General features: G+C 40.4%; 2 protein-coding genes and 1 long non-coding RNA gene across 13 annotated transcripts; 1 reads left to right on the forward strand and 2 right to left on the reverse strand.

The window, feature by feature from the left end:
* Window positions 1-766: 766 nt before the first annotated feature.
* Window positions 767-99039, forward strand: KIDINS220 (kinase D interacting substrate 220). Of its 11 annotated transcripts, XM_060027144.1 has the most exons (32): window positions 1482-1623; window positions 7932-8060; window positions 14090-14188; window positions 15222-15320; window positions 19737-19835; window positions 20878-20979; window positions 23448-23546; window positions 25262-25459; window positions 27158-27256; window positions 29181-29279; window positions 30569-30667; window positions 33355-33532; window positions 36246-36410; window positions 38115-38294; window positions 39084-39249; window positions 41114-41265; window positions 41428-41717; window positions 42529-42669; window positions 43391-43634; window positions 43800-43888; window positions 45370-45514; window positions 49665-49827; window positions 71835-72013; window positions 73103-73329; window positions 75422-75535; window positions 76285-76341; window positions 80852-80887; window positions 82331-82363; window positions 86538-86666; window positions 88610-88708; window positions 90259-90489; window positions 92938-96048. In XM_060027144.1, exons 2-32 carry the CDS (start codon window positions 7953-7955, stop codon window positions 94198-94200), a joined length of 5382 nt encoding a protein of 1793 aa, XP_059883127.1. In that variant the 5' UTR covers window positions 1482-1623; window positions 7932-7952; the 3' UTR covers window positions 94201-96048. The 11 variants fall into 11 exon arrangements, with proteins under 11 accessions (XP_059883117.1, XP_059883127.1, XP_059883124.1 ...); XM_060027134.1 differs by lacking the exons at window positions 1482-1623; window positions 76285-76341; window positions 80852-80887 and adding an exon at window positions 767-971; XM_060027141.1 differs by lacking the exons at window positions 76285-76341; window positions 80852-80887; window positions 82331-82363; window positions 92938-96048 and adding exons at window positions 97688-97745; window positions 98653-99039 and having other exon boundaries at window positions 20881-20979.
* Window positions 99040-119943: 20904 nt separating this feature from the next.
* Window positions 119944-122339, reverse strand: ID2 (inhibitor of DNA binding 2). The gene is made up of 3 exons (XM_060027145.1): window positions 121861-122339; window positions 121481-121544; window positions 119944-120709 (listed from the first exon to the last, which is right to left on the reverse strand). The coding sequence occupies exons 1-2, from the start codon at window positions 122206-122208 to the stop codon at window positions 121488-121490; spliced, it is 405 nt and encodes a 134-aa protein (XP_059883128.1). The 5' UTR covers window positions 122209-122339; the 3' UTR covers window positions 119944-120709; window positions 121481-121487.
* A 12518-nt stretch (window positions 122340-134857) lies between these two features.
* Window positions 134858-143727, reverse strand: LOC132435529 (uncharacterized). Its single transcript, XR_009521566.1, has 3 exons — window positions 143686-143727; window positions 136146-136239; window positions 134858-134872 (listed from the first exon to the last, which is right to left on the reverse strand). It is a non-coding gene; the product is annotated as an uncharacterized lncRNA (long non-coding RNA).
* Between the last annotated feature and the right edge of the window lie 452 nt (window positions 143728-144179).

Genomic DNA, 144179 nt, shown 5'->3' on the forward strand with positions numbered 1-144179 from the left:
AAACCGGTTAAATATGCTTTAACACATACTTTTGGAATACCTGCTGTGCCCCAGGACTGTGGAGTAAGAAGGTGAATACAGACGATGAACCCTGGTTGAGGTCATGCAGAAAGCTACACAAGAGGGGACTGCTTAGGCTGCCTCTTAAAAGACAAATAGAATTCATCTTTTGGACTCATCTGGACAAGAGGCAGGACAGAATATCCAGGGGAGAGGGAACAACACTTTGGAAACAAAATGGAGATGACAAAGAGCATATGGCCCAATGTTCCGGGAACTGAACTTGCCAGCCTAGGGTGGGGGCAGGATGGGAGGAGAGCGGTGGACAGTACAATGGCAAGAAGTCTGGCAGGGGCCAGCTCCAGAGGAGACTTGCCTGTTAAGTACTATTTGGGAATCTGTTCTATGGAAATGAAAGGCTGCTGAGGAGTTTAATCAAAGAAGTGACATGATCCCCAGTCTCCTGGGGAGACGGTTAGTGGGGCACCAGCAGAGGCAGGGAGGGTAGTTGGGGGCTTTTGATATGTAGTCCTGGTGGGGAGCTTCTGAAGCCTTTAAGCAGCTCAGGGGTGATGAAAGCGGCTGCAATCAGGCGGTGTGGGCTGATTGGATGACATTAGGCAGGGGCGGAGGAGGAGGTGCATGACTTCCCAATTCCTGCCTCGGTGGATGGGGGCAGGAGTCAGGTCCCCCGACAGTGTCAGAACAGGAGGATCACACCAGGTCGGGGGTGGGGTGGGGTGACGAGTCCAGCTTTGAGCTGAATTCTGGAAACATTAACCAATTTGAAGGGAGGTGAAATCTGAGAGGAGCAGCTAGAGAAATGGGAGGAAAACGAGGAGAATCAGAGTCACAGAAGCCGAGGGAGGGGAACATTTCCAGGAGGGAGTCGCGAGGGAAACTGTGAGTGGAAAAGTGGTCAATCACATTTGGCCGCCAGCAGGTCAGAGGTTCCTTCTGCAGAGATCCGGGTAAGGACGGTCTGCCGGGCTGCAGAGGGGGGAATGAGGAAGCGGGGGAGGCGGTGGGCTCTCTGGGCCGGGAGATTAGATCCCACAGGTGTTCTGGGTTCAGGAGGACGGGATTTCAGCTAGCCTCCCTTCGCAATATGTTTGCAGAGTCGTTTGAAGTTATAATTGCGGTTTATTTCTCTGCATAAGCTTTGATGATAATGGTGAACTGGGATAAGAAACTCGCCATAATATGAAGAGTGACACTGAAGATGAAGAAAATATTGCCTGGGGCGCTTGCCAAAATACGCCAAAATTTGGAGGCCAGAGAGAATGTGCCGAGGGAGGCAGGGCTGGGTGACTCGCTTCCCTCGCCCCAGCCCGCCTACCCCGCTTCGCTCCAGCCGGCGCCGGCAGCCCCACCCAGCCCCGCCTCCTTCGGGCTCCGCAGACAGACACGGGGCGTGGCCACCCTCAGCCCCGCCCCTCAGCCAGGGTCACGTGATCTGTCAGTTTGCGGAGACTGGGGGGAAAAAATGGCTGCCGGCTACGGTGAGGGCGACGCGCTGAAAGCCGCGGTCTCTCCCTTTCTAGTCTTCTGACAGCGCCTGCGGCAAAGCGGGCCCTTTCCGCCGGAGCTGTGGAAGCCGTCCTGGGGCCAGGTTCTGAGACGGTCAGTGTGGTGGTCGGCAGGGAGGGGCCGTGGTGGGGTGTGTAGGGGGCCGAGGCAGAGCGAGGACGGAGCGGAGGAAGGGTGAGGCCGGGTGTGGGGAAGGGGCCGTGGCCGGGTGAGGGGGCCGCGAGGCCGAGTGCGTGTGCGGGGTCGAGGGAGGGGAGGGAGGGGGCGGTGCGGGGCCACGGTGCGGGGGGGCCGGTGTCCGGCTTTCGGGGCGGGTCCGCGCTTGCTGGGGCGCCGGGAAGGTCTTGGACTTGCTGTCGCAGGTGGTCAGCCTTTTGGGGGGGGTGAGATGGGGGATGCTAGTGAAACAAGTGTCTTTTGGTTATTTTTTCGGAGCAGCCGCAGGCACACCCACCACCTCGAGAACCCCCTTAGCTGGTACCGCTAGGGCAGGCGTTCGAGGTTTCTTTCCTTGGGCTTACACGGAGGAGGTGGTTGGTTTTTCTCCCTTTGCTTTCATATTGGGCTCCATTACTCCATTGTCCTGTGCAGGCCGTTATATCAGCAAAATGTCAGCAAGCCATCGATTACGACGCTTCCTTGATTTATTTATAGGGAAGCGATTTGTCAGCCAGTAACGTTGGATTATTTTTCTTTAAAATTGTTTTGACACATAGTAAGGTTTAAACCAATGAAGAATATTTTATTAATAACTATTTATGGAGCTATCTTTGCTAGCCGCTAGGGGGCAGTGGTTAAAAATGTAGCTTTCTTAGCCTTACCCTCAGAATTCCCATTCAGCCGGCCTGGGGTGTGGCTCAGGAATCACCCCTTCAGATAGGTGACTGTGATACGTTCTGTCACCGTCTCCACTTTGACAGCACTGAAGATCAGCCATCTAAAGTTTTTTAAAGCCCCCTAGGAGACCTGATGCAGAGCCAAGGGTGAGAAATGCAGCGGCAAGGTTGTGTTCTTTGTTCTCTAGCTTTGCTAGCCTGGAAACTTTCATCAGAATCATTTCGGGGTGCTTGTTAAAATGTCAGTTTCTGCGCCCCAGGTCTACTGAATAGGATTCTCTGGGGGAGAAGCCCAAGGAATTTGTGTATTGACAAGCTTCCTGAGTAACTTTGATGCACACAAGTATGAGGGTCTTTGTTTTACACTCTGTGTGAGTGATTTGCAGATCTGTTCTTCCCCAAACTGGGTGGATTCTCCAACCCAGGTTTTTTCGAGTACCTCACATTCAGCATGCAGGAGTGGTGGGGAAGGAGGGGATACTAACCAAACAGAGGAAAGTCCTGACCTTCTCCAGACTCCACTTTTTTTTTGTTAGTGGCACCATCATCCTCTCATCACCTATGCTTGGTATCTAGTCATCTTTGCCAGTTCTTTCATGTCTGGTCACATATTTTTTAAAATTTCTACATTCAGAATCTCTCTTCTGGATATTTTGGTAGGTCAAAGGGTCCAATATGGGGGATTTTATACTGTTCAAGTTCATCTCTCTCATTTCTTCTGCATCCCTACCGCCTGTCCCCTCTCCTGTGGGTTGTCTGACTGGTATCCAGGGGTCCGATTCTGGGCCGCATTCACTGCTGGGGGAAGTTTTCCTAGGATCATGTGAGTGTGCCATCCCCCTCTTCCTGCTTTTGCTCAGTTTCTCTGCCACTGTGTTAGTCAGGGCTGTTTAGAAGGCGAGGGACAGAGATTTACTCTTTTACCTCAGGGAAAAGGAGATTTGCAGGACTGACTGAGAATCGGAAAGAAATCGGGATCTAAGGCAGCTCCACCTTCTGTAGATCTCTCAGGGGCCACATTTGTTTTCTCAGTTATGAGGAGTGTTCTCTGTTCACATCGTTGGATCCTCTCTCTGCTGACTGGCTGCCTCAAAACTGTATCATTTTGTTCATGGTCTGCAATGACTGGGTCTCTGGTTTCTAATTTCCAGTTCTAGAGAGAGGAATCTGACTGGCCCAGCTTATCTTTTTGAGCAGTCACGTGTCCTCATGTGCTCATCACTGGTTGTGCCTGATGGTAGAGAACATGGCTGTTGAGGGTAGTGGGAGCTATGGGCAGGCCTACAGAAGAGGCATGTTTAGTGTACCTATACAGTTACTCAGTTTGGCAGTTATCTTTGATGTTTCTACTTGCTCTGGACCTGTAATAGGTTCTGGGGACATAAGAACAAAAGAGAGACGGCCCTTATCTCGCAGAGATTACAGATCTAACCACCCTCACTTTCCAGTCGTAGCTCTAACTTTTTACTTACGTTCCCTATCCACGCTGTTCATTGTTTCCTGGACGTAACACTGCATAGTCACTCAGCACTCTCTGTGTTCATTCTGTCCCTTCTGCCTGGTATGCCCTTCTTTCATTTCCTACCAGTGGACCCATTCTTCAGGGATCAACACAAAGTGATACTTCCATGATATTCCAGTAAGAGTAGGAACCTCTCTTGGGAGCTCTCGTAGGACCTTGGGTTTCTGCAGCACTGTTCTACCTTAAATCATGACTTGGATTTATCTGGATAGTACACATTTGCTTTTTGAATTATGTTGGGCAAATTACTTGTGTATGAAACCTGTTTTCTCATCTGTAAAATGAGAGATGATACTTAAGATTATTGGAAAATCAAATAGATCATAGATATAAAAGCATCTCATAAACTGTAAGGTGACGTGTAAACGCTCTTTTCGTGATGAAGTTCTTTTATGTCTCCTAGTGAACGGTAAGCTTGTTGAAGGCTTGATAGGAATCCACTAAAGGCTGTCATGGGCCTTGCACATGATGGTGCCCCGGAAATATTTGCAGAACAGATGAGGCCTTGCCCCCTGGGCTGCCTTCGTTCACCTGATGCCTGTTGAGCCTGTCCTTTGTTCCTGGAAACGTGTCAGGCATGGGGGAAACAGTGGTGACCAAACCAGGCATGCTTCCTGCCTGGGAGCACAGTCACTGCAACGAAGTGCAGTGTATCTTTAAGGAAGACTGAGAAAGAAGGAGGGAGAGAGGAGGCCCTAAGCTGGTCTGGGAGGGGAGTGGGCGGTCAGGGAAACCTCACTGGGGGAAGTGACTTTTAAATTGAGACCTCTAGGCTGTCTGTTGGTGGGTTGGGCACACGTGTCTGTCGGGATGTCGGGATGATGGAGAGGAGAGCCTGGTCCTGTGAGGGGGAGGGGGAGGGGAGGATGGCTTGAAGCTGACAGGGAATTTCTGAGAATGACGAGAGCCGAGGATGGGTTGTGGGGGGTGAGGGTATTTGTTTTTAGGTGAGAATGGAACCTGTTGAAAGGATTTGTTTAAGAGGGGGAGCACGGCTAATCAAAAGTGAAGCCTCTGAGGGAGAGATTGGGAGACCTGGCCATCGAAGAACATAATCTGATTTACTGGGCACACTTGAGATCAAATTCTTGATTTGTTAGAAGCCTGGCTCATGGGAATCATTTTATAACTGTCAGTGTGGTAGACTGTTTTCTCCTGTTAAATTAATAAATGTGATGTGACGATCAAATTCAATTCAGGAAACATTTAACAATTCTTTAATATGCACAAGAAACTGTTTTAGGCGCTTCTGAATTTGTGAAGGTAAGACTTGTGAAGTTCCTCCCATTAAGAAAGCAGCCCTGTAGCACAGGGAGATCTGCTAGGTGGTTTGTGACCACCTAGAGGGGTGGGATAAGGAGGGTGGGAGGGAGGGAGATGGAAGAGGGAAGAGATATGGGAACATATGTATATGTATAACTGATTCACTTTGTTATGAAGCAGAAACTAACACACCACTGTAAAGCAATTATACTCCAATAAAGATGTTAAAAAAAAAAAAAAAGAAACTTAACAGTAAAGAAGGGATGGGTGGATGAATGCAGAGATTACCAGAATTCCAGGCGTGTAATGCTGAACGATCAGCAAAGCCTGCTGTAATATTTCCCCCTAAGTACACAAAGTAGAGGATCATGATGAACCCTCATGTGCCCATCGCCCAGCTTCAGCCAACCAATTTTATTTCAGCCATTTCTCTCTTCCCCCAGTCACCTCTTTTATCCTCCAGTACTTTAAAGAGCCCTAAGTCTCCATAGGGCAGAAACAGTGTATTATTCAACTTGTCAGTGGTAACCTGAAGCATTGTAAATTACAGACTTCCAACAGACTACTGTTAGATCGAACTGTTATTCAGTTATGGCTGTGTAGAATTGCATTTTCTCAAAACTCTATGACAAAGGTAGATCACCTTTCCTTAATAGATTCGTTTAAAGAATATCTGTCAGGTGGCTTAAGGCAAGGCAGCTTCAATTTTTTTTTTTTTTTTACTATTACCATTTTCTGCTTAATCTTAGTCTGAAAGGATCTAAGTCTGAAGTCTTTTAATATTAGTCACAATCTATGAGTGATAACTTTTAAAGTTTTATGTATCTCAAGGTGATACACATACCATCCACATAACAGATTGGGGGAGAGAGGTAACAAGATTTGAAGATCTTAAGATTTTCAATTTTTTTTTCTTTTTAACAACTGAGGTCAATGTCTATAACTACTTTTCTTTACTGTGCTCATTCCAGTCTTGTGTGATATTATAGTGAGGAAAAATATTTGATCTAAATAAGGGCTTTGTCAGACATTTGCATGTGTGTTTAAAATTTTTAAAGTAATTGCAAACTTACAGAAGACTTGTAAGAGTAGTACAAAGAACTCTGTTTTACACCTTAACCAGATTCACCAGGTGTAACATTAAAATTTAGGGTGCACATAGCCTCTGTAATTATAAAATATTCCTGTTAATTCCATAATCATTTAATGGCGATGTACCAAGCCTTTCCTTAGTTGCTGAGGATGAAAAGGTAAGACATGATCTTGTTTTCAAGGATTTCAAAGTAAATTAATAATTGTGATATGTTGTTATAAGTGTAATACTGCAGATATGCATGACATATAGGTGTACTGGGTGAAACTGACCAGGGCGGGGAAGGACAGAGTGAGGGGAAGGAAGGGGGAGGAGGTCCCAGAGGAGGATCCCCCTGAGGTGGAATTTGAAGGAATGTTTCCATTTGTTAGAAAGTTAAAGATGGGTGAAGAATTCCAGGTGGGTGCATCGGTGTAGGCATGCTCATTCATTCTTAGATATTGGTGTCTGCTGTGTGCCAGGCACTGTTCTACATGCTGGGGATTCAGCATCAAACAAAACAGGAATAGTCTCTACTCCCGTTGGGCTGCATTTTGGAGGTGGGGTGGACGATGAGGAGGCAGACGAAAAACCCAGAAAGCAAAACACAAAGGTTTCTTGAGTGATGCTAAGTGCTGCATGGAAAAGCAAGGCGGGGCGATGTAATGAGGAACGATAGTGGGGGTGATGGCTGTCTCGTACACAGTGGTCAGGGATGCTCTGATCAGGTGACTTTGGAACAGAAACCCTGGGTAGCCTGAGCAAAATGAAGGCGAAAGAGAGTGGTAGATAAGCTCAGGGACATGGAGAGGGGCTGGAATAGGTCAGGCAGGGCCTTTTGGGCTATGATAAGGAATTAGGGTTTTTATTTCGAGTGAGGGAACAACTGTTGGGGGGTTTTGAGCACAGGATGGCCAAGATGCAGCTCAGTGATTTAGGAGTGATGTTCCAAATGCAGGGAGCAAATTGAGCAAAGGCAGGTGTGTGGAGCGTGTTAAAGATACAGATACAGGGGCTGCACCAGGACCTACTTGTCAGAATCTCTGAGGGAAGGGCCCAGGCATCTGTGTTTTACAAGCTCTAGGTGGTTCTGATGTATATTATGATTTAAGAAGCTCTGGTCCAACTTACATTTTCAAAAGATCACCTGGTTGCCTTGTGGAGGATAGACGGTGGGAAAGGCAACATGGAGGAGGGGAGAGCAGTTGGGATCTAGGTGAGAGGTCATGGTGGCTGGACCAGGGTGGTTGTGATGGAGGTGGTGAGTAGTGACCAGATGTGAAATACATTTTATAGGTAGAACCAAAGGATTTGCTAATAGATTGAATGTAGAGTGTAAAGGGACGAGATAAGTCATGGATAATTCCAAGGTTTTGACCTTGGAAGAATGGAGCTGGAGTGGCCATTTACTGAGATGGAGAACATAGCAGGAGAGGCCGTGGAGCGCTTGCTTTTATTTGTGGGTGGTGGGTGGTGGTGAGGAGGAGGGTTTGGGGGATGGGTCTGGAGTTTGGGGTTTGGATGAGTTAAGAGAGAGATGAGTGTGAGTCTTGGGAGGAGAGGGGTGGACATTTTGAGAGCTGAGCTATGGGGCCTTGTTTTTACTCCTGCCAATGGAGGTGTAATTGTACAAGTTTAAGGTTAAGAAAGTAATATAGTTAGTAGTAACTTTGTTTTCCTAATCCCAAATTATGATCTGATTTAACAGGTATTGTAGCTTTCTGTGAAAATGTCAGTTCTCATATCACAGAGCGTAATAAATTATGTAGAAGAAGAAAACATTCCTGCTTTGAAAGCTCTTCTTGAAAAATGCAAGGATGTAGATGAGAGAAATGAGGTAAGACCAAGTTTCTAAAATTAAATTCTTCTTACCAATATTTGTTGACTACCCACTATGTATGAGGCACTGTGCTAAGGATAAAGGTAAGTAAGAAATTTGTAGTTCTCACCCTCAGTAATGATATAATTTCTTATAGTTAAAAGTTCTTTGAATTCTGTATTGTTGGAATACATTTGAACTTATATAAATGATTGAATATTGAATTTATGCTTTATGACTGAGACTTATGTTTGGCTTTTTTCCAGATAGAACAGTCACCCTTCAAGAAGTTTAATTACTGAAATCAAAAGTGTTTCTAGGAAACTTTAGAAGAGCTTCTAGACCCAATCTTCTTATAAGTAGATTAACCAAAAAAAAAAAAAAGATTAACCAGACAAAATTAGGACTTTCTGAAATATTTTCTTTTCTGGAGCCTCCACCCTCTTCCCGAGTTGTTCATTCCACACGCCTTGGGATTTTAAAGACTTAAATCTTTAACAGATAGTTAAATAGGTCGTGTGTTCTGTTTAATAAGACAGGGAAGTATATATTCATCATTTTCATTAACTCGTATTAGATATTTCTTTTCAACAATACAAGCAGATAAAATGTTGATTATTTTATTGTGAACAGCCAAGCTGCAACATTTTAGGGACTAATAAACTTATTGTATGAATTTTTTAAGTGGCAAATATGTATGTTTTATAAAACTTATGAAAAATAATCCTTTTTCTTAGGACTGTATTTCAATACAGTGTAATTTTTTTTTTTCTGACCAGTGAATAAGATGAACATGGACTGATTTTAGTTTTACACAAATGTATATGTATGTATATGTGTATATGTGTGCACATACATGTATCTGTGTGTGTAGACATGCAGAGTTTTATGATTTTTTTTTACAGTGGGGAAAAAACATAAAATTTACCATCTTAACCATTCTTAAGTGTACAGTTCAGTGGTGTTCAGTAGTGTTAAGTAATTCACATGTGAAATACTTCCAGAACTTTTTCAAATCTGAAACTCCATATCTATTATACAACTCCCTATTCCCCCGACCCCAGGCCCTGGTAACCACCATTATACTTTCTGTCTTTATGAATTTGACTACTCTAGGTACTTCATAGAAGTGGAACTGTACAGTGTTTGTCTTTTTGTGACTGGCTTATTTTGTTTAGTGTAATATCCTCGAGGTTCATCCATGTCGTAGCATGTGACAAGATTTCCTTCCTTATTCAAGCTGAATAATATTCCATTATATGTATGTACCACGGTGTGTTTATCCACTTATCCATTGATAGACAGTTGGGTTGTTTCCTCCTCTTTGCTGTTGTGGATCCTGCTGCTATGAACATGGGTATGCAAATATTATAAATGTTTTGAAAGCTGCTGAATCAACAGTTATTTCTTTATTATTATTATTGTTTTTGACATGGGGTACCTAATTTTATTAAATGTTAGCTCTCGTTAAAGAAATCGTGATATAAAATTTTTGTTATTGCAATACATTGATGATAGCTGTTGTTTTTATTGACTATTTATGCAGATATGGTAATAGTTCTATATATTTAGCTCATTTAATTTGCATAGAAACTCCATAAAAAATTATACTCTTATTTATCTTGACTTACAGATAAATGACTTAATCCTTCAGTTTCCTATCCAAGATATTACCTGGTGAAATCCAGATTGAACCCATTCTGTTTGACTTCAAACAACCTATGATCTGTTCATGCTCTTTTGTCTTTGAGTCTTAAGCATAAGTTCATCTAATGATAGTGTCTATATCTTCAATGTTTCTATATTGAACAAACTATATTTTGGTTAGTTGACATCATTATTCCCTTCTATGGTTTTGAATAGTCAATAATTGTTATGCATAAATGAGATAAAATTAATAATTGGAGATTGTTCATTGTTATAAAAGAACTGCTTATGGAAGTAGTCATTTTATTAGCATATATTAGCATATTTGGAATAATAAAATGATAGTTTAAAAAGATTAAGTTTTATTTCATAGACAGTTTCTTTGGGAATATTGAGAAAATAGCTTCACTTGGAAGGAGAAAAATAGCACATAATAAGCATAAACTTAAATTAATCTTACAAAGAATGAAGTGTATTTGGTTTAGAGCTTAACTTGTCATCATGCATGCAGTAGCATTTAATGGTTATTAGTGATATTTACATCTAGTTTAGTATTCAATAAATTAAAATTGGATTTTTAAAATAATACTTTGAAGCAACCTGGGATTTTTACATTATGGCTTAATGTGAAGGTTGTGGAGAAAGTAGCTTTCTCAAGGCCTTTTTTAGCATTTTGCTTCTACAGCTTCTGATTAAATTTAATTTTTATAGAATTCTAAAAAGTTGCTTAGACCTTCTTCCCTCTTTCTTGCCTTTAAAAAGTGAAGTACTTAATTACCTCATGTTAATATGTTTGGTTATCAGTTTTCAAAAAGTTTCTTAAATGTTACATCAATAAAATAAGATAATGTGGGGAAAATTGCCTGATGCTGTGCTTAGCATATGATGGGCTGCAATTAATAAATGCTAATTTCCTTCCTTTTTTTCTTTCTACTTTATTTGTAAACTAGATAAATCTCTTGGCCTCTGAATGTTCTCAATGATGGCAAGTCTTTGACCTTTGTAGATCAGTGAAGGGCTTTAATTTAATTTAACTTTATTTTTGAAAAGAGCACTCTCAGCTCTCCTTGATACAAGGATATAGTGTTGAGGTTGAACATTATTCCCTGTCTGAGAAAATGAAACAGGGCTCTAAATTCAGGAGGTGAATTTTGTTACGTGCTTACAAATGTAGACCCTGAAGGAAGCTTCAAAGGAGAATTAAAAAATGTTCTAGTTTCACTACAATTATTGGAAGACGTATTGATCCTCCAAAGGTGACTGCTTTAAAGGGCAATGGTTATCTAGGCCCAGTACACCTGAATAAATAGAAGTGGGACTACCTAGGAATTGGGAAGAGCAAAAAGATGCTGAATAGGAGATGTTTTTGCATTATAGCTTCTGGGAAGCTGGGATAAAATATGATAGCTGTTGTGCTGTATGTTAGTTGGCGCGCAGTGTTCTGTTTTGGTGTTTTGGTTTGAGGTCATTATCAATAGAGTATTATATGAGTTATGTGATCCTGTACTTTTTGGAAAGAAATGGGTTTGGGATTTGCTGGGATGTGTATGTGGGGTTAGGTAGGGGAGGGCCCTTTAGTGATTCATATTGAAGTGAAAGAGTAAAGTCGTCATGACTGTTTCTAAGTCACTCTGTCTCCACAACTGTAGTTACTAGATTGGCTAAGCAAGAACTAGTAGAATAAATATGTTTGTGATAAGGCACAACTTATAAGGTAAATATCCTTCTACCTTAAGGGATTTAATAAAACTTAATGGCAGCCTTTCCTGAAAATCACTTATCTATTTGGATAATGTAGCTACAAAAGGTTAAAGATTGCTTTGGACTGCATGTAACAGCTCCCAAAATAGTGGCTTAATCAAATTAAGATCTTATTTTTCTCATGTAATGACAAGCTGGAGGAGACATTCCAAGGCTGATATGATGGCGTCAGGATACCTTCCCAGGCTCCTCCTGCCCTTCTGGCCACTCCTCTCTGTGTGCTTGTTACTTCACATCAGCTGTCTTGATACAACTGCAGCATTGTGTCCACATATCAGACAAGAAGGAAAAGGGAACGGGCCAGCCGAGTTAGTCTAATTACTGAGCCTTCCTGGGAGACCTAGCCAGAGTGGTGGCATGGATTATTTCCAACTGCAAGTAAGGCTGAACAATGTAGGTGTTTTTAGCTGAGCATGCTGCCACCCCAACAAAATCCTGTAGCTCTAGATACTGGGTAGACAACTAATAGTTTCTGCAAGAGAAAGTTATGACTCTTCAAGTCTTTCATTTGGCTTGTTTCAGTTAAGCACGTTTACACCATCTGTCTTATTTGTGTTATGGATTTTAATACACATCTAACTTATTTTTTCCCTCATACTCTAAGAGCACCTGTCTTTGTGAACTATCTGAAATGTGACTGTGACCCCAGAGAGTAAACAGAAAGCTCCTGAGTCTTGGGAATTACAATTTTGGAAACTGATGTACAAGTCATATATTCTTAGGACCATAGAGCCAATTAGTTGGCTTTAATTTATATATTATACCATTGCTTTTGATATTTCACTTTTTATCCCAGTTAATCTAATCAGAAGGGAGAAACATGCTGTAGAAAGTAACTCAAAGACATTAGAGCTCACAGAGGCAAGCCTGGTGTAATAATTGATGTCTGTAGGTATGACTCAGAATCATAAACATAGTGTTTAAGTTAATCTGTTTAACAAGTAGCAATGTGTGTATTACTTTTTAGAAAATGGTAATCATAAAAGTTATAATCAAATTTAATATTTAAAGGCTAAACTTTTTCACCTGGAAAATCTATTTATACATAATATCTCATTCCCTAATGACTCTGGTTGAATGACAGGTGACTACCACATATAATTTAGTATCCATCATTATATAAGTGTCTGTATTTAATTCAATTTACTTTTGTCCTTTAACTCAGTATTTGTGTTTCTCTTTACTTGTATTCTTATAGTAGCATCTGTTGCATATTGCCTGTTACTATAATTATTTCTATGTTTGTATGTTGCCGTTAGTGGATTTTTAAATTCTTTCAGACTTCGCTCACTCATTTACTCAATAAATATTTGAGTACCTGTGTGGCAGTCACTTTACCTCACGCTGGGGGTGTACAGTACTAAACAAACAAAACAGACATGCTTCCCACCCTCTGGGAGTTTAGGGCCTTTAGAGGAAACACAATAATCAGTTGTTAATCACACAAATAAATGTGTAATTACAAACAAGGATTAGTTTAGTAAATGAAACTAGAGGGGGTTAGCAAGGCTTCCCTAAGGGGTTGATGTTTGACCCAAGAGCTGCCGGGTGGGTGGTGGGTTAACTGGGTGGGGTAAAGGGAAGACTCTGTCTGAGGGTCCCGAGGTGGGAAAGAGCTTGAGGGCACATTGGTGAGGAGGGAACGGCCTGGCACAGGTTTCAAGGTAGGCCTGCTGTCGTCTCTCCATCGTTAGACCACAGGCCACGTAAGGATTTTGGTTCTCATCCAAAAGAGCAGTAGGAAACCATGGAGGGTTTTAAGCAGTGGAATATTGTCAGATTAGCATTTAAAAAAATCACTGATGTTTCCCCCCCCACTGATACACATTCAGTAAGTAGGTGCTTAGATAAATATTTCTCTAATTGAACTTAGTTTTTGGTGTAATTTTCATATACCTTAGTATGTTTCAGCACCTTTAACCCAGTGCTTCTAACCTGTTTGATATCGCGGCATGTACAGAAAATGATAATGTGTGTGCTGCACTTGCAGTAGCCAAGGCTTGCTGCTGGAGGGAACCTGTCCCAGGATCCCGCTGCCCAGGCCCTGCCCTGCTGTCTCAGGGCTGGGGAGCACTGTATCTTATGCTGTGACTCATTCTAGGCACAGGCTGGGCAGCTCTGATGTAGCTAGTAGGGACTTTAATGAATTAAGGTTATAAGGGAAGGCTTAAAAAAACTACATAATATATACAGCACCTGTATTGTTTTTATTTATTGCTTTACTTTCCTCTCTCTAGTCCTGATAAAACATCTTATACATACAATAAAACCACGTTCTATATCATATTCTAACTGTATTGGTAGAGAATTTGGTTACCACAGATATCCTAAGATTTTTATATACATCGTGGTAATTACTTTTCAGTGCCTAGTATTATTCATGCTTACTTATTTTGAATAAAATTGCAGTGCCAAAAACAGATTGCTAATGCTGTCATAAAGAAAGTCTCATTTTCTCTTTGACTTTTACATTATTAGTAATCTGAGAAATTAAGAATTCAGAGGTGTTTCTAAATTAATGAAATACTATAAATAGCGCTTAACATAACATCAGGAAAAAGTAAGTGTGCTGTAATTAACTGGTATTTCAGCTAAAGTACAGCATCTTGACAAGTTCTCTGTGTCTTTTATATCCCCAGTGTGGCCAGACTCCATTGATGATAGCTGCTGAACAAGGCAATCTGGAAATAGTGAAAGAATTAATTAAGAATGGAGCTAATTGCAATCTGGAAGATTTGGTATATATTGAAATAATTTACTCATTTGTCTTTTTCTTTTCCTTAACTTTGCTTTTAAGAAATGATTCAGAAGTAATAGATTATAGATTGTACTTCTTCTGTATCTCAACTTTGCCTAGTAATAGTCTAACTCAATTTTTTAAAAGGGGTAATAACAGGAGAGAAATTTTTACTTTCAGTGAAAGTTCTCAGCTCTTCAGGGTTTTTAATGTATAGATGGCACTGGTTGAATAGGGAGCACATATACTTAAAATTAAATGCCTGCCTAGAAGATATGTATGAGTCATATTGTTAAGTAACTCCCCATAATGGTATCTTATTATTATAAATATCACATATGGTAAGCCAGAAAGATGTGGTCCCTTCTGATATCGTTTATGAGGGATAAATCACTATTCCAAGAGGCTTACTTTCTCTGTTTCCCAGGAATTATTTTTCAGGGTCACACAGCTACATCTGTTTTTCTGTTTGTATTTATGATTCAAATCGATGATATTAAATTGGTGATTTTAATTGAGTGATCATTTGAATTAAATTATAGTACACTCATGGATAAAAGTTAGGATAGGATACTTGTAGGCTTTATTTAAAAAAATAAAGAATAGTTCTTTATCATACAGTTTCTAAACTCATCAAATGGGATCTCTTTAATAGTTTGTAAATGTGCTCTTAAATCTGATTGCAGGCTCTTTAATTTCAACTTATAGTAATGGTTGCTAACCACAAAGGTTAGCTTTGAGGTTTTGATAGTCATCTTTTCTCCTTTTTGAAAAACACAGTATGTGATTAGAAGTCCAGTGAAAAGACTGAACAAGCAGTTGTGAAACCGTTTTTACACCATTGTAGTCATACAGGTAGACAGATAAATTCTTAACAGAGCTTTTGCTTCAGTGTAATTTCAGAGTAGTTTAGAGTGGGTCGGATCATGTCAATTTGGTATGATCATCTGGTATATAAATTCACATTTATTTTTCCTCACTTTGGAATGTTATTTTTGGTTTGAAATGGTAACATTTGTGTCTGTGTGTTCAAGGATAACTGGACAGCACTTATATCAGCGTCAAAAGAAGGGCACCTGCACATTGTGGAAGAACTGCTTAAATGTGGGGCTAACCTGGAGCACCGTGATATGGTATGGACATTCTTTATCCACTGTTAATCAGCTGGAATCTTATTAGCAGTAATGGATATGTGTTAAGTCCTGTATTTTTATGTGTGAGGTGATACTATAATAATGTTTTTAGGATTTGGGATTGGGCATTGAAATGACCCTCAAGAATGTTTTAAAACCCGGTGATATAATGCACCTCCTTTAGAATATTCTTAGTCATTATTTTCTGTTTATTTTAGAATTTTAATTCTGAAATGTTGTTAAAACAACCTATTACCCTTTATAATGTATCAGTTTTAGAACTCATGAGAAAGTTGTTCCCTTTAAGGAGAACTTTAAGAGGGACATAGTATAGTTTTAAAAATATTTTCAGTTGTTTAAAGTCATGATTTTCAGAATAATATTTATAAACTTATTTTCAAAATGTGATTATGTTCCTAATGCCATCTGTACCCATTACAAGTTTAACAAGATATGATTCTTAATTATCTTAGCTCTTATTTGATCTTGGCATCTGCTTAAAGCATAAAGGTGAAGAAAGGGATCATTTCTGGCTTAATTATTCTGCAAAATGTACAGCCTTTTCAAAGATTAATTTTAACAGGGGAAAAAAAGAAGGAATTGAACTGCCTTGATATAGACAACATGTATTACTTTGCTGCTGATGCTTTATGAAGTACAGGTGGTCTGAATTTTTAAGAAACTGCAGCACTCCACCATCTTGCACTTAATATTGTACGATGTAATATATACACGGTGTTCTTCTACAGTGTTATATTTATTCTTAAAACTTAGTGAAGTGGGGCTTCCCTGGTGGCACAGTGGTTGAGAGTCCACCTGCCGACGCAGGGGACACGGGTTTGTGCCCCGGTCCGGGAAGATCCCACATGCCGCGCAGCGGCTGGGCCCGTGAGCCATGGCCGCTGAGCCTGCGCATCCGGAGCCTGTGCTCCGCAATGGGAGAGGCCACAACAGTGAGAGGCCTGTGTACCGCAAAAAAACCAAAAAAAACAAAAAAACAAAACTTAGTGAAGTGGTTGGTATACTTATTTTTATAGAAGGATACAGAACCATTTGTATCCTCCCTATTTCTGAAAAGAAATTGAAGTACATTGCTATAAAAATTTAGGGAGAGAAGGTAATGATGTCAGTAACCTAGCCAAAGGATGGGTATGGCAGGTAAAGTAAAATGCAGTGTTCTTATCTTAACTGGTGTATAATAAAGCAGAAGAGAAATTCATGGAATTACCTAGTTCTCAATATTTTATTAAAAACACCATACCATTTTATCAGGTGAATTAATATTAAGTAGCTTTTGTATGCCTGATCCCTTCAGGTTCTTTTTAGCCTATCATTAATTGACTTCTGAGAAGAATCCTATGGGCTAAGGGTTAATTTTGTTCTCAGCATATATAGTTCAGGAAACTGAGACTGGAAGAAATACTCTTTGCCCAAAGTCACTTAGCTCTTAAGCAGTCAGACTGAGTTTTGAACCCAGGACTGCTTACTCCAAAGGCTTTCTCCTTTATCATTCTTCCATATATATCAGCAAGGGAGTTAGGAACTATAAAGTATACATTGTGAATGTGTAAAAACTTGTCAAGATTTGTAAAAAATGGTTTCTTAAACTTTCTTAGTTCTCCATATTTCTCATTTCCCTGAAGTACTTATCAAATCACAGCATATTTTAACATTTAAAGGGCCTCTGTGTTTGGCTTTTAAACACCCCAAATTAGGGAAACTGAGGACTGTGTCTCCCTTAGTAGTTAGTATTGAGAGACCCTAACCTCAGAGAATTGGGTGGGTGGTGGCAGCTGCTGAACTGTGAGGGAGGGCAGAGTCCCTGGGACTTGTGTGAGGAGAGGAGGTTGTACCAGGGGTTGTCTGGGATTCAGGAATAATTCCAGGATATAATGTCAGGAAGTCTAGTGAGGATTCTTCCTTGAGAAGACCTTTAATGGACACCAAACTACAGCATTGCTATAGGCAGTCAGTTCCAGTCTTTTCATTTTGCAAATTTGGGCATAGGTTTCTCAAGATTAAATTTTTATCTCAGGGATTCTTGCATAGGGTGATACTATACAAATTAAAATGAGGGAATGATATTAACACAATTCTGGGCAGGAATTTTACAGATTACAATATTGGTGTGTGTAAGACTTGACTAAATGCCCAGCTCTATAATTTGACCTAAATAAATTATGTCAGCCTTTCTTTGTCTTTCATGACCTTGACACCTTTGAAGACTTCTTGTCTGGCATTCTTAGAATGTCTCTCAATTTGGATTTGTCTGATGTTTCTAATGATTAGACTGAGATTGTGCTTTATTGGGAAGGAGGTGATATGCCTTTCTTAGTGTACCACATCTAGATACATACATCACCAGAATGTATCACTGGTGATGTATCCTGGCTAAGGTAGTGTCTGTCAGATTTCCCTTTGTAATTACTAAATATTTGAGGGAAGATACTTTGAGACTGTACAAATATCTTGTTTTTGATTAAACTTTCATTCATTTATTTTAGCATCCATCAATGCATCTTGCATGCAGCAGTTATGACTGTGGTGTTATAATGGTGATTTTTCTATTTTCATCATTCCATCTACATTTATTAATTAGAATTCTTCTGTAAAGAAGAGTTCTCTCTCTCTGACTCTGTCTCTGTCTTTCTCTGTCTCTCTAAATATATATCTATATATAGATACATGTAGATATACATTTTAGCACTTCCTTACTTTCTGGCATTACAAAATGCTTCAGGCTCAGGTTCATCTTATATTTTCCCTGCCTTGTTTCCCTGATTATCAGCCCTGGAATCAATCAGTTTTCCAAGGAACCCTAGTTACTGTTTTTTGAAAATGTTATTTAGAAACCAGTAATCTAGGTGTTAGGTATGCTTATTGTTATTGGGATGTCACTGCTGTAGTGCTTCTCATTGGATAGATGTAGGAAATACATGTCTGTATATTAACTCTTGCATACACATACATCTATTCTGTATCTGTGTGTGTGTGTATATATATATACATATATATATATTTTTTTAAGATAGACTAGGTCGATAACCATGAACCCAATCCACTGTAGCCTTCTCCCTTTTCTTAATTTGTAACTCTCCTCTGACTGTGAGAAATCTGGCTCTCACTCTCCACACTATATATTTACTTATTTGTTCACCTCTAGTATACAAATAGTTTCAGAATTTCTAATCCATACCGTGAGAGAAACAGATTTGCTACTAAATACATTGTTTGTATACAGTTCTTTTCGTCTTTAGCATTATTACAGAATTCAGTCAAAATATTGCTTTCCAGAGTTACCTAGATCAGCTTCTAAGTAATTATGTGATTCATTTGTAATATAATTAATTCATCCCAGTCTATATTCTGTCTTCCCCATATTCTAGTTGATTTTTAAAACATTTACTTACAATAAAATTCGTCTCTCTGGTGTTCAGTTCTGTGGGTTTTGACAAGCACATGATGTCATATGTCCACCGCCACAGCTCTGTACAGAGCAGTTGCATCGTTTCAACAGTACCTCATGCTGCTTCTTCATAACCAGCCCCTCCACCCACTCCCCAACCCATGGCTACCACTGATCTGCTTTCCCTTTCTATAGTTTTGCCTTTTTCGGATTAGGGCAAGTATTTTTCTTAAATCTCTTTTTTAGTGACAATGAAACAGAATCAGAAGGATTAAGTGATTTATATTCTTGAACCCAAAGTTGGATTGGTGCAAATACTGATTTAAAAAAAAAAGCAAACAAAACATTCACTTCTTAGTATAATTTGATTGCATTTGTCTCTTTCATTGAACTGCATTATAGTTAAAGAGAACATTGCCAAAACAAGAACACTACTCCTGTAGCTTAAAAAATAGAAAGTTACTATGCTGTTAATTCATACTTAATGACTTTGCCCACCCCTGGAAATCATGGTCTACAGATCAGTGCCTTCTCATCCTCTCTTTTTTAGCAAGAGGTATGATAATGATCTGGAATTTATAGGATGGGTTTAGATGCAGGAGTTGAATAGGGTTGCTGGAATCCCTCTCTGGAAAAAGTCTAGACTCATACCAGGAGGAGAATATCTGGAGACATAGAATGTTTACTGAAGGAAAATATTTATAAAACCAAAATAAATCTTGGAAATTTGGAAAGAGTCCAACATGAATGTTCTCTATGTCAATTTCCAAAATATAATAAAACTTCGGAGTAATCATTACTGGACTTAAGAGATTTGACTTTTTTCAGATACTATTGTGTATTTCTCTGGGGAGCTTAGGTGTTTAAAACTACATAGTAGTGATTTCTTAAAACAATGGTTCTATAAAGAATAAAGCTTACAAAAGGAACTTCATTAATGCCATTTTTGTGCTTAGAGACAATCCAGTGTTTTGTTTCCCTCCCCTGCCCCACCTTTTTGTTTTCTTTAGGGAGGATGGACAGCTCTCATGTGGGCATGTTATAAAGGCCGTACTGAAGTGGTTGAATTGCTTCTTTCTCATGGTGCCAATCCAAGTGTTACTGGTCTGGTAAGCGTTAACAAAAAATCCATCTGTAATGTAAGCGGTAAGTTCTTTTAGGGAATACTTAAGGCTGGTTATGCTTTGGACTTCGTAGTGGATAAAAATAATCTAGATCTTACTAAAGATAATAATGCAGAATGTGATTTCAAAACACAATGAGAATTTCTTTCTGAGGCTAAGCTTATTTCTCAGTTTTTATCAACAAAAAGGCAACTCTTAGAGTTTAAATGTTAATTATAACTATACAATTTTTCAAAAGGAGATTTTGAAATCCTTAAGTCATCTTACCTGTTTTCTGTGCGTATGTATTCTTAATCTAAACTCTTTTAAAGAAAAGAGACATTTACCAAATATCCATGCCACTTTTCTATATTCTTTTTTTTTTTTTTCTGGCCCTCTCCACTGCTAAAACCTTACTCCAAGTCACCTGTATTAGTTTTCTGTGGTTGCTGTAACATCACCACAAACTTGGTGGCTAAAAACAGCAGACTATACATTCTTATAGGTGGTAATACATGCATTACTATTGTACTTTGCTTGAGACTTGATCTCAGACTGCAGATTAAGAAATTGTTTTATTGATGGGGGGATTCCTTTCACGATGTATATGTATGTCAAATCATTACATGCACTTTAAATGTCTTACAATTTTATTTGTCAGTTATACCTCAGTACAGCCGAAAAACAGGAAATGGTTTTATTCAAGTTAATGGACGGATTATAAAGAAAGGTTTTATATTCTTATTAGTCTTACCTGTTGGTTAGATAATTACATTGTGTATTGAATCTATAAAAATAGATGTGTTCATAATATATATTTAAGGTTGAGTGCATCTCAGTTCCCAGTTATGTATTATGAGTATTACATGTGTTTTTAAAGTGGAGAATGGTCTGTAACTTGATTTTGTAAAATACTACTTTATATTGCTCCCTTTGTTGTTTCCTCTTCTTAGCAAATGTGTGCTGTAAATATCCACCTAAAAGACTTTTTCTTTCCCTCCCTCCCTCCCTCCCTGTGTACCTACTCACCCACCTGCCTACCTCCCAGCAGTACAGTGTTTACCCAATCATCTGGGCAGCAGGGAGAGGCCATGCAAATATAGTGCAACTTTTACTGCAAAATGGTGCTAAAGTCAACTGCTCCGATAAGGTAGGTCAGCAAGATCTTTCCAGGTTCTAGTTCATATTATGTCCACTCAGTGTGTCTAACTTACAAGGATTTTCATATGATCTCATGCGGCGGCTCTGATGTATCTTATGTTTATATTTATTAATACATTTTATAAAGACACACATCTCATAGGTGGGTTCCTCCTAGGTATTAAATACGTGCTAAGTGTCCTTCCATTGTCTTTTATATCACATTCATCATTCTCAGGAAAATAGGTAGGGTTGATTCCCTATCTTCATTATTTACTGTTGTAGCTCTTCTTTCTACTGTGGGTCCTGTCTGCCTTCTCTGTATTGTTGCCAGATGATCTTTTTTTTTTTTTTTGCGGTACGTGGGCCTCTCACTGTTGTGGCCTCTCGCGTTGCGGAGCACAGGATACGCAGGCTCAGCGGCCATGGCTTACGGGCCCAGCCGCTGTGATCCTCCTGGACCGGGGCTCGAACCCGTGTCCCCTGCATTGGCAGGCGGATTCATAACCACTGCGCCACCAGGGAAGCCCCCAGATGATCTTTTAAAATTTAAGTCTTGTTCTTTCTCTCTCATATTTAAAATCCTAAAGACATCAATCCCTGTTATGATGTATAAAGATAATCCTTGCCTCCGTCTCTACCCTCTCTCCTGCTCTCTCTACCCCAAACTACTTTTACTCAACTATCAAATGATGCAGGTTCCTGAGTCCATCTGTTTTTAACCCTCCACATCTTGCAGGTGCTCTTTCACAGTGTGGAGTGCCCTCTCATCCTCGTCTGCTTTAGCTTCTGTTCATCCTTCACACTCAGCTCATGTGCCATCAGCTCCAGAAAGCTCCCCAGGATTTTGTTCTATTCATTTTTTAAAATCCTTAATACCCCAAATATTTGATAAATATTTATTTAATTATTTCATTCTTTCTTGCTTTTGGAGAGCTTTGATAGCTTCTGTGGTTTCAGGTCAAAGCCCAGACTTTTCAGGTGGACCCCAGTCTTTCTTCCCAGGTTCACTTCTTGCCATTCGTCTCCATATACACTAAGCTTTTGGATACAGAAGATTGTCTATCATTCTGTGAACTTTTTTCTTTCTTTCTTTCTTTACTTATTTATTTTTGGCTGCATTGGGACTTTGTTGCTGCGCACGGGCTTTCTCTAGTGGCGGCGAGCGGGGGCTACTCTTCGTTGTGGTGCGTGGGCTTCTTATTGTGGTGGCTTCTCTTGTTGCGGAGCACGGGCTCTAGGTGCGCGGGCTTCAGTAGTGTGGTACGCAGGCTCAGTAGTTGAGGCGCTACTACTCAGTAGTTGTGGCTTGCGGACTCTAGAGCACAGGCTCACTAGTTGTGGCGCATGGGCTTAGTTACTCCGCGGCATGTGGGATCTTCCTGGACCAGGGCTTGAACCCGTGTCCCCTGCATTGGCAGGCGGGTTCACAGAAGCCCCATTCTGTGAACTTTTATGAATTTCTATGAAGTGCGTGTCATGGTTTATCCTATTCCCTCTGCTAGGAATGTTATGACCTCCTCTGCCTGATGAACTCCTATTTATTTTCTCAAGTCTCAGTTGAGGTGTTAGCTTCTCTGTTAAGTCTCCTTAACTTACCCAGTCAACTTAGATGCCCCTTCTTCTGTAGTCAGTATTCACTGTCCATACCTCCATCAGTGCACAAAAGTTCTATTGGTCAAGGCTGTTATAAAAAGTAGGTATTCATTAAATGTTCATTTCAACCTGCAGTCTCCCATGTAGTTAAATGTCACTGTGAGTATTCTTGTGTCTCTTCATTGTCTTATGAATCTCCCCAAAGATAAAGCATTGCTTTTATGCATGATTTACATTCTCTGATGTCTTTTGAATCACGTTCCAGCAGAAGGCGCTTTTGAGTGCAGTTTCTAGGCGGACATTTATTTTGTCAGGTACAGAGGCCGATCTGGGGTGGTGGTTAAGAGCACAGACTGAAGCCAGGCTTGTTGGGTTCATGGGTCTTGCTCCACCTCTTAGTAGCTTTGTGACTTCGAGCCTGTAATTAACTTCTCAGGGCCTTGTTTGCTCATCTGTTAAAATGTGATATTGTGGTTTGTACTTATTCTTCTGATAAGGATTACACACGTTATCTCGTGTAAACTATTTAGAACTGTGTTTGGCACTTGGTTGTTACTATTTCAGACTGTTGGACTTTATATTTCACAAGATATGGGAAGCAGAGAAAGCTTGTTGGAAATTAGAGGCTATATGACATTATGATGGAAAAATTGTCACTGATTGTAAAAGTTAAATTTAAAATACATTTCATGCAGTGGTTAATCATCTATTAAGGAGAAATAGTATGGGGAAAATATGATTTATCTAGGATTAAAATTATGATTGGTATAAACCATAATCTAAAAATGCTCAAAGTATGATTTTTATCAAAATTCATGGTGAGAGCTAGTTTCTTTTAATACACCTTAGGTAATAATTTTAAATTTATTATTTCTTTAATAGTATGGAACCACCCCGTTGGTTTGGGCTGCACGAAAGGGTCATTTGGAATGTGTAAAACATTTATTGGCTATGGGAGCTGATGTTGATCAAGAAGGAGCTGTAAGTATCTTTTCTATTTTAACTGCTGGTAGTAGAGAGATGTTTTTAGTTTTAAGAGAGAGAATACTTTTTCCTTAGTATATACCTAGAAAAATTTCCCTATAGTTTCTAAACGATACTTAGAAAAACAAACATCTTCTGTTATCCTGGTAAATATATTATATTATAGATATTATGTATTACAGATATGTGCTTTTAAGGATTTATTGCTAATGCACATAAATTTTGGGAGGCTAAAACTATATGGAATATCTTTTAGTAATCTTAGTATAAATTAAAATACTCCCCAAATCAAATTGTTTGAATTACTGTTGTGGAAAGAGTTTCTATTTTGTTAAAATACCTTTTCTTTAAAATTCTAAAATAATATAATTTTTTGATATTTTAATCTGTGACTTGTTTTCTCTAATAGATTTAAAAATATCAAAAATCTGTGGTCAAAACCTATATAGCTTAAAAATTGGTTCAGTATATCTTACAGTCTAGCAGTTATAAATTCCTTATTGAGTACCCGCTGTCCACCCAGCCCTGTGCCAGATGTGCTGGGGATACTGGAGAAGCCTATCATATCGCTCTTCTCTTGAGCTTGTAAGAATATAGGTAAAGGAGACGACATTTATGCACAAGAAACAATACAGACTTCTGTTAACATAATTATTGTTATTATGTGAGATGGATCATAAAGGATTCTGAGAAGAGTTGCTACCAAATCTCTGGCTGCAATGTAACAGAAGTGAATTCTAAATCATTAAAAGTGACTTCCTGGCATAATACCAACCAGCTCCTCCTATTGTCCATGTTGACAGAAGCTACTAATTGATGACCTTCGAGGGGTACATAGTATTTTAGTGGTGTGCGGAGATAGAGCATGATTCTTACCCAGGCATGGAAGTCATACCTTTCACTTGCCTCCTTTCTGGACAGTTTATCAAGTGGATGAGTGGCTTGTCTCTATGGTTATTGACTGCTGAGGAATCTGAAAAGGCGGTGTTATTTTAATATTGAGAGAATTATGGCTTAGTTCTGGGGGCTGATATAATAACTGAAATATTTCTATAAGGAAATTGCATGGTATCTCAAACTAGATCAAAATCTCAACAATAAGTTTTAATATTTCTTTTATAATGAGTCAGATTCTTCTATTATGTGATTTTGTTATAAATTAAATGTGCAGTTTTTAAAAGAACCACTAAAAATAAGACACTTTTGAAAATGTGGTTTGTAGATCACTGTGGAAAACAGGGAAATATGTTATACTTTTATTGAAATATTCTATAGCTTATTAATTCATTGTTTTACTTCAGTTTTTCATACAGATTTTATTATAGACAATTCTTTGAAGTCTGATTGATTCTTACTTTGGATTATTTAACTTAGAATGTGTTTAATTTTGAATCATCCTGTCAGCTATTTTATATGTCAATACTTTAGTGAGAGGGTTTGTTCATTGTAAATGACTCCAATTTTGGATTATCATTTAAAGAATTGAATGTCGTAACAGTCCTATTGACCGAAGAGAATTAATGTATCTTCAAAAATGGAAAATATGCTTCTGGCCACTTTTGGTCTGTTTCTGGTTATTTATATTGGCATTTTATTATCAGAAATAACTGTTAATAATAGGCCACCTATTTGAAAACATCAGTTTTTTGACTATAGAATAAATTATATGTTTTCTGAAAGTACTAATTTCTTGGGTGTTGTTTGATTTGTAGAATTCAATGACTGCACTTATTGTGGCAGTAAAAGGAGGCTACACACAGTCAGTAAAAGAAATTTTGAAGAGGAATCCAAATGTAAATTTAACCGATAAGGATGGAAATACAGCTTTGATGATTGCATCAAAGGAGGGACATACAGAAATTGTACAGGATCTACTTGATGCTGGAACATATGTGAACATACCTGATAGGGTAGGTTATCTATTTAGAATTTGTCTTTCAGTGGTGACATTGATGGAAGGTTACCTTAACTTCTCACCACCTTTCAAGATTCTTCCTGCATGACATACATTTAAGATGTTTTATTTCTGCCTTTAGAACTAATAAGTTAAAACTTTCCAATCTTTGTGGAAGTGTTCTTCTAAATTTTTCAGAAATAATGCTGTTATTGAAAATGTGATCTTGAAACCATCCTAACTATAGGTGTTGTTTATGGCTGTTGTTATTCATTGTTCCAAGGCTTCAAGTCTCCCACCCTTACACCTAGAATTTTCAAATTGGTATCTCTTGTTCTCACCTCTTCTCGGAAGTCTACACTTGTCTGTCCAGCTCAACTTGAACTGTCCACTTGAATGTCTAATGGGCTTCTTAACTTACAGCAAAACAGGTGTCTTGTTTGTTTCATCCCACACCTGCTTTTCCCTCAGTCTTCTCCCTCTCAGTAAGTGGTACCAGCATCTATATATCCTGTTGTTAAAGCACCAAATCCTACACATTAGTCCTGATTTCTCAAGACTACCCAAGCCAAAGTAGCTACCCAGTCACTTTCTATCAAATCACTATATTTTATTTGCATTACATTTATCTGATTTCTTATTTGTGTTTATTGTATGTTGTCTGTTAGTCTCCTCTAGGCTATAAATTCTCTCAGAGCTGGGACCTTGTCTATCTTATTTCCTAGTGCCTAGAACAGTGCATGACACATCGTAAGCAATGAAATATTTATAACCTTTTATTAATTTACTAGTCTGAACCCACATTAATGCTAATATTCTCAACTAAAATGTGTCTGCCATGGGTTTATTTACACTTTTAATGTAGTAGTTAAGGTACTACATCATGGTGCTAGACTTAATAATCCTCGAGGACCTGCCTCTTGCTGTAGAGCCCCCTGGGGCCCACTTAGGATTGAGATGAGCTGTAGCTTATGGAATCACCCAGCCCAAACTCATACAACTGATTTATAATTTAGCAGTTAAAAAAAAAGGCCATTTACAGTATTTGAACTAGGGGAAGATATAATTAATAATGATTATTGCTTGGTGGATATAATTTCAGGGCAGAGATGTCCTTATGAGGTAGTGAACTTCATCTAAGCCTTGTACTGGGGAGTGAGTCTTGTGCACTGTTGGCCTGTAATGCCAAATTGATAGAATATAGATGCTGTTCTGGGAACCAACCTTCTCCCTTAACTAAATGTGGTTATAAACCCACAGATGGCTCTAGCTTTATAACTCCCTTCTTTTTAGAATCCATGGCTTTTGTCGTATAGCATTATTCCAAGGGATTTGTATTATGTAATTTCCAAATGTTCCTCTGGTTCATTGACAGCCACTGTGTCACTTTATTTAATTTACATCTGTAATGGGAGGTTGGTTACCTTCAAATAGAATGGCTTATTGTTCTGGGTGACTTATCTTTCTAAACTTTCGTCGTGGAATTTCAGGTATAAATGTTCTCATTTTGAGGTATAAAGTCTTCTGTCCCTTATTCTGAAGGTTATTAATATCAGGTATTAATATTAGTTAACTTTCTGTTATTTAGAGATAATTTTTTCCAAGAAATTTTCAGAAAAAATCTGTTAAATTAATACATGACTAATTTTAACTTGAAAACAGTGTTTTTTGTTCCATCATCAATTCACCTTGGTTTTTTTTTTTGTCTTTTTAGAGTGGAGATACTGTTTTAATTGGTGCTGTCAGAGGTGGTCATGTGGAAATTGTTCGAGCACTTCTTCAAAAATATGCTGATATAGACATTAGAGGACAGGTGTGTGTGATTACAGGGCTGTTGTTATCTTAGTATAATTGTTTGTATATGTTGGCTGATCATAATGTCATTCTTCCAGTTTTCCTATGGAGACAAACATATAAATCCTAGTACGTTTAATGGATGCCTGTATTATTAAGTTTCACTGCCATTATTATGAAATTTCTGTATTGATGTCAAGTTAGATTTAGATAGAAGTAAAGCATAAAGAAGTTCATGTTTTTCAAATACACCTCCCTTACTAATGTCTAAATATATTCAGTTCTGACATGAGTAGTTTATGATACCGAGGCAGTTGGTGGCACTTTGAGTGTATGGGACTTATTTTCTTTAGTATGTGTTTCCTCTGTTTTGTCTTCTTCATCCATGTATTGTTCTTCTGTTCCTGTTGTTTCATCTTTCTTCTCCTTTTCCCCCATTTGCTAGCCTTTCCCAGGACCACTTGGTAGTGCCTATGGATTTTGCTTAAGGCAGTCATAGCTCACAGAGCTGTAAAGGTTATTTATTTTAGGGAAAAGCTTCCCTAAAGTTGAGAATATATCCAATATGTCAAGAGCTTTAGATTAAAAAAAACTGTACTGAACAGCCTGTTTTGTGGTTGGAGAGTCTACATTTCTGCTCAGTTTTTTCCCTTGTATGTAGCTTGTATCCAAATCCACTTTTGAATCAAACTGATAAATATTATGCCAAATGCCATGAGGGTCTTAACATGGGTCCCTTGCCTGAAGAAACATGTGTTTTAGTTAGGAAGGTTTTAGTTTGTTTTGTTTATATTTATTCTTATGTTTTTATGTAAACATAAAAAGTGTTGCCACTTTTGGTATAAGATAGTATATGATTGCCTAGTGAAAGGTTCAAATGTAAGAGTCTTGAGGTGGGGAAAGTGGGCAGTAAGGAGAGCTTTTAAGGGAAGGTAGAATTTGAGCTAAGTTTAAAAGGTGGGTTAGATAGGGAGAGAGAAGGAAGGCTCGGTAGTTCAGGCAAGGATAGTGGAATAATGGGATGAGAAAATTTAGTAAGAAGGGAAAGTGAAAGACTGTATTCCTTAGTTGGTGAATAAATCAGCTTGTCAGCAGGATGGCGGGGAGGGTGGGATGGGAGATAGAGAAAAGAAAGGGACGTAGTGCCAGAGAGGCTGGAAACTAGTGTACAGTGTTGAGAAGGGAACTGCATTGGGGAAATCTTGGTGTCGGAAAATTAATGTGGCAGCGGCAGAGAGTCATTCACTGTCTTTCGGGATAAAATCATATTTTCACTAAAAGTTGGTGACTGGATCATCTATTTAGACTTTTACCGATCTCCTTTGTGTCTGTCAATTTTGTTTTCCTGTGTTTTAGTCAGTGTTTTTGTTCTCTACCTCTGCATTCAAAGTCCACATGGATCTGTTTTTGGTTTTTGAACTAGATAGGATTTTAAAGGATCTGATGAAGATCAGTATATAGGTGCAGTATAGAGATTAAGAAAGCTAAACATGGTAAAAAAACAATTCACCATATGTTTGTGTAGTACACTCTTATGCATTATCTTTTGAAAAGATTGGGCAGATGAAAAGCCAAAAGCCGAAAGTCAGAATATTTATGTGACTTATCACAGGATACAGAGCTCAGGTACTGATGACTTCCAACATAGTGCAGGGTCCTGAAACCTGTTTGCTTTCCAAAAGCATAGTTTCCCTTATCAACTATGTGGGGTTGCTGCTTTCTCAGTCAAGAAGTATTAAGTTTTCTTAGGCTTCTTTCATAAAGAATTTCTCACAAGTAAATGCAAGATAGAATAAGGATTAATGTTATTTTCTACCATGCTGCTTCTTGGTAAGATATATTAATGCTTTAATAGGAATGTTAATAATGTTTTATATTTACAAATAGAAGTTTTTAATATTATATCTTATATGAAGTGGTTGTTGATTTTTTTTATTATGCAGGACAATAAAACTGCTTTGTATTGGGCTGTTGAGAAAGGAAATGCAACGATGGTGAGAGATATCTTACAGTGCAATCCTGACACTGAAATATGCACAAAGGTATAAACGACATTTCTGTTCTCTTAGCAATACCTAGTGCTGAATGTTAGTACTGCTTATTTTTTTCAATTTTTTACAGTTGTTTGATATTAGAATTATACTGATTTAACTGGAAATGTTCTGTATTAAATTGAGGAGTAAGTTTATATCCTTTCAGGAGTTGTGTATTCACAGCAAAATGCAATGTGTAATTTATTTTAATTGTTATTTAATTTATTTTAATCAGAAAGTACAGTATCAGCTCTTCATAAATTGTGGACAGATCATTTCCCCAGAATTATTTTATGCTCCTGTTGTTTGGAATGCAGAACACATTTCCTTTTAAAATATCATTGTGTGTGGTTATTGGTTCCCCAAACCAACCACTTTTAGTCTATTTTACTCAAATCATGTGGAAAGTATAAAACTGTATAAGACTTTAGTGATTATATTTGGCTTTACATGTGATAGTTGTCCATGAGGAAAATATATTTGGAGTTCTGGATTGAAATGGCAGGAATGAATAAAGCAAACTTACGGAATCACCCGTAAGACAATCCTATTTCATCCGTTAGAGATTTGGAGCAGCATCTTCTGAACCAGTGATGGTAACCTCAGTGCCCTGGGGCAGAGCTTCTCCTGGGATACCTTCTGCTTTGCAGGTGGTGGCTCCTTGGAATCTTGTTTCTTTTTCTTTTAGACCTTTGTGTCAGCTACTGTGACCACACGTGGCTTCTGACCAGATTTTGCTTTTTCCTAATTCAGTGCTGAACTGTGGTCTCTTCTTATTTCTATTAATTTGATTTTGAAAGCAATTGTAAACTCTTTTAAGGTTTCCCAAAGGCATACTGCTCGTATCAGGTTGTTTCCCTGTTGTACACAGGTCCTTCCTTAGAAGCACAGAGGCGCTGGTGACAACATCTGACAGATCTAGACGCTGGCTTGTCTGGACATTGACAGGCTAGGTAGTGGGCTACTTGGGTGAGGTGGTCAGAACGGGAAGCAGCCTCTGGAGGAGGTGGCGCAGGTGTCAGCGGTGGGCCTGGGGAAAGACAGTGGTGAGGGGCAGAAGCGGCTGATAAGTAGTGGGGCACATCTCTTGCTCTGTTGAGTGATATAAAAGTATTTTGATACAAGTGATTGGTTATGAAAGGAAAAGCACTTGTTAGTTTTTCCAACTATGTTTCCTTGAGAACATTTTCAATATAGACTGGTCAGATATTTGAATTCTTGACACGTGTGTTGATGTGACTTTAAAGATTTAGGAGTAAAGGTATTAATCTGGCAAACTTTCTTATCTGTGCCCACAGGATGGTGAAACACCTCTTATAAAGGCTACCAAGATGAGAAATATAGAAGTAGTAGAGCTGCTGCTGGATAAAGGAGCTAAAGTATCTGCCGTAGATAAGGTAAAAACATCTGTGTAGAGAGCAGTTTTTTTTGAGGGCTATAGGTAGACTGACTGTATATCCGGTGGGTTTAATGGGGGTCTGAGAGATTACTTGCTGGGGCTATTTGTGTGGGATTTGGATGCTGTGAGATCTTCTTGGCTGTTCTGAGAGCATGCTGAGGAGTGGGCGGGCTCAGTATGCAGCAAAGCAGCTGCTTCAGAGGTTCCCTCTATGGCTCAGATCAGTTATGGCAAGGCGCATTGACCACCATGCAAGGAGGATGTCATCAGGTGTGGAGCTTGTTCAGAGAAACAGGAAGAAAGAATCCAAAAGGGGCTGGAGAAGATAGACTCTCAAAGGAGACTGGCATTCACGTTCACCAGCAGGAGAGATGTTCTACCATGTGTCCTTGCCTTAATCCTTTTAGAGGAATGTTCATATTTTCCATAATAAATTTAACTCTCAATTGCTTAATATTTCATATAGAATTGATTCCTGGTTTTAGTTGGTCTACATTTTAAGCAGGTTTCTTTCTCTACTTCAAATTGATTTCCTCACAGAAAAGAAGTTATTTCTGTATGAACTAAGAAATATAAATTTTTCCCTCTGAATATATAATATGATTTGGGCTCTCCTAATCCATAATAGATTGAAGCTTATCTTTTTATTATTCGTGAGGCAATTAAACAAAAAACAGAATTTATATCTATTTGCCTTTTATTTTATCAAAACATTATTAAAAAAAACACAGAAAAGCCTCCTACCTATTATTACCATATTAATGTATTTATATATGGTATATATATTAATGTATATTAATATCATATTAATATAAAAGAAAGAAAATATAAAGAAAAATTTTAATCTTAAAAGTGAGGGCATAAAGTCAAAGAGAAGTTGTTGAAATTGAATATACTTAACTTTCTAGAAAACTTCTGTATTGCCTGTTTTTCTCATTCTGCTGTTGACTACTTTCTGGCACTGGTCCCCTAATTTGCAAAAGGGAACCCCACTGGACTACGTGCCCTTTAAGGTGCCCTGTCTCGGACCCTGTTGTGTGTGCTTTGTCTTAAGTCAGCACATACTTGCTGAGAAGCACACGTGATATCTGGAATGTTCTTGGAGTGAATGTGCATTCGTTCACACATACTTACAAAGGATGAATAAGGTGCTGTCCTGCTCGAATTTGGAATACAAACTTGTAAAAGTCTTGAACCTGGCTCTTCATAAAGGATTACATAAAAAAAATTTAAGAATAAAGATTAATGTTATTTTTACCTGGCCCATCACCAATCTCTGTTTATCTTCAGCATAAACAGGCAGGGTGTGTTGATGTCTTCTCTGCATTTTCAGAAATTTTGTGTCTGGCTGAAATGCCACTGATGATATTCTTCCTTCTCACATGTTTGGGGATAAGAAATGGAGTTCAGGTGGAGAAATAAGATGGTGAAATTCAGTTTAGATGTGGTTAGTTTGAAGGCTAAGACGTTCAGGAGGCCGTGACCGATAGGGCTTGAATTTGGGCCAGAAATCAAGGCTGGTGATAGGAATTTCACAGTTAGTTACCAAGAGATGAGAGCTGCATGGAAGTGACTAAGATCATCAGTTTGGAAGAAAGATGGAAGCTGAGGTCAAACTTTCCTTACAGCGTGTGTCACATTCTAGTTTGTTTTACGAATGTGCATGTTTATCCAGTCTCCTCCTGTTACATTGTAACTTAGTTAAGGCCATGGACTGTTTTGTCTATCATCTCCATATCCCCCAAATTATCCAGCTCAGTGCCTTACTATATAGTGAGCTCGATACGTAGCTTTTCTGCCATATTTAGGATGTAGGAAGGGAATCTAGAAAAAGAAGAAGTAGACCTGAGGCAGAAGAGGAGATTCAAAATCACGATAAGGTTGTGCTGTAGAAGCCACAGGAAGTGAGTGGGTGAGAACTGAGAATTTCATTTGTTAACTTGTGGGTCATTGTCTTTAAGAGAGATGTTTGTGAAGTAAAAAGTGGAGAACACCTTGCGGACTGAATTTGTTTTTTTTTTTACGTATTAGTTTTCTTTCCTTAGTGTTGGATGCGAATACTAATATGATGGAGATTCTAATAAGGGAAGAAGGCAGGTTGATGTTAGGGAGCCGTGAAAGCTGAGGAGAACGGAAGAAGTTGTAGTAGCCAGAGAAGGATGGATTCAACATAGAGGACTCTGAGGAAGAGAATGTAGGGAACTAACATAATGGTGACAAAGGGCGTGAGGAAGGATGAGGTCGCTTGTGCTAGTGGAATATCAGCATGGATTGGGAAGCTGTCTAGACAAATGGAGACCACGTTGTGAAATAGAATATAAATCAGTTGAGGAAGGTGGTTGACATCTGTGGACAGTAAGTATCTGGATGATAGATGGTTACTAACCTGTGATGGAGGTGGATCCAGGGCCTGGGAGGAGCCGCAAGGAAAAAGCCTGTTGCTTGTCCTCTTTCGTTCTAGAAGGCTGTGGGAGAAATAATACCTGAGAAAAGCTAGGGAAGGAACTAGAGAAAGAAATTGTGGGGAGGTTACAGAGATAAAAATTCATATTATTTATACATTCTATATGAAAAATATGAAAAGTTCGGATTTTCTGTTATTTTATAGAAGCATGAAAATTGTTACTCTCTATGTACTATATGTAAGAAATGTGAAAGTTCAAGTTTCCTGCCACTATTTTACAGAAAGGAGACACTCCTTTGCATATTGCTATTCGTGGGAGGAGTCGGAAACTGGCAGAACTTCTTTTAAGAAATCCCAAAGATGGACGGTTACTTTATAGGCCCAACAAAGCAGGCGAGACTCCCTACAACATTGACTGTAGCCATCAGAAAAGTATTTTAACTCAAATATTTGGAGCCAGTAAGTATTGGGTTTTGTACCTAACTGGGCTTTTAAGAAATGAATGTCTATGAAAAAATTAAGAGACTTCCAGCAGTTTTGCATTTCTCACTTAACTGAAGATTATAAAAGTTAAGAAAGTTATTACTTTACTGTAGAAAAATAACTTTTCCCTGTCTAAAGCTGTTTTGCATTATATTGTCGCATTCACATTAAGTACATTCAGAGTCAACAATCAGCTTTTAAGACTTCTAGAAATCTAGCCTACTTTTCTAAAACTCTGTTCCCCCTGTTATTCTCTCAGGTATTCTTTGTGCTTTTATCAAAATGCACTCTGTTTTCAGAGTGTGGCTCTCTACCTTTGCTTGTGCTGTGTCCTCTCCATCCCCATGAACGTTCTTGTTAAAATCATCTCTCTCCAAGGCTGGAGTCAGTTGTCTTGTTCTCAGTGACGTTTTAACTGATCTGCCTAACCAGATACAATTTTTGCCTCATTTGAATACTTAAGCATTTGTGTTTATATTTCCTTTTTTAATACTTATTACGTATGGCCTTTTATTTTGTTTCTTTTAAAATTTTCTCCCTTATTTCTTTTAGAATTTTCTCCCTTCCAGATTCCAAGTTATTCAGGGCAGGGATTCTTTCTTCTTGTATCCTCCATAACATCTAGCACATAATGCCTTGAATGTTGTACTAAAATAGTTTTTGCTTGTAAAGGATGCACATGAGAATGTAATCATTCACATGTGGTCTTTTGAAATACGGAACAGTTTTCTACTAGAGTTAAAAAACAGACATGTTAGTCCCAGAAACCAACAGGAGATAGTAGAATCCTGCCACCTTCCAGTTTAGCTGTTTACTTACATAAGCAAGTATGATTCTGTTCAACATTATGAGTTATATTTTAAAATATTTTTTTCTGTTGATAATAATGCACACATTAAATTTTAAGAATTAAAACACGAATACAGTAGAAAGTTCAAATTTCCGATTGTCCTTTATCTCCTAATTTGTAATTGTTTGAATGACTTGCCAAGATTTTCTTTACATTTCTAAAAATGTTTTATACTATGTATATAGCCTTAAAAAACTTGAGATACCATAATATAAAAGTTTTAAATAATGAACTATACCATATTTTAATTGTTGCACAATCTTTCATTCTAAGTTCTAATAGTACATTCAGTTCTTTATTGATGAATATTTGGTTTGTTTTGCTGTTAAAAGCTAGTGCTGAAGTGAACATCTTTTTTGTACGTATATCTGTTAACTCTTATTTTTAGGATTATTTTCTTGGAATAAACTCCCAGAAGTAGAATTGGCAAGTCAGTGGATGTTCAATTTTGATAGACTTTCCAAAATGGTTGTAACAATTTCTCCTTCCTTAGACCATGTATGATAGTGCAGTTTCCTGCAACCTTGCTAAAACTGGATATTTCCAGCTTCCTTAAGCTTTCTAATCAGATCAATAAGAAAAAATTTCATTGTAATTGGCATTGTAAAATTATTAGTGAGATTGAGATCTTTTAATATGTTCATAGGCTATTTGCATTTTTGCTATTTTCCTCTTTGTATCCTTTGCTGTCTTTTTTCTTGAGTTTTTAAAATTATTTAAAAATTGATTTTTGTGTCTTTAAGGATATTGATCCTGGATCCAGCCTATATATTGTATCTCTCTCCCGTGCTTATTCTTTGTTTATGGTGTTGGGGTTTTTTAATTCCCCATCCAATAGTTATATAAATTTGTAGTTTACTTGTTGGTCCTTTCCTGCAGTTCTGGCTTTAGTATTATATTGAGAAAGAAAGGCCTTTTCCACACAAAGATTTTTATAGTTTTTTCTCTTATATTTTCTTCTAGTGCTTTTATAGTTTTACTCTTTACATTTAATTTTTTAATGTTTCAGAAACTTATTTTTGTTAAAGTATGAGATGCAGAGTTTTAATTTTATTTAAAAAAATGGATGGCTTACTTCTCCCAATACCACTTACTAATTCATCCTTTCCCCACTGATTTGAAATGCCACATGTTAATATCCTGTGTGAGTTCTGTGATGTTGTAATTATTGTAGCTTTAGAATGTATTTTGATTCTTCTTCAAAGACAGCTACTTTTTGGTAGTCTTTAAATTATTTTTCATAGCTATTTTTACATGTTCTTCTTGCTTTTCAGCTTTTCAAAATACCCTCATGGAATATTATTATTGGAATTGCCTTAAAGTGGTAGATTAATGTGGGGGAGAATTGCTCTTTTTAAGTTATTGAACCTTTCTGTCTGGAACCATAGAATGTCTCGTTTTCTCTGGTTATCTATTACGATTTTCACTAACATAGCATTCTTTATATAGGTATTATACATATTAAAATGATTCTGAAGGACTAGTTATTGTTTTAATCATTTTATCGATTGTAAAATCTACTTTACTCCACATTTTAGCATCCCTGAAGTTGGAATATGTCTTATAATTGATGGGTAAGAAAGCATCGTGTCATAAATTGGCAGCACTTTTTCTTTCTTAGTCGTACATAATAATGATGCATCTTATAATTAGTAGGTATCTTAAGTTTTATGAAATATGGTATTAACTTAAGCACCTCTGAACCTATTTTTACACAGGTCTAACCATTTAAAATAAGTGTTTTTCCTCAATTAAGTAAACAATTAATAAATGAAAATTGATGCTACTTTTTAATAGTAATGTCTTTAATGCAAGGATATGATGTGTTTATAATTACAGGACACTTGTCTCCTACGGAAACAGATGGTGACATGCTTGGTTATGATTTGTATAGCAGTGCCCTGGCAGATATTCTCAGTGAACCTACCATGCAGCCGCCCATTTGTGTGGGGCTGTATGCACAGTGGGGAAGTGGGAAATCCTTCTTGCTCAAGAAACTAGAAGGTATGTTTGTAAAAAGTCTGCATATATAACAAAGTTTTCTCTTGTGTATTTTTGTGTTTTTAAGTAAAGAAGAATGGAGTTTTTTTTTTTTAAACATCTTTATTGGAGTATAATTGCTTTACAATGGTGTGTTAGTTTCTGCTTTATAACAAAGTGAATCAGTTATACATATGTTATACATATACATATCAGTTATAAATATACATATCTCTTCCCTCTTGCGTCTCCCTCCCTCCCACCGTCCCTATCCCACCCGTCTAGGTGGTCACAAAGCACTGAGCTGATCTCCCTGTGCTATGCGGCTGCTTCCTGCTAGCTATCTGTTTTACGTTTGGTAGTGTATATACGTCCATGCCACTCTCTCACTTTGTCACAGCTTACCCTTACCCCTCCCCATATCCTCAAGTCCATTCTCTAGTAGGTCTGTGTCTTGCCCCTAGGTTCTTCATGACCTTTTTTTTTTTTCTTTCTTAGATTCCATATATATGTGTTAGCATATGGTATTTGTTTTTCTCTTTCTGACTTAACTTCACTCTGTATGACAGAGTCTAGGTCCATCCACCTCACTAAAAATAACTCAATTTCATTTCTATGGCTGAGTAATATTCCATTGTATATATGTGCTACATCTTCTTTATCCATTCATCTGTTGATGGACACTTAGGTTGCTTCCATGTCCTGGCTATTGTAAATAGAGCTGCAATGAACATTTTGGTACATGACTCTTTTTGAATTATGGTTTTCTCAGGGTATATGCCCAGTAGTGGGATTGCTGGGTCGTATGGTAGAATAGAGTTTTATGTATGGGTATGTGGTTGATCCCTACACCGTTATTTGAGTTCTCTTTCTAAAACAGAGATCCAGCTGTGTTATAGCATACTTAAAACCCCTTCGTAGCACATTCCCTGCGAGTGCTGTTTATAACTGTCCTACCCAGGTCCTTCACAGACTGTCAGTTTGCGTGAGCACCCCTGCCGGGACTGCCCCCCCGTGTGTGCTCAGGGCTGTAGGCATAGGGGCTCTCTGCGCCCACGCGAGCCCACTAGACCCTTCCTGAGTGGCCTCCTCTACTAGGAGCTTCCTGGACAGGTCCCCCACCTCCCCGCTAAGCCCCACTCCTTTAGTTTGGCAAAATCTCACTCGTTCTTCAAGGACAGGTGTCAGTATTGCCTATAAAATTCTTGCTAAGTTTAGTAGTAAGAATGCCTTGTTCAGGGCTCATCTGGACTGAGCACACACCTTTAAGAGCAGTGATCCTCAAATGTAATTGGAGGGAGAAGGGGTGAGGAGGAGCGGGGAGGAATGGTGGTGCTATAGCTAGGTATAATAGTTTGAAGACACATAACAGAAAAATAGTTTTTAGTTTTATATCTGGAAACAGTACCTTGTTGATTGTGTGATACAAACCACAAGAATAAATATCAAAATCTTAACAGATGGGAATATATGAAAGAGGATTTTGTGCATTTTCAGTAGGAAGCAAGAGAGTGGGTAGGACAAGGATCAAGGGTACAGGTACCCCTAGGGAATGAGATTCTTATCAGAAGAGAACGTTGGTTAAAATGGTTAAGTACCAGCATTCTATCTAGGGACTTGGTAAGTGCTCAGTAAATGTTTATATTGAAAATGTGAAATTTTCAAAATGTTTGAAGTTGTATTTCTTAAATAAAACAAATAATGTTTTCATATTAAATTCTCTTTCAGATGAAATGAAAACCTTTGCAGGACAACAGATTGAACCTCTTTTTCAGTTTTCATGGCTTATAGTATTTCTGACCCTGCTCCTTTGTGGAGGCCTTGGTTTATTGTTTGCTTTTACGATTGACCCAAATCTTGGAATAGCCGTGTCATTGAGCTTCTTGGCTCTCTTATATATATTTTTTAGTAAGTCTTTGCCTTTTGTCTTTTTCAAAAATGTAGAGAATGTCAAAACTCATTGTTTTACTTAAAATTGTATCTATATCTTTCTCCTAAAGTCTGTAAGAGATTTTCATAATTAGGTGAGAAAATTGATTTTTTGCTATTTTGTAAGTTGGCCTAGAGGAACATTGTTCCCAGCCTGGCTGGTACAGCTTTAAAAACTAGTGCACTACTTGTTAATATTGAAGCAGAACTTTTATTTATTATACTTTCCCTTTTATATGTTAATTAATGATTTATATTTAAGTCCTTTTTTAAAAATAAGTTTTTATAGCTGTCATGACGTGCTCTTGATCATTTTGACCATGCCTGTAATTTTTATTTTATCTAAAAGCAAAGTAATAAATATATATATAATCCCTGTTCTCGCGAGTGTCTTCAGTTGCAAGAAAGGAAATAGATTTACCTTTGGAGGAACTACTGGTAACTTCAGCATTTGCAAGTAGTGATAAAACCAGTCTTTATGTTTGAATCTGAGCTAAGGGTTATGTTTCTGTTTAAGGCGTTATCTTTCTGATTGTGTTTCTTATGTCATATTTTAGTCAGCTTACTTTCCATTTTTCACATACCTGATGTATGTTGGGGGAGGTTAATTAATTGAGTAATTCTTTGAGGAGTAGTTAGGAAATGGAATGGGACCATGAAAATTATGTAAGTCTGCCTGTTACTACTTGATACTTGACTGTTTGGAGAAAAGAGGCTGCTTGACTAATGATTGTTCTGGATAATTTTGTTTTAAACCGTGAATTTCAGTTGTCGTTTACTTTGGTGGACGAAGGGAAGGAGAGAATTGGAATTGGGCCTGGGTCCTCAGTACTAGATTGGCAAGACATATTGGGTATTTGGAGCTCCTCCTCAAATTGATGTTTGTGAATCCGCCTGAATTGCCAGAGCAAACCACTAAAGCTTTACCTGTGAGGTGAGTTGGTCCCTTTGACAGAAGTAACTTTTAATAAGATGAAGCAAGTAAAAGTTTATAATGCATCATTTCTCAATGTATATTCCAAAAAAACATTGGTCCCTTAAACTTTTTAATGTGAGAAGTAAAGCAAACAAATACTCCCTGGTCAAATCTGTGTGGGAAACACTTCATATTATAGCTCCCTCTTGTACATTAAAGGATCAGAGACACCTTTTCATAAAGAAATCAAGTTAACTTTGATTTACCAAATTTTATTTGAGCATAAACCCATGTTCCCCCCGTATGACACCTGTTGTCATCCTTTGGACAAATTTGAAAAGAGTGCTGGTCTATTTGAAAAGAGTGAAAGGAGTCTTGGCATCTGTTTACATCAGGGTGTAACTTTGGCAATTCAGCTTGCGCTCTGAGCTGCTCTTTCCTCACCTGTGGAAATATATTTACCCACTCCTCTAAAATTATTTTTAATATCAAATAGGAAATGTATGAGAAAACAGTTCAGAAAAGATGAGAAACATGTAAGTCAAAGAGTAAAGGAAGGCTAGAGGGCTCCAGAGGCAAGTAAAATGAAAAAAAAAAAAGTTTAGAGAACTGAAAGCAAAAGGAATTCAATAGAAATTAGTAAAATAATTAAATATGCACTAAAAGATTAAGAATTTAAAAATTATTATAAGATAAAATATGTTTAAGTTAAGCTGAAAGTAAATAGGCCAAACCAGATAAGACATCAAAACTATAAGAGAGGAAGATGAAAGCTTACAAATAATTGACATATAGGAGTATTAAGAAAAGGATTTAAAATGAGAAGTTAAAATGAAAAGCGTAAAAAGAAAATATGCAGAGTGTAATAAAAGAATTGGAGAAGATATTTTTATATAAAATAGAAGCACTTTAAATTAATGAGATGGTATTTTTTTAAAAAATTAGAACAATTAAAATAGCATGCAGATACATATTACAGTGTGATCCTAGATTGTATTTTGAAAGCAATGCCTATCTACAGGATTGAGATGAGAGTTTAGTTTAGGGGTAGAAGGGAAGAAAGGAACTAATGCAGAAATAATATCCATTCAGAGACTCAAAATATGAATAATTCAGTTACTTTGCAGAACAACTGTGAAATGAATATTTTATAGCTTCTTTCTAAATCCCTGGTAGATGTTTAAGCTATAAATAAAACGTTCTAAAGCTTGAGTTTTTAAATGGCATTCAATTCTTAATTATTATAATATTTTCTCAAGGTTTTAATCTCTTCAGTTGATGCTTAGAAAACTTTCTTTGTGCAGCTTTTTTTGGCTGATACGGGGTGTCACCTTTTTTTTTTTTTGCGGTACGCGGGCCTCTCACTGTTGTGGCCTCTCCCGTTGCGGAGCACAGGCTCTGGACGCGCAGGCTCAGCGGCCATGGCTCACAGGCCCAGCCGCTCCGCGGCATGTGGGATCTTCCCGGACCACGGCACGAACCCGTGTCCCCTGCATCGGCAGGTGGACTCTCAACCACTGCACCACCAGGGAAGCCCTGGGGTGTCACCTTTTAATCATTTTAATCGTTGTATCATGAGATCTGTTGAGATGTCTGATTCCTTGGCTAAGCTGTCGTAATCTTTTTCCCTTTCTGCCTTTAGTCAGAATTACTTCATATAAGTCTACTACATTTAACTTTTGTTATTGCCTTTTCCTGAGAAAAGTATATAAGATGTTAGAAATGGAAGATACCTAATTACAAGTTGTTTTCCCTCCTTAGAATTTTAAAAGCAACCTTTTGAAAGAGACATGAAGAAATACAGGCTAAATGATAGAGATAACATATGTTGAAATCGTTTCTTTAGATAGCTGAGTAACATTTTCTTTCCCCTTTCCCCAAGGTTTTTGTTTACAGATTACAATAGGTTGTCCAGTGTAGGTGGAGAAACATCAATGGCTGAAATGATTGCCACCCTCTCGGATGCTTGTGAAAGAGAGTTTGGCTTTTTGGCAACCAGGCTTTTCCGAGTATTCAAGACTGAAGATACGCAGGGTAGGACCTCCTTCTCTTCTTTGTGTGTATGTAGGGCTTGAGGATGGGATGGATGCAGTGCATGAAAACGTGAGTTGAACATCAGATTTGTTATATGCTGTCACCGTAATGACTGAGATTTTCTGGATGCTTGACATGTTAAAACCATTTGTTGTATTACAGGTAAAAATAAATGGAAAAAAACGTGTTGTCTCCCATCTTTTGTCATCTTCCTTTTTATCTTTGGCTGCATTATTGCTGGAATTACTCTTCTGGCTATATTCAGAGTTGACCCAAAGCATCTGACAGTGAATGCTGTCCTCATATCAGTTGCGTCGATAGTGGGATTGGCCTTTGTGCTGAATTGTCGTACATGGTGGCAGGTGCTGGACTCTCTCCTGAATTCTCAAAGGAAACGCCTCCACAATGCTGCCTCCAAACTGCACAAATTGAAAAGTGAAGGATTCATGAAAGTAAGCACTCCCTGCTTCTTAGAAAATAATCCTGGGAGGTTCCTGGTGGTCCAGTGGTTAGGACTCCATGCTGTCACTGCCGAGGGCCGGAGTTCAATCCCTGTTCGGGGGGAACTAAGATCCCACAAGCCGTGCAGAAAATAATCCTAATGTGAATATGCTCCCCATGACCATGGGGCTTTAGGGAGTGTTAAAGCGTTGCATTTGTTTTTAGTTTTACTCTAGATTTTTCCTATGAAAATACATATGTGAAGTGGGAAAAGTTACAAAAATAACGTATTTTTATAAAACAGACTTTTATAAGATACTCAAAAGGTTGCAGATTATTCCACAGCTGGTAATTACTACCTAATAATATAGGTTGCCCTAGAGCCTGGTAGAGTAAGCAGATTGAACCACCAAAACATATAAGATAGGAACATACTTTTAGAACAGAAAAGGGCTTTATACAGTTACCTGCAGCCCCTTACTTTGATCAAGGTCACATGCCATTGGGGGTCAAATGTAGTGTGGTATTTAGATTATTTGGATTTGCATTCAAATATGTCTTCTGACATTCAGAGCATGTGATCTCAGCAAGTAAGTCACTCAGCCAAGTCTGTCCTTTTAAAATGGATATGACAGTGTCTACCTTATTGTAATAAATGCTCTAATTTAGGTGAAGCACTTGCTACAGTTTTAAGCGGAACCACAACTGGCAGTGAGGACATTGGATTTCTTTTCTTCCTTTAGCTGACTTTCTGTCAGGCTTTTTAAGAAATGTGCTTAACCTTCTCAGATTTCAGTGCTTTGTATCCTTTCTTTTGCACAGGTTCTTAAGTGTGAAGTGGAATTGATGGCCAGGATGGCAAAAACCATTGACAGCTTCACTCAGAATCAGACAAGGCTGGTGGTTATCATCGACGGGCTGGATGCCTGTGAGCAGGACAGAGTACTCCAGATGCTGGACACCGTATGTCTGAACCACTTGAAACTTGTCATTGTCACATATGTGGCAGCTGAGAGGAGTCGCTTCATGAGTATCTCACGTGGAGTTTGAATAATACTTCTTTTGTAAAAACAACCATGTTTTGTGCAGAAACATAGCAAGAGTAAAAGTTTCATCACAAGCAGATTGAAACAATTCTAGCTTAACGGCAGTGTGAGGAAAAAAGTGAATAGAGGGTCTCTAAAGTCCATAGTGTGACTCCAGCTTTTCTTTGCAGATAGTTATGGTTGGAATGGAGTTAAGGGTAGGGAAACCATAGAATTTGTAGAGTTCTATTAAAGTAGGGCACGTCAGTGGCTCTCTGTAAGGTACGTTATAAACAGCAGTGTGTAACTGTGGTCGGAGACCAATGTGGTTAGTACGTCATATGTATTCATGAATATTTCTCATGTGTGTTGATCTTACCTCTTATGTAGACCATAAGTGTCTCGAAATACGACAGGATTAATTGTTTTCTTTGGAGATTTTATCACTCTCAAATGTTGAAAAATTGTCAGATGGTGACAAACCAGATTGAGACTTTGGTAAAATTTGTTTTCATGTAGAATAATACTTGAATGAAAAGGAAATGGTATTTTAAAAATATAGTCACCAAAGGACAACACAGATTTTGAAGAGGTGTTTTATTACTTTGGATAATTTAAAGTTTTTATCTTATCATAACTATACATTTCTTCTACCGCAGGTCCGAGTTCTGTTTTCAAAAGGCCCATTCATTGCTATTTTTGCAAGTGATCCACATATTATTATAAAGGCAATTAACCAGAACCTCAACAGCGTGCTTCGTGACTCAAACATCAATGGACATGACTATATGCGCAACATAGTTCATCTGCCTGTTTTCCTCAATAGTCGTGGACTAAGCAGTGCAAGAAAATTTCTTGTAACTTCAACAGCTAATGGAGATATTCCATGCTCAGATAATACAGGTAGAGATCGAGTTCCTCAGGTGCTTTGGGTTTGAAGTAGTTCTGTAGTTTTTTATGGTGCATCTCCTTTTACCTTGAAAAATACTGTTCATATTTCACTACTCTTTAAATATCACATACAACAGAGTTTTAATACAATGGTGCTTTCTTGATAAATTCTTTAAGGGTTGCAGGAAGATGCTGACAGGAGAGTTTCACAAAACAGCCTTGGAGAGATGACAAAACTTGGTAGTAAGACGGCCCTTAATAGACGGGTAAGTTACCTTATGTTTTGAGCCATTTGTTTATATTGCTATTATTTAAATAAAACCAAGGTGATGCCACGTAATATTTTATAAATACTGCGTTGAGCTCATCAGTAAATTTTATCATTGGATTTCCTTTCAGCTTCAGGTGGTTTTTCAAGGAATGTCTGAACCTAGAGCCATAATAACTGTAAATTATATAGGAGTGCCTGTCCTCTCCCAGCCTGCTCTCAGCCCAGGTGCCACTCCAGATTCCAGACCGATTGAATCAGAACCTCTGAGGGTGAGATTTTAAAGCTCCCCAGATGATTTCATCGAGGGTTAGAGAACCACTGGGTTCATTCCAGGTCAAGTTGTGTTTATTCCAGGGACCCATGTCACCATAGCTGTAAGGGAGAGAGAGGCGTGTAGTGTGAGAACAATTCCTTGCTTTGTTTTCCTGTTGGCCTTCCTCCTTCCCCGATGTTTGTGAGATGTGTACTCTTTTTTTCTCCCCACATAGTGATTTTTGTGCCCTTCCCAGTCCCTTGGTTTTCTCCTGGAACACTGTAGTTTCCCTGTCCTACCCTATCTTTAGGAGCCTTCTTTTGTAAAGAATAAGGGAGTATTACAAGGCAGGAAGATGTCCACTTGCAGGTAAGTTATGGTGATAGTGCTGCTTAAGGATGGCTAGGCTGGGCTAGCATTAGCGCCATTTATTTTCCCCCCTAGTTTGCTAACATTAAATTGGGACATTTTACATTTTAAAAAATGTGTCTTCAGTGATATTTTGACTTTATGCCTCTACCATGTACAAGTATGGATGTGAAAATAATATTATGAATGACAGTTGACAGCTCTAAATTAAGAGCAGGGTGTGATTTACAGTTTTGAATTTCTGTCCTGTGAGTCTGGACTCCTGGGTTCCCTATAATTGTATCCACATTCCCCTGTCTCATGACCTTAGATGAGAACGCACCTTTGTTGTGCCTGTTCCTCCTCTGATTAGATGGGGTTCCCTACCCCATCCCACCCAGGAGAGAGCCTTTAATTCTTATGCAGATGTGAGGATAGTTAGAGCAGCTGTGTCATACGTTTAAAAATAACCTAAAAATCAAAATGCTGAATCCTTAAATCTAGATGAGGGGTTATTTGCTTTATTATTTCAGGGTTCCTATAAATACTGAGCTCCCATAAGAGTTTGAGTTGAATTTTCTTTACACAATTCTGCTTATTTATGATCTTCAAGGCATCGAGCTTTCTCTGTGCAACTATAAGTCAAAATACATCTGAAGCTAAACCATAGCATTTGATGCAGTTGCTGCTAATATTACTTTATAACTGTTCTGTAAATATTCTGCCTCAGGAAGTAATAATAATACCTGTTATTACTATATAGTCTTTCTCTTTGACTAAAATTTTGGATTGTTTTTGTTGTTGACATAAACATATATTAACTTCTCAAAAAGCCTTAAGTTCTCAGGCTCGAAGTATGGGTTCACTTGTTTCAGGATACTTACCGAAGAAGACAGATGCAGCGCACGATTACTCGGCAGATGTCCTTTGATCTCACAAAACTGCTGGTTACAGAGGACTGGTTCAGTGACATAAGTCCTCAGACCATGAGAAGATTACTTAATATTGTTTCTGTGACAGGTGAATTTTGTTTTCTTACTGTTGTATGGTAGATAATAAGGCTTAACATTAATAAAGCAATCCAATGTCAGAAACAAAAGGATGTACTGGGTTTATATGATTACACTGCTGAATACCAGTTTTATTCGCATTAAGTGTGTCTAATAAAACCAATATTAGCTTTGACAATGAAAATCAACTACCAGTTGTCTACTGTTATTTTAAAACTCGATGACTTAAAAATTTTAAAATTTCTTCTCAGCTTTAATTTTTCTCTTCGTATAAACAAAATTTTATGCTAATTTGTATAACTGAGTATAGTTAATTTATAATTTAAAATGTTGAAATTCAGATTTTACATGCTGCTCTTTCTGTTTTCAAAGATATATATTTTTTCTTTTTTTATTGTGTTAAATGAAATACACAAATATTTATCAACTTAACCATTTTTAAGGGTACAGTTCCCATAGTTGTGCAGCCGTCACTACCATCCATCTACGTCACTCTTCATCTTGTAAACCTGGAACTCTCTTCTCATCCTCCTGCTCCTCTCCCCCCGGCCCCTGGCAGCCACCACTATACTTTGTCTCTATCATTTTGGCTACTCTGAATACCTCATATAGTTGGAATCATACAATATTTGTCTTTCTGTGACTAGCTTATTTCATTTAGCACAATTTTATCAAGGTTCACCCATGTTGTAGCATATTTCAGAATTTTCTTCCTTTTTAAGGCTAATATTCTACTGTATGTGTATACCAAGTTTTGCTTATCCATTCATCTGTCAATGGACATGTGGGTTGCTTCCATATTTTTAGCTGTTGTGAATAATGCTGCTATAACACGGGTGTTCATATATATTTTGGAGACAGTGCTTTCAGTTCTTTTTTGGTATATACCCAGAAGTGGAATTGCTGGGTCACATGGTGTTTCTATTTTAAACTTTTGGTGGAACCTCCATACTTTTTTCCATAGTAAAAAAAGAAGTTTTTCCCACCAACAGTAAACAAGCAATTTTTCTACATCCTCACCAACCTTGTTGTTTTCTGGTGTTTTGATAATAGCTATCCCAGTGGGTGTGAGGTGGTATCCCATTGTAGTTTTGACTTGTATTTCCCTAATGATTAGTGATGTTGAGCATCTTTTTATGTGCTTATTGGCCATTAATGTATCTTCTTTGGAGAAATGTCTGTTCAAGTCCTTTGCCAATTTTTGAGTCGGACTTTTTTTGCTGTTGTTGTTGAGTTTTAGGAGTGCCCTGTATATTCTGGATATTAATCCCTTTTCAGATATATGATTTTCAAATATTTTCTCCCATTCCGTGGGTTGCCTTTTTATTCTACAGATAGTGTCTTTTGATATACAGAATTTAAAATTTTTTATTAAGTTCAGTTTGTCTATTTTTTTCTTCTGTTACCTGTGCTTTTGGTGTCCTGTCAAGAAATCATTGCCAAATCCAATATCATGAAGTTTTTAGCCTGTGTTTTCTAATGCTTTAAGTCTTAAATTTAGGTCCTTGATCCATTTTGAGTTAATTTTTGTATATGGTGTTAGGTAAGTTCAACTTCATTATTTTGCATATGGGTATCCAGTTTTCCAAGCATCATTTATTGAAAAGACTGTCCTTTCCCCATTGAATGGTCTTGGCACCCTTCTCAAAAATCATCTGACCATATATGTGAGGATTTATTTCTGGGTTCACTATTCTGTTCTGTTGGTCTATTATGTCTGCATTTTGCCAATATCACACTGTTTTGATTACTGTAACTTTGTAGTAAGTTTTGAAATCAGGAAGTGTGATTCCTCCAGTTTTGTTCTTCTTTTTCAGGGATGTTTTAGTTATTCAGGGTCCCTTGAGACTCCATGTAAATTTTAAGATGGGTTTTTCTGTTTCTACAGAAAATGTCATTGGGATTTTGACAGGGTTACATTGAATCTGTAGATTGCTTTGGCTAATATTGACATTTTAACAATATTAAGTCTTCCAATCCATGAACTTAGGATGTCTTAGTTCGCTTATATTTTAAAATGTTGAAATTCAGATTTTCTATACATCTATTTTATTTATTTATTTTTTTGCGGTACGTGGGCCTCTCACTGTTGTGGCCTTTTCCGTTGCAGAGCAGCTCTGGGCTCACAGGCTCAGCGGCTATGGCTCACGGGCCCAGCCGCTCCGCGGCATGTGGGATCTTCGCGGACCAGGGCTCAAACCCATGTCCACTGCATTGGCAGGCGGATTCTTAACCACTGCGCCACCAGGGAAGCCCCGCTACTGCTTTATTTCTTAACTGTTGTATGCTAGAACACTTCAAATACTTAACGTTATTTTTATTCACTCACACTTTTAAAATAGTTTATCTGTTCTCTGTATCTGCTAGTTTCATGAATTCATGACTGCATTTGCTGTTGCCTTTGTTTGACTGCCCTAACTTTCTCCTCTTGCCTCAGCCCTTCCTCATCAGATTGACTCATACTCACCTTGCATAGCTTAGTTCTAGGGGTTACTTTCTTAAGGAAACCTTCCTGTAACTGCTGCTTCTGGATTTGGAGTGCCTTTTTTATTTTCTCACAGCAATATGTGTGTATCTCCAGAAGAGTCTTAGCTGTTAGGATTGTAAGTAATTGTTTTCTTATCTATCCATCTTTTCCAGTACTCTCTTGAGTTCTTTTAGGGTGGGGAGTAAGCCTTCTGTGTCTGTCATCAGTAACTAACATACTGAATGAGTGAGGTTTAAAAACTCAATAGAGCAACTGTAGTTAGATTTGAAGCTTTCATTGCCTTCCCACAAATGTGTGGGGGATCAAGCCTAATCATGGGATGAAAATTAGTTCACATATTGTTTTAACCCATGTTTCCAATTCAGTTCTAAAAGTTTTTTTCACCAGTTTTTTCCTCTTTTAAAGTTCAAGAAGTATGTTGTCAATGTTGCAAGCACATTTTAATGCCTTGCTTCTAGTTGTCTAGGGTTTTAAACTTTTAGTTCTGTGTTAACCTGTTTATACTCTACTGAGAGTGGATCTCCTCTCGTCACAATTTGTGATTAAGTCATTTCATGATTTTTGTTTGATTTATTTGTCTGGCCCACTGGAGTGTAAGCTTCATGAAGGCTGGGATCATATCTCTTTTGTTAAGCATTTTATCCCCAGCGTTAGTATCATATATCCATATATTGTGATACGTCAGTGAGTTTTTGTAGCTCTCAAATGCATGTGACCGTAGCTCGCTTGGATCGAAAGTAAAGACCTTGTCACGTTTTTAGCAGACCAGATCCCGTTTTCTAGGGGAAAAGGAATCCGGTGATGATAATGTGGTTTGCCCATAAAAGCAGATCTGCTGAGGGAATGAGGGTTGAGGATATGGGAAGAATTGGATGGGGGAATTACAAATCTATATCTATTAGTAGTAAGGGAAGGGATGATTCATATTTGAACCAAAACAAATAGATATCTTAGTCTAGATAATGATGAAATAAAACTGACAATGTTTAAAACTAAAAAGCAATGATATCAGCAGTTCAGAATCCCAACAAGATCAAGGAAAAGTTGATGAAGCAATGAAACAAATCATCTGTTCTGAAAGTTCAGGGATTGCCAAGTGTCCTAATGTAGGCATGCCCAATGGTAGAACACTGAATTAGAGTCCTAAGAAAACCCTGGTGATAGGAGTTTTTAAATATATGTAAACAAATTTTAGAAACATATTATTATTCACTTGATAGATTACTTACATAAGCCACCCTTAGTACATAAAAATGAAAGTGTATGGGATTGTACATTTACCCGTAATAAAACGGGTAAATGTACAATCCAGCATATTTGGATTTGTTCAAGGTCCATAGGAGGATGGGGCTTATCATGGGTGCATTGATGTTCTGCTGTATGATTGTGGGTAGGGTCAAGACCGTCTGACATGCCATCCTGAAAGATTTTTGCCTGCATAAATGTCATCAAAGCAGTGTGTAGCACCAACGGCAAATCACAAAAAAATTACTTTAGAATTAAACAGAGTTGTGTTTAAGCCATATCCATATAAGTACTAGGTTTCAGTTTGTAGTGTAAATTAAATGGCAAATTTTAAAAGATTTCAAGTTGAATTATTTTTGAATATACAGAATATTTGGCTTAACGTTACATGCCTATTAATTTAAAACATTTTTTGTATTCCTTAAAGGGCGATTACTGAGAGCCAATCAGATAAGTTTCAACTGGGACAGGCTTGCTAGCTGGATCAACCTTACTGAGCAGTGGCCATACCGAACTTCATGGCTCATATTATATTTGGAAGAGACTGAAGGTATTCCAGATCAAATGACATTGAAAACCATCTATGAAAGGTACTTCATCTGACCTCTTTATATTCAAGTTTACCTTAGACTGAGTTGACTTTTCAGAAGAAAGTTAATGCATATAAAGCAAAATGAATACAAAATGTATAAGATGTAGAGTTCTGGGTTCAACTAATCATTCTCATTAATTCCATTATAATTTGGAGTTGTATTAGCACAGGTATATATCCCATTATGGAAAATTTACAGACTTATTTGTCTATATTCTTCCTATCTCAGTGTAACCTATATGATGAAAAATGTTTCATAGTCCTGTTAGCTCGATGTTATTTATATATACAAAATGAAAACCTTAAAACATTATTATTTATTTCTATTTTATTTTTTATTCTAAGTGTCTTTATAGAAATATTAAGGAGGTTACATTTTCCAAATCATTAGTGCAGGTATATTCACAGCTTTATATCTGGAGGATTTGGGGAACTGTGAATACTGGCTGGAAAACATTCTTTGCATTAAACAATAAAGGATTTATAAAATATATGAACAATTTATGGTTCTTTTATAGAACAATAAGTTGTTCTATAAAACAATAAAAAGAACTATTTTTCTTTTATAGTCAGTCATTTGAAGTACTTTTTTTTTTTTTTCACGGTACGTGGACCCCTCACTGTTGTGTGGCCTTTCCCGTTGCGGAGCACAGGCTCCGGACGCGCAGGCTCAGCGGCCATGGCTCATGGGCCCAGCCGCTCCGCGGCATGTGGGATCTTCCCAGACCGGGGCACAAACCCGTGTCCCCTGCATCGGCAGGTGGACTCTCAACCACTGCGCCACCAGGGAAGCCCCTGAAGTACTTTTTAAATCTACTTCTGGTAAAGAAATTGATTAATTTTTTCTGGAAAGCCATACAGTTAATGCTCAGTGAAATGTCAAACATGTCAAGTTTTAAGAGTTTGACTTTCTTGTCAAATAAACAAATAAAATTATAATCCCTTTTGTTTACCAGAATACTTAATACCTTCAAAGTTTTCAGTTACAACTCTAAATAAAAATACCTCTTAGAAAAAGTATAATACAAGGGAACTATACAATTGTATAAAACTTGGTATAATTGAGACTACTCTTTTGAACATGTAAATGAAATATTAAATCTAACGAACCATTCAGTGTAGAGTTTATACATCAGAACTTTTAAGATACCAAGTAATTTTTCTTAGAGTATTGTCAGCATGTGGTTTTCATTATTTTCCAATCCCCAGTTTTCATGTACATATTTTATCTAATATTGTCTAGGTGAATAACTGATTCTAGAATATAGAGGCTGGTTGTAGTATCAAGTCTACAGACTTGAGCTCTTGTAGGTTTTGCTGTTTAATTTGTGCTAAATTAAACAGATTGAATTCTGTGAGCTGTGTCAAGTAGGTGCTCTCGTAGATGGCAGCGAAACACAGCTACCATGGGTCTGTGGAGCAGTGTCACTGATTGCATCTGCTCTTTGATGTTTTAGAAATCATCTTTTTATTATAAGATACATGACTGTTTTTTCCCTTGGTTGTGCAGTAAAATATTATTTCATGAATAAACGTTTGCATCATAGCATAGGTGCTGTATAATAATGAATGTTTGCTAGATGAGCACAGTTTTTGGTTTGATACACATAGGACTCAAGTCAGTCTCTTCACCTTCCTTTAATTGAATATAATGCTTAGAAGTTTATTGTGTCTCAGGAGTCCGGGAACATTGCTCAATTTCTCACATGTTAAGGACAGTGTGCCTAGGGTTCCCAGCACTGGGCCCTCTGCATGTTCTGTGAAGAGAGTGAGTAATTGGTGAAAGAAGGTCTGTGTCCTCAGGAAATAGAAGCAGGAGAGATGTGAAAATAAACAAAAAGTTTTTAAAGCTCTCAAAAAAATTCATAATTGAGTTCACTCAAAAAAAAATCTAAGCGTCTGCTACTTGGGGGCCCTGGTCCTGATGCTGGAGGTACAAAGGCGACCAGGCAAATATATGTTTACTTTTTGATCCTATAATCTCATGTGTAGAAATTTAAACACACACCTCCACAGTTATAAAACTGGTTGTACAGGGTTGTTTATTGTGACCTTATCTGTAGCAGCATAATTTAAATGCACATTTATGGGAACATTGCTTGGATAAATTATGGCACAGCTTCCATAATAGAGTGCCTCGTAGCTGTAGAAAATGAGAAAAAGCTATGATTTGATATGGTGAAAATTTCAGGGTATATTAGTAAGTGAAAAATGCAAAAGAGTATATAACATGTTTCTGTTTGTATAAGGAAGAAGGGGGAATAAGTACGTCTGTATATACATATGTAAGTATATATTATTTTTCATGAAAATATAAAACAAACCCATGGGAAGGGTAAGCCAGAAACTAATAAAAATGTTTACCTAAAGAGGATGCTTACTTAGATGGGGAATGAGATGTCTCTGAATGTATATTTTTATGTAGTTTGCCTTTCGTATCATAATCGAGAAACAAAAAGGATGGGAAAAGCAAACCCTAATATTGAATACAACCAGAAAGAGATGATCCTAATGGTACATGAAATTGAAAATATAACCACACAGAAAAAAATTAATTCAAACACCTTTGAACTCAGTTCTCTGATTCTTTATTCTTAGTATAATATACTGAAGACAAAATTAACTGCAAAGAAATCTTGAGCTTAGTAGGTTTGTTGCTGATAATAGTATTGGTATTATACTCCTGAAATCCTTTTGAATGTATCATAGGAGAGAGTAAAAAATGAATTAATAGGTATTTTTGGAAGCCGGTGTTCTCCCTGTGGGAGAAGGGATATACAAATATTGAATCGAAGAAATTAGGAGCACTATGGTAGTAGACTGGATTTGGAGATATTAAATATTAACTCATAATTTAAAATGAGGTTTCCTCTAGTTTTGCCCACCAAAAGGGAGCAAAAATACCCCCAAATTGTGAGCGCATCTGGTGCCTAGATCTTGGTTTCTGATTGGGACTCCTTGGAGAAATGGCTGATTCCAGGTCTAAGGCAGGGAAAGCTCAGGGGGAGCCTGCATTGTTGTGCCAGAAATCAAGGAAGGAGAATGTTCAAAGACAGTGAGGTCTGCACAGAAGGGCACAGGACTTAGCTTGAAGGAGCACCTTTCAAACTTGGGCCCATTTGAGAATCACAAAGAAAAATGATGGTAATGGATTATAACATATCAACAAAAGAAATCCAGTGAGTCCACAGTAATACTTAGAAGAGAGGAAAAAGGAATAATTCTTTGTTTTAAGAGACTGCCAGCAGATAAGTGTAGAAGGAATGAATGAAGTAGAAAAATTATCATTTTTTTAAATCCCCAGTGTGATAATTGATTCAAGCAAGGATCATCGGTGGTTGCAGAAACCACTGGAGGAAAGTTGTTGGGGAACACAGGAGGCGTACATGGTCTCAAAATATCACCCCCAGGTTACATATAATTACAGCGAAGACACGTGCTTGCAGTGGCGATATCTGGCTGTCATCGCATTTTTAATCAAACAGTCAAGCCTGGCATCATTAATGGGGTGCATAGCATCATAGGCCACTAGATAAAATGTGGTAGAAGGTACCACATCACCTTTCTGGTACCGTTGCCAGCCGTGTTGTACTATGATTCTAATTCTGAGGAAGCAGCCAGATGAATCTGGAATGTGGAACATTCTACAAGACAACTGGCTTGAATTCCATATTGGTGACTGGGGAGACTGAAGAGATAGGTCCCACAGCCAAAATGCAGTGTGTGAGCTGTGATAGGGATCTGTATCAGAAGAAAAGCAGGTCACTGAAGGGCATTTTGCGGGCAATTGGTAAGGAAGAATTTTTGAATTAATGTTAATTTCCTTAGGCATGGTAAGGGTGTTTGGGGGAGGTTCATGCTGAAGTATTGAAGTGTGAAATACACTTTCAGATGGTTTGGCAAAAGGAAAGTGTATGTATGTGCGTGTAGATATGCACATGTCTGCAAGTATACCTGTGTATATATTATGTGGATGTGTATACATGTACCTATATATGGGGAGGAGGGAGATAGCAGGTGTATTGCGACATGATGTTGACAGTTTGTGAATCTAGGTGAGGTGTGTTTGGGAGTTGGTTGTCCTGTTCTTTCACCTTCTCTGTGACTTAAAAAGACATTTTAACGCAGTGGAAAAGCACAGTAAATAGTTAAAATATAGGACGATAAATGCTATGATTTGAACAAATAAAAAGAGAGGAGGGATACAAACATGAAGTACCTGGTTCTTATTAAGAAATTTTCCTCTTCCCATTACTTTTGTTCTCCATAGTGATAGTTCAGTAAATATTTGTTGCTTTGTTAAGATTTTTACTTAAGGACATAGTTTACATTAAATGATTCCAAGAACTGTATTCCTTAGTACACTTATGTGGTTTTAGTAACCTTTAAACACATGCCACGTGTAATTGAAGATCATTATGTATATATACATAGCTCTATTGAAAGCTTTAAAAAAAAAAACCTACCATTTTGTTTCATGGTGGCAGGATGAATCACAAACCACACTTGATTGATTGATTGATTCTAATGTTAGAATCAGCTGGTACCTCTAAAAGGCATGGAGCAAGTGGATGCAGAGGGTGCAGTGTTCATTAGTATTTTAAGACCTGCAATCCACAAATACCAAGAAGTCAAGTTAGCCAGTTCTGTTCCTGTAGGAAGTAAGATGGACAGTCCATCAGTGAGGTCAAGTATGATCAGAATCTGCAACTCTTGGGTTAATGAGCTATTCAAGTGAAAAATCACATATATTTAAAAAATTTTTTTTAAATGCACAGTGTCTAATTTCTTTGCAGAAAATTTATCTTATTTCTTCTGCATGTTGTCAAACTATATAGAAAATATTGAGCATGTTTTTATGAAAATGAGCTTTTAACTTATCATTGGCAGTAATTTAAATTAGAAAGTCATGGTTTTGTAGTTTTCTAGTTACTTTTTTGCTGGGATAGTCGCTGAGAGACAAAAGATATAAAAAGGGTGAAGAGTATTTCAGTCTCATTTTATTTTATTTTATTTTTTTTGCGATACGCGGGCCTCTCACCGTTGTGGCCTCTCCCGTTGCGGAGCACAGGCTCCGCAGGCTCAGCAGCCATGGCTCACGGGCCCAGCAGCCATGGCTCACGGGCCCAGCCGCTCTGTGGGATCTTCCCAGACCGGGGCACAAACCCGTGTCCCCTGCATCGGCAGGTGGACTCTCAACCACTGCTCCACCAGGGAAGCCCTCAGTCTCATTTTAGATATTATCATTTGAATAAAACATGCCTTCCTGAAATCTTGTCTCTTTTCTTAAAGAAACCAAGATTAGTAGGTGTGAGACCTAATGGCTTCCCTTGATTTTTGTTTATCCATTCTAGTTAATTTTCTTCATTTAATGTGTATTTAGTGTGAGTTTTTACTATGGGTCAGGGCTTAGATTGTTGTCCTTTGTGCTTTCATGTGTTCCAGGGGCTGGCTGAGCAGGTGGGGTACATAGAGAGACAACTATACAAAGCATCTTAGGCCCTCGAGCAACTTACACACATATCTACACACACATACATACACTTTCCTTTTGCCAAACCATCCAAAAGTGTTTTTCACACCTAAATACTTCAGCGTGAATCTCCCCAAAACACCATTACCCGCCCCCCCACACACACCCTTTTTTTTTTCCTAGACCATTAGAGGGTGTATTACATACAACATATCTTTTGTCCCTAAATACTCAAGTGTTGAGAAACTTATATTCTGATTGAAGGTAAAACATACATATTTGAAACGACTGGAGGAAAGTAAAAATGTGATGGCTCAAACAGCCAATTAACAGGTTTTTATCAATGTCAGGCTAAAACATTGCCTTCTGGATGATAGAAAACTTTTCAGGCTAAAACTACTGTTATTTGCTAATAGGCAATTACTTGACCTTTTAAAACTTTCACTCTAATTTCTAGCATTTGAGCCTCAAGCTTATATGACTTCCTAATATTCAAGGAAACTTTCAAAAATTTATATTTTTAATTAATTAAAATATATCTTACAGACAAAAGAGAATGTATCACCTGTAGTTTAAAGATAATAGTAATTTTTCACCCTGTTCATTAATATATCAGTAGAACATTTGTCAAAGAAATGCTTTTGGGGGGGGGTATTTTTAATCATATAATAAAAATAGCTTGGAGTAAATTTTTGTAGGGGGAATATTTTATTTTGTTCAAATAAATATAGATTGTTATATATTGGAGGTATAATGAGGTAATGGGAACTTTGTTTTACCATTAAGTTAATTTCTTATTTTGGACTTCAGCTCTTGGTGGGCCTGCCATCCATGAATGGGTTGGATTCAGGGTGATTTTGAGATGCCTTTTTTTTTTTTAAAGAAATAATTGTGTCCTATATACCTGCAAATACTTATAAAGACTGCTTTGTCGGTAGTCTAAGGAAGAGAAAAAAGACAATGTAATAAGAATCTGAGAATTCATTAAGGAATTGACAAAGTAATTTAAGATGATTTCTTAATGAAAAACTATAGGAAGCCAATTTGATCAACATTGAAAAATCATATATTGGAATATGTTAGAATAACTTAGATGACTGTTTCTAGTTAACCATAGTTGAGTTCTCTGATGCTATTGCTTGTCATTTGAATAATAAAAAGTGTTATTTACAACAGACAAAAAGCAGCAGTATATAATTGATATTCATTTATTTTATTAAAGAAATCTGATTTGGTGAAAACAATCAGAAAATAGTATTTTTAACACTAGTAGTAAAATTTTTTTAATCCATAAATAGCCTCATTTATTTTTATAGCAATTTGATGACACATCTGCTTGATATATTCAGCTGAAAAAGAAAATGTTGGTTCTTGGTGTTTGGTAAAATTGCTTTGTTAAATTATTTTCTAAATTGTTCAACTTTTAACAAATGACATTTGATACTAACACTGGAAAGCAATTTCAGCTAATTAAGTAGATCCCTCTGTAAACCATTGGAACATTAAGATGACATACTGTTCATTCAAGATTATTTTAATTGGTACAATTATTGTAATTTTCTGGCAATTATGTGTTGAGCTAAAAGCTTTTGTCTAGATCATTTGAGGGCTTTTTTTGTTAACATACATTTAGTAAGAAGAAAGGGAGTAAAATAAAAACTGTAGATAAAGATTTTCTGTCTACTTTTATTACAGAGTTTTAGACACCATTGAGATATTTTAGTATAAAACTTTATTTCTGATATTTTTCAGTTCGCATTTTAAGCAATGATAGAGGTTTTTAAAAGATCAATTTAAATAGTTTTCATGAAGATAATATTTCAAATTTCTGTTTTGACACTGCTCAACCAGCCTTTTACTTAGGATGATGTGGTCCGAATTAGTTTTGTGATAAGGATAATGCCTTACCAAACAATACTTTGTTTTGGTCCTTTATTTTGATTTTTTAAAAACAATTTAATAAGTTTTGAGGAAACCTCAGAATCATAGCCATTTTCTTTTTGCGGAAATATCTACTACTTGCTGACTAGACACTGCAGACATCTAGTTTGTAGCATTTATCCTAAATTCAGTATCTTTAAATTATTCAAGTAGCAGTATTTCTGTACTTAGGATGTTTTTCATAATAAAACATCGTATCATCTGATATTCCTTCCTGATACTCACCCGAAGTTTTCATAAGCTTAGTTTTATCACTTCTAGTTATCTCATGCCTCTGTTTAGCTCTCACTCACCGCCTTCCTCTTTCCTTGAAGTTCTGGGTGATTACTGGTACCCCTCCCTACCCCATTGTGTGGCCCAGATTATGCACAGGCTTGTTTCTTTTGCATGTGGACTTAAGTTATAAATTTGAATAGCATAAAAAAATTGGACAGTAGTTTAGATTTGCGAAGAAGTCTTATCTCCTTTGTAGCACAAAGTACATTCTTTGTACTGATGATTTTTTCTTAATTTAGGTTTTGAGATACTATAAATATTTATTCCCAGTACTGTTTTATGTATGCTCTTTTAGTGTTTTTTATATATAGTTGAGAATCTTAATGAAATTCTATCTTCTTGACATGATGTGTCTTCTCTGTAGGTGCTGGTGTTGTCATCATTCCACCATTATTAAATTACTGTCTTGTGTATAGTTATTATTTCCATTTTTTCCCCCAAAACACTCTTGCCCTTAATGTATATCTAATGTAAATACTTTATTCAGGGGTTCAATACTTTATCAATATCTTTATCTTTAAAAAAAAAAAAACCTGATTGAATTTTTTGCAAAATCATGAAATAATTCTCCATATAGGAAAGGAAACTAAGCAGGTTTGTGCTGAAAAAAATAAAATATAATCTAAAATAGAAATCATATTTTAACTGGATAAAATAAATAACAGTATATTTGCTAGGTTTAATGTGAAGATTGAGTCTTCAAACCATGAACAAAGATGCCGTAAACAAATGTAATGTTGACAGTTAAACATGCATTTCTTATTATGCATTGTTTATTTTTATTCATTGTCTTTGTGGAAATTGATTGGAAAATTCAGGTTCCTAAAGATAAATAAAGGTGAAGGGCAGAATTTTTTAGTTTACTTCGATATACCTGCAAATCATGCCTGTTTGTTGTTCAGAGAAAAAAAAGAAGCATGAAAACTAGACATGTTTGACTGTTTTTTGAGTTTATCTATTTATATATTTTGCTACTTCTTTATTGTTGCTACCAGACTCGTAGCAACATCCAAACATATGAGAGAAATTAATGGGAGAAAGCTTAGAATTCATTCATTTATTCAGGAAATAGTTATTGAGCACCCATTATGAACCAGGCACCATTGTAGGAGCCTGGATATGTCCATGACCAATACAGACACAGATCCCTAAGCTGAGGAGCTTATTACTCTATCAGGGAGGTATGAGTGATAAACAGTCTCTGTAACACACACCTCTACAGCATGTTAAGAGGTGACAAGTGCTATGGAAAAAATAAAAAGCAGAGTTAGGGGGAGGAAGAGTGGTGCAGGGTCCAGACTGCTCAAGAGGCTCAGGGGAGGCCTCCTTGAGGAGAGAAATATTGACCAGAGACTTGAAGGAGGAGAGAGAGAATTAGCCAAGTAGGTATCTAGGGAAAGTGTTTCTAGGCAGAGGGAACAGTTTGGACAAAGGGCCTAAGGCTGGAGAGTGCCTGGGTTGTTTGGGGAACAGCAACAACAAGGGATCTGGTGTGGCTGGAGGGAATTCTGTAGGGGGAAGCAGGGGAGATGAGGTCGGGGAGGTCAGGGGGTGCAGGTCACCGACAACTTTTAGGAGGAACATTGTAAGGACTTTGGCTTTTACTCTGAGTAAAATGGAGATCCACTGCAGGGCCTTGAAAAAATTGTACATGTACCCGGAATGCTCTAAGGTGCCTGTTATTTGGTCATATCAGTGTAACTTGGAAGCGACTTAGGGAACCCTGTTGACCTAAGGGAGTGTATTTTCAGAATCCTGTGCTGGGAAGAAGATAACAGTGAAACTGGGTAGAAAAATTAGGGTAAATGGAAAGTTGTGGAGAAAGTAGGTGGCAGTTGCACAGTAAAGATGAAATGAGCAGTAGAGAATGGTCCATGGTGGCACTCCACGAATATGAGAGAGATGAGAAATGAGTAACATCATCTATAGTCTTGTTGCAGTGTCCTGATAGAAAACTCATTAGTTACTCTAAACATCTGCAAGAATTTATATGACTTCCCTGCCTGTTTCTTCTGCTGTAATAGTTTCATGTTTCTTGAGATCATTTATTCTTTATTTTCTGATAAAACGATGGATTTATAAGCGTAATTTTTGGGTCAGTGTTTTCACCTGCCTCTTTCCTTTGGAATTGCCAACTGCATGCCCTGTCCCGCCCCTCTACCCCTCACATCTAAACCCCAGCTTGAGAGTGAAAGGTGCTTCCCGCTGCATTGAAAACTGATAGGTGTACAGCGCACCTTGCTTGTAGAGTAGTATTGAATTTGATGTATGAGTAGTGTAAGATGGAAGTGGTGGTCATTTCAGTATCAAATTGGGTTCTAAGGATAATGAGAAATAGTTGGTCAGAATTCTAAATACAGGAATCAGGTTTATCTGGAACTCCAAACGATCTTAGCATGGATTTCCGGCCCTTCCTCATGCCTTCTCCCTCTTGCCTTTTACCTTTCCACCTGTATTTATCTCTGGCCCATCCTCCCCTCTCCCACCTTATTCTGGTCTCACCTTAAATGTCACTACCTCGGGAAGCCTTTTGTATCCAGGCATATCCCAGTCTCCAAGATTTTATTAGATGTGTTCATTATACACTGGTATGTTACTTCATGATACTTCCCATAGTTACCTTTTATAAATATTTGCATTGCTGTTTCTTTAATATTTGTTTCCTGAACTAGACTCTTAACTCCACGAAATGTAACTTCCTTAAACCTTTCTGAATTCCTTGTTTCTAGACATTCTTGGCATAGAGTAGGCAGTAGTGGGTATTTCTGAAAGAATAAAGAAATATGATGATGACGTTTGCATTGAGGAAGGCATGGATTTGGGGAAGGTGGTAAATGAGAAGCCACATTTTATCTTGAAAAAAATAACTGTCCATACAGACGTGTCCTTCTTTGGTTCTAAACATGGGTAAACATTTTCCTTTGTCATTAATACCAGTAGATCCCTGGGCAAGGCACATAGAACGTTTTCAGAACACAAAGGTTGAATGGTGACTACATATTTCAGCTGATACCTAGTAGATTCTGCCTTTTGTCAGGTGATAGTAAAATCAAAGCAGTGTTTTCCTAGGCATTTCCCTGTAACGGTGAGTTCAGCTGCGTTTGGAAGGTTTCTTACATTCGTAATGGTTTTATGAATGGCCCGATTTGGAGTTGCTTCCTATGGGCACACTTTGAGACAGGTTCCTCCCACTTTAGTTTCTATTTACAGGCTGTTGTCAGTATTGTTTAAAAAGGCCCTTTGACTTAGCTGGACTCTGTTTTTGTTATGCTAAACATTTTGATTGTGTTCATTCATTAACCGAATGTTTATAGAGTTTATTACGTGCCGGCACATGCTAATAAAAGCAGTAACTAGTATTACTTGAGCCCTCAATATATGCCACACATTGGATTTGCCTAGATTATTTCATTTAATACTCATAACTCTGGGAGGCAGAGAGAGCGGGCATTACCTAAGTTCTTACGGCCATAGCTGTTGGAGCTTCCCCAGCCCCATTTCTGGAAGCCAGGAGGCTGTCTGTGACTACGGAGCTAGGCAGTGGGTCTGAGATATTAGAAATACAGAACTAAACTAATTTTATTATTTCCAGATATAATTTATTCATTTTCAAGTGAATATTTAGAATCATTTATTGTGTATCAATGGGAATGTTGTAGCAAATACACATTTTTTTAGAGGATGGAATTTATCTTTTCCATTAAAAAAATGCAAACTTCTTAGCAACTTATGTAAAACCCCAAATCAGTGCTTCATTCAGTTCTGATTGTGTCTACCAACTGCAGTAGGTTTTGTATGGAAAACTGAAAAAAATAAAATCAGTTGTGATATTTAGCACTTAAACAGCTGGTACATCTGTGTGTTTAAGCCTTTATACCATTTTTATGTCTGCTAAGGGTCTGTAATTTTTTTCTTGATAGCGTTTTCAATAGCTTTTCTTTTGTTTTCAATAGGGTAAAATTGATTTTTTAAATATTTTCTCATTTAAACTCATAATGCCATTTTCAGTATTTTATACTAATATAGAACAAAAAAGGAATTTTTTAAAACTATTTATTTTTGGCTGCGTTGGGTCTTTATTCTTGCGCGCAGGCTTTCTTTAGTTGCTGTGAGTGGGGACTACTTGTTGCGGTGCGTGGGCTTCTGATTGTGGTGGCTTCTCTTGTTGCGGAGCACGGGCTCTAGGAGCACAGGCTTCAGTAGTTGTGGCACGCGGGCTCAGTAGTTGTGGCTCGCGGGCTCTAGAGCGCAGGCTCAGTAGTTGCAGCGCACGGGTTTAGTTGCTCCACGTCATTGGGATGTTCCCAGACCAGGACTCGAACCTGTGTCCCCTGCACTGTCAGGCAGATTCTTAACCACTGAGCCACTAGGGAAGCCCAAAGAAGGAATTTTAAATGTTTCAAAGTTGTGTGTTTCTAACTTTAATATGAAAAACTAAAATAGATTAACTAAGAAGACTATTTGAAAACAGTATTAAAAAATCAATTTTTCTAAATATGTTTTAATATGTAAAATAAAAAATATCATTACCTATGCAGGTTTATAGTTTATTTTATAATACAATAAGAATATTATGCATATTTACATTAAAAAACGAATATGATTATTGAAGGATTCAAATTTGTCCAAAAAGTTAAATATACCATTAGAGATCAGGTAGAGATCAGTATTTTCCCTGAAATTATTTTTTTTCAACAGAGGTTTGTGATTTCAGAATTTCAAATGAAAATACTTTTAAGACTCTTCAAAATTTGAGAATAAGCAAAGGTAATGTATAATAAAAATGCCAGCTAATTGAAGTGCTAAGGTAATGGTGAGATGCTTATGTAAAACCACGAAGCACATGACCTCTGTTTGCAATGTCCAAAAAGTCCACGAGGGGGGAGTATTTCACCAGAAACATTGTTAGCACGGTCGGCCAAGAAATAGAGTGAATGCGTTTTGCTTTCCCTTTTCCATGGCAGAAAAACAAGAAAAACACTGAGTTTAATGAACATTTTAAACTGTCTAAGGTTCAACTTTCACTCCTGTTATTTAAAGAATGGCTTCACAGGACTTTTGTAAGCACTGAGAATCATGATCATAAACGAATGGTTATCTGATCGTATGGTATAGTTTTTATTAAGTTTAGTGTAGTACTTTTTTCTCCTAAAATTCTTTTAAAGTTACTATTGGGCAAAGGGATATGAAGAACAAGGAGTTTTTTTTAATTGATCTGCTTACAAATTTATGTTTATATATTAAAATACTAAATCCTAAACATTGTAGATCTTGGGTTCCATGCTGATTAAACGTTAAAGCTTTAAGATAACTCATATAATAAAAGTTTTGCTTTAATCTTGGGCATATTTATAGGCAGACTCTGAGTTCAGAGCCTCCATTCCCTGATTGTTATTCACAATTTTACTGCAAAACATTTGTGCCCTGTATATGATTAGCGTAACACTTCTTACGATTTCTTAAAGGCAGCAATAACATGAACATCTCTTATTGCTTGCTAGCACCTCACGATGTTATTAGTGTTCCTCAAACAGCTATGAAAATTGGATCTTATTTACTTTTGTCAGAATATTTTAAAATGTCATATCATCATATAAATTCTTGATATAAAACTAGGGCTTTGCTTTTTTAATGAGAGAGAACTATTTTCATATTGTCTGTTGTGAAATGTTTTGCCTCAACCTCTTTACTGAAGTTTTCTCTGTTACCTTAGCTTGAAATTACTGTTTTGTCATCTGAATTGCTATCATCTGATCACCTGCATGGGAATACTGGGGTAGGCATCATGCTATAGTACATGGTTTTTCAGGCTTTTTCCCCCCTGGTGGAAACCTTGTTGCAAATTCAGTCTTATGTATAAACCCAATAAATAAAGCAGAATGAATATAAATTAATTGATTCAAATTATAACATTTCCTGATAAATTCAGATAGGAAAATGAGCTGTTCTGAAGAATATTAAAATTAAAACGGTGGATGATTGTTGCAGTCCTGTGTTGGATCAAGCATCTGTTTGTTTCTATACTTAGTTTTGGTAATGTAATATCAAGATAATTCTAAATCATGAGTAGATGCAAACGTTAACCAACTTTTAAACTTGCTTTGCAATGGTGGGATATTTTCAATTAATCTGATTCAGAAACTTGAAAGTTTAATTGGGGATTTTGTTTCTTAGGTGAATCACTAATATAATTTTACAGTTGCTCACATTTTTTTTTAATAGTCAAAGTGTTGGGTGCTGCTTCTCTGACTGGGTCCTGTCACCTGGGTCACGTCACGAATTATTACTGAGATTTTCTAACTAGCTTTGGCACTCTGTGCTCAGGCACGTAGGGTGGAGTAGTGTACTGGCTTGAGTAATTTTGTTAACGGAAAAGTGCTGGTCTGGATTTTAAAACAATGAAGGAATTTGAATATATACATGAAGATGGAGGAGAAACTTTATTTCCAAGTCTGCAAAAAATTGAAACAAAAAACCAGGATAACTTGCTAACACAGGCTTATATGTTGGTCTTCTTCAGTGTGTTAAAATTTAATGTGTAACAGCATTCTATTTTATTATATTTTAAGGAGTTAAAAACAGGTAAATCATTAATTTAAGAATCGTGAGCCATGTCTGTGGCACTCGGTTTGAACCAGCGCAGGGAGCAGGGTACAGGGTTGTGAATCTGGCCGACGCAGGCTCCAGCTCTGCCCCTTACAGCCAGGCCATGTCAGGCCAGTTGCTTAACCTCTCTGAGCCTCAGGTTCCTCATTTTAAAAACTGAAATAACACCTCATGGAGCGTTGGGAAATTAGATAAACTAGATAAAACATCTGGCTCAAAGAATGGCAAGCAGTAGGTATTCAGCAAATACTGGTTTTTAAAAAAATTTTTCCTTTCAGTTCTTTACAACATTTAAATATCTTTTCTATTAGATTTTATATAAGAAAGGGCTACCTCACACAGAGCATTTTACATAATACACATAAATGAAGGCAGTGCCTTACCAGTATTACGGTTGAGCCTCAGCAGATACTTTCTTCGTTACTTCTCTGGGCTTTCGTGTCTTACCTTCCCTGTTGATCCTTTCTCATCCCTGCAGTTACCAAAAGTACAGTCTTGCAGCCAGTAAAATTATGCTTACGTGTCTCGTGTTTACACTGCGAATCAAGGGAGCTCGGACATGGAAGGGACATCTGTGCGTAGGCCAGAGCTTTCCTTCATCACTTTGAGAGAAAGAGCATTTCCCCACATGGCAGGGGCTTGGGAAGCATCTGGAGGGCCACAGATAGGCCCTCAGAAATCTACCTCAGCCCCTTTGAAATAAGGAAGCTGGAGTCTAGAGAGTTAAATGACTTGTCCCAGATCACACACAGTTAACAAGTGACCCACCCTTTAAATACATTTTTATGCCTTAAAAAAGCCTCAAGGCTTTTAATTTTAATTGTCAAACATTACAGCCTTATTCTAAGGAATCTGAGATCATCAAGGCTGGATCTAAGGAAAGTCATTGCAGTAAACACTCTGCTTTTTGTTTCAGAATACAGCCAAGTTGCATTTCATGCAGGCATTGTATTCCTAGAAATCACTGCCTTTATTAAAACTGAATTTAATGGGAAGCATCTAACATGTAAATACGCAGTAAGTTTATATAACAGCCTCAGAGGGGGATTTTTGTCCCCCTCAGACTTTGATTATACTACATTTGTTTCCTAGGCAGTTGAACAACCTCATTTCTCTTTGAGTGTAAATGCCTTTGTGTCAAAATGATTCAGCGCCTTTTTTTTTTTTTTTTTTTAACAAGAATGAGATTTTTGTGGTCATAAAATTTTCCTCCTATTACTTCTACCACCAAAGTTACACCTTGTGCTACCCAGGTGAAGCTCAGCTGAAGCCCAGCTGCAGATATGCAAATTGTGTGTCTAATGGTAGTCTACTGAGTTTGCATATTGAGCACTCTTTTATCCATTAAATTACAGGCCTACATGTTTCCTCATTAGTGTAAAAAAAGTAATCTTGGGCCCTCATGTTTTTGCCAAATAGATCTCCTTGGAAATGAACACCCTCAATGGGAAACAGTTTTTTAAAAATGTAGAGTAAGCTCTTCTAGTAAGTAAAAGAGTAACATTGTTTAGCTCTGCCAGTGATCCCTGTGGCAACCTGGACAAGTATTTTTATGGTTTGCAGTAGTTACCAACCCTAATTAGATCACCCTTGAGCATACAAGTCACACATATCAAATATCAGACATCAGAAACAAACGAGCAAGCCTGAAGGTTGGCATGATTACATACACAGTGTGCCACATGTGCAAGTGCTTTGTTCGTTGTTTCCTAGTGCGCTTACTGAATAGGGTGCCTATAAAATGCAGCATTACTTTTGTGACTTTAAAGAGTGAGCAAACCTGACACTGCGCACTGTTGTCTTGAAAATCAGCTCTGACCACCACGTGGAGATGCCTCTTTGTTTTCTTTGCAACAAGTTCTTTGCTCCATTGACTGTTGCTTTGCACTCAGCACAACCTTCTGCATATGGAGAGTTTTAGCTTTTAATTACTTTAGTAACAGAAGTAATAAAGTAATTCTGTTACTTTAGCTATAGCAAGGAAAGTGTCTATTGTTCTGACCCCCTATGCTAACCGTTCTCTCCAACACAATATGAAAGGTGACTCATGGAATCATTTTCAAGGTACTTTTTTCTTTTTTTGGCTGCACCATGCGGATCTTAGTTCCCCTGACCAGTGATTGAACCCATGCCCTCAGCAGTGAAAGCACAGAGTCTTAACCACTGGACCACCAGAGAATTCCTTCAAGGTACTTTTTAGGGGTGATTAAAACTTATGGGATGCAGCACACAGGAAAATTTATAACTATAAATACTTACATTTAAAAAGGAGAAAAATCTTGTATTAATAGCCTAACTTTAACCTTGAGAAACTAGAAAAAGAGAAGCAAATTTTACAAATTTCAAATCTAGCAAAAGGAAGGAAATAATAATGATTAGAGTGGAAATAAATAGAGAATAAAATAACAGTAGTGAGAATTGACGAAACCAAAGCTCTTTGCAAAGATCAACAAAATTGACAAACCTTTCACTAGATTGACAGAAGAAATAAAAGACAGAATTAACTAAAATCAGAAAATATGGATGTTACCACCCACCTTACAAAAATAAAAAGGATTGCAGACTACTCAGTGGATACACAAAAGGCATCTGACAAAATGCAACACCCTTTCGTGATTAAAAAACTGTTAGAAAACTAGGAGTAGAAGGGAATTTACTTAACGTGGTAAAGGGCATTTATGGAAAAACGCATTGCTAACATTCTCGGTGGTGAAAGATTGCAGGCTTCCCCCCTAAAGACAGGAACAAGATAAGGATGCCTGCTGCTATGGGCTGAATGTGTCCCCTGCAAAATTCATATGTTGAAAACCTACCCCCCAGTGTGATGGTACTCAGAGGTGGAACCTTTGGGAGGTAAGTAGGTTTAGGTGAGGTCATGAGGGCTGAGTCCTTATGATGGGATTGGTGTCCTTATAAAAAGAATCAGAGAGCTAACTGCAAGTCAGAGAGGGTTCTCATCAGAACCTGATCATGCTGGCACCCTGATCGCAGACTTTCAGACTCTTAAGACCTGTGAGAAATAAATGTTGTTTAAGCCACCAGTCTATGGTGTTCTGTTATAGCAGTCTGAGTTGACTAAGTCACCTGCTTTCACCACTGCTCTTCAACATTATACTGGAAGTTCTAGCTAGTACAGTTAGACAAGAAACAGAAATAAGTGGATCCATTTGGAAATGAGGAAGTGCAACTATCTTTAATCACAAATTACATGATGCTGTATGTAGAAAATCCCAAAGAATTTCACAAGAAAGCTACTAGAGCTGATAAATTCAATGTTTCAGGGTACAGATCAACACAAAAATCAGTTGAGTTTCTATACACCTCCAGTGAACAATCTGAAAGGAAATTAAGAAAGCACTTCTATTTACTATAGTGCCAAATAGAATAAAATATCCAGGAATAAATTTAACCAATGAGGTAAAGAATTGTACAATGAAAACTACAAAACATTGGTAAATTAAAGAAGTTCTAAATAAATGGAAAGATATCCTATCTTCATGGATAGGAAGACTAAATATTGTCAGTATTACCCAAAGTGATCTACAGATTCAGTGCAATCCCGTTCTAAATTCCAGTAGCCTTTTTTGCAGAAACAGAAACCTGATCCTCAAATTCATATGAAATTGCAAGAGACCCCAAATAGCCAAAACGATCTTGAAAAAGAATAAAGTTGGAGAACTCTTTCTCGATTTTAAAACTTATTACAGAAAGAGAGAAACAAATACCATATGCTAACACATATATGTGGAATCTAAAAATAAATAAATAAATAAAATACGGTTCTGAAGAACCTAGGGGCAGGACAGGAATAAAGGCGCAGAGGTAGAGAATGGACTTGAGGACACGGGGGGGGGGGGGGGAAGGGTAAGCTGGGACAAAGTGAAAGAGTGGCATGGAATTATATACACTACCAAATGTAAAATAGATAGCTAGTGGGAAGCAGCTGCATAGCACAGGGAGATCAGCTCGGTGCTTTGTGACCACCTAGAGGGGTGGGGTAGGGAGGGTGGGAGGGAGACACAAGAGGGAGGGGATATGGGGATATATGTAATGTGTATAGCTGATTCACTTTGTTATAAAGCAGAAACTAACACACCATTGTAAAGCAATTATACTCCAATAAAGATGTTAAAAAAACCCACAAACTACAAAGCTATAGTAATCAAAACACTGTGGCACTGATATAAGGACAGACATAAACCAGTGGAATAGAGTTGAGAGTCAGGAAATAAACCCATACATCTATGGCCAGTTAAGCTTTAATAAGGGTGCCAAGTCCATTCAGTGGGGGAAAGAATAGTCTCTACAAGAAATGGTGCTGGAACAACTAGATTTCCACATGCAAAAGAATGAAGTTGAACCCTTATTTCACACCATGTACAAAAATTAACTGAAATGGATCAATGTACTCTTTCCCAAGCACAAGGGTTTTTTTTTCAATATCAGAAAGGGTAATTAAAGTGAAAATTATTTTAAAAGAATAGAGTTCTTTGGGAACAATCCTGTTTTGTGTAGTTTGTTCACTCTACAAATATTTATTACGCAAAAGTCATATGACAGCATTCTGCGCTAAGCACTGGAGATACAGTGGTGAACAAAACCAAACTTGTTCTTAGCTTTAATGGAATTTACCGTCTAGTGGGGGGAGATAGACATTAATAAAATAATTCCACTACTGAATAGTGTAACATTCTAATTGTGATATGTGTATGTAAGAAAGCATATGTGCTATCATGAGGGTTTGTAATAGAGGAGTGCAATGTGGTTTCACGGAAGACTTCCCTGAAGAGGGGGAGCTGAGCTGAGAGACAAAGGATGAGCAGGAATTAACCTGGTTAAGACGGAAGGGGAGAGTGTGGTTAGCTCCAAAGTTGTCTAGGGTTTTTGTCTGCAGATAGTAATGGGCTTAACAATGGATTTCATTTTATCTTTTGTTTCTGACCCGTTTGACTACAATGCTGAGTGGCTGTTTTCTGTGTGTTCCATCTATCTTCCAGAATCTCCAAGTGTTCTGTGCATAGAGAGTATTTAACAAATGGACACTCACTGATAGAAAGTATTTGAGAGTCTACTGGAAGTTAAATTGTTTCAAAGTAATTCAATTCTGAGGCAGTTAAAAGTTTTCCCTTTTAAAATTTTTGAAGAAAATTTATCTTAATTTTTAATCTCTTACGATTAAATAATGACATTATTAGGCAGCTACTTTTAGACAAAGTAAGGTAAATATGCCTTCTTCATAAATTATGCTCTTAGAACCTATTTATATTTTGATTTAAAATGGAATTTTTTCTGTGTAATTTAAAACCTTATTTTGAATGGAAGTGATATGAATGGCTTATGTAATTTCTGCCAAGGAATTAATACGGACTTTCTCTAAACCACTGTCATTTATAATTAAAATGCTTTTAACTTACATTGATGTTGGCATTAACAAGTACTGCTAGATTGGTAGCATAGAAGGAGATTGCATTTAAACTTACTGGGAGATCACTGATGCCTGAGGTTTTATAATGCCTTCTGTGGGCCATTTAACTGCTGGCAACTTTAATTCACATGATTCATAATACTGGAAATTTAAATTCACTCCTAATTGAAAAGTGAAGTTGCTTAAATTCTTTAAATACTAACCTTTGGAAAAATATCTGAAAAATAAAGGCACATATGATTTTGGTGGCCTACTGCCAAAAGATTATCATTTACATAAATATCTCTTTCAGTAGAAGAGTTTAATGTATTGAGCTCAAAAGGTTAGAATAGAGACTTCAATCTGGAAACCAGCAGCAGACTGTTGGCTTGTGAACAGCAGTATTGTTCATCGTATTGAGAACACTGTTCACATTCAAGCTTAAGCAGAGCTGGCATTAAAATTCAGTTAATTTGTTTCATGTGACTTGTCAGCTGTGTGTTTTTATCTAAATCTTTCTAGCTTCTCTTCTTAGTATTTTATGTTAAACTCCTGAAATAGATGAACTACCTTTTTAACTGTTGAAGCTCTGATATTTTGGCCACTTCTGCAGATGATTCTGTGAAACCATTCTTCAAGTTTTCCATTTCATTTTAAATATATTTAATAATCAGTTTGAAAGCCAGTTTAATTTATTAAGAAGTAATCCCATTTCAGAGGGCTTTTTGTTTTGTGCATGTGTGCATGAGTCCATAAAAGGGACTTCCTGAAATTCATTAAGACAAAATTGCTATCCTTATTTTCTAAGCAGCACCCTATTCTTTTCTTGTTTGCTAATTTTGTTCTCTGGATTTTCTTTTAGATGGCTTTTAATAAATGGCTACTAGCCAAGTAGTGGGCCTGAGTAGTAAAGTGCTAGTCCCAGAGAAATTACGTAACTATAACTAGTATTAGAGTAAGATTCCATTTCACTTTTTTGAAGAACATGAAAATCTTACTGCTTCTCTGAAACTAGACTCAGTATAATCTCACAGTTAATATTCTTGACTAATTGGGAATTGAGTGTTTTGAAGACATCTTCAGATTTACAGTGATTCTAAAACAGCTTTATGGGATATAATTGACATACAAGAACCTGCCATATTTAAGTTGTACAATTCCTGAAGTTTACATATGTACACACATATACAGACACACAGCACGCATCCCCACCAAGCTGTCGCGGCTGTCAGGAGAGCAGACATATCACTTCCTAAAGTCCCCTCCCATTCCTTTGAAGTCTCTCCCTGTCATTTCTCTTCCTCACGTCCCTGACTTCACAGGGAACCTTTATCCTTTTTCTGTCACTATAGGTTGGTTTACATGTTCTAGTTTTATATAAATGAAAAAAAATACAACTATGTATTCTTCATTTGCTGTATTCTTTCACTCAACATAATTTACTCTGAGATTTATCCATGTTGCATATATAAATAAGTCCATCCCTTTTTATTGCTAAGTAGTATTCCATTATATGGCTATACTACAAGTTATTTATCTTTTCCTTGTTAGTGGACGTTTGGGTTATATCCAGATTTGTCATCTACTTCCTTGTCTTTTAAGCTCCTTCATATTTTCTATTCCTTTATCCCTCTGTGATGTATTTTTACTCACTGCCTCAGACTGGCGCATGGCCTGGCATGTAGTAGGTTGAACCCTATGGAATTGTCAATATTTGACCGTTTTGACCTATAAAAATGGCAGTTTCGTATAGTTCAACATAGAAGTGTTTACTAAGTACTTTTTAATGAATGTCACTTGTTTTTACATTTAAGACCTCTGCCTGATACAAAAGTATTTACATATATAAATTCAACTAGGTTAAAAGTTATGCATAATGAAAAATAGACTAAGTGACACTGTAATTGGTAGTTATCGTGTCTGGTTGGTAAAATGATGTGGATTTTTTCCCCTTTCTGTTTTTCTGTATTTCTTTGCCTTATATATATGCTTATATAGTAAGCACAGATTACTGTTATAATAGAAAATAAAACCTGTGACATACCTAGAATATGTTACTTTCCTTTCTCTGTGTTCCTAGCCCAAATCCTGCCTTTCATTAGGGCAATGTAATTCTGACCTCACACTTGTTACCTTAGTAATTTTGTAACTATACCACTTGTTTTGTTCCTTTTTCTTTTCTTTAAAAAAATTATGAGAGCAAGGTGTATAATGTGTTATTTTTATAAATAACAAATTTTAAGTTACATGCAGAATTTGCCAGTAGTGACATTAATGACCATTTTTGTTTGTTTCTTACTTGAAGAATATCAAAGAATATTCCAACAACTAAAGATGTTGAGCCACTCCTGGAAATAGATGGAGATATAAGAAATTTTGAAGTGTTTTTGTCTTCAAGGACGCCAGTTCTTGTGGCTCGAGATGTAAAAACCTTTTTGCCATGCACTGTAAATCTAGACCCCAAACTACGGGAAATCATTGCAGGTGGGTATTAGTAATAAATTTACTTTTTCCTCTCTGCAACACTGAAGGCTTTTCCTGTTTCTGACTTAGCTGTGTAAGTTTCTCCTGCGCTCCATGAAACACCAAGAAATATCAAACCAAGCGCTACACAGGAGAATTAATGAAACTGCGGATCGGCAGTCTGACATCTTTTGGGAATGCTAGGAAAATGCTGTTTGTTAAATTGACCTTTTTATGTTTCCCAGCCTACACAGCTGAACCTTCCTTGGAATCAGGTTCCTCTTAACGGTATAATCACCACTTTAAGATGTCAGTCCATTGTAATTTTTCTGTCACCAGTCTTCTGTCTTTAATAGGGATCTCTATCCAGAGGGGTAAGAAAATCTATATCACTTTTAAAATTTTAGCTTAAATCTGTGGACTAGAACTTGAGGACAGTGACATGAGGATTTTGGAAGAATTTAAGTTGTCCTTGAGGCACCACTGTATGCACATGGACACACACAGAACCTTTGCTGAAACATACCATCTTCTGTATGATGCAGGTGCTCCTGACTCACCTTGGCATTTTCCAGGAATTATGGAGAGAGAGCCTTATACTCCTACATTCTTTTTTAGATACCTGTTATAAGGCTGTTGTCAGAGGTGTATTTTGTGACTATGGAATTGGTTATTGTTATTGTTCAGAGATGGATGAGACGTATAGTTTGCAAACCCATAATCTTAGCTAACGTTATATTTACTACACAAGTTTGAATTATTAATAATTAACAAAACTTTATGAGTCACAAGAACTGTTAGAATAGCACAGATACCTTGAAAAGTCAGAAAAAAAAGTTTATAGTTCTGGTAACTGAGGAGAAGAATCCAGATGTTGGTGACTTTTCAAATGGTGAACAAAAGCTTTTATGCAAAGTAGTTGAGTTTCTCTTGCTAAAATGTCTATGGAGTATTCAAAATTTCCTGTCTACTTCTGTAACCCCGTTGAAATCCTTGGCAAGAGCGATACAGTCATGTTTCTATCTGGTGCCTAAAGGAGGAAATGGTAATTGGATTAAGTACTAATGTTCTATTTTCTTTTGCCTTCTGGCGTGTTGTTTAATCTTTTAGATGTTCGAGCTGCAAGAGACCAGATTAATATCGGAGGACTTGCGTATCCCCCGCTACCTCTGCACGAAGCTCCCCCTAGACCACCGTCGGGCTACAGTCAGCCTGCGTCGGCCTGCTCTTCTTCCGCCTCCTTCAGTGCCCCGTTTGGAGGAGGGGTTGTGTCACCACAGCCTCATAGCAGCTATTACAGTGGTATGACGGGACCCCAGCATCCATTCTACAACAGGGTAAGCAAGTGCTAGGAATCTTAAATTTTAAGAATTTCTTCCAGGGAAGTATTAGAAGTTTTCTGCTAACGGGGTCTGTTATTATTTTAAAACTGTACTTTAGCTTTAAAGACAAAAAGTGTTAAGTTTGAATGCAGTATGATTTTTTAAAAATCAGAATAATTTTGAATTTTAATGGTTCTGGATCTCAATTGAGTCTGAATATTTGAGATGCTTTTTGCTTTTATTTATTATCTTAATAAGAAAGTGAACTCTATGGGGTCAGCAGAGACTATCCTATGCTTCAAAGGGATCTGTTTTTCTATTTGTTTATAAACAAATATTCCATTTGTTGTATCTTGTATAATAATTTGTATTGGAATTTAAAACAATGATAATTTTTATAGTAGTTCAGTAAACCTATATTTAATATGTGTTACAGCTTTTAAATGTGAGGTAATGGAAATACTGCTGGTAGGACTCAGGTGCTATTGCCAAATAATAGCACTGTAGCCAATTTCTAGACTTTTATTTCAAGTTATCTTCAGTCATGTATAATCATTTGCATAGTATAAATATGATCATTTTCTACTTCAAAAGATGAGAGCACAATTAATTATCAGCAGTATTCAGACCCTATCAAGTTGAGTAGGTCCAAGCTATCCTCATTTTAATGGTCTTAAACACTAATATTTCCTATAGGAAAATGGAGCATCTGCTCTAGTATTATACTTTCTGGAACTGTACTCTAAGATCCCTTGCAGTTTCTTTATTTTTGTTGTCTCCCTCTTTAGTCTAATTTGAGAAAACACAGGGGCTGGTATTCATAGAAGCCAAGTGCATGCCTAAATAAATTTCTTATAAGCTAGGAAGACAGAGAAATTTGAATAAACGTGGCAAAGCAGGAATTCTAAAATTTAAATTTTCCAGTTTTTGAGAAATGCCAGCCATGTAAGTTATGAGGTATACCATTTATAGAGGTCCTGTGAATGTTATTCCATTCTTTTACTCAAATAAGGAGAAAAAGGTGGAGCAATAGCATTTTCTAATGTATTTCATCCTTGTAAACTTTATCTGAGTGGTAGGCAGTGTGAAATGCAGGTTTTTATTTGCCAGTCTTAAAATCTGCGATAATTTTTCGTAAAATGGTTCAATTGATAATTAGATGACAGTTGAAGTTTTGAGACCAAGAATTTTTTTTTTAATATTAAATTACCATACCATCTAGGTGGAGACCTTGTGTTCTCTAATTTCACATGAATAACAATGATGTGATGCTTTAATATCGTTTTATTATTTTTAAAACGTTTAAAAATTTCTCATGTTTTTAGATCTAGTTATTTTTTGCTCTAGTTATTTGAGGTTTTTAGTCTGAAAGTTAAAAGCAGAACAGTTTTCTTAAAATGGCAGGAGTGAAAAAAGTAAGGGAAGATGTTACATCAGTGTAATGAAAGTTAATATGTTTTAATCTTTATTTTTAGCCCATATAATCTGATAGCTCCTGTTTATATGAAGCTGGATACAAATAAATGGTGTATTTATAGATCTCCTCTAAACACTGAATTCCCCGTTTAAAAAATATGCTTGCTTATTTAGGAGACAGAGTAAACTCCAGGATATAGAATATAAAGTAAACTCTAGGAACCTAGAGTAACAGTATTCCTGGAGTCCATGTATAGGAGGTTCTCATATAATTCAGACTTTCTTTGGTCTTACTTAAGGCTAATCTTTTTTTGGTAAAGAATAGTATTCTATTGAGATTCTATTTTGCTTTTTTTTTTTTATGAGAGTGTGAGTTAATATTTGTAAATCACTTAGAACCTGACACATGGTAGACCCATAAAAATGTTAAATGTAAAGAGAAACTCTGGTGTCAAGTTGTAAGGTGCAAAACTTTAGTTGCTTTTTAAAAAGCTTTATTAAATCAACAATATAAAAATTTAAATAATATGTCTTAAGTTTGATATCTTAGAGAATATGAGTGAGGCATTTTTTCTTTTGTTTTGTCACTTGCATTAAAAACTTGGAGTTGTATTTTATTGGTTAGTTTCATTTGCTACATCTCATTTCACTTTGATTTCGGTAATTGTTTTGTTACGTGTTTTCTCCATAGCCATTCTTTGCCCCTTACCTTTACACGCCAAGGTACTACCCTGGCGGCTCCCAACATCTCATCTCACGTCCATCAGTAAAAACGAATTTGCCCAGAGATCAGAGCAATGGCCTAGTAAGTATAAAAAAGCATAACTAAAGTATTACTCTAATATGAAACATAGTCAGCATTAGAAGTTTGCTTATTTCCTTTGTAGTAAAAGCGCAACTTATTTTATAAGTAGTTTTAAGAAACATAAGCTGTTACTAACACAAAATGTATTTTGTTTTCATTTCTGGTAAATATCAATGAAAGGAAAATGACTTGCAGCATCAGGAGGTAAATGATGAGTTGTTTACAACCAGAGTTTCTGGCCAATAATGTTTGTTATCAAACTTTTAAAACTAAACCTTTACATCTGCTAATTTCTGATTTCTTTTTAAAGGACATACATATATGGTAGTTGTGTCTATCTATGTATATATATGCTAGCCCTATGGTATAAAAATTAGAGGACGTATTGAAAGAACATTTTGATTGAATAGCAGAAATTAAGTAGAATCAGGGAAGTATTCAAATGTACTATTAACTCTAATCCAAAACAAAATACATTTGTGCCTAAAATTTTAGGTGTTCCTGATGATAAACATGTGTTAACAATTAAAAAAAAAAGAAATTCCCTGTTAATGTATTTTTTAAATTAGGAGGCAAAAGCTATAGAACTTAAACTGTTATTTAAATTTTAAAATATTATCATTGAAGGAAAAAAATCTAATCAGGTCCAGGTTTCAGTGTTATATATTATTTCAACATCATGTTCATTCATCATCCTTGTTTGGCTCACTCCTTCACCTTTTACCCACACTCTTGTTTTGTGTTGTTAGGAGGTTATCAAGGAGGATGCTGCTGAGGGGTTTTCTTCACCCACAGACTCCTCGAGGGTAACGGAGTAGTCTTGTGGTGTGGACGCGAGCATCTCCCGCTTCTGCAGCAGTAACGACTGTCTTAATCATGATGACAGCAGTTCACTAACTGTGCATCTGCAGTGTGATGGGCAGCTGGTGTAGAGTAGCTGAATACTAATAATTATAGTTCACGGATTAATGAAAAAGCTAATGTTTAACTTTACCCTTCATTTCCTCCTGCTTTTCCCCTTTTTCAATGACATGGGATGGGTTTTTTTTTTTTGTCGTCCAATAAGGAAGGGGTTTTTCCAGCATCCATCAGGAGCATTCATTTGGTGGTATTAGTTCCTTAATGTTGGGCTTTATTTTCACATTTGCCTGTTTTTCTGAAGCCCGCAGTTGGTACCATACGTGTAGAATAGGTTTGAAAATATCTCCAATCAACCTTGAGACTGCAAAAAGACATTATGAGCTCGATTGTATAGACCAGGAATGGATCCTTAGTGGCTCGTGCTTAATCTAGGTGCCCATGCTTAGTGTAAATTCAGTACTACTACAGCGCTACTTTTCTTTATCTGTATACAGTTGGTCCTTAAACAATGCAGGGGTTAGGAGCACCAAGCCTCCTACCAGCCTAAAATCCTAGCAGTCTAAAATAGAGACTGTAACTTATAGTCAGCCCTCTTGCGGAAGTAGTTCCTCCTTATCTGTGGTTCTGCATCTCCGGATTCAACCAACGCAACCGTGTAGTACTGTTGTATTTACCATTGAAAAAAATCTGCGTATAAGTGGACGCGCACAGTTCAAACCTGTGTTGTTCAAGGGTCAACTGTATTAAAATAAAATTTCCAGATAAACAGAGCTAGTACAGCATGTAAAGGGAATTATTTAAAACTTTTTTTCCCCCAACACTTTAGAATGGGTGTCTAAAAAACCAACTTTTTTTTTTTCTTTTGCGGTATGCGGGCCTCTCCCTGCTGTGGCCTCTCCCGTTGCGGAGCACAGGCTCCGGACGCGCAGCCTCAGCAGCCATGGCTCACGGGCCCAGCCGCTCCGCGGCATGTGGGATCTTCCTGGACTGGGGCACGAACCCGCGTCCCCTGCATCGGCAGGTGGGCTCTCAGCCACTGCGCCACCAGGGAAGCCCTAAAAAACCAACTTTTGTAGGAAGTCTCTTTGTATATTTATTATTAAAGGCTTTGTACTTAATAAGAAATACATTTAATGTGATGAGCCATAAAATCTTCATTCATTCAATCAATGTGGAATTTAAGAACCCAGTTTGTATCTTAAGTTCTGTTGATTTGTTTGCAGAATGTTATGCCCATGTAAACATGATCAATTTAAAGAAATGTAGCATAGCAGTTAGAATTACTTTGGTGAAATATTGCATCCTGAATTTATGCATAATTTTTAACTTAAAACATGCATTTGAATAGGCAGTAGTTTTTTTTAACTTTAATTTTCTTTGAATTAATATTAGTGAGATAGGAAGAGAACCATTTTGGTGTTTTCATTGAGGAGCTGATGATTCTTTTTAAGTCATTAACATTTTAGCTGAAGTGTTTGAGAGACTTCAATTATCCACGAATTATGGACACAATAAACCATAGTAATTCTATTTGGGTGTTGGGGGAATATTTAATCCATGGATCATTGCCACTATATGCAAGAATGACTTTCAGTTTAGTCAGAGAGCCTTTAATACATAGTTTCATGCATGCAATGCAATTCTTTGAGCTAAAATTCCTCTGTAAACTTTTGATGAAAGTTGGATCCTGTGAAGAATTTGATGGTCTTAATGACAGAGACATGCTGAAGTAGTAGCTGTTCCCATGCTTAAGGAGAAACACTTGTGAGTAAAAGGTGTCAGTAATTTCAGGGACCAGTGAAGGAGCATTAGGCAAATTTTAAAATGAGTTTTTGGGGAAGGGGAAATAATGCAATTCTTAAGAAGTGTTTGCAAGCGCAATAACGAAGAGTGAAAATGCTCTGAATATATTAGTGCCTTTGTTTAGTAAAATAACCATACTATTTGCTGTTCTTTTAATATTAAAAGGTAGTTTTGTAATCTGTTTAGTGAATAATAGTTGCTTCCCAAGCCTTCTTTGCTTTTAAGAAATTAACAATGACAATAGCATGTAAAATTTATTTAGAAGTAGATTAGTTCAAGTAGACACTTAGTTCAAAACTGTGTTAAAAACAGTGGTGGAAATGTGGAGAAGTATCTATACATGAGAACATTGTATGGGATTTTTATAGCTGAACCAATGAAGAAGTAGTTAATATAATACAAAAAATTTTTTAGCCCTTCATGGCTCCTGTAGTTTTCCAGTACTGTAGTAGAAAATGATATGATTTCTGAGATACGAAGACTGCAGGTGAGTTCATCTCTGCTCATTCATCTGTCTCCTGTATGCAACGCTTGATGACAAAAGCTGCTTATAGATAAGTCAGGAGCTATGCGAACATTTTTGGACAAACTGTCTTGTCATTATGGACACAGAATAATGAGTAAAAAAAAAAAAAAAACAAAACACCAGAAAACCAGATCATAGAGAGTTAACCAGCTCTCTGTGGTCTTTTCAATATAGTTGGTGCCATCTTTTTTTACCTCAAGGAATTTCTCATAAACCTTCATAAAGCAGAGCCTTATGAAAATAGTTGAGTTTTCTCACATTAAGGAACGTTGTAATGATTGTGACTTGTGAAGACCAGCCAAGGACTTAACAGATAAATTACAGAGATGTCCGAGGGTCCCACTAAGGCAAAGACATAAGATACAAGCCTCTGTGCTGGCTTTTTTCCACTGTGATTTTATAATAGAGAAAATATATGCCAAATCTTGTAAAACTGAAAAAATATATATTAACATTGGGCCCAGGATATGATCCCCAGAATATTAGAGCTAGAAAGGACTAGTGTTTTTCAAACTTTCAAAGCAGAAAAGCCTTTTTTAGAACTGAAATCTTAATGAGAATTCTAGTTTACAAAACCAGTGAAAAAAGAACTCTGGCCCCCCACCTTGGACTTGCCTTCCCTCTAGGGGATCCTCAGAGAAGGCTAGGACCCATGGTCTAGTCCAGTACCATGGTGCAGACTTCCCTGCGGCTCACGGGAGGGGAGCGCCAGGTGCAGAGCTGGAATCCGTGTGGCTGTTTCCATGGACCGTTCCTCACCACCATGCTGCCCTCTTTGCTCCTGTTAATACTAAGCCTGACTTGGTCAGGTACTTGGTCATTCAAGTTAAATAGGCCCTGGTGATTAGCTCTTTGCCTTGGAGAAATTACTTAACCTCTCTGATACTCAACTTCCTCATCTGGAAAAAGCAGACCTACCTCACAGGTCTGCTTTAGGGATTACTCAGCCTTTGCATACTTTAAGTACTTAATAATCATTATTATTACTACTGTCCCAAAGACCAAATTCCATGGAGCTTTAAAAAGACTCAGAAACTAAAACCGTTTTGTGTTAAATAACCTCTTCTCAGTGGTGGGAGTAGTGTATGAACACTCCAGTCAGTTTAGATTAACTCAGCCTTTTATCTGTTGATGCTTCTCTGGCCTAAAAGGTGGTTTGATTTCCTAGAATCAGTTTGTCTTCCTAGAATTTAGAAGGATTTCCAGCTTATCTGAATGCTCCAAATATTTTACAGTTTTGAAAGCTTCCCAGGAGAATTGTGCTTGGTGCCTTTACCTTCTTTCAGTCCAGGTCCCACAAGGAAGTAGTGGCATTCAGATCATTCTGTGACCATGAAGGGAAGGACCCACCAAGGAGGGCCTGTCTCAAGCCAGGTCTCCTCAGTGGCATTTTGTTGTGGTCTTTCAAAGAGTTCTTACAAGTGTTGTGTTCAGTCTGTTTTTATTTAGGGTATGTTGCTCATGGTGGTAACTGTGTTTCCTTGAAAAGCATTTTTTCGAAGGAAGGAGTGATAGAGCATTTCTTTATCCTTTATCCTTTATCCTTTATCCTTTTATCCTTCCTTGAATTATTTAGCATTGAGTCCTTCAGATGCCTGTTTGATCATCCACTGGTTCACTGTTACAGTGGGATGTGGTAGTGAACAAAACTGATGGAAATCCTGCCTTCCTGGAGCGGATGGGCTTGAGGCTGCCAAGCGGGAATGATCAGTGTTGCTACCAAGTCATTCTTTCTCGACCTCCTGTGCCGCAGGGGTTACTAGATACCTTTAGATAGCTTCATTTAGATCAGCTACCTCACTGAAAAGGCATGAAAATAATTAGCACAACGTTTAATTGCGGAGAACTTCAGAGTTGCAGAGGCAGTGTTAATAACAGTGTCCTGCCTTACAGTGTGCTGTTACTTTTCCTTTTAGAGATTGATGAAATTTACTGAATTAATAAAAGTCTTAAAAATGAAGGTCTTGGTTTTCATTGAACCGGATCCAATTGGTGGAGTGACCAAGTTAAAAGGGAAAAAAAGATGGGACTCAACTGTAGATCATTTTTATTTCCACCACTGGTTTAGAACTCATAACCTGTTAAACCAAATACATGTCCAAATCAAGCTGTCTCTCATCGCGCAGGAGCAGACTGGGATGAGAAAGCTAAAGCTGCCGTGGGTAAGGCAGGGGCGTTTCAGGTTCATTTAGATGCAGGCCTAGGGCGGGTGCTCTTTGCCAGCGGTCAGCACCTTTTCTCAGGAGGTTCACTCACACTTTCTAAAGCATTTTAGGAGTGCACTTTTTTATTGATCTGTTTCAGTTTGGAAAAGTTTTAACATATGTTTTCTCTAGTAATGTAGTGAAAAATTATATTCACTTCCAGCTTCAGAGTCTTTGTGCCAGACTTCAGCTCAAGAAAGCTTTTTTTCCTAAACAATAAACTGCAACTAAATTGATTGAGATATTATCGAAGAAGTAGGATACTGCAGTAAGGATATCATTGAAATCCTAGAGTACAGTTAAAAGTTAAAAAATAACAAAATCGTGTCCTGAACTTGTGTTTTGTTAAAGATTGCCCTTTACATGTGGTGTTAAACCTCATCTGTCAACTTTGACCTAATTATTACTGGGTTGGCCAAAATGTTCGTTTGGGTTTTTCCATAAGATGTTATGAACTTTTTGGCCAACCCAAAATTTCTCATGTAGTTCAAGTCTCCACAGATATACATAGTAACTTCCTAAAAAACCTACTTATAATAACGTTGATATGTAAACTAGAAAACAAGGTTTCCATAAGGTACTCCAGATAATGACATAGTAAAAGAAAAACATTGTAAATTAACTTTGACTCAATATTGTCAGTTATCTTTAGATTATTTTAACTATTTTAAGAATGTTTACCACCAACCTAATTTGTACAGAAGAATAATTAATAGCAGTGTGTCTGCTTTGAATTAGAGTTTCAAAGAACTACATCAGTAAAATAGTTACGTTACTCACAGTATGCAAATATTTTTCACTGTTATATTTATGATTTCTTGAGCTGAAAGGCTCTTAGGGCCTTTCTTTTCAAATGGTATTTTAGTGATCTATTACGTGCCACATGCCCAGTGAAACAAAACCCAAATTTGAAAAGTGTATCTCTGAATGTTAACTATAGTGTGGCTAGATAATATTTTATTTTATGAAGTGAGCATGTGAATTCCAAGTATTTAAACCCTGTTATTAAATTGGCCTGCAATTAATAGTGGCAGTTTTTAATCAGAATATTTAAAAATTAATTTTAAACTTGTACATAGTAGGAATATTGACTTTTTGTAGCAAATTTTATTTACCTGGTTTTCTTGTTGAATGTATGGCCCATGATTTATTCTTTTGAGAAAGAATATAAAATTTGAGAGTACAATTTTAAAATTATCAAGCACATGTTAATGACATGAAACTACTGTGTGTGTGTGTATGCGAGTGTTCCTTGCTTTGTGTTGCTGTAGAGGTGGTGTATTCGAAGTCATGGGAAAGTAAGAGGAGTGACAAAAGTGCTGCCTGTTTTTATTACATATGTGTATTTGATGTTTTCCTTTAAGCTCGTGTCCTTCATTCTGTTTTATTCCTTCCTTAAAGCCGTGTGACTCTGGGTTTAACAAACAGAGACAGGTACAGAAACTTTCAGTGAAATCTTACTCACTTTCCTTGTTTTAGACTATTAGAAGCAATCATTGGCAGCTTCTTGCTGGGCTGTTTATAAATCTGTGCTCATTTCGGTGCCTTGGGTTTATTTTAATAGCTGCTTTCAGCCTTTGCATGGCTCTCATTTCTGGCTAATCAGTTCTAAGCTTGTTTAATAAATTTACCAAAGATGATAATGTTTCAGAGTGTAGCTTTAATCTACTTATAATATAAAATCATATAGTTATATCAAAGTAATTTAAATCTGTCTTGTTGTTAGCTTTACTTTGACCTGGAGGAATTCTGATTTGTATGTATTTTGAAGTTTATATTTAACAGTTTAAACAAACTAACATCTTCTGCAGTCAATCTCCTGTATCAGAAAAAAAATTTTTAAATAAATTATGATGTATACTGAAGTGATCTTTTCTTGACTTGTAACAAGTAAATTTCAAGTAAGAATGCATGATAAACTTTAAAGTATTACCATTCTTTGTATTGCCAAAGTAATGTAATTAGTTTCCTATTAAGAATTTACATATTGAGTTATTGAATATGCTTTTTCCTTATCACTTTTATACTCCTTCTCCTTCTTTTTATGAGAGTTCCATCTAAAGGTCATTCTTTTGGCTACTAAGATTCATTTGGCTTCAAAATAATTTTATTATATATGATTATTTTAGAGGAGACCTGCGAAATAATCACTATTTCTCTTTTATTCAAAGAAGCATATTGTAATGTATTTTAATTTATTGATAACTTACCCCTTTTCTTGAGAAAAGCCAACTCACAAATAATGAATAGTCAAACTATAGCTTTGATGGAATTACAGGGATATCCATTGTGTCTTTTCTTATAGCTTCTCAAAGCCATTCAGAGATAATATATATTTTCTATATAATTCCCAATGAGGGACAAAATATGTTTTCAAGTGATAAAATGTAAAAGCTTTGAAGGATCATGAAAGTAAAATAATGTGGAGTTTTTTGTTTTAAAGGAAAGGGTAGTATCTTTATTAATGTGTCTCCATTGCTGAATTCTCAGATTCCTTTAAGATACTCTTTAACATTTTACATTCCCCCCCCCCGCCATGCAGACAGAGTTAATCTGTTCCATGTCTGTTATACTTACCTTTTTTAGCACAATCAGAAATAGAGTTTTTTTGTGATTAAAAATTTTTTTTTTACTTTAAAATAATTTTAGACTTAAAAGGTACAAAAATAACATTCCCTTAATGTTAGCATCTTTCCTAACTGTAGTATATTTCTCAAGAGCAGAAGTGAAAATTTGTACAATATTCTTAATACAGACTTTATTTGAATCTGACCAGTTTTTCCACTAATGTCATTTTTCTGGTCCAGGATTCAATCCAGTTGTATTTTGTTATTTCTCCTTAGAGTTCCCTAATCTGTGACAATTCCTCAGTCTTTCCTTGTCTCTTATGACCTTAAAACTTCTGAAGAGAACTGATCATAGATATTTTGTAGACCGTCCTTCTATTTGGGTTTGTTTGCTGTTTCCTATGATTAGCAGATTATATATCTTTGGCAAGAGACCCACAGAAGTGATGCCGTGTCCTTCTCAGTGCATCATATTTGAGCATCTGTGAGGGCCTAAATCTTCCCACTGGTCATGCTAATAACCTCAGTCATGTGGTTAAGGTCGCATCTGCCAGATTTCAACACTGTGAAGTTTTATTTTTCCCTTTGTAGTGAGTAAATATTTAGGGGGAGATACTCTAAAACTCTGCAAATATCCTGTTTCTCCTTATACTTTTGCCCATTAACTTTAATGTCCACCAGTGCATCTAGTGTACAGCCACTCTTGTGGTGTTTTCCTGATGGTAATTTTCTGTTCCCTTTCTTCTGCATTAATTAATTGGAATTTTATAAGTAAAAGCTGTCTCTTCTTCCTCATTTATTTACTTATTCAACTTTTTATTTATATCAGTATGGATTCATGGATATTTTATTCTATGAATTATAATCCAGATGATCATTATTTATTCTGGTGATCAAACTGTTTGCTTGTGATTTTTCTAATCAAGAAAATGTAAACAAGTGTAAATGTACCCAGAAAGAAGAGCTAGGTTGGGGAATAAAAACATTTGAAAGACAGTATTAAAGATCATTTAAAAGATAAATATTGTTCAGCAATAAAAAAGAATGAAGTACTGATCCATGCTGTAGCATGGATGAGCCTTGAAAACATACTAAGTGAAAGAAGCTAGCTGTGAAAGGTCACATGTTGTGTGGTTCCATTTATATGAAATGTCCAAAACAGGCAAATCCACAGAGACAGTAGATGAGTGGTTGCTAGGGGATTGGGACTAGGTGTTGGAAGGGATAGAGAATGACTGCTGACGGCACAGGATTCCTGTTTAGGGATACGAAAATGTCCTAACGTTGATTGCGGTGATGGTTTCACAGCTATGTGAATATACTAAAAGTCATTGAATTGTACACTTTTAATGGGAGAATTGTATGTGAATTATATCTCAAATAAACCTGTTTAAAAGAAAGAAAAACAAAACAAATATGGTTATTAAAAATTCATAGAAAGCAGTTTAAGTTTCCATAGTAGATACTGGTTAATGAACACTTTGAATATTGACTATACTCATCCAGGCAGAAAATAGAACTTTGTATATAAATATGAAAACTAAATTCTGGAAGTACTAGTGTTTTGCTGTTAGTATTTTTGAAGTAATTGAACCTCAGACCGTATAATATATGACATATTTTAAATTTATATTTAATTGAAAACAAACTATAAATAAATGTGTTTTGTGCAGTATATTCCAAGGCATTAATTTACAAATTTTTATGGGACTGTCTTACACTTGTAAACTGGCTAAGACTCCCTCTCATAAAATTACTGCCTCACTGTCCAATATGGTCTCATCTCCTAGCTGTACTTATATTTATATGTAATATAGGCATATTTTGTTTATATACTATGTGTGTATATTTATTTATCAGTTCATAATAGAGTATTATGTTACGCTTTCATGTTACAAATCATGTTTAACAAGTAGCTAACAGGCAGTTTGGGCTGTCATAGTCTACCTTGGTAATGGTAAAAGAGGCAGTAGAAAATGTAAATTTACACATACTTGAGGATAGGATAAATTGTATTTATTTTAAGACTAGATTGACTGGTAAACAAGACAGGTCATTTGGAGTGTTTTCCTCTATACTAGTTGGTTTGTCTTCTCTTTATTTTGGTTATAGTTTCTATAAACTCTTTAAAAATAGACAGTGCAACCAAGAAAATAGGAAGTTATAAGACCTGATAAGTTAGGGTTCCCATCCAAATCTACCACTAACTAGCTATTTATTCTGTGACGTTGAAGCCAGAACTTACCTCTCTGTAAGCCAGTGTCCACATCTGTAATCGAGGAGCTTCATGTACAGTTGGCCACAGGCAAATACTTCTTCAGTATGTCACCATATTCAGAAAAGGTTTTTCTTCTAAGTAAATACTAGATTTATTATTTTGACTTTTCTTTTAAATGAGACCAAATTTTAATGGATCATATTTATTTCCACATGTGTTAAGAAGTAATGCTGTTGTTTCATATTTACATGATTATTGTATCGATTCTTAAGGGGAAGTTTTAGACCCCTTGGGTATAAAATATGGTCACGATCTGAAAACTTCAGATAGTTAATAGTCGTAGACTGTTAAGGTAGTCTGTAAAGACATTCAAAAAGTATAGGCACTTTTAAAATTATTTCATAGATTTACTTTTTGTATTTTGTAATATAGGCATCAGTAATTCCCCCCATTCCTTTTCTTTTTTTAACCCCCTGTCTTCTGTTATTAAGGGCTACACCCTTCTCTCTTGAGGTTTGAAGTTAGGCTCTCTTGCCGTTGGCCTTGGCTTGGCTCGTGGAATGTTCTGTCTTCTTAGAAGAGTGGTTTTGATCAGGCTGTATCTGCTATAATAAAAGATACTTCTTAAGGTATAGCAGTAGCTAAATCTGTTCCCTAATGGCATTTCCCCATACTGCACACATTCGCTGTCTTTACTTTAGTTTGAAAATGTATTGTTAATCAGAGTACTTACAGTGTAACTTCACAAGTTTCTCTGTCACATGACTGCGTATATCTGACATTAAATGCTGTTCATACATGTATTTTTCCACGACTTATCTAGGGATCAGGCCCAGCCTCAGGAACAATATCACTGAATTCAATGAATGTGGATGCGGTTTGTGAGAAACTGAAACAAATAGAAGGGCTGGACCAGAGCATGCTGCCTCAGTATTGTGCGACCATCAAGAAGGTGACCAGCATGTTTCCCCGCTGACTCGAGACAGGGCTGAGGGCGCCAGTGGCGGGCTCTGTGCATGGCGAGCACTTTGTATTTAGCTTCTCAAAGACGAGTTCTCTGTTGAAATGGGAAAGCTCTAGGTGGAAACAGGTTTCTTACTATTTGTATCCTAAAATTGCCCCTTTATCCCTTAGTTTAGAAATGGATAAAAGAAAATAAAGTGTTGTATTACAACATTCCTGTAAAATGATCTAATATAAGGGGGAGTTCCCTGGCGGTCCAGTGGTTAGGCCGTGGTGCTTTCACTGCCTGGGTTCCATCCCTGGTCAGGGAACTAATGTCCCACAAGCCACGCGGCATGGCCAAAAAAAAAAAAAATCTAATATAAGTCAAAAATGCTTTGATGAGAAGTACAAAGTTCTAAAGGATTTCACATTAAGATTAACAATAACTTATATTTCCAATATGCAACATAGAACATTTGAAGGCCTTTTCTTTTATGTTACATTTTCTTTAATTATAGTATTTATTTGTGACTTAATAAGTATCCAAGTAAACCATACTTACTTCATTTTCCTCAGATTCTCACTTTCATGTCTTAGAGGACTTCTGATCATGTCCCGTTTGAAAATACCTCAGAGGTTTAGGTTTGCAAGGCTAATGCATTTGAGGAAGTTTATTTCTTCCGAGATCTTTTCTTGCAATTCCGGTAACTACCACGAGCCTGGGATTTTGAGGAGGCTTCCCATCTACAAGGCTAACCCAGTCCCCGTTTTAATAGATACTTCCGCTAAGTTATACTTTTTCTATCAGAGATACAGTGAAGGAGAACATGAACAACAAGCCTGTAATATTTACATACTTTAAAGTCTGGCATCTAAAAAGGTTTTAAAAGAATTATGAGCACATATACCATTTCACTAATCTTAAACTATGTTTGGTCAGAAAGGTTCGGATAACGTTAGTTTTCTCATAGATCTGTTTAGTGTTCATCCCCATTTGCGAAAGTGTCAAGCACTGCCTTTCCAAGGTACAAACCTGACTCTCCTCACGGCAGCTTGGTGAGCGTCAGGGAAGAGGGAGGTCTCCACGTGAGCCCTTTGTGGGGATTTTGTTTCCCTCAGGACAGCGGTTCTCTGCCCACTCAGCTCTTTACTCTCAGGCCTTGGCTGTTTGAAGCCCATCGTAGCAACTGGTTTCTTAAGTGCTGCTAAGCTCCTTGCATTTCTACAGCAGGACCTCTGCCGTAGGCTTGCTCTGTACATTCTTTTCTTCAGAATTAACTTGGAAACTGAGCATTCTTTTGGTTTTAAACCCAGGTATTCCATAATTTTACCACAGTTAATAAAGTCAGGTTTTGTATTTTGTGAAATAAGTAAGCTACCTGTTATTAATAAAGAAAATTCTATCATTTCTTACTTGGAAGGGACTGGAATTACGGAGACCCAATAGTGACAAGATCATTTTCTGTGAATTTAATAGACTGGGAAATTTGTTGGTGGACATTCTTGGTGGCTGAAGTTATCTCGTAAAGTTGATAAACAAGTTTGTCAGCGCTTCACTTCATTTAGAAGTTCATCAGTGACCAACATGCTGACAGATGTCTTTGTCCCCTCCCAGCAGCTTGCCTTCGTGTTCATGTTTTATGATTAGAGGGAAAAAGCTAACAGTTTTGGTATTGCTTATGGCAGAATAGGTAGTTTTGGAAATAGTTGGAGGGTGAGCTCTTGGGTTGGTCCCTGAAGAATGATTTATTTTACTCGAGCGCCTAAGACCCTTGGAAGAGTATGGAGTGGCTTGTGTTATTCAGATTCTGCTTGTTTATTAATTATTACATGGGGTGGTAACCTTCTTTAGGTCAGTATTTTCTAGTTTCTAATATAAATGTGCTTTTTAATCACTAGAAGTTCAGAATCTCTCACATTTTGTTTATCTTTGTGTTTGTTTCTATTCAGGCAAACATAAATGGCCGTGTGTTAGCTCAGTGTAACATCGATGAACTGAAGAAGGAAATGAATATGAATTTTGGAGACTGGCATCTTTTTAGGAGCACAGTAAGATATTTTTAATATTTGTAGAATTATTTACAACATTTTATAAAACAAGTGCCAGTAAGTACTGGTCTAAACTGATATTTTCCTATATTTTTAAAAAAACATGTAAAAATTACATTTTACACTTATGTGTACAGCTCTGGTATATCCTGCTATGTAGAATATACACAGCAGCACTTAGCACCATTTGCCTTTTGGGCATTTCACTTGGAAATCTGGGAGAGAGGCCACCTGCCAATTCTCCATGCTTTCATTGACCAGGACACTCTCCTTGACCTCACTCAGTCAGGCTTCCCGAAGCCTCTAGGCCTCGACCTTGGTGTCTGTCCTCGTTGCGCCTGCATTGCCCCGTTGTAGGAAGCATCCTGTTAAGTCAGTTGAGAAAGAACCTCACCCTCAGTGTCTGATCACCTTCGCTATCGCTATCCGATTACATTCCTCATCTTGCACCCCTCCTCTGCTCCCCGTGAGGTCCTAGACCCCAGGCCTGCCTCCAGAAGGTATCCTGTCAGGTCAGTTCAACCAGAATCCCACCCCCCCTTACCCCTGATGCTTCCTCTTAGCAACTTTCCATCCACTCACCCCCGCCTCGTTCCTGGGCTGTAAATGCCCACGTGTCCGCGCTGCTTTTGGAATTGAGCCCAGTTCTATCCTGAGGTCCGTTTTTCCCCGTTGCGATAGTTCCTGGTTAAAATCTGTTTTTACTGCTTTAGCTACTGTCCAGCTGTGGTTCTCTTTGACACACTCCAGTTGCATTTTGTTTTGTTCTTAAGTTAAATTTTAAATTAAAGTAGTAACACAGTGGTCAAATTAGAGTATAGTGTATATGTGATGGTTGTTGTCATTACAGTTATCTGTCAGTATCTGTGGGTGGGTGGTTCCAGGACTCCGGTGGATACCAAAATCTTCAGCTGCTTAAGTCCCGTATATAAAATGGCATAGTAATATTTGCATACTACACACATCCTCCTGTATACTTTAAATCACCTCTAGATTACTTATGATGCCTCATACAATGTAAATGCTGTGTAAATAGTTGCCAGTGTGTGGCAAATTCGTGTTGATTTTTGGAACTTTCTGGAATTGTTTTCCGAATATTTTCAATCTGTGATTGGTTGAATCTGCAGGTGCAAAACCACTAGATTCTGAGGGGCGACTGTACTTCTTTTAGTATAGATGATCCTTGAACAACTCGGAGATTAATCCACTGACAACAGAGTCAACCTCCGTATCCAAGTTTCCTCCGCATCTGCGGATTCAACCTACCCTGGACTATGTAGAAAATATTGCCGTCTTCACTAGTGAAAAATATCTGCGAGTAAGCAGACCTGCACAGTTCAAACCTGTGTTGTTCAAGGGTCAGTTGTATTATTAATGTAGAAAGATAAGCAGATAAGAACAAATGTATTTGAAATTCACTTACAGAAAGTATGCTTTCTCATTTCCATTAGAGTAACTTTATGTTTAATTTTTAAGATAATTTCTAAAGCTTCTAGAATGTGATGTGTCAGTGCGGATACTGATGACTTTTTTTTTCTCTCTCTCTCAAGGTACTAGAAATGAGAAATGCAGAAAACCAGGTGGTCCCTGAGGACCCACGTTTACTGAGTGAAAACAGCAGCTCAGTTCCTCGCGGTGAATCTGCGCACCGCTCGTCACACGAGTTGCCTCACACCGAGCTCTCCAGTCAGACTCCCTACACACTGAACTTCAGCTTTGAAGAGCTGAACACACTCGGCCTGGATGAAGGGGCTCCACGTCACAGTAACCTAAGTTGGCAGGTATTTATTAAATGCCATTTTTCATATTACTGAAGAAGAGGGTGGTGGTTAATTCTCCGAGATTATGTCGGTGCATTTATATAGTCATTCAGAAAATCTTTAATGAGTCCCTGACTGAAGAGGATGGAGGGAGGAGTCCTTACTCTCCAGGAGCTGTGTTTTTCTGGAGAGGACAGTCAGTAGAACAAAAAGAAAATAACATGATTTCAGAAATTGATAAGAATTGAGAACATAATAAAATAGAGTCATGGCATCGAGGGTGAACAGGAACTGGCCTACTTAGGTGGTTAGCTGAGCTCATCTTTCACTGGCTGTTTCCTTGTTAAACTCAGTAATCATTGGCTAAACACATCTTTATTGGATAACCTGCCACGTTACCCCTTTGAGCACCATAACCTGGTTTTTCAGTATGTATGTTGCACACTGGTCGTGGACATTCGTTTTCTTTTCATTATCTGGTGTTAGGTACGGCTGAGTTCTTTCTTTGGATGTTCTTAGAAGAGGGAGGAGAGGCGAGGATCAGGAATAAAAACAAAAGTGGGAGAACGTGAGAAGGAGTAAGGGCTGGACGAGAAGAAAAATAAACTAGGAAAAGACCGAGAGCAGGGTACAGAGCAGAGAGAAGACAGGCAAGGGAGGAAAAGTAGTAAGTAGCCACCAAGAACTCTCTACTGAAAGGGAGCCGTATTTAGAGAAAGGGGTACCTGTTAGGTCTACCATTTTTAAGGGTGTTGTGTTTGATTTGGTAGTAAAAATATTTTTTGGTTGTTATTATCTTTTTCTACGTACTATCAATCTTATTTCTTTAAGTTGAGAAGCCATTTTATTGGGTGTTAACTAAGATAAAAATTTCCTTATTTTATGATAAGTCCGCACTTGACCCTTTTATCTCCCTGTTTCAACAACAGTAATTCCTTTCTTTTCCCTGGAATTCCTTTCAACATTTCTTAAGAAATCCTCATCCTCTGCTTTTCCATACTTGGTATTTACCACTGTGACCTGGAAAGTCTCACAGCCTTCCTATCAATGCAGCAGTTCTCAAACTTTTTTTAAATCTCAGAATCCTTTTACACTCTTAAAAATTATTGAAGACCCCCAAAGAGCCTTCGTTTATGTAAGTTTTATCTGTCAGTATTTACTATATTAGAAATAAAAACTGAGAAACTTAAACCAATTATATGTTAACATAAATAACATTTTTATGAAAAATGACTATTTTCCAAAACAAAACATATTTACTGAAAATGATACTGTGTTACAAATCTCTTTAATGCCTGCCTTTGTAGAAGACAGCTAGATTCCTATATCTGCTTCTGTGTTCAATCTCCTGGGAGGTCACACATGAACCAACCTCTGGAGACTCCACTGTACACTATTGTGAGAATGAGAGTGGAAAGGCAAAGGTCATCTTCATATTCCTAGGAAAATAGTTTAGACCTCGTGGATCCCCTGAGAAGGGGTCCACATACTGCATTTGAGAGTGAGGGCGGCACTGTCCTGAACTGGGTCTCAGGGAACCTTCTCAGGGAGCTGGGTCATTTTCTCCCGGTGGCAGGAAGACTCTGCCTTATTTCTGCTTTGTTTCAACCTTTGCTCTTGCCCTTTCTTAAACTTCCTTGATTCTTTTTCTTCCATTTCCTTCCTCTTTTTCCTAATCTTTACTTTTTATTCCTCATGTTATTAACCTTTTCTGGGGTCTGAAGCAATTCTCGTCCTAAAACTTCACATTGGAAATCAAACTTTTAAAAATATTTTATTTCTGTTTACTTGGACCTGAATGTTGGCCTCAAGGCTTCCATTTTTGTTCATTTGGATCCTGTATTTGTCTTATCCATTGCACTTTATACTTTTCCTTTTAAAATCTGTTTTTTTCTCTTTTTTTTTGCATTTTGAGTACATTTTTTTTTCACTGAATTGGAATTTGACAGAAACTTCATGTCGTGCAAGTTGAGAAAGGTTCTATTTAACATACATTTAAAGACTTGAGTATTTTGTTTTTGAGATATATCTTAGCTCTCATCTTCTTTCTCTTTTCTAAGGGGAACTTTTATATTTTATCAATGAAGGTGACTTTTGCCGTAAATAAATTTAAAAGTTTGAAATGATAAAAACAAGTCCTAAGGTTATTTGTTAATATAACCTTAAATTATACTTTTAAATATTAACAATAAACTAATTTTATTAAAATTTGTGTAAAGCTTTCTAATAACAGTAAAATTATTCATAAGTTCACAGCTTTTGTTAAACTGTGTTATGCAGAATTCTTCTAAAAGAATTTGGTATTTTAAGGACTTTAAAAATTCTTATTGTCCATATATATATATATTTATTTATTTATTTATTTATATATATATATATATGTATAAAATTTCCTAAGCTGATGTTTATTGTGCCTTTTTTTGGGTTTATTTGAATTCTTAAATTATTATTATTTTTTTGTCTTCACAGTCACAAACTCGCAGAACCCCAAGTCTATCGAGTCTCACTTCCCAGGATTCCAGTATTGAAATTTCAAAGCTTACTGATAAGGTGCAGGCTGAGTATAGAGATGCCTATAGAGAATATATTGCCCAGATGTCTCAGTTAGAAGGGGGCACGGGTTCCACAACAATGAGCGGCAGGTCTTCTCCACACAGCACATATTATATGGGTCAGAGTTCATCCGGGGGCTCCATTCACTCTAATCTAGAACCAGAGAAAGGGAGGGATAGTGAACCAAAGCCAGATGATGGAAGGAAGTCATTTTTAATGAAGAGGGGAGATGTTATAGATTATTCCTCATCAGGAGTTTCCACTAACGATGCCTCACCCCTGGATCCTATCACTGAAGAGGATGAAAAGTCTGATCAGTCAGGCAGCAAGCTTCTCCCAAGCAAGAAGTCCTCAGAAAGGTCAGGTCTCTTCCAGACAGATTTGAAGCTGAAGGGAGGTGGGCTGCGCTATCAGAAACTTCCAAGTGATGAAGATGAGTCTGGGACAGAAGAATCAGACAATACTCCACTGCTCAAAGATGACAGAGACAAAAAAGCTGAAGGGAAAGTAGAGAGAGTGTTGAAGTCTCCAGAACACAGTGCGGAGCCTATTAGAACCTTCATTAAGGCAAAAGAGTATTTATCAGACGCCCTCCTTGACAAAAAGGACTCATCTGATTCGGGAGTGAGATCCAACGAGAGCTCTCCCAATCACTCCCTTCACAATGAAGCAGCTGATGACTCCCAGCTTGAAAAGGCAAATCTCATAGAGCTCGAAGATGACAGCCACAGTGGAAAACGGGGAATACCACATAGCTTGAGTGGCCTGCAAGACCCACTTGTAGCTCGGATGTCCATTTGTTCAGAAGACAAGAAAAGCCCTTCCGAATGCAGCTTGATAGCCAGCAGCCCTGAAGAAAACTGGCCAGCGTGCCACAAAGCCTACAATCTGAATCGCACACCCAGCACTGTGACTCTGAACAACAACAGTGCTCCAGCCAACAGAGCCAACCAGAATTCTGATGAGATGGAGGGGCTTAGGGAGACGCCCCAAGTCATCTTGAGGTCTGGTTCCAGTTCCCACTCAACTGCCATTCAGAATGAAAATCTAAAAAGCATGACGCATAAGAGAAGCCAGCGTTCAAGTTATATGAGGCTCTCGAAAGATTCTTCAGAGCTGCACGCAGTAGCCTCTTCTGATAGTACAGGCTTTGGAGAAGAAAGAGAAAGCATTCTTTAAGAAAAACAAGCAAAAGCAGAATAGTGTTACTATAATCCCTGTGACAAGACTGACCTGAGTTTTATGGTGAATCCATCCACGCACACCACCTGTACATTTCACTCACAAATAATTAACGGATGAGAAGGTCTTTGGCAAAAGAGACGTACACTGTACAACAGAGGGAAGTATAAGATAGCCTGGTCCATCTGTCAGCCCCCATTGTCTTTGTACTTAGCAGCTTAAAAACCCAATATTGTTATTGCACCTTTCGTTGGCATATAACTGCAAGACAAGATGAGTATAAAGATAGGTCAGAAGTAGTTTATTAAATATAAAGGGCTTAATTCGCCAACAGAAATTAAAAGCTAGAGACCCCTTTCGTAGAACATTCATTCATTAAATATTTGAGGGAAGACATGATGTTAAATGAACCAGAAGCACATTTTGCTCTTAAGGGGTGAAACATAAGAACTTACAGCTTATGGAATAGCCTAGAGACTAAAGGTTAATGCTCTGTAAGTTGCAAACCGGTGTTCTGTATAATAGACAAATTGCTTATCAAAGAGTTTTTAAATTTTAAGTAGAAAATATAAAGAGGGCTTTAAAAATTGGTAAGAATGTGAGTCAACAGTGCCCAAAGTAGAGCCCCAGTAACTGGGTCATTGTGAGCTGCTAGGAGAGTGGCCCATGGAGAGGGGCCGATCACCTTCCTATGACCTGGATGCTCTTCTCTCCAGATCCCAGACATGGCTTCAAGCACCATCCACCTGCCCGAGAACCCGCCCTGGTCTACTCTGTAGCTCCTTTAAATTGTGTGCTCAGCTTTCCTTAGTGAGCCGAGCGATGAGAGGAAAAAAATGAATTCTTTCTCTGGGAGAATCAGGGAGACATGGATAATAATAGGCACTAAAAATCTTCATGGAATGGGAGACTGAGGACATAACTATAGCAGAAGGGTCAGTGACAGTTGACAAGTGACAAGGAAATATTTGGTTAGGGAGACCGAAATCACTGCCTTCTATACCAGGGCAAGGTTTATCTGCTTCACCTGTTCCTAAATCGGCATGTTAATTCTGGGGGAGGTTAATAAGAAATACTTGTAGACAAAAGTTTAAAAACATGTAACAAAGCAGGAGTAAAAAGAAGATAAATCTGGGTGTGACTTTTCATTTACTGTTAGCAGAGTTAAGAGAATGATCACATTTAACTATTGTGTGGACTAGAAATTTACCCTGGCATCATGTATTGACATTTTTTTGGTCATTTTAACATAGCTTACTTATGTAGAACAATTTTGGTAGTATATCTTCAGTCACAGATAAGATTGTAGGTGGTGAGATCATAGAGGAGCAGTTACCTAAATTTAGCGTTTACATTTTTGATGTTTTTCACTTACTGGGTTTTTAATATGCTGAATAGTTTATCTACTTGACCAGTCGTTGTATTAAAAAGTTGCTCTTTTGGGTTTCGTTGCCTTGATGTTTGAGTGTAATCTAACATTTTCATAAAGTGTTTATTTTGCATGACCTTAACAAATGTTTTAACCAATTAAAAAAGAAGGCAGGATGTTGTTGACATTGTATGTTGAAATGTTAACATTTTAGTACTTACAGTGTTTATTAGCCTGCAGTACTGTGTAATTAGTAATTATTTCAGGGGCGATACTTTGTTCCTTTTCAGGTGAGTAGATGCAGCTTAATATCACTGTAGTGTATTCTTTATTCTGTTTGTAAAGTTAATACCAGAGTATTAAGTGTACAGATAGATTTAGAAAACAATAAAAAAAGTTGCATGCTATTCTGAGTCATGAATTTTTATTCACTATAGTGATGATGATTCACAATTCAATTAAAAATAAAAAAGTAATTTGTGTGTTTGTTTTGTCAGAGGTCTAAAGTTCATTAAAGACGTTCAGGTGCATGTAGCAGTCGTGCAGCTGCAGGAGTGTTCTGAGCTGCTCTCTCTAGTCTTTCCGAGACAGCGTGGCTCAGTGCCTGAATGGTGCCTTTGTGAAGCATTAGGGCCCACGGTACAGCTCTGTACCGTGCATTTGTGTAACTACAAGAAGTAGGTTTTCCAGATCCTGGGAGGGTATCAATTTAGTTGTTGTATGAACATTCTGGAAAAGTTTGCTTTTTCATAGTGTTTTAGAAATTGACAAACCAGATGGGTTATTGAGTCACACCATCATCCCTTTGAATCTGTGTGTCTATGTGCATGTATATCTGTATCTATTTATAATCCGTAGCTCAGCCTAACTCTCACATATGCAAAACTCTGCTTTAAGCTGGGTGACAAATGACGGAAAAGAGAATTGGTGCTCTAAATTTGCTAGTCCCTTAGCTTCTGCCTCAGAGTCTTGCCATGTTTTATAGACCGTTTTGCCTTTACTTTAAGCCGCCGATAGTTCTGTTCATGTACCATAACGTAGGCCAGATCCATTCACCGTGGACGTATGGAGTGGTACCTACGAGGACAGCCTTTCAGTAGGAGAGACTAGAGAACAAGCTGTTGCTCTCTCTCAACTGATATAACTTTCAGGATGCTGAGCATTTAAGGACCAGCTCTCAAATTTGGAGAAATGTAAAATTCATAATAACCAACGTTTTCAATATTAACAGGAAAACTTGTTTTTGTCTTTTATTTTTATTTATTTGAGTTTTCTATAGCAGTCAGAATAATTTTAATTGCCTAGCCAAATAATTTTAGAAACTTACTTGCTAAAATTCTTCGTCTTAAATTGAGGACTCTTTGGATCACTTGCATGTTATAGTTCTGAGTGAAATATACTTGTAATCAGGATTTTTTTTCTTACAAATACTAACCATTAGAAAATATTTTCGAATGAAATTACATCCTTTATCCTTCTGGCTAAAATACTAAATTTAAAAGGTTTTAAAACTACATAGATTTTGGCTGTACCAGGAATTCTCAGCCTATTTAGAGCTTAAAAATCCCTGAATTCCTGGTTAACCCTTGAGTAAATCAGCGTAACTACCAGGAAAAGAGAACCAGAGGGCACTGTGCTCTCTACGAATGAGTGACATTGAGGGAAGAAGCAGGTAAATGGGAAGGAGCAATGAAATCAACTTCTTTGACAAACACTTGACACTGAACATCTAGGCTCCTTCGCCTCCTGCCCTTCTAGAACCGTGCTGACACTTGGCAGAAGGGAAGAAACAGCCGAACAGCCGGGGAGCCTTTTTTGCTTTGGGTGGGGGTGGGGCTGGACCAGCCTGAGTGGGCTGTCTGGAATGACTGCATTTTTAATTTCCAGGTTGTGGTGCCCCTTACCCTTCCCTACCTCAGAATTCTGAGCATAGACTATAATTATGCAGATGAATTGAAAAATAGAAAGAAATTGATCTGTAACTGAGAGCCTGCACTTGGATGGTCTTTTAATGTAATGGCTCATCACTTGAGAAAGGTTGAGAATCCTTGGTTGAGACTGATTGACTAGAAAGAGAATTTAAAACCTTACATATTTTAAACCTTTCATGCCTAGGAAGAAAATGCTGCCCTTGAGATAGATAGATCTTCAGAGGGATCCAGTTTAAGCTAAGGTATGTAAAAAATTAGTTTTCAAAGTAATTAGTTTTAAGCCGCCGTTGAAACAGTTCTCACCAATTAGAGAATTTACATTCTCACCACTTTAAGAAATAGAGTTAAGTAAGAAATATCTAAAACAGTTGCTAGAAATCAACCACTGTCACCTACATGGTCAAAGCTTTTTAAGTAAAATCACTGGTAAAGCACCGCCTTGGTTAACACCAAGTCTGCTGTGCCCAGGTCTGTGGGTGAGAGGTTTCCTAAAGGGGCTTCCCAGCACTTGGAGCAGAAGACTCTGGACAGGCCTGGCTGGCTATGTGGTGAGCTCTATCCTGAGTTTCCAGTTACAGTGAGGCATTAAGAAAACAAAGAATTTGTAAGAATAAAAGGATCAGTTCAGAAGGAAGAGCAGTTATTTCCAGACTGTTAGTAGGATGATTCCTTAAAAGTCAATAAAAATGCCAGTGATTTGACCTAACTGGAGTGAGGACCAAGCAAAATTGGCCAAAAGTGTGAATTACAGCAATACTGTACAAGAAAGGCAGTGGGACTGTTTCAAAGTCCACAGAATATTCTGACAATGCCGATACAGGATAACCAACAGTCATCTGTGTACGAAGAGCACGCTTAGGTCCCTAATCTCCTGGGCTTAATGTGCCTGTGGAGGGTTATTTACACCAGTGATACATATTACGAGCCCTTAGTTTTTGCCGGGATTTAACAAAGCACAAAACAGTCTATCAAACAATTATTAGAACTTGAATAAATGAAATTTTACTTTAAAAAAGAATATAGAACTACATGCTTCATATTATTCAAATTAAGGAGTTGTTTGAAATAATTAAGATTGTCTTGATTACCCACTATCATTTTCTAATTTTAACATATATTTCATACTTATTTACCTCATTTCCTTTCAAGGCAAGAAGGGCTCTAGATCTTAGTACCCTGCCCATAGACCATTCCTCCTCACAATTCGGTTACCTTCTCCCAGTTGCTGGCTTCCTCACCAGACACAAGGGGGTAATGAAGATTCTATCTGCCACTCAGTAAGCCTGCTCTCCAGTCGACTGAAGAAGAGAGACTTGTCACCTCGGCCAGTGTTCTTTGTTCCAAGTAGTTGTAAAATTTGAATTCATTTTAATGAAGTGTTCCTTTTGTAAAGGTTTAGATAGAAGCCCAAATGTATAGCAAAACGCATGTAAATAAACTCTACATAACCTGACATTTCATATCTTATAGCATCTTCTTGGTCAAATGTCTAATAAAAATTTAGATTGTTATTTTCAAATTACCATAGTTCCTGACACTTGCACTTTTTATCTGTGTTTCTGAGAATTTGTAGACTGTATATTGTTATACTTAATGCGAATTTAACTCTCTTTATTTTTAAAGAATTTATTTGCTTTTTGAGTTCTTTGTGTTTTTTTCCCTCTATCTTTTACCTGGGTTCTTTTCTGTCTTTTTGTGTCTTAAGTTTTGTATCGGTTGTCATGTATTCATCCATTTTACCATAAAACATTCTTCAGAGCATTAGGATGGGAAAGAAACCTCAAGAAAGGCCAAGTCCTGGATTTCAGATAGCCAGTGGACATTCAGTCAGTACTTGATGAGTGAATAAGGTATACCTAAACTAGGAGAGTCTGCCCACACATTGTAAAAATGCTGAATGCCTTCACACCGTGTGTGTGTCTGTAGTTCCTTACAGGCCCCGCCCTTCCCTATCACTTTATAGCCACCTGCTACCTGTCTGGCCCTATAAGCTTTTCAGCTTATGACTCTGGGAATCTTTCAGGACATGACACCATGCTTTGTTAAAAACTCTCAGGGAGGAACATCCACAGCCCATCTTGCTAAGTGCTGTCACTTTAAAGTGCTAGGCTATCTGTTCTACATGGATGTATTTTAAAACCGCCTGTGTGCTTTAAGCCCTTTGTTTAGTCCTTTGTGGAGATGCCCATCTTATAAATTAATATAGTTATAGAATCAAATTAAAATGGTTCAATCCTACATTTAACTTAAGAATATTGGAAATATTTTTAGGTATAACTTAGCTATGGTGAGCATGTTTTCTCTGAGCCCAAATGGGGATAAATCATTATAGTGAGGATATTTAACATCAGGACCATCCCCCCAAATCTGATATGTAGGTTTACCCTTTCTCTAGCTCAGCTTTCCAACCTTTTTTTTTTTTTAGTTATTATTTTCATTGACCAGCTCTCATTGCTGTTTCTCATTCCTTATCTCAGGTTGACCACTCTGATAAATTTGAACTAGAATTCATGTGTTATACTGGGATTCTCTACTGACTTTTATACACGAGTGGGCCATCGTGGGTTCATTGAAAATTTCTTTATTAAGGTAGGCTAAACAACAACCTCAAAATCTCATTGACTTAACACATTTGAAGTTTGTTTCTTGTTCCTGTAACAGTTCACAAAGATTCAGGGACCCAGATTCCTTCATTCTGTGGCTCCACCAGCCTCCAAGGCTTCAGAGTCCTCTGCCCCATCTTCTGTGTTCTGTCGATGTGCAGGGGAGGAGAGAGGGTGGAGGACCATGCATGGGAAGTGGTGTCTGCCCATCCCATCGGCCTTCCTAAGTCCCCTGGTCGTGCTGAGGGGCAAGGGAGGCTGGGGAATTCGGTGAACTGCATGCCCTGGAGGAAGAGCAAACATTTTTGAAGTTCATAGGCATCTGGCCACTTAGGTACTTGACATGGATGATCCATGGCAGACTCAACACTGCGACGCATCTTGTTTTCAGCTGTAGTAGCAGTGTTTTTTGAAGACATCTCTTTAAAATTTTGCTTTTCGTTCTGGTAGGGAAGTCTGTTAAAATAACACCTAACCTGGAAGAGTTTGAGGATTTTAGGGTTTTAGGGTTAGGTAGTTTTCAATCAGCCAGTTCTTTCCTTACATCCCCAGAAACTTTGCAAATTTCTAATATGGAGTGGGTTGCAGGAAGAACTAAGCAAGGTTGGGAATGGGGAAAAGAATAAAGTTTCACAACTTCTCTAGAACCCTTTTAGTAATCCAAAGACTCAGGCCACCCAGGCATCGGTGACTCTTGGGATCTGGTGGTAAGTACAGACCTTCCGTCACCACCAACTCTTTCAGCTTTCTGCCTCCTAGAGCAACGCAGGGGCTCCCGGTTCCTCCTCCTGGTACCTGGCAGCCGGGGCAGGACGTGGTCCCTGGGAGGCTCCTGCCCCCAGTGCAGGAACTGGTAGTTGAAGAGAAGCTAAACTTATGTTAGTGGCCACTCCTGTCCAGGAAATGCAGCTCCCACCCTTAGAAGGCAACGGGAAAATTAGACTGTATGTCTACCATTTTGTTTAAACAAACGCGTCTGCAATCTAACGCTGTTGACCACTTTCCAGTTTTTTTCCGACTGGTCAATTCCAAGGTGCATCAATTCCAAGGTGCACATTTTTTCACACTTTGACTTTTCTGAAATATAAGCCACAGCATCAACGGCAGCATTTCCCCCTCAATGTTTCCTAAAGTAACGACAGATCCTGCAGTTGATGGAGTCTTGCTTGGATTGATGAAACGTGATGCTACTTTAATATTATATATGCCGTGGTCACGTTGAGTTGTGATCTTTAGCAATAGTAATGGACTAGTGCTGATTTATGTTCAGCTGACCCCCCCAAAGTCAACATTTTGTGTTGAATATTTGTTTTATCAGTTATTATTCTATATTCATTTGGGATATTTAAAGTATCGTTATGCAGTTGTTATAATTTAAAAGTTTACGTTTATTGAACACATAATGTGCCTGACATTTTCCCAAGATCTCTACATCTATTAACTAATTTACTCTTCACAACAGCGTCATGACTTAATTGCTACTATCCTCAATTTACGAATGAGAAACTGAGAGACAGAGAGATTAGGTAATTTCCCATGGTCACACAGCTACTAAGTGGCAGAGCCAGGATTCAAGCCCAGGCAGTGGGGTTCCAGAATGCCCTCTCTTTATATTACAGTTATCTTCATTGTTCTTTAGCTAACTGGGGACTTTAGCTAAGGTCAATTCTTACATTTTTTTCCAAGGTGCACTTTAATTATAGCTTTATTCGCTGTACCATCACCATTGTCTTTTACTTGTTTTAAACCAGGGTTTGGGGTTTAAGAAAGATAAAAGTCTTTAAAAAAAATCTATATCCATGTAAACAGTATTTATAGGGAAAAATCATTTTTTTTAAACATCAAACATCTTTGTTCCTACTAGTTATTTTGGAATGATGTTCAATTTTTGGTTAAAAATCTACGTTTTGTGTTTAACATCTTTTATCCCATTATTATTCATGAAGTAGACCATTACATTAAAGTGTGCACATAGTGTTGGATATATACATTTTACTTGCAGTCTTACTGTCATATGGCCTTCGTATACAAACACTTGCCCTTCTATATGTCAATTCTATTGTCAGTATTCTGTGTTAGATTACAATCTTAAATACCACTCTATGTATTTTTCTTTATATTCTATTATTAAATAGTATTAATGCTTAATAATGTTAATAGATAAGTAATATATGTCTATTTAAAAAATCATTATTGCAGTAGAGGTTTTTTTTTTTTTAATGATTTTGGTCACTGTCTCCTAAGAAGAAAAGAAAATAGGCAAAATGGAACTCTGTCTTTCATAATGACAACTAGTCACTTAAAGGCAAGAAACCAATAGACATATCTGGAACAGTGGATAGACAGTGGATCGAGATGGTGGTAGGTAACGGTTTAGTTCAATATAATCATCTACCTAATAATTTGCGTGCTTACTTGAGCCAGACACTGTTATAAGCACTTCACATGGATTAACTTATTAAATCCTAACAAGCCTATAATGTAAGTGCTATCATTGTCCCTAGTTTATAGATAAGGAGACTGAGACACAGACGTTTAACTTTTACATGACAACAATGCGTTAGATTTTTGTAGCCGTTCCCTAAACTATTGGTATTATTGTCATTATCTTAATTTTGAGAAAACTGAAGATTTGGGAGTTTGAGAGCCCTCTTTCCCTCCCATCCCCAAGGTCACTCAGCTAGTAAACAGAACAAAGACACCAACCCTAGTTTTTTGACTCCAAATCTGATAATTTTTCCAACACGGTGCTCACTTCATTTCTGCCAGTACCCATCACTCTGTCCTACGTGGGTCTGTGGTGCTTCTGTTTTCCATATTCCATTGTTGTAGAAAATGTTAGTGGAGAGTATTAAACACATCTGAGTCTTCAGGCTCTGAGAATGTGTCCTGGGTTTTCCCACGGAAGCTCTATCTCCTTCTTCCGTCCTCTCCCTGTGAACCCTGCAGCCGCAGTGCCAGGCAGTAAAGGAGTCCAGATCTGCAGGCCATCTGGGCTTTTATTTAAATCCTTGTGTATCTTGAAACGAACCCTCTGTCTGGCTCTGTTGTCCTCACTGACCAGATCTCCTGAACTGAGCTCTGTCCATTTGGTATAAACATAACCATTGCAGCGTGTTTAAACTGGTGCTGGGGAAGGGGTGTGTGTGTGTGTGTGTGTGTGTGTGCACGTGTGCCCGTGCATGTGTGTATTTAAATGTGACCTTGCCAGATAGCTGATTTGACCCATCACTGAAATGGTGGGTCGGTTGGTCAATACATCACAGGTGAAAGAACACAGGAGTGAGTCACAAGGCTGGAGTTATGGACCGCCTGGCTCTGCTGTCTATCCGATGGCCATGTACTTGTCAGCTCTAGTTTCTTCATCTATTAAAAGTACATGATGGAGCTTCCCTGGTGGCACAGTGGTTGAGAGTCCGCCTGCCGATGCAGGGGACACGGGTTCATGCCCCGGTCAGGGAGGATCCCACATGCCGCGGAGCGGCTGGGCCCGTGAGCCGTGACTGCTGAGCCTTCGTGTCTGGAGACTGTGCTCTGCAACGGGAGAGGCCACAACAGTGAGAGGCCCACGTACCGCAAAAAAAAAAAAAAAAAGTATGTGATGGAGGAAAGAGGGCTTCCTCCCTTGATAATGGGTACTACTTCCCCACTACCTGTTATATATTAGTCACTAGCTCCCTAATCTTTGGAATAATATTGAGAAGCAGATACTTTTCCTATCTTACAAATGGGGAACTAAAGCTGAGAGAAGTGAAAAACCTTGCCCAGTGGCTCACAGCCATTATGGGTTAGAGCAGAAATTTGAAGCCAGGTCTAACACTGAGTTAGTGTATCCCCAGCTATGCCTTTTTGCCCCTCCAGTGATGTATGTGAACTCAGTTTGCAGCCATTTAGGTGATATTGAAGGGATGAACATGAGCACGTAGAGTGAGAAGTCTTTCTGGTCGTTTAGTCTAGCCCCTCAAGTTTACAGATGAGGAAATTATAAAGTGGTCGTATCATTACAAATATTTTGGTGCTACCTAGGATGGTTTGCTTTCACCCCACTTTTAGCTTCATTTTATCTTTGTCTTAGCTCAGGCTTCTGTAACGAACAAACATAGACTTACCATAGGCTTATAAATAACAGAAATTTATGTCTCATTGTTCTGGGGTTTGGAAGTCCAAGATCAGGATGCCAGCACGGCCGGGTTCTGGTGAGAACCCTCTTCCAAGTTACAGACCGCTGACCGCTCCTTGTGTCGTGGTGTGGCAGAGAGCAGGGGTAGGGGAGGAAGTGAGCTCTCCCGTGACTTTTATCAGGACACTAATCCCTGGGGGCTCCACCCCATGACCTCACCTTAGAAGTCTCCCGTGTGTGTCTCTTCTGGAAGTACCCCTCAAATACCACTCTCTTGCCTTTGTGATAATCATTTCCTTGCTTACCTTTATGCTTTTGCCACTTATGTATGTATGTATCCTTGAACAATTTTACCTGGTTTTGAGCTCGTATCAATAAAATCATACTGTTAGTGTTTATCCTTGACTTGCTTCTTTCATTAAACGCTGTCTGTGAGGTTTATCCCTGGTGATGTACATAGTTGCCATTCATTAACTTTTCACTGCAGAATAGTATTCTGTTATATAAACATGTATAACGTATCTATTTACCTTATTGGATATTGGGTTGTTTCCAGTTTTTATTGCAAGGTTTGTATGAATAAGCGTTACATGTCTCCTGTTGCACATGTGCAAGGGTTTGGAGTTTTTATTACAAATTTCTGGATTTGAGTTATTTTTAAAGACACGTGTTTCTGCCATCAGAAGAAAACTGCAGAAAAAAAAGACTCTTTTGGTTTATCATATCTCTAAACCTCCCCGGGGGTACCTCTATGTCTGGACTGCTGCAGCAATCGTGAAATCTTAACCAAGGTATCAGGAGCCGGGAGTGAGTGAACACAAGAGATTGTCATTTGGAAACAGACTAAAATCGGGACCTTTTATTTTGGGATGATGCAAGGAGAAAACAGCTGTGATGGAGGCCCTGGCACCCTGATGGGTGTGACGGGGAGAACGTGCATGTGCCCAGCAAGCCCTAGATTCCGACCTCCCTCTCCTCCGGCGCCAGCTGAATGTTCCCACCCAGATGTCGGCCGTCGCCTCACGTACAGCTTGCCTAAAACAGAGCTCAAAGCTGTCCCCCAGACCAGCTCTCCCGCTGTGGTTGCCTCCTTGTCACTGGCGCCATAATTATCTCCGTTACTCAGGCTCAGAAACTGAGTCAATCTTCACTTCCTCTCTCTCTCCCATCCCCTCGCCCCGTCAGTCACCAGGCTCTTAGCTCCTCTCTGTAGTGTCTCTCTAGACCATTCCCTTAGGGCCCCTCCACCTTGAATCTAGCCACCAGCATCGCCTGCCTCTCCCCTCTCCCCTCTTCATTCCTGCCCACGAATGCCAGTGGAGCCTCTGAAACGCAGAGTTCACCTCCGGCTCATTAGTGGCGATGACTCCCCCGTCATTCAAAGTATCCAATTCTAGTAATCTTGGATGGACATTCAAGGCCCTTCAAAGTATGGTCCCAATTTATTCCTGTGCAAATTGATTTCTAAGCTAAAGTTGTCCGTTTACCTTGTTTTTCCTGAATACTACAAGGATCTTCAGGAAACTAACTTCACAGATGGTCCTTATTTTTGTGAGTTTGTCCTCACTTCCTCCCGTGCTCAGGCGCGTGCTCTTTTCTTCCTCACATGCTATACCTTCTTGGCACAATATCTTCTATTGAAGTATACTTATCTGGAGTATCCTTTAAAGCTTATTGCAACCCAAGGGAGCGTCCACTTGTAGCTTTGTGCACGCAGCCACCGCAAGGCACTGGGCCAAAGGTCAAACTTGAACTTGGTGGTTAACAAGTTAACGGAATTTATTACTGAAAGAGCTGCAATAAGTTGAAAGATAATTGAATCTCAAGAATTTTAGAAAAATCTAATGAATGATAAGTGATTAAGAATGTTATTGCATAACTTATGGAAGCCCAAGAGTCGAGCTTTAGCGACATACAGGAGTATAGAGCTCTCCAAAGAGACCTTAAAAGATTCAAGTCTTAACACCCTTAATTTGTAAATTAAAAACGGGACTCAGAGTGTTTTCCAGCATGTTGCAACTTGTTTTGACTTGCAGCAGGATTAATCTCAACATTGTCTAAATTAATCTTGTTCTAGCAGCCTTGAAAAGAATAGAAGAATGTATTATTATGCACTGGCTTAAAAGGAATTACCACTATTTGGAGCAAAGACTATCAAAGATTATGTGAAGTCAAATTTTCATGTAAAATTTAAATAGATAAAGAGCGATTTGATTGGAATGAAATGACATCAAAAGTGAGAGTGTGGCCTTGAAAATTAAACAATGTATAGAAGATATTGATGACTAACCAAGTAAGCGTCAGTCACTTACACGATCATGAAAAAGGCAAGAGCTGTGACTACAGCAGTGTGACAAGGGCTGGGGAAAGAAGTACTTCGGGGAGCCAGTCACGTATTCTGAAAGACAACTTGAACACAAGGTAAGACTTTAAAATCTGTACCATGAATTCGAATGACAAGTGGAGAAATCAAAGGCTTAGCATTTGTTCTGGTCTTTCAAAGGAAACTGGACAAAAATAGCATGGATTTGAGGAAAACAGTAATTGGTGATGAAAGGTGGTGTTTTCTCTGTGACCCAGAAACAAAGTGTCAAAGTTTGCACTGGAAAATTACAACATTCCCAATATCCCCAAAAGCGCACATGTCAAAGTCACAAATAAAAGGCCCGTTGCTTTGTCCCTCAGCCATCTGTGGAACGTTCAAACCCGGGGGTCAAGAGTCCATCCAGCTCGTCACACACGTGTGCTGACGGTCCATAGGGTGCCCACAAAGCAGAGAGTTGCACAGGGCCTGCGGCCTCACCACATCCAGGATCCAGTTGAAAGGGGGCTTTCTGAGAAACAGTGTCTGGCCAAAATCGGTTACCAGATGTATCAGTTAGTTCAGCCTTTCCCTTGGGATGTTTGTGGAAGGCTGGTTAGGTGAGGATGTTGGCAGGTATTACACGAAAAACTGGATTTTTGGTCCAATAAGTTTAGAAAGTCCAATCAAATAGTTTTTTTTTTAATTTAATTTTATTTTATACAGCAGGTTCTTTTTAGTTATCCATTTTATACATATTAGTGTCTACATGTCAATCCCAATCCCAATTCATCCCCCCACCACCCCCACCCTGCTTTCCCCCCTTGGTGTCCATACATTTGTTCTCTACATCTGTGTCTCTATTTCTGCCTTGCAAACAGGTTCATCTGTACCATTTTTCTAGATTCCACATATATGCGTTAATATACGATATTTGTTTTTCTGACTTACTTCATTCTGTATGACAGTCTCTAGGTTTTTTTGTTACACAGTTTCTTAGAGCTTTCCATGTATATTTTGAAACTCCAAGAAAAGAAAATGATGTGCAATCTCTTCCAAATATATCCCACCCCAAATCCTTTTTACCCCAAGCAATGTGTAGGACAGTATTCCATCCTGTAAAGGGCCTTGCTTAATTAAGGCCCTTTCCTCCAAAGGACTTCTGGAAATATCAATAAAGCAAATCCACCATTGAGCACATTAAAAAAAAACGATGGGGTTCCTGTTTAAATGATTCCAGAGGAGGAGAGCCATCCGAGGCTGGTCTTCAGAGCGAAGACACTCATTTGATTAAGTCTAAGTACTCGCGCTTTCTGTTTGCTAGTTACTTCACTACCAGTCAGGAATGGGAGAATGAACACATGCATCTCTTTCTTCTCCATCCTGACGTATCAACCTGTAAGGTCAAAGAGCTCAGGAAGGAAGATGACAGCAGGGGAGAAGTTTCAACAAATATTGTAATCCAGAAAGGCCAGGGGGGTGAGGAGACTTATCAGAGAAACAATCTATGTCCTGGGTGCCTGCCAACAGGCCCCTAAAGAGAAGAGACATGATGTGTGGGGCCCTCAAACGCCCTGAAAGGCTCTGGGAGCCCAGGGATGCCCCCTGGAGGCAGAGGTGAAAGTGGGATGAAAAACGGAAGGTTGGCTGAAAGTCTTCCAAGGCCATCTAAACCCCCTCCTCCTTTTGTTCCCTAGATCATCTTTGGGGAAATGTTCAAGCCCAGTGATTCCCAGTTCTTTGTTACCAATAAAATGGAAGCTAGATGTAATCGAGTTGTCACGGGGTAGAACACTAAAAATAAAGTTTGATAATGAATTGCTACATAGTTTCTAGCATATAACTTGGAAGAAGTTATGAAAGAATGACGTTGTTCTATCAAAACAGCTTCCAATTCCATCTACTTCTTTGTGTGAGTGAGGTTTCTTGGCACTTAAATCTATTCAAACAAAAATACCAGGATTAAAATTCATGCTGAACTCTGGCTCGTTCTATACAAAAGTAACATTCATCCATGGATACTTAAAATAATTGAAAATATCATTAAGAAATGTATTTCCTGTAAAATATTATCTTAATGTTTATAAAAATGTTAAAAGGATTTAAACATGAAGAAGGATTTGTGATAACTGGAAACAAAAATGTTTATAATTTCAATATATATATGTTCTTTTGCAGAAAGGCATAATAGGGTAATCAATGATTTTTAAATGCAAACATATATTACATTAGAACAAAATTTTGTGGGAGAAGTAGATAGAAATACTAGTTCAGGGAGAAAAAGAAACTGTGAAATTTTTGACTTCTAAAGAAGAAATGGTTCTTGTATTTTAAATATGGTTAATCACAGCTATCAAATTGCACCGATACTCCAGGAGACACACTTAAGAGAATAGTGCAATGAATTTGTGTGAAAATTTATTTTGCAAATAAAATTTTATTTTGCAAATAAAATTTTATTACAAAAATTTAAGTGACAAGTAAAAACTGTGTGAGCACATAGATGGTTTTTCAAAATCCTTTAAGGAGGTTATACCAAAAAAAATGTGGAGATTATAATTCTTAGACTGTGTGACACGTCACCTCTTCAGATCATGTTCATGTTATCCACTGCTATGTAAGGAATCACCCCAAACTGATTGGCAAAAACCGCAACAATTATATATATTTTAAATATATATATATATATTTTAAATATATATATATATATAAAATAAATATTTTTGTCACAGTCCTGGGATTGACTAGCTCAGCCAAGTGTTCCTACTTAGGGTCTCCCATGCAGTTGTGGTCAGATGGTGGCAGGGCCGGAGGCCTCTCAAAGGCTTTCTTGCTCACAGGTCTGATGGGCGACATGGTGGCAGCTGGAGAGGCAGCTGTAAGTGCAAAACCCCTACACAGCTTGGGCTTCCTCACAAAATGGCAGCTACATACCCAGGGTGAACGTCCTGAGACTGAGAGAGAGTGGGTATCAGGCAGAAGTTATATCACCTCTTACGACCTAGCCCTGGAATTCACAGAGCTCCTCTGCTGTTGCATTCACAAAGTCCAGCCCAGGTTCAGGGCCAGGAGACAGACTCCACCTCTTGTTGCAGGAGTGACAAAGTTCTAGAAGAGCACGTGGGTCCAGGAATGTTTTTGCAGTCAGTTTTGGAAAATACAAACTGTCACGGATCACCACAGGGATAAGGAAGACAAATAAATCCTCTCCTGTGATTCTGTCACGGCAGAAAAACGGATGGAAAAATAGCTCTTTTACACACTGGATGCGTCCAGCCTGATTTTAGAGAGCCGTTCATCTCCCAGGGCAGGAGAATTACAGGGAGCATGATGGAGCTGAAAGGATCGCTCGCTTTGCTTCTAGTGAGACTGAGACCTAGTTAGTGCACATGCTTGCCCACACCTCCCGGGGCTGGGGGATGCCAGCACCAAGGGTCGAATGCTTGCAGCCTCACCTCCCGTGGGCTGCCCAGAAGCTCTGTGTTCCATTCAGTGCCTGTGAGGATTAGTCTGGGGCAAGAAACTGTCTTGGTTGAAAATATTTGAAATCAAGTAGATATTTTCCCTTAACATTGAAGCCTTCAACATACTTTTGGTGTGTAATTGCCTCCATTTTTCCCCCCCAGAATGATTTGCTTCCTTGGGAAATGTCAGTTAAAATTTACACCCTTACTGTAGTGAAAAAGATGTAAAAAATAGAAATGGCTTTCTTTTCAGACATTGTCACTATCTCTCTCTTGCATATGGCTTCCAGTAAGAGTTGTTTTTTTTTTTCTCCTCCTATTTCACTGATGGTTTGGCTATGGAATCTCAGAAAACTTGGGCTCTTGCCTATAACTAAGAATGTAAAGGCCTTACACAGAAAATGTTGAAGTGTATAAGAATCAATATATACTATTTTTAGATTGCATATCAACATAAGACTTAGAATTCAAGTCCCTTGTCTTTATCTAGATGCCACACAAAAGCTACCTCCTTCCTGTGTGTAAAGGTGTGGAAATGGCCCAAGGGCCACTTTCAACATTTCCAGAACTTTGGTCCTTTTATCTACTTCAACCAATCACTTGGACTTGAAGGGTGTCACTTTCAGTGGTGAGACTGGAGAACACTATCAATTGTGTATAATATGTTTCCAGTAATTAAAATACATATGATAGCTGGGCAGGGGGAAGGAAGAACTGAAGTTTATCCTTGGCTGTTATACCTTGCCATTCCATTTATCAATAGAATAATCATCTCAAGTCCAAAATATTTAATAGTATGGTTTCCTATCTCTATCTATCTATCTAGCTAGCTAGCTAGCCTTTTAGATATGCCCAAATTATCCCTCCCGTTGTAGAAGTGAAAATATTATTTACCTCACTTCAAGGTTCTGCTTATAGCCAGGTATTGAATCAGGTGGGAATAATATTTGGGAAAAGTAAAATGATCCAATGAGTTATGATGCTCTACGATGTGTGGTTACTTAATATGCTATTTTTTCTTGAGTTCAAAAAACCAAGTTAGTTGTGGTCTTGTTAATAAGTTTAAAATGTATTGGCTGCAACTAAAAAATACACATGTCGTCCATTGACATCTAGACATCTTATCAGCTGGAGGAAATGCCAGCATAGTTCCTAAATTGAGAGTTTTAGTGACACAGCAAGATAGACTGGAGGAGTCACACGGCCAAAATTATCACTGCCATTTCCACCAAATGTTTCCAAGGAACTTCTAAAATGGTGCCTGTGGTAGGAAGTTGGCCATTTCCTCCTTTTGGGACCTCCGGATTCCAGCTCCTGCCCAGACTGTGCGTTCTCTCCACTGTCAGCAGCAGCAAAGGAATCAGGACCCCCAGGCTGGCCCTGATCCTACCCCACCCCCTCAGCCAACATTCTTAATAAAAAGACCTTGTAACCACTCTCCAAGATGGCCCCAGGGACCCCACCTTCTGCTGTTCACACCCACACCCTGGTGGTCCCCCCTCTTTGTACCCGGGTTGGTCTGTGTGACCGAAGGTGGTGGTCCGTCACTTCCGAGATTTGGTGAGTCAAGGCTGCAGCTTCTGTCTTGGACATTCTCTCCCTGCCACGCCCTGGGGGAAGCCAGCTGCCCTGTTGTGAGCAGCCCTATGGAGAGGTCCCAGGGTCTCTGGCCAAAAGCCGGTGAGGAACAGAGGCAACCACACAAGGGAGTCTGGAAGCTGATTCTCCAGCGCTGGCAGCCTTGAGTCAAGAGTCTTGGTCCAGAGCCACCGAGCAAAGCCACTCCTGATTCCCGACTCTCAGAAACCGTACAAGGTAAGAAACACTTGCTGTCTTAAGCTGCTAAGTTTTGGGGTGCTAACTTATGCAGCAATATAGGACCAATATATCACTAAAATTCTATTTTATTTATTTTTTGCTGTTTATTAATTTATTTTTAAATTTTTATTTCATATTGGAGCATAGTTGATTAACAACATTGTGTTAGTTTCAGGTGTACAGCAAAGTGATTCAGTTATACATATACATGTATTTATTCTTCTTCAAATTCTTTTCCCATTTATGTTATTACAGAATATCGAGTAGAGTTCCCTGTGCTATACAGTAGGTCCTTGCTGGTTATCTATTTTACATATAGCAGTGTGTACATGTGAATCGCAAACTCCCAATCTATCCCTCCCCCCCATCCTTCCCCCGCGGTAACCATATGTTCGTTCTCTAAGTCTATGAGTCTGTTTCTGTTTTGTTAATAAGTTCATTTGTATCATTTTTTAGGATTCCTCATATAATTGATATCATATGATATTTGTCTGGTTTACTTCACTTAGTATGATCATCTCTAGATCTATCCATGTTGCTGAAAATGGCATTATTTCATTTTTTCTATGGCTGAGTAATATTCTATTGTGTGTGTGTGTGTGTGTGTGTGTGTATATATATATATATATATATATATATATATATCACATCTTCTTTATCCCTTCATCCTTCGATGGACACTTAGGTTGCTTCCACGTCTTGGCTATTGTAAACAGCACTGCAGTGAACATCGGGGTGCATGTACCCTTTCGAACCAAGAGTTGGTGAGCCATTGGAGTTTCTCCTCTGAGCAGTACGGGCTCCACATTGTACAGGGAGGTTGAGGGGTTGGGCCCAATGGACCAGCCAGAGTCCAGGCAGGAACTTCCACAGAGAGAATACAATTGTCAACTCAGTGTCAATTGTTAACTAGGGAACCGCAAAAGGAAAAAAAGAACTCTAAGGAGGTAGCAGGGAGGTAGTGACTGCAGGAAGCATGTCCTTGTCTGGGCTGAGGGCACGGGGAGAAAGGCTGGAATTGTTGGAATGGTTAAGACCCAGAAGCCTTGAGGAGGGGATGCTGCTCACTGGTGCAGGGGAGGGTTCCCAGGGTTCTGCTGGCTGTGCTGGCGTCCCAGGGAGGGGAGTGCTTGGAAATCTGCATACTGGACCCAGGGTATGCATGCTGCAACTAAGAGTTCACATGCCGCAACTAAGGAGCCCACGTGCCACAACTAAGACCCAGTGCAACTAAGTAAATAAATAAATAAAATTTAAAAAAAGCCAAATCTATTAACTTGGAGCATCTATTATTTCATACTTTTGCATTGTGACTTTGGGATAGATTCCTAGGAGTGGGATGGCAGGGTCAAAGTGTAAATGCATATACGATTTTGCTAGATATCATCCAATTCCTCTGCACAGGGGTTGTACCACTTTATTATCAACAATGTACAGGATTTGTCAACACAGTACATGGCCACTTTTGGACTTTTGTCCATCTGCTAGGTGAGAACTGATATCTCATGTCGTATCCATGTGCACTTATTATGAATGAAGTTGACTATCTTCGTATGTTTAAAGGCCACTCTATTACTTCATCTGGGAACTCTTTGTCTTGTGTTGTTGAACTTTTTCTTCTCAAGTTTTAGGACGGATATATGTGTGGACTGCCAGCTTGACTAAAGGCTTGTCTACTATTTAGACATGTCTAACGTTCAAGTTCAAGTTGCTTGCTCACTCCCCTCCATTGCCACGACCCTCAGTAAAGTCTGTCCTGTGTTGGATCTTCTCATTCTATCCTCTGTGTCTCTGGCCTTGATTTCATATTTGTGATATCTTTATCTCTTTGTGCTACGTTCTGGGATATTTCCTCAGATCTATCTCCCACATAACATAAAATTTACCACCTTAAGTACATTTAAGTGTACAGTTCAGTGGTACTAAGTACATTCATATTGGTGTGCAGCCATCGCCACCATCCATCTGCAGAACTCTTTTCATCTTGCAAAATGGAAATTTTATACCCATTAAACAATAACTCCCTCTTTTCCCCTCCCCCAAGCCCCTGTCACCCACCCTCCTTACTTTCTGTCTCTATGATTTTGACTACTCTAAGTACTGCATGTAAATGGAATCATACAGCATTTGTCTTTCTGTGACTGACTTATTTCACTTAGCATGATGTCCTCCAGATTCACCCATGTTGCAGCATGTGTCAGAATTTCCTTCCTTCTTAAGGCTGAATAGCATTCCTTTGTATGTATAGACCACATTTTGCCTTCTATTCATCTGTTGATGGACACGTGGGTTGCTTCCACATTTTAGCTATTGCAAATAATGCTGCTATGAATACAGGCATGCAATATCTCTTTGAGACCTTGCTTCAATTTTTGGGGGTGTATACCCAGAAATGGAATTGCCGGAACGTACGGTAATTCTATTGTTTAGTTTTGGAGGAGCTGCCATACTGTTTTTCACAGCAGCTGTATCATTTATATTCTCACCAACAGTGCATAAGAATTCCAACCTCTCTACATCTTCCCCAATACTTGCTCTTTTCGGGGGTGGGGGGGGACGGGTTTGGTGCATTTTTTTTTTTTTTTTTGATAGCAGCCATCCTAATGGATGTGAAGTGATAGCTCACTGTGATTCTGATTTGCATTTCCCTAATGATTAGTGATATTGATCATCTTTTCAAGGTTTATTGGCTATTCATATATTTTCTTTGGACAAATGTCTATCCAAGTCCTTTGCCCACTTTTGAATTAGGCTGTTTTTGCTGTTGTTGAGTTTTAGGAGCCTTTTATATATTTTGGATATTAATCCCTTAGCAGATATATGACTTGCAAATATTTTATCCCATTCCATAGGTTGCTTTTTCACTCTGTTGATAGCCTCCGTTGATACACAAAGTTTTAAATTTTCATGAAGTCCAATTTGTTCATTTTTATTTTATTTTTATTTTTTATTAACTTATTCATTTTTGCTGTGTTGGGTCTTCGTTTCTGTGCAAGGGCTTTCTCTAGTTGTGGCAAGTGGGGGCCACTCTTCATCGCAGTGCGTGGGCCTCTCACTATCGCGGCCTCTCTTGTTGCAGAGCACAGGCTCCAGATGCTCATGCTCAGTAGTTGTGGCTCATGGGCCCAGCTGCTCCGTGGCATGTGGGATCCTCCCAGACCAGGGCTCGAACCTGTGTCCCCTGCATTAGCAGGCAGATTCTCAACCAATGCGCCACCAGGGAAGCCCTGTCTATTTTTATTTTATTTTATTTTTGCCTGTGCCTTTGGTGTCACGTCCAAGAAATCATTGCTACATCCAGTTTTGTGACGCTTATGCCATGTGTTTTCTTCTAAGAGTTTTATAGTTTTAGCTCTTATGTTTATTGTCTTTAGTGCATTTTGGGTTAATTTTTGTATATGGTGTTAGGTAAGGGTCCAACTTCGTTCGTTTGCATGTGGCTATCCAATTTCCCCAGCACTATTTGTTGTAAAGCCTGTCCTTTCCCTATTTGATGGTCTTGGCATCCTTGTTGATCATTTGACCACATATGTGAGAGTTTATTTCTGGGTTCTCTAGCCTATTCCACTGATCGTTATGCCTGTGCTCATGCCAATACCACACTGTTTTGATGACTGGAGCTTTATAGTAAGTTTTGAAATCAGGAACTGTAAGTGCTCCAACTCTGTTCTTCTTTCTCAAGATTGTTTTAGCTTAAGGGTCCCTTAAGATTCCATATGAATTTTAGGATGGATTTTTCTTTTTCTGCAAAAAACACCATTGTGATTTGTCAGGGATTGCCTCAAATCTGTAGATTGCTTTAGGTGGCATTGTCATTTTAACAATATTAAGTTCTCCAATTCATGAGCATGGGATATCTTTCCATTTTTTAATGTCTTCTTTAATTTCTTCAGCAATGTTTTGTACTTTTAATTGTACTAGTCTTTTGCCTCCTTGGTTATGTTAATTCCTAAGTATTTATTCTTTTTTGATGTTATTGTAAATGGAATTGTTTTCTTAATTTCCTTTTCAGATTGTTCATTGTTAGTGTATAGAAATGCTCCAGTGGTTTTTCATCTGGGTTTTAACTTTTGCATTGTTTTCAATTTCAATAACTATATCTTGGGATTGTCTTATGTTTTCAATTAGTTCTTTGATTTCTTTAATCATTTTAGTCACTTTCATCCTTTATAGTTCTCTTGTTCCTAATCTTTCTCTTCATTCTATCTACTGATTCTTTCTCATGTGGTAAATTGTTTTCCAGTGGTTTAAAAATTTTTTTAATTGTAAACTTACGTTCAGCAAGCCATTAAATATGAGAATTTTGTGCGGTCTGTATGGAGGGCTTTTCTCTCCAGAGAAGTTTTGTATTTGCTACTGCCAAACACCCCAGAAGCATCAACAGCCAGGACCCATTTTTATGTTAATTTATCAGCATTAGAATTTCTGAAACTAACTGGGTAGTATATATTTGAACCCCCATTCCCCATGAGGGCAGATCTACGGCTATGAATTTTCAAGGGAGATATTTCTTTCCCCGCCTGAGCTCAGGCTGACAGACAGACTTTCTTACGATCTTCCTGGGCTAGTGAGTAATATTTTATTTTAGTCTATACCTTAGCTGAGATTGCAGGCCTTCATGGGTTCTGCGTGGTGGTCTCGGTTGCAATGTCCTGCTTCACATGGTTCAAACCCTTGTTTTCCATTCCTATTGGGCCCATGCCCCTAACTTGCTGAGCCTGGCACCCTCACCCAGGACGGCCACAGATGTGTGCACGCCCCTCACTCTGAATCAGCTCGCTCCACGTGTCCTCTGCAGGGTTCTCTGACGTTCTTGTGACTTCAGGCTGGTACCCCTCAGAGTGCCTATGTCAGTAGTTGGCACTGAACACAACACCTGCTGCTAAGCTTCTCAGCAGATCTTGCTGCCTCTGTCCCAAATTATCTTTATGATGAAATAGAAGGACATTCAAAGCCTTGTCAGAACCATCTCCAGAAGGACACTCAGAGCCTGGAGGCGCCTCTCCACCAGCAGAGAGCGACAGAAAGGGAAGGGTGGGTGGTGAGTCAGGCTATTTGACTATTTGGGTGGTCCTGGAGCTGTGTGCCCACACTGTGGAGAGCAAGCCCCATAAATAATGATCCTTGAATTTTTTTTTAAAAAGCTCCACGGTATAGCTTTTTATTAACAAGAATGCTATTTCCTATTAAATTCAGAAGCCCCTTCTCCATTCCAGTAAAACACTGGGCTGAGTTGCTCTGTCCACTGACTGTTGTGTGCCCTTGTTCACTCAGATCACATATCTGAGTCCAGTTTCTGTAGGATGGAGAGACCACATGTCTGCCCAGCTCTGAGGATTTATCCATGGCTTTGAGGACTAAAAGTAAATGCAATCTGACCCACACATTTATTGTTTGAAGTCAGCGTGACCTTGATTCCAAAATTAGGTAAGGACTGCATAAGATACCACAGCTCAATTTCATTCTCAAAAATTCCAAGTAAAATATTGCCTAACAGAACCCAACAGTGTCTATAAAAAGTAATAATACATCATGTTCAGGTAGGATTTAGTGCAGAAATGTAAAGGTAGTTACCATCAGAAAAATTAGTGTCATACATTAGCGAAATTATATCAATAAATACAGTAAAACTACTCTACCAAATTCACCCCCAAATTATGATTTAAAATTCTCAAAAAAACCCTGTAACAATTGAAGAGTTCTTCCTAAAACTGATAAAGACTATATATTACAGCAAAATCCTAGAGCCAGGTCACACATAACAGACAGAGTTTGACCTGTTCTCATTAAGGTCTGGAATAAGACAAGGATGCCCACTCTCACTCACCCCTATTTCTTTAACATAACATTGGAGGTCCTGGCTAAGGTTATTAAGCAATTCAGAAACAATAAAATTAAACAAAAACTTAAGGAAAGAGAAGGGAAAACGTTCTGGCTTTCATTGGACTTCACATTTCTTTTTTCTGCACAATCTGGTTATAATCTCTTTGAGGTCCGGGATCATGTCTGATACTTTTATTAAAATCCAGGACAGTACCTACTGCAGAGTTGGTGGTACATACTAGTTTGTAAAAGGGGATCGTATCCAAGTTATGAAGTAGTAAAGATGAAATAAGAGTCCCATGTGGAAACGACTGTACACATGCTAGAGAAATAGGCTTTCATGACATCATCATTCATTTTCAAAAGCTTGTGTCTCCCCGGTGATTTCTCCCCTAACTCTCCAGCTGATTAACTCGGGTTCCAAGCCCCCAAGCCCCGGGCCCCTTAGACCCCGCTCGCGAACTGCCTTCCTCGCGCCAGCCAGCAGGTGGCGCTCGGCCTCCACCGGCCGGACCTCGAAGGGCCGCCCGGGCTCCGCCGCGAAAAGTCCCCTCCGAAGGGTGCCTCTTTCCCTTGACGCTGCTGCTACTCTAGGTCGTCGTCCAAAACTTGCAAACGGTCCCCCGCTCCCAGTGACAGTGCAGCTGTCGAAAGGCCCCGCCCCGGCCACACAGCTTCCCCCGCAAAGCCAGGGAGCCCGTGCACGAGACCCTCCGCCGGGGTCAGATCCCCTCGCCATCTGAGCCGACCACGAGAGGGTCACCGAGGCTGGGGGCAACCCGGGGCTGGCGTCTGCGCAGTCCCCCCGCCTCCCCGCCCAGAGGAAAGGACGGGGGTGGGCAGCGACCTGTCCTCCCTCCTCCCGCCCTTGCCCCACCCGGGTCCAGCCCCACGCAGTGTGGCCTGTCGTGCAGGGCGCCGGAAGGGCTGACGACAGGTGGACGGACGTCAGGCGACAGGCCTGAAGGGAGGCGTGGGTCGGGTGACCGGCTGCGCCCAGGTGCCACAGCCAGAGCCCGCTTCCCTGGGGGTATGATTATCAACAACAACGACTGCCCTGGTACTGTGCCCGGATCAAAGGACGGGCCCACCTGCGGACTAGCATGATGTCCACGACGGGGATGACGGGCAGGGCGCGGGTGATGTCCAGAGCTGCCCTGGCCGGCTGCAGGGCGCCAGCCCAAGAGGAAGGAGGCTCCAGGGCCGGGACCGCTGCCGAGGATGCGGGAACGTGGCAGGGTTCGAGCTAAGATCCCCAGGCTGCCTCTCTCCCCATCCTCCACCCCTACCCGGCACTCACTGCTTACTGGTGATAGATTCAGTGTCAGGGCCGGAAACACCGCAGCCGCCAGGTCAGACTCGGTGGCGCCACCCAGCACCTGCTCGGCTGGGCCTGAGAAAGTGGCCACAGGTGAGACACCTATCCTCGCCCGCCTGTCCTCCAGCTTCCTTCTCCAGTTCCAGTCCTCCCGGGACCGAGCTTCCAGAACCTGCCCCCCTCCCCTCACACCCCTGCGGAAGTGTCTTCCAATTTGAGAATATAAATATACGTACACATATAAATTTTAAACACGTATCTATACTAACTATATATTTTAAAGCCGGGTCCAAAGGTTGCCACGTGAGGGCTGCGGTGGAAACAGCCGGCTGATACTCTGTCCTCGCCTGGGCAGGCAGTGCGGCGGCGCAGTCAAGGGTGAAGGGCGGTTTAATAGCCACCTGTCTTGGAACGTGGGCCCCGTCCTTCTCGGCACAGGGGCAGCGCGCAGAGGCTGGAGCTCAGGGCCGGTTACAGCGGAATTCCCAGGGCAAAGGGTCATAAGGAGACAGGGGCACTGAGGGGTTTCTTTTTGCCCTTCCTCTAAATCTTAAAATCATGTTCTGAATTCTATAGAGTCTTTTGTCTTCTGATTCACAGCAGTTTCATTTACTCCAGAAGTGTCTTGACATCTACAGACACGTAGGCCTCCAGAGTCCACATTTATTTGAATGGTCTACCTCTCAGGAGTCACCACCACAGCAATTCCTTGGTTTGAAACCCAACCCCAAAGCAGAGAACTAATTTTTCCTTGACGGACTTAGAGAAACTTCTGGGTTTATAAACTTCCCAGCCCCTGTCAGCTCTCCTAAAAAGCAGCAGCGGCCCTTTGCCCCTAAGCGATAGCCCTGACCACACATACGATAAGGCATTTCTCAGCACACAGGTTTCCAACACTTAGGGGGTGATAGAAGGGATGAAGGAGGAGGGGTTAAATAAAATGGCGCGATAGAGACAGAAAGAGAATCTTAAAAATCATTCAGAGTCAGGTATTGACTTCAGACATGTTTATTATAATCTTATACAGTCTACATAAATTTGAACTTGTATTTATTTGGGTTCAGTTATATAACATAGCATAATAAAAATCAAAGCACTGGTCCTCTGAAATAAAGCAGGCAATCACCATTCAATAAACACACTTGATTTATTTTGTATAAAAGGGTTAAGTTTACAACTAAACTTTTATAAAAAGTTTAGCATGAATAAGTACATCATTACACTTTGTATGCAGAAATATACATTTCTGCCACTGTACAAGAAAACTCTAATTAAAGAGTTCACAAGGTTTCACTCAATATATATATATTTATATATAAACATATACACAGCATTCAGTAGGCTTGCGTCAAAAAGGTAATTTCTGACCGAAAGACTTCATTTAAGTAACTGAATACTGGATCCTTCTGGAATTCACGCTCCACCTTTGAAAAAAGGCAAAGTCTGCTTAAATTGGGCAATTCCTTGTGATTTTAACGTTTTCGCTCCCCATGGTGGGAATAGTATATAAAGAAAACCTTCCAACTGCAGAAAGGGCATTTAAAAGTCTTTTTCATAAATAACTAATATCACAGTCCATGTCAGAAAACACCCTAGGGAAGTTGATCATTCTTAGTTTTCCTTCCATTTTTAAAAAAGGTCCCTTTGACTTGTTCTCCTTGGGAAAGGGTTGAAAAGTGAGTTCAGCGCCTTAAAAGAGCCTGTGGAGTTGTTGTTGTTATTGTGCAAAGGAAACAAAAAGTCAGCGCCTGCAAAAGACTGGGAGAGAAGGGGGTGTTAGGAGATTTTAACCTAAGGGCAGAGGCGGCAGACTGGTGCCAGGAGGAAGCCGCAGTCTGAACACTTAACCAAACACTCAAACGTTGGGCAAACCCCGGCGTCCAGATGCAACACACACACTCGGCCTGGACAGCGCAAATTCAACATTAAAATAGCAGAGACTCGGGGGAAAAGCTTCCCAACGCCATCTCTTATTTGGATCTCCAACGGCAGTGCTCACAGGCGCCAGTCTGCTTCTTGTAACAATTATTTGATTGAAAACAGCCCTTTCGTTAACAGATAGGGAAGTCGGAATCCCACATCACAGGGTCTGAGGCACAGGGCAGCAATGCTCGGGTTAGCTGAATCCCAGAGGGCTGCAGTTTTTGGGAAGGAGGATCCCTATGGAATTTGCGGCGATAAGATTAATTATATGGAGGTTAGTACCTCATAGTACCAGAGCGATAGCAGAAAACAGCCGGAGTATGTTACATGCCCACAGAAGCCAGTACACATTTGTCTCCACCACCTTCCGAGTAAGTTACTGGCATCGTTTTTTTTTTTAAAGGTAAATGTCGTGGGATTTTGAGTAACAGGAGCTAGAGGCCCCTTCGTGTCTAGAGTACGTGTAAACAATGTACTACGTGTAATACAACGAAGTACACATTCATTTACCAAGCCAACATTTTTACAGATACGCAAGTACACACGCGCGCGCGCACACACACACTCCAAGCGCCAGTTCAACGCGAGGCACAAGCGAACACTCACCATTTATTCAGCCACAGAGCGCTTTGCTGTCATTTGACATTAACTCAGAAGGGAATTCAGAAGCCTGCGAAAAAGGAGATAAGAGGCACAACGTTAGACAATCTTAAGGAGAAAGGGCCTTTTTTAAAACAGCAAGTTCCATTAAACACGTTAATACTACATTCAGACTCGAAGACAGATGCATTAACAGGTCAGAACTTACCAGTAATTTCACGCACGACTCAATCTACACCATATTTGTAAATAATAATAATAAAGTTATTAGCTCATCTGTAAGTCACCGACTACGGCCGGCCGTCTGGACAATGGCTCTGCCAGGGGCAGCCCAGGCATCGCTGGGGGTGCGCGGCAGCGAGTGGGGCATCGGGAGCAGGTCTTACCTGAAAGGACAGGATGCTGATGTCCGTGTTTAGGGTGGTCAGCGGCGTCCTGGACGCCTGGCTCTGCCCGGGCCGCTGGTGGTGCAGGCTGACAATAGTGGGGTGCGAGTCCAGGGCGATCTGCAGGTCCAAGATGTAGTCGATGACGTGCTGCAGGATTTCCATCTTGCTCACCTTCTTGTTCTGGGGGATGCTGGGCACCAGCTCCTTGAGCTTGGAGTAGCAGTCGTTCATGTTATACAGCAGGCTCATCGGGTCGTCCACCGGGGTTTTGCTCCGGGAGATGCCCAGGCTGTGGTCCGAAAGGCTGTTTTTCCTAACGGACCTCACTGGACTGAAGGCTTTCATGCTGATCGCGGGGAATGAGAGACCGGGAGGAGGGAGCGGGCTGCCCCGGAGATCAGTCCGCCGCCGCCGCCGCCGCCGTCGTCGCCGCCGCCGCCGCCGCCGCCGTCTGCGGAGCTACCTGCCCTCGGCACCGGGCTCGGCTCAGAATGAAGCTGAAAGCCCGGCCCGGCGGCTTTTATTAGGGCTCGCCGGGGCAACACGATCCGGCTTCCCTGCGTCCCCATTGGTGGAAGTCAGCGTGTCCATCAGGCCTGACGGGCTCCCTCATTGGCGGACGCAGGCGCGAGGCGAGCGCTCGGTCCTTCCGCGTTCCCAGCCAATCCCCGCGGGGTGGGCGGGGCGGGCGCGAGCCCAGCTCGGGTGGTAAATAGAGTACAGTAAGCGCCGGGCCGGAGGGGAGTGCAGGGCAGCGGAGGGGAGCGGAGGGGAGCGGAGGGGAGCACGAGAGAGGGGGAAGACAGGGGAGGAGAGGAGCGGAGAAAAGGGAGAAGGCGGTCGCGGACAGGGTGGGGGAGGGGGAGACGGAGACCCCGGGAATCTAAATGTGCATCTTAATTCTACTCCCAATGGCTAGGCAGGACCCTCCCCGTAAGGTGTCCCCCGACGAAGCCTCTACACCTCGGAGCTCTCAGCATCCCTAAAATCACAGCGACACAGGCTAGGTCTGCACAGCAGAGGGAAAGTCACCGCCGTTCCCTGCGCCTCACGGAATGTCATCAAGATAGAAAGCATTTCTGAAGAAAGTGAAAACGCAAATAAGTTTGCCATCGACAAGTGACTTTTGTAGAGTGAGTTCGGTCTCTAAAGATAAGGAAAAGCTTTGTAAAAAACAAAACCAAAAACACCCACGCGCGCATTCAGCGACAGGTTTAGTGTGGGATCGTGCAACCCGGAGTGACGCAGGAGGCATTATTGTAAACTCTGTAAAATGAGTACTTATTGGAAACCATGCTGATCGCTAAGGAGCTCTGAGAGGCAAGACTCTGGGTTCCTTTTGTAGAGCTGGGAAGGCTATTATAATGATCCTAGTAATCGGAAATCATTAGGAAAACTTGTATACTGAAGCTGTATTTATATACGCTGCCCTTGAGAGGCTGTGATCTGTGTTCTGCAGTGTAGGTGGCACAGTAAGGTGATTAATTATGCACAAATCGTGATTTCTGGTGTCACATTCCAGCGCCTGCTGTATTTTTAAATTTTTGCATAGGTAGGTGGCCCCAGCCATTGGTCGATATCTTCACACTATTTAAGAAAAAAAATCTGTCAGGTACCAGGTTGGGAATCTTTTCAGCACTAGGACTGGAAACAGCTTCAGTTTGTGTCTCCCCCGCCCCTCTTTTTTCTAGACATATTTTAAGACCTCATTCCTGCGGTCTAAATAAAAAAAAAAGTTTGCAGTTATTTACTCAAATCCTTTTCAGTAAATTCACACATAATTCTAGCTTAACTGAAGACTACAATAAATTAGTTGTGTGTTTTGAAAATCATATTTCTCTAGAATATGCTAGAAAATCTGACAAAATATTATATTGGTAAGTTTACTTTTCTGTCTCAATCTCCATCCACCTCCTCTGCATTTAAGAAAGAGAAAGAGGGCAGAACTGGAGAAAAAGCAAAGCTTAATAATGGGGATACAGTATTTTTTCCTTCAGTGAATGATTAATTCGTCACCGGTGAGCCAGCTGGTCTGGTTTCGGACACCAGTTGCAGCCATGTGCCTGCCCCACGGCGTCTCTTTAGGGAGGGAGAGTTGGTGGCGCTAGGGTGGATGTCACTTTCAGAAAATCCAACCACTTCAGTTTGGAGGATGGAGATGGTAGTTTCCTGACCAGCAGAGAAATCTGCTCAGGGCCTGGCTGGGCAAAGGCTGCCTGCGACTCTGTTCCTGACAGCGTTCCATTAACAACCTCTTCTCTGATATTAAGTCTGGAAATGATTTCATACCCGAGTCCCCGACAGTTCGAGCCTTTTGATGTACTTTGTGTGCATGTGTTTCTGTCACATACGTGCCACAGTGGAACAGATTTTGTTTTGACACTATTTTGGTTCATGATGTTATACTTTGACTATTTTACAATAATAGCCAACGTAAACAAACATCTTTGGGATTCTCAAATTATTACTTGTGATTCTTGGACATTGCAGCTCTGAGATACTGACGCGTTCCTAGCTTTTTCCAAGGACACCGTATGTTAACATCCGTGCCAGCCTCATTATCCCTACAGTCAGGCTCTGGGCTGGTTCCTAATGAGCGTTGTGCAGGATTACTTTACACACTTGCAAAGCTGACTGAGCCACTGCCTTCTCCCATGATCATTTTTGTACCCTGATGCAGTAAAATGGCTAAATATGGTTAAAGTTTTCTGGTGTTTCTTTCTTTAGCGGCCATGTCAGAGTCCAGTCAGCCTGATTGTGTTGAATTCGATTCGATTGGCACGCTACCCAGTTCTACATTCATTTAAAGATCATTTTAAGGGGATTATGAGGCTGTATAAGTCAATGATTAAAAAAAAAAGGCTTGAATTACTAGTATGTCTGTCTCAGCAAACCCAATACGAAATTACCTTTAAAATTATGCTTTCATCGGCAAAACGGTGTTGGAGCATTTTCGGGGTGGGTTACAAAGCATTGAAAAATCTGTCAATTGGTGTCTCAGTGGGTTTGCATTTGAGGACTCTTAAAGCTGTAGAAAGGGCCCTGGATTTGCTGGATCTGTGGCTGGTGGGAAGGTGTGAATGGCTTCCGGTGGGGGGGGGGTGGAGATGCAATTCCCCACCCTACACACACACCCACTTAAAGCCACACGCCTGCCCTGGAAGTTCCCCTAACCTGGTTCCAGGGCTCACTCCCTCGGTCTCCACCCGGGGCTCGGCCGCCGGCTCCCAGCGCGTCCAGCCCCTCGCTGTGATCAGAAGCAGCTCCGGGCCGGGCGCACCGGGCCGGCTGGGCCGCCTTTGCAATCCCCGCGTGATGCAACTGGGGGCGGGAGGAGCCTGCGGGGGGCCGGGGGGGGCGGTCTCAAGGTCCTCCCTGCACATCTGGCACAATTGGGAACGCTCGCCTTTCTTTCCCCCGGTTTTGTTCTCACAGCTGTGTCCATTCCGCCCGTGACCCCCCGAGTGATCCCTGACAGGTGATGAATTGGCAGCGGCGGCGGCGGCGGCAGCGCGAGGGCCAGGCCGCGGCGGGGCCGGAGCCGGAGCCCCGGAGCAGACTCTCTGGCGCCAGGCGCGTGACGCCGCCCATTCACGCCGCCCTGCAGCCTTGTCCTCGCGGCGCCGCTCAGGCGGCTGCCATGGCAACCGCGCCGTCACTCAGCGCGCGCGCCCAGCTGATCAATGCCTGCGAGGCCCGGCCGTCCCAGGCTCGCCCCGGCCGGGCCGCCCGGCCCGCGAGCACCTGCAGCCGCTGCACGTCTTAAGTTTCGAGCGATTTGGGGGAAGGAAGGACGACCGAGAAGAAAAGAAAAGGGGGGTTGGGGAGAGAAGAAAAAAAAAAAGCCGGGAGAGGGAGAAGAAAGAAATCTTCCTTGTGCAGGAGGCGTAATGTGGCTTAGAGGTTGCCAAAGCAAAAAAAGGTTTTGCTTTATTTTATTTGTTTTTGCAACCGAGGCGTTCAGGGTGGGGCTGGCGCGAGGGTTAGGGCGGATGGGGAGAAGGTGACTGTCTTAGTGGATGTCGAGATTTATGTGTTCCTTTGGATCCTCGCGGGGATGACTTTGATGCTGGACTCCCCAAAATACCTTTGAAGGACCCCTCACCCCTGCACCCCTACTGTCCCCTGCCTTCCTCCTCGGAACCCTTGGAGGTTGAGCTAAAAACCCTCAGATTTTTCCAGAACAGCCCCCCACTCCGCCCCCCGGGAGGCGGGAGGATGTGCAGCCTGGTCCCGCGGCTCCCAGCCTCGGAGCGCAGCGGACCCGCGTCTGCGTCCTCATTACCACTACAAAGACGGGCAGGCTTTTAGCCCCTTCCCGATGCTGCGTTTTCAACAGAGAACATCAAGAGGGCAGAAAGTTCCAAGTCAGCCCTCGGACGCAGACGCCTCCTCGGTCCCGGCTTTATCTCTAGGGAAAGTTCCATTTTAAGAACCAGATGCCAACATTCCCGGACAGTTTATGGCATCCGGATCCCTCAAGGGTGCGCATCTGCAGTTTAGAGTGCTAGCAGCAATTATTTATCGTCTGTCCTGGAGAGGAGTTCCTGAACATGGATGTCCTCTGCTGGCCCCGAAACCGCGGGGGTGGGGCCACTGCTGCTCCCGATGCTGTTATCTGGTTTAGCGGGGTTTGTTGTGGTTTTCGAGGAAACGGCATCTGGATTACATAAGGATTCAAGTTTTTGCTTTACTTGTTTATTTAATACCTTGGCAAGAGGGAGCCCTTACCCTGAAAGCAGATAACCGAATTTGGGTTGAAAACAGCCTTAGATGAGGGGCAAAGAGAGGGGAAGAAAATGAGCAAAACCACAAAAAGCAAACAAGGGGATGTTTATTTTTCTCCCTTTGGGTAGTTTTGAAGACCTGCCTAACCTCTTCTCGTTCTTGTCGCACACAGCTAATAAATTGCACTAACAAAGCGCTTCGGCTACTACAATGGCTTAGCAGTCGTACCTCCCCCGCGCCGCCGCCATCCCCATCCCGGCCCCAATTCCTTCTAGGATTCGCGCGCGGTCCTGTTTGCCCAGAGATCTCAAGAGCACCAGGAAAAACGCCTTGCTAAAGCCAATTGCTTTCAACCTTCTGATCTCCTTGTAGGGAGATCACCTTTCAGCCCCGTTCAAAGAAAGCAAAGTTTGGAAAGTTTGGCGGAGGGGCCGATTTAACTACCAGCACGGCAAATATTTAGTTACAAATGCTGTGAAGTGCCCCGATTTGTGGGCGCGTTTAGCTTTCACAAAGGATTTTCCTGTGGCTTTTGTTCCGGTCACCAAATTAAAAAAGAAAATTAACTTGAGCGAGAGATAAGGTCTTGCAAAACAATCCCGGGCCGCCCGCGAGCTGGCGGGCGCGGGGCTGGCGTCGCCGAGTCTGCGCCGCCCCGGGGCGCGCGTCGCGGGGTCCGGCCCCCGCGGGGAGCCCGGGTCACAGCGGGGACCCCTGGCCGCCGCCCACCGTGCTCCCCCCCGCATGGGCCGCGGCGCCCGGGCCGCTGGGGCTGCCCACCGGCGTCCGTGGGAATCCGCAGCAGCCCTCTCTGGCCAGCGACGAGGGCGGGCTTGTCCGGAATCAAGCTGCATCTCAATATTATAATGCGGCACCAAAAGTAAAACCCGAGGCCCGGCTTGCGAGTCCCTAACAAGAAACACATTGTGCGCTCTTTTTTTCTTCTTTCCCCTGTTTGGCCGAAGCCACATTTGCGCGCCGGCCGCGATGCCGAGCGCCAAGTCCATGACTTCAGAGGGGAGGAACCCGCCCGCCCCGCACAGCGTGCGCGCCCGGCCCCGGCTGCCGCCTCGCCGCGCCCCGCCGCCCAGCCCCGCAGACAGGTCAGGGGCTCAGGCCGGGGCTGGGGCGCGCTCGGCGGACACGCGTCCTGCGCCCGCGGTGCTTCGGCCACTGCCCTTTCCCGACCCGAGAGGCCGCCGATGGGGCGCTGGTGGCACCCAGGAGGCGCCAGGACGGGTACTTCTGATCACTGGCCGCTCAAGTCGGCTGGTGGAGAGAATTTGTTTTTCAAGTAGTGACACACTTCTCTCCACGCCCTCACCCTCACCATCCCCACGTCTTTGAGGCTTTCACTCCCAGAGTCTACCCTCCCACTTGCCTAAAAATGACAATTTACAATATCCCTTCTCCCCAGCTGGAAACAGCACAAGGGTTCTGCAAGCCCCTTGATGCCTGTCACGTGTCACTGCTACCCCTGTCTGCGGGAGGCGACAGGACCTAAGGCTGCATTTTCAGGGAGGTGAGTGCCGGGGACCCAGCCAGCAGCGGGGACCTGCTGGGGCTGGAGCAGTCCCTGGGCACCCATCCTCAGCTCAGCCAGGATCACGCTGTCTTCCCAGCGCCGCGGATGCCAGGGCCCTCATATGTTTCAGTGCTGGGGCTGCCCATCAGCGGGACCCTGGAGGAAAGGCCGGTTGGATTAAGTGGCACATTTTATCTTAACCGTCTCTGCCTTTCCCGGAGTTTTTGTGAAGAGCATAGAGACACCATATTTCCAAGAAAAAAGGGCGACGTGATGGCCCTCTTTAAAGAAGGAGAGGTTGGGACTTCCCTGGTGGTGCAGTGGTTAAGAATCCGCCTGCCAATGCAGGGAACACGGGTTCGAGCCCTGGTCCAGGAAGATCCCACATGCTGCGGAGCAACCGAGCTAGCTCAACTACTGAGCCTGCGAGCCACAACTACTGAACCTGTGTGCCGCAACTACTGAAGCCTGTGTGCCTAGAGCTCGTGCTCTGCAACAAGAGAAGCCACCACAATAAGAAGCCCGCACACCGCAACAAAGAGTAGCTGCAACTAGAGCAAGCCCGTGCGCGGCAACGAAGACCCAATGCAACCAAAAATAAAAATTAAATAAATTTTAAACAATAATAAAAAATGAAAAGTGAAAGCCACAGATGAAATCAAATTTAATTTAAAAAATTAAAAAAAAGATAAAGAAGGGGAGGTTAATCATTTACATTGGGCAAGAATAGTCATTTACAAGCCCATCATAGCTCGCTTGTTTTACTCTTCAACTTGACCCCATCAGTTAGGAAATGCAGATGCTGTCCCCGTTTTGCAGAGGAAGAAACTGAAGCAGAGAAGAATAACAGATCCGTCTGTGAGCCCACACTTCCTAGAACAGTACCCTGTGATGATCCAGAGGTTTGTGACCTTGACCTCAGGTGGGATATTGATTACTTTTTTACCTTAAAATTTGTTCCAATCTTGCAGGGAATTTATAAAACACTTTGTTCTCATCTTCCTCAGAAGTTAACACTGAGTGACTGAGCCTGATTCTTTATTAACAAAAGTTCAACTCAGACCTGAGGACTTTATACCTTAGTGTATGTAACAATCACCTTTGCAAGCAGAGTCCTGCAGCCCATCTCTAGAAATTCTGATTAATTGGGTTTGGTGAGTAGCCCAGGAAACAGCCTGAGGAGACACTGATGCAGGTGGTGCAAGCACCACAATCTGAGAAGCTTCAGGTAAGCAACTGGCCTCTTAAATCAATCCTGCAGGTGGTGCGGTTTGCCTACGGGTGAGAATGAGCCATCTTGGACCTCTTGAGGACCCATACACTTGCTTTTAGAAAACCCAAGAGGACAAGGGAAATTTATTATATTTACCCGCATTTTTACGTTCTCTCGTGTTCATTCTTCCTTCCTGATGTTCCAGTATTCTTTCTTTTGTCATTTCCTTTCTTTTTCAAGGGCATCCTTTAGACATTCTTTAAGGGTAGGTCTGCTGGTGACCCGTCGTCTTAGTTTTCCTACATCTGAGAAGGTCTTGTAATCCTCTCGGTTCCTGGAGAACGTTTTTGCTGGATCTAGACTTCTGGGGTAGAGTTCTTTCAGCATTTGACATGTTGTGCCACTTCCTTCTGGCTTCCATGGTTTCTGATGAGAAATCTGCTGTTCTTCAAGTTGCTTTTTCCTCTGAAGATAAGGTGTTATTTCTCCTTGCTCTTTTTATCTTTGGTTTTCAGAAATTTGTCCATGATGTATCGAGGCATGGCTTTATTTCTTTTTCCAGTTTGAGGATCTCTCAGCTTCTTGACTCTGTAGGTTTAAGTCTTTTGCCAAATTAGGAATATTTTCAGCCATTATTTCTTCACATACTTTTTCAAACCCTCCCTCTTTCCTTCTCGGGCCCTGATGACAAGAATGTTAGATCTTTTTGCTATAGTCTCACAGGTCTATGAGGCCATGTCCATTTTCTTTCTTTTTTGTTTTTCTTTTGTCTACTCACTCTCTCTGTTGTTCAAATTGGGTAATTCCTATTTTTCTATCTTCAAGTTCAGTGATTCTTTTCTCTGTCCTCTCCATTTTGCTTTTGAACCCATCCAGTGCATTTTTTGCTTTGGCTATTGTATTTTTTAGTTCTAAAGTTTCCATTTGGTTCTTCTCTGTATCTTCCACATCTTTACTGAGATTATCCTTTTTTGGAGCATATTCATAATTGCTTCTTGAAAGACTTTGATGGCTGTTGTAAAACCCTTATTAGTTAATTCCAGCATCACGTCAACTCAGTGTTGGCAACTGTGGTCTCTTCTCATTCAAGTTGAGCTTTTCCCGGTTCTTGGTACGAAGAGTGATTTTTGCTTGAACCCTAGACTTTTTGGGTGTTATGAGACTCTGGATCTTACACCTTCTGTTAGAGCAGGTCTCTGCTGACACTATCCTGGCTGGCAGGGGAAGAGATGCCTCCTCCTGGACCTACACTCTGGGGGCTGAACACCTCTTACCTCTGGAAGGGAGTGAATGCCCCAGCTTTTCACTCAGCCTGCTCTGAGACCACCCTGTGGGGAGCGGAAACAGTGCCAGGTTACTGCTGGGTGAGGGTGAAAGTCCAGGCTCGCACGTGATCTCTCTTAACACTGTCGAGGGGGCTCATTGCTGACTAGCAGGGCGGCTGCCTCTGCTCCCACCCCCACCATCTGTAACACCACCCAATTGCAGAGGGAGGCTGAGATGGGGGTGCCTCATGACAGCAGGGTGAGGGTGGAAATGTCGGCTCTCCACTTGGCCTTTGCTGATGGGGGTGGAGCCCCAGTTGTATCTTTGGTGCTTTTTTTTAGGGTAGTATAGTTACTGTCTAGACATTTTCTGTCTTGCCAGGCTGCATCATTCCTGGTCCGTTGCTTGAGAGGGCAGACTTTTCTTGTTTTCTCTCCTGTCCGTGTCCATTGGTGTTTCTGGGTGCCTGCTTCCCCAGCACCTGGTCCAGGATATAAGAGGCACAAAGAAAACCCAGGGAAAACACCACCATGTCCTTCCTTGGGCTCCACAGTCACCAGCCAGTCTGCCCTTGTCTCCACCTCTCAGAGTCTGCTGATGACTGTTTTCTGGCTGGTGTCTAGAGTTTTTAGCTCTCCTTGGCAGGAGGAACAGGGAGAAGTACATCTACTCCATCTTATCTGGAACTAGAAGTTCCTATTTGTTGATCATTAAAAAAAATAGGAAACATGGAGGAGTGGTATCTGTTTAAAGAAAACTATTCACATGTCTTTATTGTTTGCATTTGCAAAGTACTTTTCCGTGTACCTTATTTCATCAAGTCATGGATTTTGAAAATATGATTTAACTGTTGTTTTATCAGGCCCAGCCTGGCCCTGACAGCAGGTGTGTTGAGGCATCATTAAGCCTGATGGTTGTAGAATCCCTGGCCTAGACGAGTACTGTCCTCACCCTTGGCTGCAAGCGTTGCTTAGAATTCTTTTAGACTGAGCCTAATTCATTCCACTAGCACCCTGTGCGTCCTGGCCAGCTAGGGGAGCTAGAGGGATCTTTCCCCCCGCCACGGCAGGGGTCCCACTCGTACAGCACTGCTGCCTGCTCCTACTCTGTCATTACTCCTTGGCAGGTCCAGCTCCATGGGCATGTCACCTGGACACCTAGCTCAGAGGGGCCCCACACTTGGGGTTTAATGCTCTACAGGTGTTATCCTGAGATTCATTTTTTTTTTTAATAAATTTATTTATGTACTTTTGGCTGCACTGGGTCTTTGTTGCTGCACACGGGCTTTCTCTAGTTACAGTGAGCGGGGGCTACTCTTCACTACGGTGAGCGGGCTTCTCATTGCGGTGGCTTCTCTTGTTGCAGAGCATGGGCTCTAGGCGTGCGGGCTTCAGCAGTTGTGGGACACGGGCTCTAGAGCGCAGGCTCAGTAGTTGTGGCGCACGGGCCTAGTTGCTCCGTGGCATGTGGGATCTTCCCAGACCAGGGCTCAAACCTGTGTCCCCTGCATTGGCAGGTGGATTCTTAACCACTGCACCACCAGGGAAGTCCCCGAGATTCTTAATAATTTTAACCTTTCAGTTGTGTTTTGTGAGTGACATCTGTTGGGACAGTGGAGCACGTACTGGAGGCTGGCAGCCTGGACCATATGTGGTCCCACCTCCATGCTTCCCTGGGTTCTTCCACCTGCTTCCTGCCCCTTGCTGATCCACCACTGCTCTTCTGTCCCCCATGAGGGCCTAGGACTGGGGGCAGGAAAGGTCAGAGTGGGTGAGTGCACCCCGCACGCTGAGTTGAAGACCAGGGCTCTGGGCACCTGTGTCTTTATTTGCCTAAGTATCCTTGTGGCCAAGAGGGTATGCCTTTAAATCACAAATTCAAAAACACCATGACAGGTGAGAATTCTTTTAGACTGAGTCTAATTCATTCCACTAGCACCTTTTGCGTCCTGGCTAGCTAGGGGAGCTAGAGGCAGAGAGAGAGAGACTGTGGAAGAATCCTTTTTTCTGCTTTTTGAATGGGCCGGGGGTGGGGGCTGCATTTTCACTTCACAGTGGGCCCTGAAGTTTATGTATCTTGCCCTTCACCTTGACCTACAGGTTTCTGGTAGCTTTTGAGGTCACTACTCTCCAAAGATGCCCCCTGATGAACCATGCTTCCCAGAGTTCCTGCTGCATGTCATCCTTCCCAGACTGGACCTGGGCAGGCCCCATGAACCCAACAGATTGCAGTGGACGTGGTGCTGTGTGATTTCCCAGGTTAGGGTCGAAGAAGCCTTTTAGTTTCCATTTTGGTTTCTTGATTTTTCTCTTACAATCACCATGGAAGAAATCCAGGCCTCTTGGATTCCACCATGCTGTGATGAGGACGTTCAAGCTCACTGCATGAAGAGGCCACACACAAAGAGCTATGGGAGGGAGGGGCCGGCCCCAGGCCTCTAGCCATCCCAGTTAAGCAATTCACTGTGAGTTAAGGAGACAACTTGGATGTCCAGCCTAGAAAGGCCTTAAGGTGACCTCACTCCAGCCACTAACTGACCACATTCACCTGAGAGCCTTTGAATCCAAGCAATAAGATTGTGAGAGAAGAAACTATGGTCTGGAGCCACTAAACTTTGATGTAGTTTGTTACACTGATGACTAAATGGCCACCAAAAGAGAAATTACAGATGGCAGGGGGATGATTGGTGAATCAGAGTTTCGACGTATAATCTTACACGTGCATTGCAGTTGTAATCACGGAAAACTTACTTCAGCTTTTTTCTTCCTGAAAGCTTTACAACAACAAATGATTTATAGTGCACAAAATAAATGTTATCTCCACGTCCAACAAAAATGCCTTAATTTAGAAAAAAAAATGCATGGTTTTATTTGACATCGTGGTGTCTCGTATATACTCAGGTATATAGCGTGGGTCTATTTTTAACCAATCAGAATTCCTACTGACTTTCCCCTAAGGTATAGGATTTATACCCATGTGTGATGAACCCAAACCAAGTAGGATAAATGGCCTGACTGGCTCCGGGCCCTGGAGAGGATGGGAAAGCTGAGTGGGGGAAGACGTGGCCACCTGTGGACCCCTCAGCTTCCCTGGTGAGGGGGTAAGAGCACCTGGTGCCTCTGGACGTTCCAGAAACGGCATCTTAGAAACACCTCCTCACTTCTCAGCATCAAGATTTTAAGGTGATTTTGGCATTTTTCTTTACATGTCGTGACTTTGAGTGTGGGGCCGTCAGGCTTTCTGGTTGGGGGCAGGCTCTTTAGCCATTGTCTTGCTGATTTGACTTCCAGAGACCCCTGGGATACCGTTTTCCCCGAGGGAGACCCTGCTGGTGTGCGGACTCGAAGCTTGAGTACCGCGAAGGGGGCTGGGAGCCCCCAGGCTGTGGCTCTCAGCAGCTGCTAGAAAGCTGAGGTCCGTCTTCCCGCGACGCCATTCCTGGTCCTGAGACAGGGGTCAGGAGGATGCCGTGCAGCTCCAGTTCCCGAAGTCCTGCGCTCCGCTTCCCCAGAGAGGAAGAAACCCAGAAGAGCAAAACGCTGACAAGAAAGTGTCTAGGTTCTGTGGCTGCTGCTGTCGTTGTGTTTGGAAGAGGGGCTGGCGGGGCGCAGAGAGGGCAAGGAGGCGGCAGCTGCGGGCTCCCGCCACCTACCACGCCTGAGCCTGAGCCCTTGGCCTTGAGGGGAGCTGCAACCTCGCCCTTCATTTCCTTTTGCTCTGCGGGCATCTCTCCCTGGTTGCCGCTGCCCTCGGTGAGTCCACCTGCATGAAGAGACTCACATCACACGGAGGGTGGGACGGAGCATTTCAACTCTGACCCTTACTTCTCAGAGTGTGGCGTGAGAGCCGCGGCCCGGGTGCTCCCAGGGGGGCAGAGCCGGCCTCCGATCCTGACCCACTGAGTCAGAACTTGCAGGGAACCAGAGCCACTGGTGACTGCACAGCAAGGCCTGCAGCCAGCGCCAGTGACAGGCCACCCCACCCTCCACCCCGGGGGCTCTGCAAGGAGCCAGGAGCACAGGTGTGTGAGCTCTCCCGGCTTTTGACTTTAAAATAGCGTCTTTGCAGAGCAACTCCTAGCATGTGAATCACAGGGTGGACTTAACAGCACTGCCCTCCCTGACTCTCACCTTGACCAGCAGGGCAGGCACTGTCCTTCCCGTTTTGCAGAGGAAGCATTGAGTGCAGAGGTGAGCCGGGCTGCAGGGCCAGGTGTCAGGTGGGGTCAGGCCTGAACCCCAAGGCGCCCGTCTCTGTCCCACGAGGAGTGGGAGTGCCTGTGGACGGGGAGGGAGCAGGTGTGTGTGTGGGAAGCAGGCCTGGGATGTGCCGGGCACCGCGGTGCGGCTGTGAGTCCCACATCACAGACGCCGGGCCGGGGCCGGGCTCGGGCAGGGGGTAGAGGTCCCCTGGCTGAGACCGCAGAGCCTGGGAATTGCGGGGCTGGGACTCCCACCCTCCAGGCCCTCTTCCCCGCGTGGCGAGGGGCATCCCGCAGCCCCCTTCACTCCAGCGCAAGCCTGGCACAAGCCCTTTCACGGCCTGGTCTCCCTAAACCCTGCAAGACCCTGCGGGTTGGGCCGCAGCGTTCTCCTGCCTCACCTGCCGGAGACTGCCCTGTCACCCATCCTGTCAGAACAGCCAGGAGGCGGGAGCCAGAACCTGGACCCTGGCCTGTCTGACGTCAAAGGCTCATCTCTGTCCTGAGTTACTGCCTAAGGCTTTCTGAAAGTGCATCAAATCCATTTAATTATCTTCCGGAGAAATGCTTGCTTTAAAAGAGGAAACATTGACAATGAGTATTTTACAAGCGTTCGAAATATAACATTTCGAAATAAAATATTCTGCACCATCCTCACCGTGCCTTAGGGTCCCCTTATGGGCTGATGGTTGCCGATAGGAACAGAAGCCCGTGCCGCTGTCAGTGGGGTTTGAAGTGCTGAGGTTGGAACGGCTCTGAGTGCGGGCGGTCCTCGGAGCAGCGTACCCCTTGGGGAGCGCCCGAGCACTTGGAAGGAGCCTGCCTGGGGCCCCAGTACCGAGGCCATGGCCGGAAGTGTGTGATGCAGGGAAAGTGCAGAACAGACTGGGGTTGGAAGGGGAGATGTACAAATCTAGGATTGGTGTCTTCCCCGGGAGGGACTGTCATTTGGAAGCCCAGTGAAGGGGGTTACTCCATCACACGCACGGCACACTGCATTTTCACGTGATTATGCCTGGAACAGGAAACATGTAGGAAGCTGTTTTCATAGTTTTCTTTATTAACATTTACATGAGTTATGGAGCACGCAAACAGATCTGGCAAAAACATGTCAGTAGTAAAACAACAAAGCTGGTTTTAAAGAGGGAAGTGACTGGCTTGTGAGTAATCATATCTTACCTCATCTGGAAAAGGAGACAGGTTTTCCAAGCTCAGACATGCAGCCAGTGTGAATGGTGGCACAGATGAAATAGAGCTCAAAGGCAGGTACCCTTCCATCCACTCATCCATCCATCCACCCACCCATCCACCCACCCATCCATCCATCCATCCGTCCGTCCAGTACTTACTGAACACCTACTGTGTACCAGGCACTCTTCTAGGAAATTAGAAATCATCAGTGAACAAAACAGAAGAACATTCTGACCACCAGGACGCTACATTCTAGAGGGGAGAGACAAAGAAATGAAATTGGTGAGTAAATCACAGAGGTTATTATAAGACGGTGAAGACTGGCAATAAAGCAGGGGTGGAAATGAGCAGTGCCCGCAGCAGGGGACGAGAGTAATGGTTTCGATGGTGGTCCTGGTGGGCTGCATGGAGAAGGTGACATTGGATCAGAGACTTGAAGAAAGCAGTCTCCCTGCTTCCATGGCTGGAACCTGAGTAAAGGAGGAGAAGGCCGGGTCCTCGTGAAGCCTGCACGAGGGTGTGTACCTGAGCCCGACAGCACCCCGAGAGGAGCTTTAGGGGCTCTGTTTTAGTGAGTCAGAAGCTGAGACTTAGAGAGGCTAAGTAACAGGTCTGAGGTCGCAGAGCCACTGGGTGCCAGGATTAGGGAGTAAAGACGGGGATGATGGACACACTGTATCTGAGTCTTTCAGTCAAGTATGGGAGAAATAGTGAGGAATGTTTTTCTCAGGTGGAAGAGAGTAACAAAAACCCACAGGCAACATTTTCATGTCTGCTCAGAAATTGAGGGTCATCTAGGCAGTGGTGGGACTTTGCTGTTTTGTTCTTGTAAGCAGAGCCAGGGAAAACCCAACTGGAATGATCTGGATGCTTCTGGAATATATGGGTTTATAGACCCCACCTTTACCTATCCCATAAGAATTTGAGGGTAGGGTGAGGAATAGGGCTGAGCCCTTTATATTTTTCCACAAGATTCCTGGGCAATCCCGGGATCATGTTTTAAGATATACTCCTGCGACCCCCAGCTTCTTAGCAGAGGTGGAAAGATGACTACGGAACCTGCATTTTAATTAAGATGATTCTTATGGCCATAAGGTGATTAGAAGTGGCCATTTTATCATCCCATGAAGGGTCTGACTTTTGGGGACATTGAAGGAACTGTAGGAAATAACCACCCCAATTTACCATGTTCCATTTAAAAACACAATTATTCAGAGTCGAAATCAATTAGTTCATGACTTTTGAATGTCCACCACACAATACTGGAGAGGACAAATTAAAAAACAAAAACAAATGTATGCAATCATTTAGTGATCAAGTTCTGCTTGTCGGCCTTTTATTTAATATTATTTCTGTCTACAAGTGTCTTTAGTCCCACTCATTGCTCTGGCTCCATCTCCGCTATTCTCCTCTGTAGGCAAAGTTCTAGAAATTCAACGTTTACAGGACTTTGCTGTTTGGTGAGAGCCGTGGTGCTTCGGCCGCTTGTGGAATCTTGGCCTGACTCCGCTCCGCCGTCCACGCCCCGGTCCCTCCGAGGAGGGCCAGCCAGGGCCCCGTGTTTGCCCCAGCTGTTTTGTATCCCCTCCCCCCGGGGATTTCTCGGGGCAAGTGACTCAGCGTGACTCAGCAACCTGGCTTTTTAGGGGAGCCAAAATGTTCTGCCACCCGGCCAGCATATGGTAAACATTCACACTGCTTAGCAAAGTCATTGTAAATGAGACGCACCAGGGAAAAGGAAAAAGGCCCAGATTTCCTCACGCCCAAACTGGAGAGATCGGATCAAGGATGCAGAGGACAAGCTGAGAAAGCATCTTCCCCCTGGGGCCCAAGTGCAGAGCTGTTGCCCTGAAGATGGGTGGGGGAGGAAGAAGCAGTAACACCCTGAGTTTCCTTGTGGAGAGGGGTCCGATGGTAGTGTCTCCTCCTGGCTTGAAAAAGCAAACAGCCGGCCACGAAGGAAGCAGCACAAATGGTTTGATGCCACTGCCGCCATGGCGGCATCAGCTGTATTCACTGGGGGGAAGGTACCCTTTATTCGAAATTTTTAAGCTTAGTGAATCTCTAGCTTCTTTTCGTTCCCTTTTCTTTCTTAGTGGCGTGAAAGCACAGATCTTTAAAAAGGCCATCGGAGCCACTGACACTTGGCATTCTCTACAAATGGGATTTTGATGCTGTGAATCCTGCCAAGAGGGACCTTCTGGCATCCCTCCTTGGAAAGCCAGTGCGAGCTCTCGGACTGTTTCCCCTCGGCATTTCTAGGGTCATTGTGTTAAGCCTTCCGCTAAAGAACAGCCTTTGAAGCAGCTGGTTTGGGCCGGCCTCCTTGTCCTGGGATGGTTTCTCGGTATTTGGTGCTCACGTGACAGAGAACATACACTGGATTCCTCGCCTTTTAGAGTCCGTTGTTTTCTTCATCTGAAGTAGCTTGTTATGCTTTAGAAGGATTTTGCTTTTTAGGTCATAAAGTGGAGCTTGAAGACTGGAAGAGGGTTTTTTTTGTGTGTGCGTGTGTGTTTTGTTTTAATGTCTTGACTCTGTGTTGAATGTTTGAAGTTCCTGAGAGCAAGAGATGAGAGCCCGAGGTTGGCTTGGAGAGGTTTTGCAGGATGTCCAGCTTGTCCTAAGGGGGCGGCATTGAAGGGTCAGCCTTGGGCTCAGGGTTAAGCCCTGGTCAGATGGGTCAGGTGGCTTTCAGGCAGGTGTCCCCTCGCGTGCCGACCTGCTCTGGTTCCTTGAACGGCTCCTAATGCCCTTGTAATGTTCTCAGAGCATGAGCTCCCCGGGAGCAGGGCCTGGTTCATCCTTTGCACCCCTGTACCCCAATACCTACAACAGTGCGTGGCACAGGCCACGAGAAGGGATGGATGAAGATGCATTTGAAATGTTGGCTGCAATGAAAAATTCTCTAAGGGGAAAGTGGGGAGGGATAAATTAGGAGTTTGAGATGAACAGGTATACACTACTATAAATAAAATAGGTAACCAACAAGGACCTACTGTATAGCACAGGGAGCTATACTCAACATTTTGTAATAACCTACAAGGGAAAAGAATCTGAAAAAGAATATACACTACACATACATATATATGTATATATCTACATACATATATATACACACATGCATACATATAGTATAACTGAATCACTTTGCTGTACACCTGAAACTAACACAACATTGTAAATCAAGTATACTTCAATTAAAAAAAAAAGACATTCTCTGCATCAAAGTCCATTCACTGATTCTTATTTTAAAACAAGAGATCAGTGTCTTCAGTTGCCCCCAAATCAGTGGGAAAGGGGCAATGAGAAGGCCCGCGTGTACGTACTGAAAAATGTTTGCTGAGCAAGGAGTCCAGGGAGGAGAAGAGCTGAAGAACATGGGGCCGACACGGAAGTACAGGACATCCACAGCGAGGCACAGACTGTGTAACCATTTACGAATGGATTTTGACCGTCAGGGAATGCTACCAAATGTTTTTTTGATCCTGTCGGGATCAAGAGAAAACCAGTAATTGATTGCTTTTTAAAAAAACATGACACTCACATGGTCTGAGTTTCGTTTTGTTGTTTAATTTTTAACTGACAGTACCTCCTTTCAGTTTGCTTGTGGAAAGAAAATTGTAGTTAGAGGTGACCTGCTCTTTACCAGAGTACAGGGAAGATAGCATGGGGCTTCTCAGAGATGGCCCAATGTTTCTTCAACAGTACTGGCTTTTTCCCATGTGAAGCCCTTTGGAAACTGAAGTAAACGTCAGCTCTGATTTCTCCCCTCCGCCCCGCCCCACTATGGACTGGATGTTTGTGTCCCCCCCAGATTCATATGTTGAAGCCCTAACCCTAGTGTGATGGTGTTTGGAGGTGGGCCTTTGGGAGGTGGTCGGGATTAGATGAGGGAGGGGCCGCCATGGTGGGATGAGTGTCCGTAGAAGAGGAGGCACCAGGGAGCCTGCTGCCCCTACCCCATGTGTGGAGCAGCCCTGCAGAGGGCAGAGGGCTCTCCCCAGACACGGACTCTGCCAAGGCCACGATCTTGGATTTCTGGCCTCCAGAACTGTGAGAAAGAAGCGTTTGTCATTTAAGCCACCCAGTCTGTGGTATGTTGTGATAGCAGCCTGAGCTACCCACCCCTTCAACTCTCCCCACTCAATCCTGGGTCCCCGGACCCCTGGCCCTGGCCCCTCGAAGGGCTGTTCCCTCCGACCCCTCCCAGCAGCCCCTGCTTTCTGGGTTATGTCCAGACTCTGGCTGTCCCGAAGGCCCCGTGGGTCATGCCCTGGCCCACCGTCCAGCCTGAGCTCCTGCCCGACCTGCTTGCTGCTCTCCGGGACACCGAGTTCTCTCCTGTGCCAGGTGCGGGTGCCTGCGTCAGTCCCCCTCTCTGGGGCTCCCTTCATCCCCTCCCTTTTGTGGCCTGGCCCTCCTTTGTCGCTCAGTCTCAAGTGTCACTTTCCCCAAATCTTCCCTGGTCCACCTGGGCCCCCTCCCCTCAGAGCTACCTGCGCTGGGCTGGGCTGCTTCCCGGCCGAGTCCTATAAGCTCTTCAGCAGAGGGACTGCGGTGGCCTGTGGCCCTGGCAGGGAGCTTTCATCACAGACCCGGGGGGTGGGGCCATGTTCAGGGGCCAGAACTGTGCCCGTCTCACTGGGGCACTAGGGCAGCGGCTCTCAAAGTGTGGCCCTTGACATGGGCCCTTTGGGAGCATCAGGGATGCAAATTCTCCGACCTCACCCCAGACCCATGAGTCAGAAGCCCTGGGGAGAGGTCAGAGGTCTGTGCCGACAAGCCCGCCCGGGGGGATTCTGATGCTTGCCCAGTATGAGAGTCCCTGGGCCAGGGAGGGAATGATGAGGATACCTTGCAGCTCCTCTGGCAGCCTCCCCTGTCCCCTGTGCACTCAGGTTTCAACATAAGCGTCCAAAGCCACCCGAGGGGGACCCCTGTGTCCTGAAGGCACCCTCAGAGGATATAGTTTGCCACCCACAGCTTAAAACCAAGTGTTAACAAAGCCACGGGAGACCAGGCCAGACCAGATTTTGGAAGAAAGGGAGCCGAGTGTCCATCAGTGGGTCCAGCTAAAGGCTCATCAGCTACTGCTTTGGGCCCCTGGGCTGCTAGCCAAGCACACCTGACTGGATGGGGAGGGGGTGTTAATGGGCATCGGGTTGGGGAAGCAACGGAGCCAGAAGTGCTGGGTGAAAGTCCAAGACGGGAGCAGTGGACGCTGCCTGGAATCCTGGTGGGGGAGGATTATCAGGCCTGGACATTTAATCTGTTGTGTTCACGTACTCATAAAATGTTACTGCCGAAAAGGAACCCGGAAGGTCACTTTGTGCTATTTTTTTGTTTTGTTTTTGCGGTACGCGGGCCTCTCACTGTTGTGTCCTCTCCCGTTGTGGAGCACAGGCTCCGGACGCGCAGGCTCAGAGGCCATGGCTCACGGGCCCAGCCGTTCCGCGACATGTGGGATCTTCCCGGACCGGGGCACGAACCCGCGTCCCCTGCATCGGCAGGCGGTATCGGCAGGCGGACCCTCAACCATTGCGCCACCAGGGAAGCCCTCAGCTGCCTTTTCTTACTCATCTCTTGTCCTCCGCAGTGACTGTCACCAGGCAGGCGATTCTCGGTTAGCCGCTGAGTCGGTTGGTTTCATCCACCTGCAGATCTTGAGGAAAGGAGATCCTTCTACTCCGCCTGGTGCCACCTGCAGCATCTTCCAGGGACGCAGCACATCAGCGTTAGGGAATCTCAGAGTCGGTGGGATCCCAGGGATGGCCTGTCCACCTCGGGCGAAGTGACCGCTCAAGGGCACACGCATGGCCCTCGTGTCCGTCCCGGGGCCGGGGAATCTCATCCGCGGCACACAGCGCGTTCCTCCTCATAAACGGTGAGCGAGGGATGGAAGAACCTGCTCAGTTCTCTTCTTCAGCTGCCACTAGAGGAGTTTCTCAGACTCTCACATTTGGTGGACCCGCCCAGGGGACAAAAGACCCAGCCCTTCAAGGCAGCAGCTCCATGGGCCGCCCACCGCCTCCCTCTTCAGCCTGATCCCCTGGCCTGGTCCCTGGGTCCCTGCATCCAGCGTTCAGTCACTCACAACCATCCCTGCTCCCCGAACAGGCCAGGGTAGGCCACCCTGGTGCTTGTCAGCTTTCCACAGAGCCCCGTGCCCCCTCCCCAGTATAGCCTGGAAGATCTCTCATTTGAGACTTGCCTCTGCAAAGCCTTTTTGTGGCCTAACCCTCCAGTTAGAAGAGGGCTGTTCCTCCCTCGAGGCCCCATCCTACCTGGGGTAGATGGCCCCTGAAGCTGAAACAAGCAGGGTAAGCATTTGGCACGCGGCTTTTGCTAATTCTGCCTCGCCAGGGCACTGCCAGCTCCTTAGGGGTCTGCTTGGGACTTCTTGTTCCATGTTCCCAGCACCTTGCTCCTGCCAAGCACCTAGAAGTCCTCAATGAATGCTCACAGAGTGAATGAATTTATTTTTTTCTCAGCAGATAAGATAATGGATGAAAGACGCATAACCAGTTCACAGGTATCCACGACATCGGGAGAAAGTAAAGGACATGGATGTATATACTGAAGTCAGACCTTGACTGCCTTACTTCATTAAGTTAATTTAACCTAACTGACACACCTTCTACCTCTAGAAGGTTCTACATCGGGCTTGAGAAAGTCAGCACTCAGCCACCAGGTTTGCTGGCTAAATGGTGCCTTTGGACAATAGGAGGTCTGAGTGGGGGGCCCACACAGCCACTTGCGCATGTGATGCACAAAAAGCAGGGAGAGGAAAGTGCAAACACCCGTTAGCACCTTGTTGCTTTAATTAACTGACTTTCTAAGCCTGACGGGTAAAGATGTTAGTTGGCCATCACGCCTCTGATTTATTCATTTCCCAATAGCGAAACCACAGCCTGATGGGAAGCAGGTACAGTGTGACCTGTTAGATGATCAGCTTCTGCAGAATATCTTTTCCTGTTGCATTGCCCAAAGGTATGATGCTTTTGGAAATCTCCTTAATTTGGAATGTTATTGCTGCCATTTCAAAAGGGAGAGGGAAAACAAACGTTCCCTTTTTCATTAGTTTTAATGTCACTCCTCTAAATTAGTGGTGTCAAATAATACACTTCTAAAATTTATTTCTGGGGAGCACTCCTTATGAGGCCCTGAAATTTCTGACTCGTCACCTAAAGAAAATTGGCATTTTCAGAGCTAGTCCATGATGGACCAGGAAGTTGGGAATTTGCCCCAGGAGGGCTGTGCCGCGGTAATTTGCACTAAAATGAAAATCTTCATGTTTATCTCCTCCTTTCACCTATAAAGCAACTCTGGGGCTTCCCTGGTGGCACCGTGGTTAAGAGTCCGCTTGCCAATGCAGGGGACACGGGTTCGAGCCCTGGCCTGGGAAGATCTCACATGCTGTGGAGCAACTAAGCCCGTGCACCACAACTACTGAGCCTGAGCTCTAGAGCCTGCAAGCTACAACTACTGAGCCCGTGTGCCACAACTACTGAAGCCTGTGCTCCTAGAGCCCATGCTCTGCAACAAGAGAAGGCACCGCCATGAGAAGCCTGCGCACTGCAGCGAAGAGTAGCCCCTAAATGCCGCAACTAGAGAAAGCCCGCGCGCAGCAACGAAGACCCAAAGCAGCCAAAAATAGATGATAATAAATAAAATAAATATAAAAAAGAATCTTACCTATAGAAAGCAAGTCTGCTCACCAATCTCACTGGTTGTGTCTTCAATCAGGACAGAGCCTGGTTCTTTCCTTGCCTTCTGAAGGCTCTGAGCATTTCTCTCCTCTTGCTGAGTAGATGATCCTTTTGAAGAAAGTTTAGGGAATTGAGGTTATTTAATTGGGGGAAGGTCAGGAACGATTGAGGACCGTCTCAAGTGGCTATCAAGGCTTAGGGAAGGTGTCCGCCCACTCGTCTCCCTTTTTGCACAAAGCTACTCAGCTTCAGTTCCAGGAAGGAGGAGTGGCAGAGAGCCCTGCTGCCTTATGAGAGCTTTCAGCCAGGTCCTCATTCCTGATAGCCCCAGAGGAAACAAACGAGGTTCCAAGGCAAAGAGGCTAAGCTGAACTGCGCTGGGTACTTCAGACTCCAGTGTCCTTTCTGAAGGGGAAGCAGAAGACATTCTCTGTAGAGAAAACTCAGCCCTTCGGTTTTGTGAACCAGCTGGTGGGAATC

The sequence above is a fragment of the Delphinus delphis genome, chromosome 12 (assembly GCF_949987515.2).
Source record: "Delphinus delphis chromosome 12, mDelDel1.2, whole genome shotgun sequence".
NCBI lineage: Eukaryota > Metazoa > Chordata > Mammalia > Artiodactyla > Delphinidae > Delphinus > Delphinus delphis.

Coding starts and splice junctions, on each gene's coding strand:
- KIDINS220 (XM_060027144.1), top strand. CDS start 7,953: ATGTCAGTTCTCATATCACAGAGCGTAATAAATTATGTAGAAGAAGAA. Junction 23,547..25,261: donor ATGTTGATCAAGAAGGAGCT/GTAAGTATCTTT, acceptor TTTGATTTGTAG/AATTCAATGACTGCACTTAT. Junction 36,411..38,114: donor CTTGCTCAAGAAACTAGAAG/GTATGTTTGTAA, acceptor ATTCTCTTTCAG/ATGAAATGAAAACCTTTGCA.
- ID2 (XM_060027145.1), bottom strand. CDS start 122,208: ATGAAAGCCTTCAGTCCAGTGAGGTCCGTTAGGAAAAACAGCCTTTCG. Junction 121,545..121,860: donor TCAGCATCCTGTCCTTTCAG/GTAAGACCTGCT, acceptor CCTTTTTCGCAG/GCTTCTGAATTCCCTTCTGA.